Source organism: Triplophysa rosa, linkage group LG1 (genome assembly GCF_024868665.1).
Source record: "Triplophysa rosa linkage group LG1, Trosa_1v2, whole genome shotgun sequence".
NCBI classification, from domain to species: Eukaryota; Metazoa; Chordata; class Actinopteri; order Cypriniformes; family Nemacheilidae; genus Triplophysa; species Triplophysa rosa.
In genome coordinates, this window is record NC_079890.1 from 2,541,386 (window position 1) to 2,685,564 (window position 144,179).

At 38.4% G+C, this 144,179-nt stretch overlaps 5 protein-coding genes, 1 long non-coding RNA gene and 3 other non-coding genes across 13 annotated transcripts in view; 5 read left to right on the forward strand and 4 right to left on the reverse strand.

Annotated features, from left to right (window-relative positions):
* Positions 1-11,685, reverse strand: part of ntrk3b (neurotrophic tyrosine kinase, receptor, type 3b) — a 109,675-nt gene extending 97,990 nt beyond the window's left edge. Inside the window, exon 1 of the mRNA XM_057340332.1 lies at positions 11,132-11,685. Within this exon, the coding sequence (XP_057196315.1) occupies positions 11,132-11,373 (242 nt within the window). The 5' untranslated portion in view covers positions 11,374-11,685. The remainder of the gene's footprint in view (positions 1-11,131) is intronic.
* A 38,121-nt stretch (positions 11,686-49,806) lies between these two features.
* On the forward strand, positions 49,807-49,879 carry trnar-ucg (transfer RNA arginine (anticodon UCG)). The gene has a single exon. It is a non-coding gene; the product is annotated as a tRNA-Arg (tRNA).
* A 9,900-nt stretch (positions 49,880-59,779) lies between these two features.
* mrpl46 (mitochondrial ribosomal protein L46) lies at positions 59,780-63,013 on the reverse strand. Of its 2 annotated transcripts, none has more exons than XM_057339464.1 (4): positions 62,753-63,013; positions 61,779-61,980; positions 61,351-61,518; positions 59,780-61,023 (listed from the first exon to the last, which is right to left on the reverse strand). In XM_057339464.1, exons 1-4 carry the CDS (start codon positions 62,993-62,995, stop codon positions 60,779-60,781), a joined length of 858 nt encoding a protein of 285 aa, XP_057195447.1. In that variant the 5' UTR covers positions 62,996-63,013; the 3' UTR covers positions 59,780-60,778. The 2 variants fall into 2 exon arrangements, with proteins under 2 accessions (XP_057195447.1, XP_057195456.1); XM_057339473.1 differs by having other exon boundaries at positions 59,786-61,020.
* Positions 63,014-63,246: 233 nt separating this feature from the next.
* mrps11 (mitochondrial ribosomal protein S11) lies at positions 63,247-69,137 on the forward strand. Its single transcript, XM_057336411.1, has 6 exons — positions 63,247-63,439; positions 64,031-64,141; positions 64,758-64,856; positions 65,071-65,200; positions 66,811-66,876; positions 68,796-69,137. The coding sequence occupies exons 1-6, from the start codon at positions 63,360-63,362 to the stop codon at positions 68,901-68,903; spliced, it is 594 nt and encodes a 197-aa protein (XP_057192394.1). The 5' UTR covers positions 63,247-63,359; the 3' UTR covers positions 68,904-69,137.
* A 5,589-nt stretch (positions 69,138-74,726) lies between these two features.
* Positions 74,727-97,831, forward strand: kif7 (kinesin family member 7). Of its 3 annotated transcripts, none has more exons than XM_057336390.1 (20): positions 74,727-74,950; positions 76,504-76,644; positions 82,727-83,121; positions 83,462-83,662; positions 83,839-84,226; positions 84,322-84,862; positions 85,432-85,569; positions 86,312-86,509; positions 87,166-87,317; positions 87,393-87,523; positions 88,211-88,372; positions 88,609-88,811; positions 89,978-90,175; positions 91,656-91,781; positions 91,956-92,132; positions 92,212-92,427; positions 94,482-94,688; positions 94,831-95,029; positions 96,941-97,102; positions 97,211-97,831. In XM_057336390.1, the coding sequence occupies exons 3-20, from the start codon at positions 82,794-82,796 to the stop codon at positions 97,573-97,575; spliced, it is 4,092 nt and encodes a 1,363-aa protein (XP_057192373.1). In that variant the 5' UTR covers positions 74,727-74,950; positions 76,504-76,644; positions 82,727-82,793; the 3' UTR covers positions 97,576-97,831. The 3 variants fall into 3 exon arrangements, with proteins under 3 accessions (XP_057192373.1, XP_057192382.1, XP_057192364.1); XM_057336399.1 differs by having other exon boundaries at positions 76,516-76,644; XM_057336381.1 differs by lacking the exons at positions 74,727-74,950; positions 76,504-76,644 and adding an exon at positions 79,865-81,141.
* Positions 97,832-97,936: 105 nt separating this feature from the next.
* On the reverse strand, positions 97,937-98,009 carry trnar-acg (transfer RNA arginine (anticodon ACG)). Its single transcript has one exon. It is a non-coding gene; the product is annotated as a tRNA-Arg (tRNA).
* A 412-nt stretch (positions 98,010-98,421) lies between these two features.
* Positions 98,422-98,494, forward strand: trnar-ucg (transfer RNA arginine (anticodon UCG)). The gene has a single exon. It is a non-coding gene; the product is annotated as a tRNA-Arg (tRNA).
* A 4,237-nt stretch (positions 98,495-102,731) lies between these two features.
* On the forward strand, positions 102,732-115,832 carry LOC130555962 (uncharacterized). Its single transcript, XR_008963166.1, has 5 exons — positions 102,732-103,299; positions 104,668-104,854; positions 106,437-106,499; positions 107,523-107,887; positions 115,298-115,832. It is a non-coding gene; the product is annotated as an uncharacterized LOC130555962 (long non-coding RNA).
* Positions 115,833-137,075: 21,243 nt separating this feature from the next.
* On the reverse strand, positions 137,076-140,549 carry rhcga (Rh family, C glycoprotein a). 2 transcript variants are annotated; one of them, XM_057347240.1, is made up of 12 exons: positions 140,275-140,549; positions 139,962-140,154; positions 139,736-139,886; positions 139,517-139,664; positions 139,274-139,440; positions 139,048-139,185; positions 138,817-138,953; positions 138,520-138,644; positions 138,355-138,428; positions 138,146-138,219; positions 137,589-137,644; positions 137,076-137,455 (listed from the first exon to the last, which is right to left on the reverse strand). In XM_057347240.1, exons 1-11 carry the CDS (start codon positions 140,498-140,500, stop codon positions 137,611-137,613), a joined length of 1,467 nt encoding a protein of 488 aa, XP_057203223.1. In that variant the 5' UTR covers positions 140,501-140,549; the 3' UTR covers positions 137,076-137,455; positions 137,589-137,610. The 2 variants fall into 2 exon arrangements, with proteins under 2 accessions (XP_057203223.1, XP_057203214.1); XM_057347231.1 differs by having other exon boundaries at positions 137,076-137,644.
* Positions 140,550-144,179: the final 3,630 nt, after the last annotated feature.

Here is a 144,179-nt window from a genome sequence, read left to right on the forward strand (position 1 = left end):
ACCCATACGACATTTTTCATACAGAACACAAAAGATGATATTTTGAAGAACGCTTGCAACCAAAAAACAATGGCCTCCATTGACGTCCATTGTATGAACACAGAACCAGACGATGTATTCATTTTCATGTAAAATGCTGATTCCACCTCCCAGTTATACTCACAAAAACATCCCAGAGAGTTAAAGGATTTAAATGCTTCGCAAATCATTTCAACCAATTGACCTGGCTTAAAAGGACGTTCTGTTCACGAATTGCGGGTATCACTAAGGCACGCAAATAAATCTACAACTGAGTCAAAGTAAGGTTACTGCGTTCCAGATGCACCGGAGGAACCCTGTTTATGCAGATTCCCATCCAAAGCCGTGTGTGAATCATTCAAATATCTTTCAAAGGCCCGTTTCATCCCAGCTTGCGATGGAGAACCAAGTTCATGGCTGTTTTCCCCATAATCTCCCCTCTAGTCTCACCATTGTTTCTGAAATCCACGCCTGTGCATGATGAACGACTCTGTTGAAATGATCTCCAGCTCGAGCGCAAGGAGCTTAATAGAGGAACTTTTAATAAAACAGATCGGCTCAAGGGTGCTCTCCAGACACTGATAGACGCCATCCTTTTGTTTTCTACGTCAGGCGCTGGGCAAAACACGGCACGGAAATCATGATGCATGTCTTTCTTTTATCTTACGCCATATTTTATACCATTAAAAGAACAAAGAAGAATGGTGAAGATGATGATAATGGCTCAGAAATCGTTTCAATGCTCGCAACAATTACAGCATCATATCTATACAATCCGGCACTTTTTTGCAGCACGAGCGCCTGAGCCTGTAAACACATCAGTTTTACGCTTCGCCGAGTTTTCACCGGCCTTTCTTTTACACATACGTTATATCTGAATACAGTGTTTCCCCTACCATTACCGTAGGGGAGCGCCCCTCCAACGGCACCTCCCGCCCACCTTGAAGGTCCGCAGAGACCGCAGCCCCCCCCCAAAGCCGTAAACCTAGGGGAAACACTGGAATATATGTAATTACACAGAGACAGGTGTGCGACGTGTTCATAATGGATTAGTCTGTGAAATAACAGCTGGCAGAAATCTGTTCAGATTTCAGGTTTCAGCTCTGGATTTACATTTCCGATGTATAAATACAACAAGCATCACCTTTACTGCTAACAAGCTGCGAATCGCGCGTAGGTGCCTGGACGCAGATTTGCATTTTAAATGGTGAAAAATATAGAACATTGTGTGAGGCAGCACGTCTAAGGTTTGTCACTTAGTCTTCAGTAAACAGATGTAATTAAATAACCCATGCACTATACAGGCTTTACCCAGTAGTCATATATTTTTTAAAAGTTATTCTCTTTAGAATACTCGATTCTGATTGGCTAATCTCAGAATTCTGCCAAATGTTTTGTTTAATATGCAATAAACTGGATTTTTGGCTATTGTCCCAGGAGGCTGGTTTCTTACACATCAGTGCTACCCTTACAGAAAGATCGTATTCATTTTATATGCTTTTCCCATGTGGATAACATATTTCAAGGATTTCACACAGGTTCACATGAAAATGTTCCAAAACCACAAGTTTCGAATGTGAAATTCATGCGGCTTTCCTTTAAGAGTGGTTTCATGGTTGTTGTATATAGCATAATAGATAAAGTAACTCTATAATAATAATGAAATAATAAGTAATAATAAATCAAATATAATAATAATAATATTTATTTGTTATTTAAGTAATACATTTAATAAATTTAAATGGCTAATACATTAATACAAATAAATAAATAATATTTAAATAAAAGTTTAATTTGTGAAATTCGTGTGGCTTTTCTTTAAGAGTGGTCGCATGGCTGTTGTTCATAGCATAGTAGATAGAGTAACTCTATAATAATAATAAAATAATAAGTAATAATAAATAAAATATATTATTATTAATAATAATAATTATGACTATGATTATTATTTATTATGTGTTATTCAAAAAATACATTTAATACATTTAAATTGGTACATATACATTAATATAAATAAAGACAATTTATTTTACTTTGTAACAAAATGAACTATGGTTTTACTAAAAAAAACAGACAAAAACATGGTTATTAGAGTTAAGCCACAGTAATCACAAATTAGCCATGGTTTTGTAACAATAACCATAGTTCAACCATGGTATTTGTAGTAAAACTATGATTATGCTAATGATAATCAATACTTCAAAAACATGATTACTACAGTTTCCCTAAAATAAAACACTGGGTGATTTTCATAAGGAATAAAATCAGCTTTGAAATACTGTTTGTACAGTCACAAAGCGAATAAATATATCCATTATCTGCACAAATAAATATATAAACACACATATTTCCAGTGAGGTCTGTATCAGACACTACATCAATACCTGAGGGTTAAGAACAAGAAATGAGTAAAATCTGTATTGACTAGTTTGCCCGCCATTAAAGCACAGTTATTGAATCTTGGGATCAATTCTTCGACTTGTTCTTGAAAAGGCATTCAAAAGTGGCAAAAGGCCAGTAATGTGTCTCCCAGTAAACAACCCAATTAAACTGTCTCCGCTACTATATACAGCAGTCAACAGAAACACGAATGACAATGTAAAACCTTCGGCCGACCCTTCACCTCATAATAACCCTCCAAACATCAGCTTTTTCAAATACATCACTTATGACTAGAAACTGTGCGGCTAGCCAGAAAAGAGATTTTCACCACACGAACAATGCGTAGTCCAAAGTCCCGCTGGCATATCGCCGTAGTTCAAGCACGTACGGTTTTACATTCCTAGCCTAACCGCGTCCAAGTACGCATTTAACGCCGCGTATCAACAGGCTTCAGATTAACCGTGCGACGCATCAACCTCACGGTCCATGACCAAAACCGACAAGAATATACTGTATATAGGCACAGCTAAAGCGTTTGTGAAGTGTATCTACATTTTGCACATCTCCACCGTCCATTCACTCCTGAGCCGCAGCCAAAATGAAAATGAGCATAATTATGTCCCATGAGCCAGAGAGCATTAGATAGAGCAGCAGAAGAGGCGCAGACGCCAGTATCTTCCCGGTGCCCGGCCGCCAATGTCAAGCGTCATGCCAAAGGCTGCGGCTACGAAGCGTTTGCAGAATCGGCACTAGATGGCTTCCTTAGCAGTTATCATTATCTGCACATATTACAACACAATTTAGTATTCGATTTAAACAAAGGATAGATATTGTTAATAATAGCCAATGGGGAGCCAGTGGTGGGTCGCAACAAAGTCAAAGTACGTTGTATGCCAACATCTTTATGTTGGACAAATTGTGTATCTTTAACAATGCACATTTTCATATTAATAGGATTCAATCCAGTTCTAAATTAGCCACTTGATAAAAGGATAATGAACTGTTGTCACATTGAATTAATGTTGTATTAACTAGTTGTCATGTTTAATCATGTTTTAATCAAGTTTTTTCTAAATGAATTTATGTTTTTTAACATTACAAATCACAAATAAGATTTGACAATCATAGTATCACAATTTTCTATGGCAAAAATCAGACTAAAATCGTATTTTTCAGGTTCAAGAACACAGAAATTGTCTCATTCATTTTATTGTCTCATTCATCTCAAATATCTCATTCATTTCTCATCAAGTGGTATTCTTGCCTTATACCGTCTCTGGTGTGGTTTAACATTAGGCCAACAAATGAGGCGTATCATATTTGTGTTGTATCTAATGGTAAGATATCTTCCAAAATTGTATAAAATGTTTAATAGTTAAATAACAGGTTACTCTTTCACAGAGTAACATCTCACCTGATTTTCCTAAATAGACAGAAATGACACGGCTGTTGACAAACAGTAGGATTTTAGAGCTATACAAATTAAAGCCGATAGCATAGTCCAATGCAATAGTGGTGGATTATACGATCAGAAACAGGCAAACATTTTAGAAAACGATTTCACAAAAATTATAGAAAAAAATAAAGATGACATTTCGATGACTACAATAATGTAACCAAATTATCCTAATTCGAGAACATTTCATTTCTATGCAATTAATTTGATTACTTTGACAACATTTTAAATCGATTGACAGCCATTAATTCTGACATTTTAAAACTGCAATCTGTAACTTTTGCCTCTCTGCTGCCATCTCTGTTTGAAGCGTAAAGTTGCAAGTTACTTCACGTTTTCCTATTCATGTGGCACTTCCCACGACTGACATTTCCTGCCAAATCATACTCAACAAATGACATTATAAATCATTATTACAAACTTACTATTGCACATCAGGGAAAGGTAGGGAGACAGTTTTGAACACTAATGTTTTATCTATACCTCCTCAATAACCAAACCCAAAATTGCATGAATTTCAGCTTTAAGAAGGAAGGCTTGGAGGGAGGAGAGAGATAAAGGAGGGCTCAAGAGACAGAAAGAGTCAGAGAGACAGAAGCTGTAAATCCACAGGTATATGTCTGTTGCCATCACAAGATACCTGAATTACACATACAACCGTTACTCAGAGTTATTGAGTAAATGAGTTTTAAAGGTCTGCTTTGCATAATTTGTCCCTTAAAGCCCAACATTCTGAGTGTATAGTCTGGGTGTGTGGGGGGGGGTTGTAATGAGCATTGCTATATTGCACTGAATTACAACTGAATTACATTACTAATATTGCTTCATGTTTCACCATAGATCCCCATCAAGAAAACAGGGCCTTAAGCAAGCAGATCTAAAGGTTTTCCCAAGGACCCTACAGCCTGAGGTTGCACCCAAGCTCCATCCGAGTACAAATCTGTGCACTATAGGTTTCATTATAATAATATGTCAAGCATTTCCACATGAAGTGTTAAATGAAATGAGTGCACACGTAAAAGCCTTATGGAATCAAATCTATATGCAATAGTAGTTCTAAAAAAATGAGAAATGAGTTTGAGTTTATGTCAAGATCTTCAATCTTCTCTTCTCAAACTCGAATTGAGACTTTTCTCAGGAGAAATATTTGAGATGGAGGATTATACAGATTAAGCAATGATTCTTAGGCAGATCTCATAAAACACAATCTTACTATAACCTCTATTCAGCAATACTTCATATTCTGAAATGCAGTTTTCATTATGTAACACCCCAAACTTTCACTTGCCCCTCCTGACCACCGCATTAAAAATAAAACAAATTCCTAAAGGCATCACAGTCGATACCGCGATGTCGAATCCGTGGTGTAAACATCACGAAGCAGGTATAAAGCCTGACAACCATCTTTCTGCTGTTATCTTTTCTTGTGCTCTCGACACGTCTTGTCTTGTTGAGCAATGCGTGTCATCTCCCCTGATGAGTATTCTAGCAGCCTACTGTAGTACTCCCGTCTTTTGAATAAAACACTTTCTTACTGTTCTCTCCTTGCGCTGGCGAAAAGCCAGAGTGCCATACAGCACGCAAATCTGGGAAAGTTTCGGCTGTGAAAATCAAGTGCGTTTAAAACAAGTCCCATCTGGGCTTTCTCGTACGTACATGCTGTCGATCGCCGATTTGCAAACCGCGGACTGGAATGGTTACCGTACTGTGTGTGCGCGGGCACGAACATACACGGACTTCCTCCGTCTCTTCTCGCTTTCGCTAAGTGTTAACTAACTACATTTTGATTCCGATAAAGTAAGGGCGGATATTCACTGCGAGACATAATGCAGCCCAACTGTGAAAGTGCTTTGGAAGTGTTGCGTTTTCATAGTGGTCCCTCTGGGACACATAAAAGTGGCTTTCTGCGAGATTTGATCTATTCTTTTCATATTCTTCCTGCTTACACGGATCCTTTTGAGCTGGTTCGGGGGGAACATAAACAAAGTTACTGTAATAAACGGTGAAACAGCTGTGATTGTGAAAGGGTGTTTAAAGAAAAATGGCTGTCTTTGACATTGGCGGTAAAACAACAATCAAAAGACGGTGATGGGAACTTTTCTAATTGGTTGCACATAGTGGTTTTCACAAAGAGTCACAATCTAGTGAGATGCTTACTTAGACATTTTTTTCAATTTGTTTTGGCTATATTTCACAACTCCTTCCTGGTGGAACATTCTTCCTAACTCAGTCCGGTCAACCACATCTCTCACAACATTCAAAAAATGACTTAAAACACATCTCTTCTGTGAATACTTGACAGACAAATGAAAAAAAAAAACACTAACCCCCTCTCTTTCTCTCAACAGGTATTGGTCTAGCTTTTGCTGAAACTATAGCACCTCTTGTATTATTGCTCCTGTATGACATATCGCTTATTGCTCCCTGAACTCTCTGTAAGTCGCTTGGGATAAAAGCGTCTGCTAAATGACTAAATGTAAATGTAATATTCTATAGTGGCACTGCACGTGTCCTTTCTGGTGAATGCAATCCCATAATGTATTGTGACTACCTCCGTGAAAAATTTGATCCAAGACGCAAGACGACGCAAAAGCAATGTTGACACTGACACAAAAATTCAATAACCCTGCTTGAGGTATTTTACGTAAAGTCAAACATGAAAAAAGTATCAAAGATATCACGAATGTTACAATATAAAGCCCCGAGTGCATAGGTGAAGAACGACAGCAGTCTTTTATGTAATATATGTCAACTTAGTCAGTGACAGTTTAATATTGCTGTCTTCAACATATTGCGAAGCCTCCGAGAAACGTGCGCACGACAAGAACCAAACACGCTTTTAATAGGACACGTCGTTTTCCATTTAAAATGCTCCAATGCAATAGTGGTGGATTACACATCAGAAACAGGCAAACATTTTAGAAAACGATTTCACAAAAATTATAGAAAAAAATAAAGAAGATGACATTTCGATGACTACAATAATGTAACCAAATTATTCTAATTCGAGAACATTTCATTTCTATGCAATTAATTTGATTACTTTGACAACGTTTTAAATCGATTGACAGCAGTATTTTTATGTAATATATGTCAACTTAGTCAGTGACAGTTTAATATTCCTGTCTTCAACATATTGCGAAGCTCCGAGAAACGTGCGCACGACAAGAACCAAACACGCTTTTAATAGGACACGTCGTTTTCCATTTAAAACGCTCCTGCGACTTTCATTTCCAATCTCCGCACCTACTCGGCTCATATTCTGGGTGAAAAAAAGGAAAGCATATTGTCTGACAGATTCATTTGATGATATTATTTGAGGTGCTGTCTATTCAAACAGGTTACGCAGCAGGTAGTCAGCATCCCGTTCGTGACGCCAACTGTAAAATACAGTCCTGTAGACCACATCCACAATTTCACAACCTATTAAGTTAAGAAAAACGGCCATTACTAGCACACTGCCCACAAATTAGTCTTTTAATGAGAAAATATTAATTAAAGCAATCTTAAAATACTTGTTGGAAAGGAATTTGTGACATGCAGGGATTTAAGTGACCTAGAAAAACAGGATCAAAGGAATTTTGTTCATGGATTGAAAGTGTTCAATATTTCATGGGGGAATAAAGCTGGAAAGTAGAAGCTCACGGTGGTAGGCGAAACCTGTGCGCTGTCGAGAAGAGCAACGGCAGACTGTAGTCGAACTGTTGCTTCTGCGAATCAACGTAAAGCTTTGATTTGTTTCCATCATGTACACTTGAAAGACGCATGAGAGTAAAATCATATGTGATGTGTTTGCTTCCCCGCTTTCTCCGTCTGCTCCATGAGATGATTAATTCATGATGTGATCTTTTTAATGAGCTATTTTGCTCATTTAATTCGAACCGTCACATTGCTCTCTGCCTTGTCTTACGCTGTTTTTGAGACGTGCGACAAATCAGGCTACAAAAGTTAAAACAGAAGTTACTAACATCATAATGATCTAAAAATCATGTACAACTTGTTTACAATCATGACTGTGAGAGAAAATATAAGCACAATTATATATTCAGATTTATTTATGACAGACATCCTTGTTGAATATATAACAAGTTAAATACAGAGAGAGGACATTGAGTCAACAATATTGTAAGAAAGAGAGAAGACATGTACATCAAATGAAATGCCACATGTTGTTAAAAACATTATAGCGATCATCTTGTTGCACCAATTTTGCCATGCGTTGAGTGATCTCTAGATCATTTTTTTCTTTGGCATTCTCAATATCCATATCATATCTAGAACATAATCATGCGTTATCATGCATCATGGCTGAAACTTCTTGAGATAAAGTTCAGAATGCTGTGTAATGATGATAAAAACAGTGCTCATTTTGACCTGGAAACCTGACAGAGGCTGACATGGGCGCAATTCCAACAACAGAAGCAGCGGGGTAAATCAACTCCTCATTACATTATCTTGTAGGGTGCATCTGCTGATCATAATGGAAGACGACTTTAAAAAGAGCTGACAGTAGGGTCTGATACTTCTAAAACCAATCCTTACTGTCTCTTTCTAAAGAAAATAAATAAGGTTTACACCTTCTTCCAAAATTTGTCTCATCACATGTTGAGAAACCGTGTTGACAGACCACACCAAGAAGAAGGATCTGTGAAACCTAAAAAATGATAACAGTGGCAGTTCTTATTAATGTAATGTGTCTGCCGTTTCACTTTAGATTCTTTTTTATTTCCATTACTCTCTCATTAGATTCTCATCCTGTAATGATTTTTAGTTTAAATCAGCGGGAAATCATTTCAGTCAATAAATACAGTATGAATAACGTTTAAATAAAACTTAGCATTTGAATTAAGGTAACAGGAATTTAAGAGGACGTGCATAACATTGCACTCTTTAAAAAAGGTGCTACAAAAGGTTCTTCACAGTGTTGCCATAGAACCATTTTTGGTTCCCCAAAGGTCTTTTTAGAACCATTTCATACTTTTGTATAATCCAAACCACCTTTTCCACAACAAAGAACCTTTTGTGAAGGAGCAAAAGTTCTTCATTTTTTTTTATGCAAGTGGCAGACACTTTATCCAAAGCGACTTACATTGCATTGTATTATACATTTCTTTCTGCAAGCCCCTGGGATCGAACCCATGACCTTGGCATTGCTAGTGCCATACTCTAACCACTGAGCCACAGGTAAGCTTTTTAAATTTGCTTTCTTTTTAGAATGAATAACGGCATAGATGTAATAACTATTTTGACAAACACTATGATTTTCGTTGGAAAGCCCTAGTTAGTCATCAGGGATTTATGTTGTGAAAATTTTGCCAAATGTGCCCAGCAGCTTTTAACAATCTTTTCCAGTTTCCCTCTCCGTACTACAGCATGTCCAACAGCACTATCATTTACCATTTCTCCATGATTCATAATAAGCTTGTTAAAATACAATCACCTTAGAAACAAACTTCAAACGCTCAGACAGCCCAAACCGAGCCTTATTTCCAGATCTCAAGCACTTCCCGTCCGCACCGCCTTTGCTCCCACAGGTTATCAATGCGTCTTTTGATTGTTGCCTGAGAAGGTGCTTCATTTATATTCCTCGGTAAAAGTGGAGCCCCCGCAGATGGCTGAGAGTAGCCCGCTTGCACTGATCCACAATCAGTTTCCCCGCACAAAAATACTTATTTCAACCACTATATGGAAGCAAACAAATCTGAGCTCTGATTCCCTTGAAAGGACACCCTCTCCAGCAACAGCTCACAGATGTGAGAAACTGCATGGGAGAGACAGGGTGGGTCACTCGGGCAGGAATATTCTCATTGTGGTTCTTCACACTGAGAAGTTCAGACGTTCCTCCGAATTCTCAGATGGCAGCCCTGACCTACTTAACACAACGAGAGCCTCAGACAAACTCAATAATGAGCTTGCAAGACATAAATGATATTGTATTATTGACTATATATTCTATATTGTGTATTAAAATGGTTTTTTTAAATGTATTGCAATACATGTTATAAATATGAACAAACTTGATAGAAGAGAGAAATAATTGCTTTAATTGTGAAAATACAAGTTCGTTTTTATGCTGCTTACTGAAATTTCTTGCTTAAAGCATTCGGTGTGAAGTTTGACATATTTTATAATATTACTTAATATACTAGAATGTCAAATCTCAACTGAAACTTTGCAATTGGCTGAACAAATCCATTTCATCTCCAACTAAACTCGCTGTACCTCCACGTTAAAATCTTGAGTTAAGAAAAGTTACGAACTTTCTCATACAGAATCTCACACTTGAAGATCTGACACCATGACTGAAAAAAAGATAAACTTTAAAGGATATCCTCCATTTTCTGAGCCTGCAGCTACATAAATCATGTGTCCACTGAAAAATACTGTCATGAAGCAATGTACAGCCAGCCATGAAATGCCAAACAGACAGTAAGCTATTAAGACAGAACGATGCTTAAGATATGTACATGTAATTTAAAAATATAATTTAAAAATACAAGTTTTATAACAGATCAAGTCTGTGAATGGAATCAGCCAATACTACAGAGAATCCATGAGCTGTCCAGAGTGCTGAAGGGAATTCTTGAAACCTGTTGGTGCACAGCTCTTACAACTTCAACTAATTAATTACTAATGTAATATTATCCTATTGATTAATTCTATAATAAATGTGTTCACGCGAATATGAATGTATTAATGCAAGTAACCCGTTTCAAGCAACCAGTGGACAATACTAATTCCACTGTCTGGCATCAAGAGATGCGTTTGTATTCATGTTATAATCGCAGAGACATCAAAATGAACATCGGCTGAGAAGATTTTATCCAGAAGTCATAAAACAGACGAAAAACTGGAAATCATATAATGACGGTTTGAATACGGTTTTATCATTCACGAATGCAGAATTAGAGACATCACGACATACAATCGACACAGCAACAGCAGCAGAATTGACATAAAGCGCTGGAGGTTGAAAATTTAATCAAATCTTACAGCTTGTAAAACCTGTGACAACGACGTCCTATATTGCGGCAACGCTATTTGAGATCTTTACCGAGATAGTGAGCTCGATAAATCTTTGCATTAGTTTCAAAATAAAACGGAAAATAAATCCATATAAGTTATTCATGCTTAACTTGCGAGTGAAAATAACACTACACACTTTATTTATAGCCCAAGTATGACTTGACTCTACGGGGAACTCGTGGTGAAATATATATTTATATATATCTAGATTTTCCGCAGTAGAAGAGGGACGTGAAAAAACGCACTCACATGGACGTGATGTTCCTGAAGAGCTCTTCAATGTCATTATTGTTACTGCCATTGCCCGTCGGGTCTTGTAGAGCGAGTAAAGGGAAGAAATTTCCACTGTCGGACTTATTGCAATAGATTTCAGTGGGCGAGCAGCTGCATGTTGGCGGACAATCGAGCATGGAGCTCCAGTAGCCCTGGAAGATGCTTGAAAGAAAGATAAACCTCCAGGTGAAAACCGCAGAACAGAACCATACATCCATGACTTTGGGTCCGAAACGACTCGACGTCTTCCAGGGCTGATGATGATGAAGATCGTGAATGAAGATATGAGTGTTAAATGTCTAAACGGCTACATAAGGTGACGCTCGCCTGTGAACGTCGTATAAGAGCGGCTTCTACATGAACTCTCCTCGGAATTGTTGCTATGTATTCCTTTATCAAAAGAAAGAGCGGAAATGCCACAACTCGCCGCGACTTTCCCTTCCACAGTCCATGATAGGGTCGCTCTCAGTCTCCAAGCTGGAGGAAAGTACTGGTGAAGGCAATGATGCTCTGGGTGACGAGGATGAAGTCCCACCTACTGGACGGAATTAAGACTGACACCTGCGAGAGGAGGAGGAGGTGCAGACAGAAGATTTCCAAACTGAGCCAACAAAGGCGTTTTATTTCAGTGTAAAACACAGTCACGTAGAAAACGAGCGTTGTTTTCCTGTGTTACGAACACGAGTTGCTATTTTGCCGTTTTCCGATGTTTTAGCAGAGCATCTTAAATTGTTTTCTCAATTAACACAGAGTTACGGGCTAGTTGTCACATGGGTACGTTAGTTTCAAACACCTAGCCTAGTTGTAAACCGTCATAAATTATTTTGTATGGCTTTAATATATGTTGTTTGTGTCAACAAGTGAACACAATACAATCCTTTCACCCAAAAATGAAAGTTCTGTCATCATTTACTCACCTTCGAGTTGTTCCGAATCTGTATAAATGTCTTTGTTCTGATGAACACAGAGAAAGACATTTGGAAGAATGCTTCGCCCAAAATAAATGATCATTCTATATATTTTCCTTACAGAATCAAAACAGCAATGAAATAATTCATAAACGCTTGCTTGTTTTGTAGCATGTAAAACGTGTTTTTTCATGTATTCTATAATCTGAAAGTAATAATCAAGATTACAACATCAAGGGCAATAATCAGCATCAATGATTTGATGTCCTATGGAATGAGTAGCCTATGTGTTTTATCAGATATATGCTGCTCTGATCCATATCAGTTTAAAGACAGCTGTGGTGCTGCTTGTTTCTGTTTAAATTAAACAAGTTATCAGGGTTAAACTAGGTTTTCAACATTTTCATTATTTATATTTGATCATTTATTTCATACTTTTAGAATGACTTTAATCTCATTACGCTGTGCGATTGTTTTGTATACATTTGTCACATTAGTGACAAACTCTGGGAATTAAATTATCACTTGTACCCCTAATCAGAAATCATAGGTTTTATTTATATAAAATTCGACGCCAGGTCTGGGTTACACACACATTTTCTGTCATGGTCTATGGACCCCCTGAAGTAGCCTTGGCCACCCCCTGGTCACCCGATATATAAAACTCTAGCTCTGCCACTGGTAAGGCCTGGTCAAACACGCTTTATTAATGTTTATTTTGCATCTAGATGGGAGCTTATGTGGTTCAAAAACTGAGAAAATGAGAGAACCACTGACACATTATTAGAATGTTTTGTGTTCATACATCGGAAGTCATTGGGGGTCCATGTTGTTTGGTTACCAACATTATTCAAAATATCTTAGTTAGTGTTTTGCAGGAAAAAACGGAAAATCAAAAAGGTTTATAATGATGTCGGTCTGAGAAATTGGGTTTAATAGTTCTACTAATTAATCCTGCACCAAGCCATGCAATGCTGTATATGTATTAAGTAAACTCATAAACTCAAAAATTGAACTGGTAACCAGAACAGAAGTTAAAAACCTAGCTCCTGTCAACGATCTGTATGAAGCTACTGACTGTAGCTGTATATAATGAGTTGCCTTTGATATAAACAGTATGTTTCTATTTATAGAAAATGCTGAATAAAGTGTCATATCTACTCTAAATCCAGTGAACACGTTCAGCGTGTGATGTGACTGCACTAATATATGCAAATCCAGTTAATTGGAGTCAAGTTTGGTGTCAACCATGAGAAAATTAATTTAGGTTACACATGTACAGTATAAGAGAAACTGAGTGAACTTACAATCGCTGTGGAATTAGTTAACATAACTCGCTTTTTGTGACGCTGTAATTGTAACGGATGCCAGCTGGTGCGAGCTGTGTAAACCTCACACCCTGATCTCTAGAGGAAAAAAAACGGTTAGTAGCACTTGACGCTTAGAAAATATAAGGCTCTCTCAAATGACCACATCCACAAAGACCACTCGGTGAGGGTCTGTAAAGATGACATAATGCTGATTAGTTTCATAAAACAGCAAACCTGCATGGCTTCTTCAACCCCAATTTCCCATAACATCAATGGTTTCACTGTCACCACTATGTCTTGTTCACTAGTATTTAGGGTTCCTGCGGGGACTGTAATTTCAAAGAATCACAAGTAAAATGAATGACTGGCTTATAGCCTGCCCTCTGTGAACCTTTCATGTTAAAATACAGGCAGGCAAAAGCCTTTCCGACCCCTTCACCCCCGTCATTATATCTTTTAAGCACTAGCTTCCAAGAAGTAATTCAGTGCAATCAATACAAAAACAACTAAAGTCACAAAAATAGCTTTTCAATCAGAGCAGTTGCCCTCATTACCAACCGAGATACACTGATGGATTTGGATTTTAAGCCTTTGTACAAACTGACACATAGGCTATGTAAATTCTGCTAATGAACTATAATTTACATTATAGTCACTCACTTTGCATTTCTTTATGAATCATACAAAGCATGTCGAGAACAAAAAATCATAAAAAAGAAAACCCTTTAAAGGATTTACACCTCATGATAGTATTTCTTCAACTTAGAATTTATGCTAATTGATAAAAAAATCATTGTTTCATTAATGAGAATCAGCATTGAGTGCATCACATGTAGCCTATGCATCATAATCCTTAGACCTAAAGAAGCTTAATTTTCTCGATGCAGTATAAACATTTGTGTTGTTGTTGATTTTGATTGAAATGTGACTTGGACATGCTGCATGGTTCCATAAAGAACCTTTCTGTTGCATAAAAGTTTCTTTGTTGTGCGAAAAGGTTCATTAGACTATAAACATTTAGAACATATGATTAAAAGGTTTTTGAAGAACCAAACAAAGTTCTACTATGGCACTGCTGTAAAGAACCCTTTGCAGAATATTTATTTTTAAGAGTTAATGTATACGTTTTTTTTTTTTGTTCATTCACGGCATTGTGTATTTTATGTAAATCTCCAGGTGCAAAGATATAGCTGAATGTCTTTCATCGCATTGCAGTCAGCTCACATTTTGGCAACAATCCATGCAGACATTCATTTCATTCATAGAGTTTAAGGGATAGTTCACCCAAAAATAAAACATTCTCTCATCATTTACGCACTCTCTTGTCATTTCAAACCTGTTTGACTTTCTTTTTTCTACAGAATGTTGGTAACCGAACAACAACCGTTATTGACTTGCGCTGGTTTTGTGTCTAAACAATAGAAGTGAATGGGTACCGCTGTTACCAACATTCTTTAAAATGTTATCTTTTGTGTTCTGCTGAAGAAAGTAAGTCATCTAGGTTTGAAATGACAAGAGGGTGAGTAAATGACGACAGAATATTTATTTTAGGGTGTACTATCACTTTAATCAGTGTGAACACCCTTAAAAAGCATAAAATGGATTACTTTCAGAGTGGTAAATATTGCGAAGACTAGCTGACTGTCTCACACGCAACACTGTCATATAGAATATATCAAATGACCCATAATATATGGAAGACGGTGGCGGGTCTGTAGGTGCGACGGCTTTTTTGAGCCGTACCTGAGGCGACAGAGTGCCCGAGAGTAATTATGAGGAGATGTCAAAACTGCTGCTGAAACAAGGGCAGGACTCGCTTTCTGTTCAGACTTAAAGACCGTCAACATACCGTCCCATCGGTTACACATACTGTATATCTTTTGCAATGTTATACTTCAGTGTAAACATTCACATTAGAATTCATGCTTTTGTTAATGTAATTTGACAATGGTCATTATCACGTGCTTCAAAGTTGACATTCGTAGCTTTTGCCTGTGCATCGCCATCTCTGTTTTAAACGTAAAATCGCTTAATTTAACGTGAGTTTAAAGCAGATTTCATTTTAACCAAAAAAGTTACAATTTGAAGCTTTAACTTACAATAATTTATGAAATGCACTCGATTACAAAGCCATGAAAAACATCAAAAAAACAAGCAGAAAGCACTTCGAGGGTACATAACCAACATGCTTCCCCTCAGTATGGAACCATCGCTGGCCCACAATTATCTATCATTTCACACTTTAAATAGTTTGCTGTGACTAATGAACCATAGCACTGCATTAGCGGCAAATTCCTGCACTGAAATGAGTCCAATTTTGGATATTTAATTACAGTTTTATGTTGTTTCATAACAACACCACCACTCAACGTGGCCCTCCAGTGGTTGCCAAAAGTTGTGCGAGTTTATTTCTCAAAATGAGTTAGAAGCTTTTTGAGTCGTGCTCAAAGAAACCCCCCCAGACAACGTTAATATTTCAAGTCAAATGAAGTCAATGTAGGCTTTGCTGTCGCTCAATCAGGCATGTGCGTATAGGTACCTCCACATCATCAATCAATACATGCTGAAAGCATCTTATTTAACAAACAACTCACATTTTAGTGTGCCATATAAACAAATGGATTGAAGGTCATGAATAAATCACAGAATTCTAAAAGGTATGAAAACATTTTGTCCTGACTGAATATCTTAATTACTTGTAGCTTTTTCAAAGATCACATTAAAACACACAAATGGAGCTTGTGCTTTACATAATACTGTATATGATAGCCTCTGCATTTAATAGGGTTGTCAAGTTATCTTCCAAGTCATCATTAAAGCTAGGGTAGGCAATGTTTTTCATATTTTTTATACTGGTTAAAAAATCTCTTCACATCCTTATAGAAATCAATAAGTAAAATGATCAAAATAATCGGTTTGAAAATGCAATGACAGGATGTCCTACCTGTCAACCTATGTATCAGCATAACTGCGCGTTTTGATTGCGCGCAAACAGCAAGCTTATAAAACTGCTTAGTTCTAACAAAAACTATAAATAAGTTGTTTACGTTTATTATTTTATTGTGTGCTTTGTACTGTAATCTTGTTTCCCCGGTGAATGAGACACGAAGGAGGTGTGCTTTGGAGAGCTCTGAATTGATGGCGGGATCATTCAAGCTTTCAAAACTAGCGTCTGCGAAACCCTAAAGTCATCCCTTCTGCATTGAGAGTTTGATTCATCACCTAATCCATCTTTGGTATTATCACCCACTGTTACAGTGCCAGCGTTTAAAACGTAGTTAAGAAGGAAGCCATTAGGTGAACATAAACCTTACACAAAATGTGGAAACCTCATATAAAACAAAAAAGCATGTGTAATATCTCGTTTGACCTCCTGAGGTTGACGAACAAGGTTAGAAAAAAAGAAAAATTAGTTCTCATGTTGTAAACGTTTTAAGCCAGTGGTTCTCAAACTGGGGGCCGTGGCCCCCTGGGGGACCCCAAGATGGATCCAGGGGGGACACAGATTTTGTGGCATTTTAGGAAATATAGAAATGTATCATCAATTTTATGAAATCAAACATAAAAAATAAGCCCACCAACCAAAATAATTGATGTTCCAGCATTGTATAACTGAATATGTTTTTGGTTTAATTAAAATTCTAAAATTATAAGTCTTTATTTGGGGTGGGGGGCACTAAACGATGCACCCACAAAGGGGGCCTTACAACAAAAAAGTTTGAGAACCACTGCTTTATGCCCTATTTGTACCATTCTCATGGAAAATGCCTTGTATATTGTGACACAGAGTAAATATGGGACTTGATAATAGGAAGCTATTCTCTATAGATCTGATTTGTAGGTGTTATTGAAACATGGGCAGAATGTGGTGTTTGTTTGATTCAAATCATTTCACATGTGAGCTTTTTGCTTGCCCTAGGAACTTTGATCTGCAAATATTGTTTTTGTGCCACGAATATAGCGTTTGTGATTGAGTTGCCTATTTTAGGTGACACCAGCTCTCTGAAAAATACTTTCATCACAACTCTATTCAGTAACACTTGTATTACATCAAAAGCTTTTTTTTGGTGGAGGAGATGTTGTTCTATAGAATCAAAAATCCCCCCGAGTCAGGTAACCTTTGAGGCATTACAGATGCCATTATGAAGTACTGCATACTGCAAGGAACTTCGTCAAACGCTCTTTTTCTCCCAGCAGGTTGCTCCTCTGAGATCATACACTACTCATCACGCTGCAAAACACCTGATGATATAGAGCGCTGCTGAATCAATGTCTCTGAGCCTATAAGAATATATCGTATGGTCAAACGAGACAACACCGGAGGGGTTTGCAGAAGCGCTGCGGTTTAATAAAACACCATTGCAATTCTCAGCCGCAAACTTTAATGCTCGTACTGCACAAAAAAGCAAGCAGGACATGGAGTGAAGTATCGGGGGACCTTTATTCTGTCAGCCTTAATTAAAAACGGATTCATCAGAAGTAGGTATAGAGAGACGGAGCGATTTTGCGGTCACTGTACCAATCTGTCTGATATGAAATTATATAACAAGCCTTTTGCTCAGCCAGCTGGGACTCGGAATGACAATTGGCACTCGCTGAATTCGGACAAGTAATGAAACTGTTAGACAGAATGAGAATGTTGTGTTTACAAAAAATTATGAACAAAGATTTCATTGTTTTGGTCTGCCTCGAATGAATAAAGCTTTAATTTAGAAACTACACCACTAAAATGGTTTCAACTTATGATTGTCTCAAATATGGAAAAAACAATCTAAACTAAACTTGAAAATGGGTTAAAACAACCCAGCATTTTTTTCCAGAGTACGTGCACAAAAACCTGAGAAAATAAGTGGTTTTAACTTTTAACACATTGTAATGTTGTTCCTAGGGTATTCTGACTGGTTGCTAGGGAATTACCAGGTGGTTTGGTTTTGCCTAGCTCATTCACATTTTCTCAACAAGCAGGGTGATTTGAGTTGTTCATTATCATTCATCATGTGTCAAAGTTTAATACAGGGGTTTGTTAAAATGTATTAATAACTGTAATAGTCATGCTTGCCTTAGAAAGCACCACCGACAAACACGTACTGATGGATTCCAAGCTCTCTTTTCTTCTTGTCAGTTTTATGAAGAACACAATGCAAATGTGTGTCCTATTTTCTTAAACCCCAATTAAATTTTGAAAGTCCCTGAAGGACCAACAAAAGAATTGCAGCGGATCAGCACCTGGTAGCTTTCATGGCCGCAAAAGGTCACGCGGAAGCTCCGTCACAATGAAAATGTTGGACTTAATTTGTTGCCGGGATGATGTCAGGAGAGAAATACAACACGGAGAAGCCCACAGGAGGAAGCTAATGGTGTTTGAACACATCTGCCGTTAATGCTTTGAGACATGTGCCATTTTGAAGTGAAACACCAATAAAACTCATATTTATGTTTTTTTCCTTACCAAAATACAGTTTTTCAGGCAAGCTCCTTGTGGAACACGTCAACGTTTGTGTTCTGTTAAAGGTCCAGTGTGTGATTTTTTGGAGGATCTATTGAAAGAAATGCAATGTTATGTACATAACTATGTCTTCAGAGGTGTGTAAACACCTTACATAATGAAGTTTTATGTTTTTATTACCTTAGAATGAGCTATGTCTATCCACACACACTGCAGGTCCCCTTACAACCTCACCGCTAGATGCCGCTAAATTTCATACACTGGACCTTTAAATCACAAAATCACAAACTTCCTGTGACTTAACACATCACCCACGTTTTTGAAAAATTAGCTTCAGGTAAGGTTCCTTTTAATTCATTGCTCATTCAGAGGTGCGTTCCACTAGTTTTATTTATTTTCACATCAAAGTCACACAAGACCTTTATCCTGAATTCCTGTTCTTTGATCCTGTCTGTTCAATGACAAGTTGGTAGGAGAGAAGAATAGAAAACCTCTGTAAGCTTCAAAGACAGTCCGACAACAGTGCGTTACACACCACAGTTGAAAATTCAGACAATTTGTATCTCATTGGTAATTTAGACATTTCATTGCATCATATTCTGTTCAGCCAAAAAATCATTAATTCATCAGTAACCTCAGTGGTCATCAATGACCTAAATGTCAAAGTATAAACTCAACTACACCCATGACAGACAAAAGAGATTAACATAATAGTTCCAGTAATATACAATATTAGTACAGTATCATCAAAGATATTAATATTAACAAGATGCGCCACTGCCGTTACAATGGGTGCTTCTCAATATGCCTCCTCGCTCCTCCGTCCTCCATCCTATGACCCAGAAACCGATCGAGCTCAGCCATCTTTAAGGACGTCTCAATTCTTTAATTGCACTGGGAGGAGGCGAGGATCGAGGAGAGAGGAGGCTTTCTGAGGAGTCATCATGAGCGAGGATACACATGTTTCCTTTGAGGAAGTGTTTTATCCACTAAACCTGACACGCGTATTATTCTCCTCCCCCTGCACATCGTCACATCTTTAGATCATATTCAAACATGCATAAATGTGATAATTACGCTTTTTTTGTAAATGTATACCTATTTCAGACAGTATAGTTAATATTTATATAGTTAATATATTAATATAGTCAATATTTATGTATAACATACTGTATATTTGACATAGCCTACTTTAAATACATTTCTGACCTCTTTTAAGCTTGTTTTTAACTTATTTTATTGTAGTGGGGATTATGAAATCTGCCTAAAGTATGTATTTAACTTTATATTTTATATTTTCAATGTGCAATGTGTACAGTCATCATTATTTGACGATGCTTTGAAGTGACGCTAAAGGGGGCCAGGATATGCCATTTCACTTCTTTTAATTCCTCCGTCCTCGCTTCTTTTCCTTGTTCCCTTCCCTCGCATCCTGAAGGGGTGGAGCTACGACGCGAGGAAAGGAAGCGAGGAAAGGAAACGAGGATGCACAAATAAGAATTGAGAAGCACCCAATGAATGGCGAGGAATGCAACACTCAATATGGCCACTCTAGCGAAGAAAGTCCCGCCTTCCAGTAAAACGAGCCAATCGTCAATCAGCTCTCGTGAGGCGCTTGCCAGCCTGTGCGCAGGCGCAGTAGATGAGGCGACCTTGAAAAAGGTGATTTTTAGCGCAATTTATATTTTAGTCTCATTAATTATTCACACATAAAACACGATGTACACTTGCGTAGCCAATTTCACATGCATAAAACCTAATTCACGTCCACAAATTATATACAGTATGTACATTCACAAAAAACAATTCACATGCGTAAAATAAAATTATATTCTCATAAAATATGTTTCACAAACGCTTAATACAATTCACAGACGTACAACTGTGCACAAATATTTTGAATGTTTAAAATGTACAAGTTTATCATTGAATGTGAATGTGCAAATCGTCACTCACGTGTGAATCGCCCTGGATTTGTGTGTGTGTATTTTGAGACTCTCTTGGCAGCGCTGTCCCTCCCACTTGAGTTGTCATCCTGTTTAGCCAATCAGATTCAACCTTACCATCCAACCAATCATAATCGTGGAGAGTACGACAACCCACGTGGGAGGGGTTGCGTGCTGCCAGGAGAGTCTCAAAACACACACACACACACACACACACACACACACACACACACACACACACACACACACACACACACACACACCCACCATCCAAGGCGATTCACACGTGAGTGACGATTTGCACATTCACATAACACGAAAACGTGTACATTTTAAACTTTCGAAATATTTGTGCAAGTGTATGTTTGCGAAACGTACTTTATGAGAAAATAGTTTTGTTTTACGCACGTGAATTGCTTTTTGTAAATGTATATTTATACTTTGTGCACGTAAATTAGGTTTTATCATGTGAAACTGTTTACGCATGTGTGATCTTGTTTTACGCGTGAATAATTAATGAGACTTAGCAAACCAAAGTTATGAACGGTTCATGTCATGTTTAATTATTGATCGGAAATATGTTGTTTAATTGTGATTTTTGCCAGCGATTTTAGAAATATTGCCTTCCCCCATTCAAGTAGATAGGACTGTGGACTTGCTATGATGTAAATAGCTGCCCAGAGGCGTTGCAAACATGGCTGCTGAGTGGCACGACTTCCGTAAACGGACTTTGGTATTATGCTTTAAATTCTATTGTATGCAATTCCAAACCTGCCAATATTAATAAATAAATACAAAAAAATTCATGTAAAAATGTAAAAAAAAGGAGTATTTATACTTTTATTTTGTATTGTTGTTGTTGTTTGTTCCCACGATAGACTAGAAGTGTTTTAGCCAATCACAGATTGTTTGGGAGAGGGAATGATGCTAGCAAAATAAACAAAATATTTAACACACACAAGGTCAACGTGTTGTCGAAACAGATATATCAAATGAAATATTTCAGAATACCAAAAAGCAGAAACTACACTCGATGATGCTGACAGTACAGTCACCTAAAAGCTCAATTTTAATCTATTTACAGTAATTCTATTGACAGACCTATTTTAATTCAAAAAGGAAATCTGCTGACTCTTCATGTTCATGTCGCATGCAATCTGCAGAACGTGTATTCTTTACATTAATAATTACAGTTATCTAACCGCAACATGTCTGACAGGATACAGATGAGGTTAGTGAGATTTGCCCAACAACACACGTGCATTATATATCTTTGTTTATTTTCCTTTTTCTGTTCATTGGTTGTTTTGTTTATGAATGTATATTTTTTCATGACACTGTTGGCCAAGTTCTAAGGCCAAATATCCCCTTAGCAATCCAAAAGTCTCATTTTTAATGGTATTTGTCCCACAGGCGGGACAGTGGAATGCTATATACAGTATCCACAAAAGAAAACAGGCTGTATTAGTCATATAATATACAGTACATGTAATGTATTGAATAAAACATTGTTAAAACTATTTTTTTCACTGTGTTTAATTGATTATTGTTTGATAGTCTCTCTAGATGTAAATACAGATGTTTTTTTTCATTATGTTATGTAGTGCCAAATAATCCTGTTGTATTCACCCCTATTATTTGTACTTCCTCTTTTATTTTGTTTTCTTTTTGTTGTAATTACTGTATTCTATTTATTACAAAATTAACATACATGTTAATTAACATTCAAAGAGCAGAATCTCATTTACGTTGCTGTGTACGACTTCAGGGTGGGTATCCCTTTAAAGGTACAGTGCGGGATGTTTTGTATGATCTATTAACAGAAATGCAATATAACATACAAAACTGTCTTTAGATGTGTATAAAAACCTTACGTAATGAAAAGTTATGTTTTTATTACCTTAGAATAAACCAGTTGTATCTACATAGGGAGCGGGCCTATCTACACGGAATTTGTTATGTTGTGCAGCCATGTTTTGTACAGTAAGCTCTAACGGACAAACAGCTCTACAGAGCGCGTTTCGTATATGTTGGTCTTCGTGTGTGTTTCTAGACGCGCTTGCGTCATCGCTGAGTTGAAGACGCACAAAGTAGTAAGTTGTAGTACGGAGAGGAAAGTGAAAGTGACCTATTAGTCAGATATGGTGACCCATACCCGAAATGTGACCTCTGCTTTTAATCCATCCAGAGAGTAGTGAACACACGCACAGCAAGTGGTGAACACATGTACACCCGGAGCAGTGGGCAGCTATCACTGCAGCGCCCGGGGAGCAAGGTGCCTTGCTCAAGGCCCTGAGGATCGAACCGGCAACCTTCTGATCACGAGTCCGACTCTCTAACCATTAGGCCACCACGACTTTTTCAATGTTTACCAAACAACTGTTTTTATGAAAAACATTATTATTCGGAGGTTATATGGCCATTTGTATAAAATGGCCATATAACCTCCGAATAATAATGTTTTTCCGTCCCTGCGGTACGTACTCCGGTTGTTCCTGACTTTACAAAGGGGGAGACAAACGTCTACTAACTTACACCTAACTGCCTATGTCGCTGTCAGATCAAACGCTTTGAACAGCGTTGCTATTTACGATTAGCTAACTTTAGTTACTTCACTACTCTCAGCGTGTACTAGATAGCACGCAAGAAATATATCTAATTATAGAATTGTAACATAGAATACATGTTAAATGATTAATTACGTTAATATATTGCCTTACCTTTGCAAAGAAACATCGTTGCTTGTATCACTGCTATCCGCTGTCTCAGTAGACGACATCTTTTTTTACTGTTGCGGCCACCGTAGTAATTCGAAAGGGAGGGGTGGGCAAATGACTCAGAGATTCGTTGCAAAACTATAATACAACGCTAGTGGCCGCTGATTTTCAAGAACTGCGCCTTTAAATTGAACTTTGAGGCCTCGAGCTCTCCTCTTTATTTACAAACCCAAAAACCAGCCCGGGTGAGCCCGCTATGGGATGAGCGTTGGAGTCGGCTAATCACGTTTGTCCATCGACGCTGTAATTCAAGTAAACATTAAACATAGAGGCTAATACGCGCATTGGGGATTTACACAGTGGCTTTATATAAACGACGCGTTCCCATTGTTACGTCACAGCGAGGCTGAGCGCTCGCGCATTGCTCTTTCTGCAACGGATTCACTGAAAGCTGGCTCACTGCGCTCAACTTAACCGTGAAAAATGGGACAGAAAGCTGGTCGCTTCGTGAAGGCGGAAGATACGGACGGTCGTGAATGTGTGCACAAACCGGATACACCGACTGGATCGACCGCTAACACGCCAGATCTTCGTGGTTCTTCAGTGGCTGCTACTGACGCGAACGCGGTATCAACTGACAGACGTGCTGGTAAACAACATCCCCACATTATGATGGCAATATGTACACAGCTTTTGAAAGTTTAGAGTCAGATATTGGCGTTATGTAATGACAAATTGAGAAATAAATCAAAACGATGCTATATTTCCGCATCTTCGGTTTAGTCAATCTTTGATTAAATATCATTTAATCACGTAGCTTCATGGAAGTTTACCCTGAGGTGTTATTTAAATAATATGCAGGAGTTGCTGGATTATATTACATATAACGTTAATGGCATAAGGAATGTTTTGGAGCTGTAAACTGATATTTCCTACTGACACAATACAACAAATTACTGTACTGTATATGAATAACTGGCTAAATTCAATATTTGAACTTTTTTTTTGGTCTGCTAAGATTAAGGTTTTAGTCATGATTATGTTTCGTGAAGCTTGCAGGATGACAGGAAGATATGTGTTCTGATAAATTAACAAATGCAGTTTTGTTGAGAATCTTAAGTGAAATGTGAATATAAATTGTAGTTGCACTGTCCCTTTTCATTATTTTTAATATTCTTTGTTTCTCCAGCTCCAGTCAGTGACAGGGTTGAAGTCCAGCAGTCTTCAGTCAGTCTGATGAAGATGGAAAATAAGCCGTTTGTGAGAGTTGAAGGTGAGTTTACTTCTTTGATCCCAACATAACACAAACATGCTTTTAATTCAATATCAGCAAAACTATGAGACTATTTTAATATCTTCTGGACAAAAGGAAGAAGGACAGTTTTTGATAGAGTGAAGCTTGTGGCTCCAGCCTACACGATTTGTCCTGTCTTTAGCATTTAGCAATAGCTTTAAACAAGATTCGGGTTACATTTATTGATATGTTTAATGACAAAAAGTCTTAACCCGCCATGTATTTTCACTTGAGTTAAACTATATGAATAATTGTCTTGCAGTTATTTTAAGAACATATGTAATTAAATAGACCTATAATGTTAAAAAATGAGGTTTTGCATGTTCATGTCAACTACATTTATCTTTTATTAGAAATCCACACCTGCCAGTATGAAATTGGTGAACTGCTGGGTGCAGGAGGTTATGGATCCGTCTTTGAGGGGACGCGTGTGGGGGATGGCTTGAAGGTTTGCTTTTTTTACTTTTCTCATTCTATCCTGTAAGCTTTCTTAGTACATCTTATGTCCACTATTTAGAGCACTTGACATCTTAAAAATGACAGACTGACCAAACATGCTCTATATTGCTTTCAATTGATTACACATGTGCTTTGTATAACGCATAATGCTTTGAATGAAATTACCTCTGCATGACTCAACTGTAAATCATTCTATACAAATCTCTGGTTTTTGTTTTGTTCATCAGGTGGCAGTGAAATATGTCCCAAAGAAAGCGGGTGTGAGATATATAAACCTTGTAAGTAGGCTGTGCTGATTGTTTTTTTCTAAAATCGTTTTAATGTCTGTTGACATCAGATTGTCCAAGAATGAGACATGTTGGGAAAATCACCTCTTTTAAATCATGATAAAAATGGTCTTCCTTTTAGCCGGAGTTTTCTGAACCCATTCCATTGGAAGTCGCTCTGCAGGTCCTTGCCACCGGCGGAAGCAATGTTCCAGAGATCGTCAAGCTTCTGGACTGGCAGGACCGACCCGGCTATTACATCATGGTCCTGGAACGCCCTGCTCCCTGCACGAATTTGAGAGAATTTTGTAGAAGCAAAGGAGAAAAACTCAGCGAGGAGTTAGCACGAGTTATCATGCGGCAGGCAACCAGAGCTGCTTACATATGCTGCAGACAGGGTGTCTTCCATAGTGACATCAAACAGAATAACCTCCTGATTAACCCAGAAACACTACAGGTGAAACTGATCGACTTTGGGTGCGGCTTTTTACTAAAAGAAACGCCCTACACAACATATGAAGGTATGTTTTATCACATAAAGCTATAAGTGCCGGCTTTAGAGAAATTTGTTTCCTTTAATGTGAAATCTGTTTCCTTCAGGCACACGGAACTACTGCTGCCCCGACAACACTAAAACAGGACAGTACTATGGAAAGCTGGCGATGGTGTACTCACTGGGTGTGCTGTTGTTCACGATGGTTTGCGGACGATATCCCCACTTTAAGGACAAGTGCGAGATCAGAGACACAATCTGGTATAAAGACGAGTTGTCTATAGGTGAGATTCTGATTGTAATCAACGTCAATCCAAGTTTAAAGTGACATTCACATAATTTGATAGTTTCTAAAAAAGAAAAAGTACAATCTTCTATCTTTCTGCACAGAATGCTGCAGGTTGATTCAGGCCTGCCTGCAGGAGAATCCAGAAGAACGAATTCATCTGGAAGAGATGCTTGGGCACAAGTGGTTTCAGGTACTGAGCCTTAGATCAGCTAAAACTGAACTTTAACAACTTTGTATTAGTTTGTCGTGATTACGTGATCTTTAGCTTTGTTAGTATCTGCTTCAGCTGTTGTTATCGTCACTGCACCAATGACAATATGTGGTGCTGATGTTTATACTCCTGGCACCCAGGAATAAAAGAGCCTTTAGGATTAGTCACCAGATAGTTTGTGGATGCATGAGCCACATCGTCAAATTATTTAAAAAAAACATATCTGTATAGGTCACAGTTATTAAGAAATCTAAATGCTACATGCAAAAGTGTTTGCTTTATGTCACTGCAATTTCTTCCTCTGTTTTTTTAATGTTGTGAAATGTGTGAAAGTTGGCAAGTCAAACCTGTTGTCGTTGTCATATATTCAGAAATACACCAGATTTATGTCCATTTCAGGGTGTAATTCAGGGAACTGAGTGTGATGGGGAAGATGAACAGACTCCAGTCAACAGCAAGTTTGACTGGGACGATGAGAAGACTCCAGTTAACAGCGAGTCTGACTGGGACCATGAGAAGATTCCAGTCAACAGTGAGTCTGATGGGACGATGAGAAGTCTCCAGTCAACAGCGAGTCTGATTGGGATGATGAGAAGTCTCCAGTCAACAGCGAGTCTGACTTGGACGATGAAAAGTCTCCAGTCAACAGCGAGTCTGACTTGGACGATGAAAAGTCTCCAGTCAACAGCGAGTCTGACTGGGACGATGAAAAGTCTCCAGTCAACAGCGAGTCTGACTGGGACGATGAAAATTCTCCAGTCAACACCGAGTCTGATTTGGACGGTGAGAAGTCTCCAGTCAACGGCGAGTCTGACTGGGACGATGAGAAGTCTCCAGTCAACAGCGAGTCTGATTGGGACGATGAGAAGTCTCCAGCCAACAGCGAGTCTGACTGGGACGATGAGAAGTCTCCAGCCAACAGCGAGTCTGACTGGGACGATGAGAAGTCTCCAGTCAACAGCGAGTCTGACTGGGACGATGAGAAGTCTCCAGTCAACAGCGAGTCTGACTGGGACGATGAGAAGTCTCCAGTCAACAGCGAGTCTGACTGGGACGATGAGAAGTCTCCAGTCAACAGCGAGTCTGACTGGGACGATGAGAAGTCTCCAGTCAACAGCGAGTCTGACTGGGACGATGAGAAGTCTCCAGTCAACAGCGAGTCTGACTGGGACGATGAGAAGTCTCCAGTCAACAGCGAGTCTGACTGGGACGATGAGAAGTCTCCAGTCAACAGCGAGTCTGACTGGGACGATGAGAAGTCTCCAGTCAACAGCGAGTCTGACTGGGACGATGAGAAGTCTCCAGTCAACAGCGAGTCTGACTGGGACGATGAGAAGTCTCCAGTCAACAGCGAGTCTGACTGGGACGATGAGAAGTCTCCAGTCAACAGCGAGTCTGACTGGGACGATGAGAAGTCTCCAGTCAACAGCGAGTCTGACTGGGACGATGAGAAGTCTCCAGTCAACAGGGAGTCTGACTGGGACAATGAGAAGTCTCCAGTCAACAGGGAGTCTGACTGAGAGGATGAAAAGTCTCCAGTCAACAGGGAGTCTGACTGAGAGGATGAAAAGTCTCCAGTCAACAGGGAGTCTGACTGGGAGGATGGAAAGTCTCCAGCCAACAGCGAGTCTGACTGGGATGACGAAAAGACTCCACGCATTGATGGGAATCTGGAGAATAATAAGGAGTCGGATGTGAGAATTGAGGGTGAGTGTACACAAAAATGTGAAAACATCATTAATTCAGAAGGAGTTTAATCATTACTGTTCATGAAAAAGTATAGTGATAGAGAGCAAGGACATCAAACATTTTAGTTTTAAGAATACAATAAGAATATTAGGTTAAGAATATAGTTTTTGCTGAGTAAAATGCCTTCTTGTCATTAGACAAAATGTACAAATGAAGAGTTTGGTTTCAAATTGAGATAATTTGTCAAAAATCAAGTTTTTATTATGTTATCATGTTTTTATTGTGTAGTTAGCTGTTTTTTTTTAGTTATTATGGCTTAAATAAAAACAAACAGCAATTTGATTTATATTAACTGGAATGCACTAAAAAAAGACATTATTTTTGTTTTGTTTTTTAAATGGAGTTTTGGAACCAAACTCTTCAAATATATGAATCATAGTCTTCCAGTTATTTTTTTATTTTATTAGTTTTGGAAGAAGTTTTGCATGTTCATTTCATCTACGTTTATCTTTAAATAGAAATCTACTCATGCCAGTATGAAATTGGCAAGCAGCTGGGTGAAGGAGGTTTTGGATCCATCTATGAAGGGATGTGAGAGGGTTTGCTTGAAGGTTTGGTATTTTTACTTTTCTCATTTTATCTACTGTATTGATCTTCTGGAGTGGCAGGACTGGCCAGACCAATACATCACGGTCCTGGAACGTCCTTCTCCCTGCAAGAATTCGGGAGAATTTGTTAACAGCAAAGAGGGAGAAATCAGTGAGGATTTCCCCTCAAGTTATCATGTGGCAGGCAAACAAAGCTGCCTACATGTGCTGCAGACGGGGTGTTTTCCATAGAAACATCAAACTGGAAAACTCCTGATTAAGCCAGAAACACTACAGCTTAAACTAATTGACTTTGGGGTCGGCGATCTACACAACATATATGGGTATGTTTTATCACCTAATGCTTCAGACATGTCCTTTATGAACAGCACTTACATAACACTAAGATAAGATGCAATTTTAGTGGCTAAAAATACTTTGAAAGAGCAAAGTTATGAATGAGAAATCTTTTTTCAGGCACATTAAAGTGCTTCTGCCCAGAGTACTTCGAAACAGGTGAGTAGTACGGACAACCGGCGACGGTGTTCTCGTTGGGTGTATGGTTGTTCACAATGGCGTGCAGACAAGGACAAGTACACGATCAGAGACGAATCTGAGTTTAACCCTTTAACGGGCACACTAAGAAATTCATTTGCAAAAATAATTCCGGTGTTTCTGGCACCACGTTGAGCAACTTTTTCAGGTTTTTATGTCAGTTGACCCATTCACTAAGCGGATACACAAGCTGGTTGACTTGCCCAGTCAGGGTAATTCTTGGAATGAACTCATTTGTGTTTTTTTATATGTAAAAACATAACAGAGACTAGATGTCTGTTAACAACATCCATGAATTTATTAAAAACATTTTCAACAATTTTTAAACATTTTTATAAACGTTTTATTATAACGTCCTATAAATACATTGTAAAAAGTGCAACAGTCTAAGTAATATAATAGGAATTCAATAAAATTTAAAGTAAATAAATACAACAAAAAAACAATGATAGTAAAAACAATAAACATAATAAATAATTCTTAAGTTATATTACCTAAACGGTAAATCTAGTGACAATCTAAAATAAAATAGGTACAAATATGTCCGTCCATTCTCAATTACAGACTCATAAACATATTCTTTTTATCGGAGTATTGAACAGAAAGCTCAATGTTTATAGCAAACTACACATCTAGACAGCTGGAGCTATATCTACTTGATGTTATTCCAAAAAAAGCTTGGATACAATGGTTATTATGAACAGTTAGCTAAGGTAGCGTCCAATTCATTTTACCCATGGGCAACTCAACCGAGCGGTCACAAACATTTTCTGAGGTTACATAGATATTTATTTTATCACATTGTTTCAGCTATTCAACAAAATATATTGTTAGAAGGTCTAGAACATGAAATAAGATAAAACAATATTTCCTCAACTTTTAGCGTCACTTGCAGCCAGTGTTTGAAGAGACACCAAAATACTTACTTTTTTCAGCTTCTCAGCATCAAATATATCCTTGCCGCACTGCCACCCAGTGGATAGAATTGGCATTATATACTTTATTTAATGAGGGTTTTTATTGACAAACAGCTAAAAATTGAGTTTGGCGAGTTTTAATTACAGCAATTTGATCCCGAAAAAAGGTAAACCGCATGGTTACAATGCACGTTAAAGGGTTAATATGACATTGATATAAGTTGACAGTTTTAGGTTAGAAAATCTTCAGGTTTTATTTATGCCTTTAGAAATATCCAGAAGATCGAATTCATCTGGATAAGATACTTAAGCACTGGTGGTTTCAGGTACCGAGACTGAGATCAGCTGAAATTTATTTTTAAAGGCTGGTGCTAAAGGTCAGGGGCATAATTTCCACTGGGGACAGGGGGCACATGTCCCCCTCACTTTTCAAAATCCTGTTGGTGTCCCCCTCACTTTCAACATTTTTTGTATTGATTTTTTAACCACACGCCGTCATCGCCACGGAGAAGTAGACCGAGCAGGACACAGAGAGTCTGCCTGCCTGTGTCGATGCGTGCGTCACGTGCACACACTAAAAAAGATTACAGAAAGATTGTTTTCAATCACATGGTTTTGATTTGAATTTAATTGAAATTTGTTTTTACGTGGTCGTTGTTTCGGTAGGCTATGTTAAGCGGTTTCCTTATAATGGACTTCTATGGGGAAGAAACGCAATGTGTGATTTATTACTTTTTTCGTTTGATAAGGACTAGTTCTTTTAACAGCAGTTAGTGTTTATGACAAGGCTTGAAACCTCGTTAAGCATTTTAGAAAGTCGTCCGGCTCGTCCCCTTCCGACTGCAGATTCAGGTTTACAATCCAAGTTTTCCTCCGTTTCTCAGTCAATACTCGCATTTTCCCTTCATGAACATCAACTTTTGCTACACAATAAAAACACCTTTTGGTTTCATGGTTTAATCATTTTAAACAATCAAAAACAACGCAAAACATAGGTATTTTTAATTTGTGATAGGATTCAAATCAAAAACATTTTCCGCCATTTTGTGTCCCCCCCACTTCTCAAACCAAAGTTACACCCTTGCTGAATGTTAATACTCCCGGCCTCCAACAAAAAGTTTTAGGACACATAGAAAACATAGTAGTGTTGTCAAATATATCGATATTTCGATACGTTTCAATACTGACAAATCTGAAAGGGTTCCAATACGCATGTCCCACAGCATCGATACCATATCTATGATCGATACCAACTGCGCATTCTCGATCTCTCTCTTTTCTCCGACACTGACCACGTTTACATGGACGTCAGTAATCAAATTATTTAACTTATTCTGAGTAAGCTAATATTACGATTAAGGTGTTTACATGAGTTGCTTTAAGAATATACCTTTCATGTCCCCGTTTTACATGTTACACTACACAGTAGTGTTGTCACGATACTGGAATTTCTAACTTCGATTCAATACCCAAAATATCGATATTCGATAACATTTTCGATACCACGGGGAAAAAACTGCCATAACAATAAGGCCCTAAATTTTTTACTTTTATTTAAAATATTTACATTATTTAATAATTGTTAATCTAATGTAAATTTTACTAATACATTTACTATTTAAAATCAAAGTTGAATTTGTCAGTATTAATGGACCAGAACTTAGGCTACATAAATAACTGAGAGATTAATAAAGAGATTAAAGAGTTAAATAAATACTTGAACAAATGTATTGCTCATTAATGTTAAAAGTCTACATTTATATGATTAAAAAAATTATTTGGCTTTTATTCACATATAATCATTGATCAGCATACATATAGACAGAAACGCAAACTTTAAAAGCAAGAACTGTTGCCGAGACTCACACTAGCCATCTTTCTAACATTAACAACGTTTAACCAGGGCGAATGAAACGTAACGTAAACGAGCGTTCACCAAGCGCCAGATGTGTTACTGAGACTCTGCACTGGCCATCTTTTGTAACATTAACACTTTTTAACTGCCGCAAACGAGTCAAGTCTGCGAGAGGAGGCGGGGCTCTGTGGTCACTGCGTTCACGTGCAGTGTGTCAAATCGCTGTCGGAAAAAAGAGAGAGAGAGCAGGAACGCGCAGCTGGTATCGATGCTGTGGGACATGCGTATTGGAACCGTTTCAGATTTTTCAGTATCGATACGTATCGAAATATCGATATTTTTGACAACACTACTACATAGTTCGATTAATGGCGTACGTCATTACGTCCCTAAGCGACGCCGTTCGAAGTTCCCTCCATAATTTCATGTATCAACAAACAGTTCGTCTTCGACATGGTACCACATACAGTACAGTTTTTGGTGTTTCATTTATTTTCTTGAACTGTTGGCATCTTTCTTGTTTCCCGTTAGGACCAAAAATGTGCTTTCTTGCTTGATGCCATGTTGTTTGCCATAAAATGAAACGGCTGTCCACTGCCGTGCGTGTGTGTAACCTGTCGCAAAGTCTCGCCAAAGTTCCTACGCACCGGTAATAGTGCGATTAAGCTGTGTACATGTCTATACCGCACTTCCATAATGCGACTAAAATAGGAGTACTCCACCCGTCTTAATGATCAATGATTTCATCCACTCGTCTCATTCGCTCCGGTTAAGTTGATGTTTGAAATGATGCCGGTGCGGGTAAAGTCTCCGCAACAGTTCTCGCGTGTGATACACGTTTGCACTTCCGTGTTTACCATAACGCTCTATGTGTGTGCGCTGATGAATGATTTCATCCACTCGTCTCATTCGCTCCGGTTAAACGTTGTTAATTTAGAAAGATGGCCAGTGTGAGTCTCTGCAACAGTTCTTGCGTTTAAAGTTTGCGTTTCTGTCTATATGTGCGCTAATCAATGATTATATGTGAATAAAAGCCAATAAAAAATTGTTAGTCATATAAATGTATTAACTAACATGAACATACCAAGAATGAGGAACACATTTGTTCAAGTATTTATTCATCTTTTTTAATGTTAGCTAAAAAATACAACAATTTATAAGTTCTGGTCCATTAATATTGCCAAATACAACTTTGTTTTTAAGTAGTAAATGTATTAGTAAAATTAACATCAGATTAACAATTAATAAATAATGTAAAAATATAACTAGTCTTGTTCAAATTAACTTAAAAAAGGCCGTTTTTTCCCCTTGGTATCGAAAAGGGTATCGAATATTGATATTTTTTAGGTATTGAATCGAAGTTAGAAATTCCAGCAGCACTTATTTAATTCTGTACCTGACCCTACCCGCTTGACAAAAATGCTGCATCCCGAACTGCACTCGCATTACATCTACTGTACATGATGTAGACAAAACCCTTTTTTTTGCATGCAACAAGCAACAAAATGTTAGGATTTCCTGGTTAATGCATTTTTAAACATGTAGTAACTCCATATCGAAGAGAACCAAAGTGAATCCACTAGAATATTGAAAGCTGTTAGTAGCTATTCTATATTTAATAGGTGATTTATGAAATGTGTTTTGATTTATGCAACAAAAAAGCCCATTATTGTTCATGTGATATTAACAATAGTTTCCCTTATCATTCTTCTGTAAAATTATACCAAAGGCTAAGCTGCCATCAAAGCTAAATAAAGCTTAATGCAGAAAAGGTGCCAGGAGCATGCTGACGTTTATTTCAATTGTAATAAGAGTATCAAGTCCTCACTATAGCAGTCCATCAGTTGCATGCGATTGGCTACAATGCTTAAGTCGAAAAGTCTATGCTACTGGATCCGCGTTCCACCCACGCATATTATTTCCCAACCGCACCCGAATCAGAACCGCAAATGAAAGATGAATAATTTTTCCACCTGTTACATCAAATATTAGCGCTTCACCCGACAGGTACACGCGGACGGGCAGGACTCTGCACTCAAATCAATATCAAAAAGTGTCCCAATCAACCTGAATTCACCCTACATGTGTAATGGTGGCACACTGGCTCCTCTCAACGTTGAATCGAATTGGTTTTCGCTGTCTCAGAATCTTCGAGATTCTACGTTGCTTAAGATGTTTGGCTAAATAGTCTTGAAATATTAATTGTGTCAACTCACTAATGTATTATTTCGCTACAGAAGACATTAACACCCTGGAATCATGTGGATAACTTTTATGACGATATGCGCTTTTTAGGGGTTCAAACAAGGGCACAATTCAATGCCATTACAAAGCTATTTGGAGGAGACAGAATATTTTTTTTAATAAAAATCAGTGGCTTATGTGAATGTAAACAGATGCGTTCCAGTATATTGGATCAGTGCATTAAAGTGACAGTAGCCCAAAAATCTGCTGCTGCCTTTGTCATTAATGTTAATAAAACATCATAAGACAAAAAAGAAACTTACTCATTGCTTTACACTCATTATTTAACAAAGATAGATTTTATCAACAAAAATATTTTTTTTGAGTTTTACTGTATGTTTCAAATCTGCAAACACCAAATGGGTATGAAATATCTTCATATGAGCTTGGTCAAACATCATTTGTTTAGCTGCCACTGCATTAGGTTTCGTGTGGTACTTGAAAAACTTGCACAGACTAAACTTTTTCGCCAGCAAGTTATGCAAGTAGTATTATCTAAGTCTAAAAAATTGCTCGGTCGCTTGACATTTGCAACAAAATCAGACCAGACAGTTTTAATAATATAAAATTATAAGTCACAATTATAAACTTTCCATTTTAAGAATAAATTTACAGATAGCCAGTTAAAGGAAAAGTTCATCTCAAAATCAAAATTGTGTTATTTTTTACTCACCCACATGACGTTCAACATGTTTTAAGACCTCCCGGCGTCTTCGGAACACAAATAAAGATACAGTGAGGGAAATAATTATTTGATCCCCTGATTTCGTAAATTTGCCTGCTTGAAATGAAGAAATGAAGGGTCTATAATTTTTATGGTAGGTTTATTTTAACCGAATATCAACGAAAAGATCAGGGGAAAAAATGTATATAAGGTTGTAAATTTGCATTTCAGTAAAGATGATCATGAGAAAGGTTACAGATCAGCCCAGAACTACACGGAAGAAGCTTGTTAATCATTTCAAATGCATAAATGTAAATGTAAAGACAGTTGGGACCACAGTTAGCAAGCAAACCATTGGTAACAGGCTATGCCTAAATAGATTAAAATCCTGAAGCACCTGCAAGGTCCTCCTGCCCAAGAAGACCCGCCTGGCTCGTCTGAAGTTTGACAATGAACATCAAAATGATTCAGAAAAGGCTTTGGAGAAAATGCTGTGAGACCAAAATTGACTCCTGTGTTTGGAGGGAGAGAAATGTTGACTATGACCCCAACATATTCACCAGAGGAGAATATATCGATTAAAGTCGTTATTTTGGTTTGTTTTGCTCACATAAAGTATTGTCGTCGCTTCAAAAAAATTCAATTGAGCCACTATGAGCGGATGGACCAATTTAACGATGTCTTCAGTACTTTTCTGGACCTTGACAACAACTATAACCATGATGTCTATGAGGAGGCCTGGAAATCTCTCGGATGTCACCTAAAATATCTATTTGTGTTCCGAAGACGCCCGGAGGTCTTAAAACATGTTGAACGTCACGTGGGCGAGTAAAAAATAACACCATTTTGATTTTGAGACATACTTTTCCTTTAACACAGTTATGTTGTGAGAACGTATCTGGACCGGACCATATTCGTTCCAGCAACGTAACTTTGTGATTCTTATATTTGTCGTGACGACGTAACATTGGACGTTGTTGAAACGTGGTGATTACCTTCTAAGACGTACATGGACCAGACCATATTCGTCGCAACGATGTACCAAATAATGTTTTTGGGACGTGAAGAGTACTTCCCAACGACCAAACGGGCACGTTGTTAACATCGTTTATCTAATTTTATTTAAACATTGTCCCTCACAATTAGGGGTCGACCGATTATCGCCCAGGCCGATTATCAACGTTGATATTAAGCATTTTTATGATCATCGGTCATTTTCAAAGCCGATTTGCCGATAAATTAATTTATTTGTGAAACGCGCTATTTGGCTCTAATGCAGCCTCCTCTGTTGTAACATACCACTCTCTGGTCTAGAGCAATGCCCGCCCACCGCCCATCTGATTTGCTGAAAGTCACGAGTCCGGCCAATCAAGCGGAAGGCTGAAGACACTGAAAGGATTGCACTCTCGCACTGAAAGCATTTGCTAGCTCGAGCTGCTTCAGTGATCGCGCATCACTTGACGGAATAGGCATTTGCACATTATTTTAAGTCATGCCAATTCACAAATACAAACCATTTTAAAGCATCAAGTACCCGTGTGCTCTCAAAAGATGATCTTCAGTCAGTGCACTCAGGCAATGCACCCGCACAGATGTAACGGTGTGAACATTTCAGATCATGATTATAGTGAACAACATTATCACGGTTATCAATATTATCACGGTTTTATTAACATGCTCTGGAGATGTCAAAAAAGGACTGATGTAAACCAAATTGACCAGTTTACCTGTAAATGTACTTTTGTTTGATTTACATCAAATAAATAACATTAATATTAGTCATGGCACGTTGGGGGCACGAGGTAACAGTTTCCTAGTTCAGATTAAACAACATTAAGGGAGTAAATCAGATTTTCATATAAACACAACACAATTCAGCAAATCATCTTTGTGTGTTCTGTGTTGTGAGAAATAGGTTTACTATAGGACCCAGGAGAAAGCGGCATGACATCTGCGCTCATAGCAGAATAAACAAGCTGAACAGAGTTTCAAACTCATCATATCACATCTTTTAATGAAAAATTAAGAAATGTTGGGTCTGTATAAAGAGTTATGAAGTAAACGTGTGTCAGTATGTCTAAATTTCCACAAATGTGCACATTTTTGGATTAAAGTCCTAATTAGTGAAGCACTGTCATCACAAACTCACAGGAGCAGACGTGAATAAATAGGAATGTCTCGCGTTATTTTGTTCCGATTGTCAATACTACTGATTTACTCTCCTGACATAAATGAACAAAAGCCAGGTTTCATGTTGCGTCCGCTATACTCTTGATAACTTTGTTTGATGATGGACAGGGTGTTTCAAGCCATAACACTGGTACGGTTTAACAGTAATTAAAATATGACGCGGTAATACTAGCCGTTGGATGTTATTATCATGGTAAACCATTAAACTGGTAATCGTTACATCCCTACACGGGACACAGCCGCCACTCAAACTGCTCGCAACAAGTGTCAGATTGAGTTATTTTCGCAACTTATTACGCATAAATGTTCAGACACACACGTTATAATGCCCGTCTTGGCGAGTATACACGTAAGCACAGTCGGTTGTCTTCAGTGAGTTAATGTGAACAGCATCTGTAATAAGTGTTATTCCTTTATGTCTTAACGCGCCGCCACATCTTTTTTTTATTACTACAGAGAAAGTCTTAAAGGGGTGATGCAACGGTGTGTCATGCATTCTGACTTCTTTACAATGTTAAACGTGCTGTCTTCTCATGCTGAACATGGTCAACTTGTCAAAAAACGAGTTGGGCGTATTACGTAGTATTTCTGTGCTCGATACACTCCCCCAGCGATCGTACAGGTTTCGGAAAGTTTTTTTCGAACATATAATACTGTTTCGTAACAATTTTTCTTAGTCTCTTATTGGACAATTCTCCCGGAAAAGCACACGGCACGCCCACGTGGCAGCAAAGAGAGCAGGAGAAGGAGCATGCGCAGACGTCACTTTCACTTGTGTGCAGGAGAGAGAGAGAGAGAGAGAGAGAGCATACGTTTGCGAAGTTCAGGTGTTTGTTTGTTCACTGCATTTGGGTGATGAATGTTATATAAACGGTGGATATAACGCTGGATTTGGAGATGGTTTGAAACTGATTTATGGAGCCGTCCCAGCGCTAAAAGATGCCGGACATGAACCGCATGAGGTGAGTGAAACTGATGTCTGTGTTTTGTTGGCAATGGGTGCGCACGTGCTTTAGTTCAACCTACCCCTCCCCCCGCACGCACCGTATGCTTTCGGAAATAATCATACAGCTGTATCTATCTTTTATAAATGAGATCATACTAAATACTCTTTGAAGATACGAAGTATGCAACACTACTCTATAGTTACTCAAGATTAATATGAGATTGGCAGAAACCGCGTGTGTTAGGGCCGCTTTAAATACTCCAGTAATTTTGGTCATACAAATAAGACTAATACATGATTCTACTTTTATTTGTGTGTACTCATTATCTACAAAATGTTTTGCTTTTGTAAAAGAATGAAAATGCTTTCAGCCGTCTCTCTCCACGTGCATCTTTCTGAAAGGCATCATTAAAACTCTGCGAATACTCATCATAGAAACGTAAAGCATATGTCTAAAGAAAGCTTGAAGTGTCTACTTTTAAATGATTCAATTAATATTAATATTCTCTGATTTTGTACTATGTATGAAAGTAAAGACAGGTACAGTTTCTCCCGCATCAGATCATTATGTGATCACATCCCTGGGAAAAGTGCTCTATTTCACATGATCTGCGCAAGCCCCAAACAATGGCACAACAAAACGGCAAGATTCGTCAAATGTGTTGATTTTACTGTGCGTTTGGCCGATGTCACGCTGCACATGTGCGTCGGATTTTCAGACAGTCCTAAACAAAGAGGAAAGGTTTACATTCCGTTTAAAAAATCACCACTCCGAGAATAATCGCTTTCATTGTAAAGAGCGACTGCATCAAGTGATGCGCATTCTTTCTGACGAGTATTGTTTTACCATGGTGTTACTATAGTAAACATGTAGTAATCATAGTTTTTGGGCAAAGTTTTTGTCAGAGCTCTTGTTATTCTTAATTTTGAACATATTTTTACACCAGACATACTTGTATATCAGTTCAAAATATCGGTTATCGATGGACCCCTACTCACAATATGGAGGATTACATTAATTTGTGATTTATATATAAAACACAGTATATCGATTGATAAAATAGGAAATCACTAAAATATATGTTTACTCTCAGGTCATTAAGGTGTAATTAAAGACAGAACATAAATAAACTGTCAGACAGTGGCGTTTAACGTTTAAATGTTAAACGCTCTTTGCAGAACAGAGAACGTGCATGCTGGAGAAGAGCACGCACATATCATACGCGCACACTACATAAAATATATATATATACTGTATATCAATTGTTGTTTCATTTCAGCTGTGAAAAGTTGGATTTATATACGATTCCTCTTGACATTAGAACAGATTTTACTCTGATTTACTTGATTTTAGTGCTACTTTTAGTCCTTTAGTCAATGTCTTTAGTCCTTATCATATCAAACAACTATCCTGGCCTGAAATGAAATCTGAGCAGAAGCTGTGCTAAATATTCTCCATCTGCTTTTCTGTCTTCACCTCGGAATTCCCATCCTGAGGTAACTAGAGATTACGCCAACTCCAGTTCAGATCCAGCTTCGCATGAAGACTTCAGATGGTTTATGAAGAGATACCAATCCCTGTGAGGACCTCTGAGTCAATGAGTTCTGAATCATCATACAAAAAATTACAGTTTTTAGTAATCTTTATGATCACGTTATAGTTGCTTTAAAATGCACACTTACTTGATAATTGTAAATACTATAACTCAAATGCACTTTCTGATATCATCTCATCCCCGTCTGGGAACAGAGACATGTAGTTTGCTTCCTAATCCCAACATACAACAAATAGTTTGAAAATATTGGATGCATGGTAAGTTTTGCATGTTGATGTCAACTACATTTATCTTTTAATAGATCTCCACTCCTGTCAGTACAAAACTGCCAGCATGGTGGGTAAAGGAGGTTTTGGATCTGTCTTTGAAGGAAGCAATGAGAGAAATAGCTCGAAGGTTTGATTTTTAGCTAATAAAACTGACAGACTGACCAAACATACCCTGTATCGTTTTAAATGTCGTTCTTAGAATGATATGACTGTAATTCTCCATCTCTGTGGTTTCAGGTACCAAGGTAGACACTAAAGGTAAGTGCTTGTTTTTCTGTCGCTGCATTTTCTGCATGTGTGTTACGTTGTTTGTCTTCTGTGAAATGCAATGAAGTTAGCAGATCAAACTTGTCATGTAATTGATGTAATGAAAGCCATCAGACCTGCCAAATCTTATTATTTAAGACCATAATGCCAGAAGTTTTTTCCTGACGGTGCCAAAGTAGATCTGATAAAATTGTCTGAAATCAAATTTTTTCCTTTTTTTTAAGTCCATATAGGCTACAGTTTAACAGTCATGGTATCAAACAATGGTATTATTATAGTAAAATTGTTGTAACAAAAGTGTAATTTTTTTAGCATATTGATTACCATTTATATAACCACAGTTTTACTACAAATACCAGTTAAATTATAGTTTTTATTTTGTATTTGTTTTATTTGAATTTATTATTTGATTGTTCTTAATACCTATTTCACCCCAAACAACTCTTCTAAGCAGTACATTGTTACTGTAATACATTTTATTTGATATAGTCTATAATAATTACACGTAATAATTATTGTACAGTTGATGATTTGGAGGATTAATTTAACTGTTAGATACAATGCTATTAGTGAGCCCCAAACTATTTTATAAAAAACAAAATGGCATGTTTAAAAAACGTTTAACTTGGACAACGCTGTTTTTAATAAAAAAAAATATTTTTTTAAAGTGGAGTGGTTTTTTCATTTCCTGTGAAGTGGCAGTTTTGCAGATACAAGGTTTAATCCGACAGTGACATTATATTGCTTTAATATAAGATGGTATCAGTGCCGATCCTAGACGTCTGGGGGCCCTAAGCAAACTTGTGAGGGGCCTTGTACAAATAATTAAAATTAGAAATAAACATAACGTAAACTATAAAAAATAATAAATCAATTAACACAGTTAAACGAATAAAGACTGAAAGACAAAAAAAAAACATTACACTGACAGTAAGAACAATTAAGTGTAACATTTAATTCAAATTTGGATTGATGAAATGCGTGGCTCTGGAACATCCAGCTGTCAAAAAAATATATATATATAACACGCAAACGCTGTTTTTACTAACCAAATTACTGTTTTAGTAACAAAAATAAAGCATGGTAAATACAGTTTACTCAAGAAAGCTAAGCATACGAAAACACATTAATAATTCTCTAAATGTGATGGCACAAACTAAAAATGACATATTATCATGGGAAAACGAAATACAGAGGACAAATACTGAATTTGTAAATCTGTGCTGGAGGATTGTTAAATAAGTAATTTATTGCATAATTTGGCAAAACTAAATATAACTTTAAAATAGTACAAATAGTTCCGCTCCAGGCGTATGGCTCTGTTTTGAAGCCATGGGCATATGTAAAGATGCATATCAGCACATCATATGCAGTAGTTTAAATAAATTGAGTATTACAAAGGAAATTTCCAAATGATTCCTCTAAAGTTGAATTCGCAAGTTATAAAAATAGCGTCTTGTTTACATGGGGCCCTATTTTCACGATCTAAGCGCATGGTTTAAAGCACACGGCGCAGGTGCACTTAGGGCGTGTCCGAATCCACTTTTGCTAATTTAATGAAGGGAAAACGGTCTGCGCACCCGGGCGCATGGTCTAAACGGGTTGTCCCGATTCTCTTAATGAATAATGGGTGTTTTTTAGGCGTAACGTGCAGTAAACCAATCAGAGTCTCATCTCTCATTCCCTTTAAGAGCCAGTTGCGCTCGCGCCATGGCGGATTCGCTACTTATATGGCGGATTCGCTACTTATATGGCGGAATTTGCAAGTGCAAAGACTGGACGCTTCTCTAGAGAGGAAACGCATCTGCTCGTGCATTAGGGTTAAAGCGCGCGAGCAGATCATCTACATGACAAGCTGGATTTTTATCACAATAATAATCTTTTACATTGCAATCCATTTATTTTTTATATTTAGCATGTTTGTGTGCTGCTGCGCTTCCCTCTGTGTAATAAGTAAAGTGAAAGCGAGTTGTATGTGGACCCGCCCAGAGGCGCATTATCTACTAATGCGCTCTTTTAAAAAAATATATATATATTGCGCCATTGACTTTAGACCAGGTTTGAGTTGGTCTATGGCGCAGTCTATTTTAAGTTCCTCAAAATAGCAAAGCGCCAACAAATGCGCCTGAGCACACCTCTTTTTTAGACCAACACGCCCATGGGCGCACAAATGAGTGCAAATGCATTTGCTATTTAAACACCGCGGCGCAGAACGGGAAAATGAGAACTGCGTCGGGCGGAAACTAGCAAAAACACTTGCGCTGCGCTTTGCGCCAAGTGTACAATAGGGCCCATGGTGTTTTTGATTTGGGACTCAAGGGGGCCCCCTGGTGGTGCAGAGGCCCTACGCAACCTGCATAGTCTGCGTATCGGCTCTGGATGGTATACCACAATTCACTTTAATATACTATACAAATATGCTATAGTATTTTTTCATGTAGGCACATCCACACAAATACATAAATGTTGACCTAAATAAATGCTAAAATGTGAAAATGAATGACCGTGGAAATCAGTAAATGTTTATGTAAATAAATGTGTGAAAAATACTACAGAAATAAGAATATATAATATAAATATATAATTATGAATAATATAAATATATAACATATTTATTTAAAGAAATACTGTAAAAGTATAAATGCTCATTTATTTATTACATTTTAAATTGTTTTTTACATTTCTTTGTAGATTTTTTTGTTTTTATTTAGTTTTCATATTGTCTATAAGTCGGCACCATTTCGCGATTATTATGCTATCACTTATTTAGTATTATGAATGTGGTAGATCTCTCTGTTTCTCCAAGGAGAATTTGGCCTCAGAAATTGAGATGGCAATCTAGGCAGTTATCCAGGAGGGCAGACATCCAGCGTAATGACCGGTGTGCACTCTAATATCTGAGAGGGATGCACGCAGTTACATTAACACTAATCAGGTTCTGCAGTCATGCCATTTAGCATATTTTCCAAATCTGTGCTTTTATCATTTGACGTGCATGGCTCGCCACGGAGATTAGTTGTCTACTTTGGGGCTCAGAAGGCTTTAAAGGGAAGGTTCACCCAAATCATGCCATCATTAACTCACACTTATGTTGATTTTTTGGACAGAAAAGGGTAAAACGTTATATAAGAAGGGTCCGAGCCAGGGTCCGGGCTTGTGACCATAGTCTGTGTGACCTCACCCAGAACACTCAAGAAACTGAACAACAATGTGCTAGCAACCACTCAAAACACCTTAACAGTCTCATAGCAACACCCTGGCAAGCACCCTGAACACCATAGCAACATGGCAACACATTAAAATTCTGGTTCTTTCTTGCCTTTTATTATTAAAGGCATAGTTTACCCAAACATGAAAATGATTTCATCACTTACTCAGTTGTGTCATTCCAAACTTGTATGACTTTTTTCTGCAGAACACAAAAGACAATTTGAAGAACATTGGTAACCAAACAACACTGGACCCCGTTGACTTCCATTGTAGTCAGAGTTAGAATCAGAATTGTATTTTTGGGTGAACTTTACCTTTAAGCATCGGTTCAAGTATAACTATTGAAAAATATTTGCATTGCTACCCAGATGGAAAGACGTTAAAGAGAGTGACTAATTGACATTTTTCAAGTGCCATATTTCATGTTGTACGAGAAACGTATCCTGAAGAACATCAAGTGCCGGTGTGTTTTGTCAGCAAAGAGGAAATGATGTTGGATGAAAGTGTCGTCCCGGTTACTGTGTCACACAATGGCAGAAAGACTCTTGTGTGGGTGAGGATGGTGCTGATCAACAGCAGCTAGAGGATGAGGAGAGATCTGTAAGAGGGAGGCGATGAAGGTGAGAGCATCTGTGTTAGCTCGGAAACCATGTGTGAATGATATTTTCTGTCACCTTTCTCGGCTCTTGAACTTCAGCAAAGGTAGAGAGAGAGAGAGAGAGAGAGGTGATGCCACAAGAACTGTCAAATCTTAGGCTTTCATAGGACTATAAAGAGTAATATTATGTGCTGTAGGTTTTAAAGGGACAGTGTGTCATTTCTGCACTGCTTGAAAATCAATGACTTGCTAATAGCTCTACACATTAAAGGGGTCATATGGCACGAACACGTGTTTTTCTGTGTCTTTGGTGTGTTATAAGTTGCCCATGCATGTATTAGAGACGTAAAATTGCATAAATTAAAGTGTCGGAAACAAAAGATGCATTCTATCTAAGAGCGAATGCTCACCCAGACCTGCCTGAAACGCCTCGTGTAACCACACCCCCACAAATCTACGTCAGTTGGTGGTATGATTTGACTAAGACCGCACAAATGTATACGCATGGGTGGGAGCGTACCTGTCAGTACAATTGAAGAAGAACCTGATGTTCCAAATATGGTAAGAGGCGTTACATTTCCGCCACACGCTTGCAGTTTTCGACCAATCACTACGCACTGGTTAACTGGCCAATCATAGCACACCTGCTTTTCAGAGCCATGAGCTTTGTAAAAAATCTGTGCGGAGCGAAGAGGAGATACAAACATTCACCTTAAATCGTGTACACATTGCATTACATCTAAAACAAACCATAACATTCGTTTTAGCCGTGTCATATGACCCCTTTAATATATTTATGTTAACTGAACCTAATTGAGCAGTTTCAGAAGAATCACAAAAACATTTTTAAACCCCCACAAAAAAAGGTCCCAAGCAGAAGCAATGCAACGTTCTTCAGCGGATGTGTGAAGCATTTTAATTAAAGTAATAATTCACCCAAAAATACAAATTCTGTAGGTATTTACTCACCCTAGTGTCATTTCCACCCTGTATGACTTTCTTCCGCAGAACACAAAAGAAGATATTTTGAAGAATGTTGTTAACTGGCCCCTATTCACTTGCATAGATTTTGTGTCCATAGTGAATGGGGGCCAGTTAACAACATTCTTCAAAATATCTTCTTTTGTGTTCTGCAGAAGAAAGCAAGTCATAAAGGTTTAAAATGACAAGAGGGTGAGTAAATGATGACAGAATTTTCATTTTTTGGTGAACTATTACTTTAAATTAGATCAAGTTAAAGCAGTTTAAAAGCATTATCTCATTTTATTCTATATTACATAAACATGTCAGAGACTATACATAGACAATCAATACTGAAATGCCTAAAACATACATAAGCAAGTCAAATCAAAGTGATATAAACTGGCCACAAACTAGACATGATCTGTTATGTCAAATCAGGATTGTTAAATGTCCATTTCTTTTCAATTAGTCAAGTTATTATATTAACATGTTTCTGACAATGAGCTTATGAAACATTTTCAACATTACATCAATGTTGCCTCCATACTGTTGGCATATTTACCCCCACAAGAATGCAACTTTAGTCTGACTTTATTGAAAAGGTTACATTGGTTTTCAATTATGGGATATTGGATAATTTTTTCAAGGAAAAAAATGCGAAGAAACTATCTTGATTAAAATGAAACGTGATGCTATTTCTAAGCCAAGAAAACCTTGACAAGAAATAGAAAACCATGAATCATGATGTCGGTGCGTTAAAGGTTATTTTTTTAAATCCTCATCAAGGACTTCATCTTTGTGGAAGGAATTGAATGCCGAGATCATTCTGAGCCGTTCATTATGGTGTTGTCTCTGTGCATGAGTCAGAGGTCTGTCTTTCATCTCAGAGGCGTATTAAAACCCTTGACAGTCAACAGGTCAAATCACAAAGCGCTGCTGGCTTTTCCCCTGACACTCACAAACTGTCTTCGAGCCTCGACACTTACAAGGACACCATTCAGTTCTGATGCGAAAATGCGTCAGCAAGCTAAATCGTGTATTGAGAAGCTTCCTGTCGCTTTAGGCCACGATGATGACAGGGTAACCGCACCTGCCAAATGCTAAATGTCATTTACAGTATGGAAATCACATCCGAGGCGAGTCATCCTTGCCAAACCATGATTTTAAATATAAAACAATTTTGTAATATTTTTTTAACACAAATGATTACAATAAAGATAATTGCATTCTTTACCTTTTAAATTTAAAGTAGAAATTAAATGACATTACTTAATCTCATAACCGCAATGCGTCCAGCTGTGTCTGAGTGCATGCATGATAGGCTGTAATTTAAACAGATTTAAAGTAAAAAGATTCAGAAAAAAATTATCAGATGTTATACTAACCAGAGTTATTACAGTTTTGATTTTAGTTAGTTTTATTCATATTTTAAATTAGCTTTTATTTTTAGATTTTTAGTTTTTGTGTTCATTTTAGTTAAAGTTAGTCATGGCAATTTTGATATATGCTTTTTGTCCTTTTATAATTCATTGGTTTATTTTTAATGTTGCTATATAAGATTAATTAATTTTTATTTTCGCTTTTGTTTATAATTATAATTTTACTGCTTTAAATTTACTTCAGTTTATTTTTGAGGCAACATAAAAATTTTCCCTTGAGTTAAGTTTTCCAAAAAAATGTATTTGATTTCAATGAACAGGAACGTTTTCAAAGTTTTAATTTTAGTAAACTAAACTAACTTTAATACTAACTACATGTTCTCAAATGACAAAAAAACAACTGAAAGCGTAATCATGTATAATAAAAATTAAAAAACAGTGGGGAAAAAAGAAGCGTCTGCAACATTTCTAAAGGAATATTTACACACAAACACACAGATCTTTACTTTAAGCTTGATTTTGTTTAAAGTAACACACGTGTTATTACCTTTCAAATGGCTAAAATGTTAACAGATATCTTTATATTTCTCTAGTTAAAAGTGCAATATTGTCTTGTAATACTGAGGACACAACGATATTGATTATCATTATAGATACAGGTAGCTTTCCGCATTTGTAATTTTTCTATACAAATGTAATTTTGTATGTTGAACATAAACTTGCTATGGCGGATGGCTTATGGTGGCTTTTTGCAAAAATTGCAATTGCAAATAATGAGATTTTTAGGGTCTTGTTTTGGAAAATATATATACTTTTAAAACATGTTAAAATCACATTAAACCTTTTAAATTTAATGCTAGACCTTGTTTTTAATGGCTAAAAAATACTAATATGTTTTTTAAGTTGAAGCACTCAATATTTGTATCAAGAATACAGAGATCAAGCTCTATCACTAACATGTGTAAGAACGGCACATTTTATGTGTTTTGGAAAATACTGAACTTGTACTGGTATTGGTACATTAAGCCAACACGGAAGTGATTTAAACTCAAATTCATCGACTGGCCGCTAGAGACTGGCTCCAAAAGAGAGCAGAATCTCATTGAGCCCCATGTTAAAATGGGCAACTTCACAGCATAAAAGACATTTTTACAACCTGGTACAAAAATGATTTAGGTTGAAATAGATAATTTTACCCTTCACAACCTCCCCTTTGAGGAGGGTGATTTTTTTTATATAACTCACGCGTTTAAATTGTATAAAGAAAATTCAGCAAATTAGGTGCGTGGCCACTTGAGTGACAAGTGGTTTCAGTAAGCAGGCGCCTCAGCTCCAACCACATCCCGCCTCTTTACCCATTTTCGATTATCCTGGAGTGACGCGCTGCTAAAATGGTGATGGCCGGTTCCGCCCAATTTAAGCTTCAAAACAGTTCCTCAGAAACCTACAGGTGACGTCACGGACACTACGTCCATGTTTTATAGTCTAAAACATTAAAACATCACTGATTATGATGCAAACATATAAACTCATTGTGCTTCAAAGAAGAGCACACATCAGAGGAATAATATCCGTGTTTTGATATTACTGAATAGCTTTTACCTCTATATGGTGGGAATTCTGTCACCTGTCAGTAATACTGTGTTTATTGCAAAGTCAATAGAATAACAACAGTGTAAGCATCTGTTATTCATGTAAACATACAACCACTAATCAAAATACCTTTATTTTTAACATTGTAGGCTAGTAAAAATTGTAGTTGTTTGACTTTCTGTCGCAGAACACTAAACTTGCGATGTAGTTACCTACTGTGTAAAGTAAGTTATGGAAGATAAAGGTAACATAAAAGATAATTTGACATGAACTATAATATTTTTATGACCCAAGTACAAATGGATTTTTAGTTTTAGACGTTGGCCTGTTTAATTGATCTGTTTAAGTATATTGCTGTCTAATAAAGTCTAAAAAATGAAGAAAATACTACAGTACATAATTAGTGCTGATCGTTATTTTTATTACTTCTTTGCCCTGATACAGTTTTCCACCAGGGACCATAACAAAATCCTAACAGAGCAATAAATCTACCAAGCTCAGATGCAGAGACAAATCAGAAGCGCTTGCATAAGCGCTTTGTCATACATAAGAATGGCAACTGCTACATGTACTGGCCCTTCTTTTAATCAAGTTATAAGACGCATTTCACACTAATGTCTGTAGCTCTCAAAATGGCTCTCCTTAGACAAATGTTTTCCTGAAACCAAAACTAATGCCTTATCAGCATTTTCAGTCTGGTCTAAAGCATTAATGTAAGTGTTTTGCATGCTATTGACTACATCAGTAGTTTATTAGGTTACGGTAGGTGTTTTATTTTTTAGTGAGTTAATATCACTCGCTGTAATGTGTTTTGGTAAGTTAAATGTTCACGAAATTGCTGAGTTGTTCTTTCTTTACTTTAAAGAGAAACATTAAATGGATTATAAATATATTGTGTTACCATAACATCAATTAGTGGTCAATTAGGAGATGATAATGTCTATGGGAACTGTGTTGCTTTATGAAACAAAACAAATGAAATCTGATATGAGCTGTGTTTGTGCTGTCTGCCATCAAACTTAGTTGATGTTCCTTGATGTTGATCTCCGAATGTTCCCTACTGGCTTAGGCCCTTTTTGTAACAGGAGATGATGTAATCCCCAAATAAGGCTAAACCATCCCTCAACTAAAATTGTTTCCAGTTTCTGCGTTGCGAACACAGCACAAAGATGGGACGTCCTGCCGGAGTTATAGAAACTGAATACGGTCCTTTGGTGCGATAGCAGAGCAAAACTTAACCACATCTGTAGGTCTCGTGGCCTGATGGATAAGGCGTTTGACTTCGAATCAGAAGATTGCAAGTTCGAGTCCTGCCGGGGTCAAAGTTTTAAAATGTCCATAACGTTTATGCCCGCCAGTTGTCTGTGCAATTGGTTGTTGCAGCTTGTATCAAACTCATGAGAGGTTTCAGTAGTTGTGACCGGATGTCATTCTCAGGATATGCCTAATATGTTTCATAAGAATCCTCACAGCAAGTCATGTTAGCAGATCCAGGAATCAGAGCTATCCCCGAGAACAACACTAGGCTCATTTTCTTAGTTGCATATGCCACAATCTGAGCTGTGTTTTTCCTTTCTGCCATCAAACTCATCCGAATGCTTCAGTTGATGTTCCTTGATGTTGATCTAACAATGTTCCATACTGGCTTAGGACCTTTTCTGAACAGGAGAAGATGTAATCCTTAAATAAGTCAAAACCATCCCTCAACGAAAATTGTTTCCAGTTCCTGCTTTGCGAACACGCCACAAAGCTAGTACGTCTTGCCGGAGTTATAGAAACTGAATACGGTCCTTTGGTGCGATAGCAGAGCAAAATTTAGCCATATTTGTAGGCCTCGTGGCCTAATGGATAAGGCGTCTGACTTCGAATCAGAAGATTGCAGGTTCGAGTCCTGCCTGGGTCGCAGTTTTAAAATGTCCATTACAACCGTTTACGCCTGCCAGTTGGCTGTGCAAGTGGTTGTTTCAGCTTGTATCAAACTCATGAGAAGTTTCAGTAGTTGTGACTGGATGTCATTCTCAGGATATGCCTAATGTGTTTCATTTGAATCGTCACAGCAAGTCATGTTAGCAGATCCAGGAATCAGAGCTATACAGAGAACAACACTTCTCCTGGGCTCATTTTCCTGGTTGCATTTGCCACAATCTGAGCTGTGTTTTTCCTTTCTGCCATCAAACTCATCCGAATGCTTCAGTTGATGTTCCTTGATGTTGATCTAACAATGTTCCATACTGGCTTAGGACCTTTTCTGAACAGGAGAAGATGTAATCCTTAAATAAGTCAAAACCATCCCTCAACGAAAATTGTTTCCAGTTCCTGCTTTGCGAACACGCCACAAAGCTAGTACGTTTTGCCGGAGTTATAGAAACTGAATACGGTCCTTTGGTGCGATAGCAGAGCAAAATTTAGCCACATTTGTAGGCATCGTGGCCTAATGGATAAGGAGTCAGACTTTGAATCAGAAGATTGCAGGTTCGAGTCCTGCCTGGGTCGCAGTTTTAAAATGTCCATTACAACGCCTGCCAGTTGGCTGTGCATGTGGTTGTTTCAGCTTGTATCAAACTCATGAGAAGTTTCAGTAGTTGTGACCAGATCTCATTCTCAGGATGTGCCTAATATGTTTCATATGAATCCTCACAGCAAGTGATGCTAGCAGATCCAGGAATCAGAGCTATCCCCGAGAACAACACTGGGCTCATTTTCCTGGTTGCATTTGCCACAATCTGAGCTGTGTTTTTCCTTTCTGCCATCAAACTCATCCGAGTTTGGAGAAGACGTAATCCTCAAATAAGTCTAAACCATCCCTCAACTTAAACTGTTTCCAGTTCCTGCGTTGCGAACATGCCACAAAGCTAGTACGTCTTGCCAGTTATATGGTCCTCATTTATCAAACGATTTTGTGCCAGAAAACTGTGCGTACACTTGTTTCCATGTAAAACTTGGCATTTATCAATACGGACATGAGCGGTTGCTAAGATCAAATCTCACTACAGGTCTCCGCTCGTGTACGCAAGTTTTGAGATAACGTGAAGGTCCGTGTACGCTTTACCCTTTTGATAATTGAAAAGGAATAATGAAAAATAGAAATAGAAATACTACATTTTTTCGTTTACTATAACAAATGTAAAAATAGATTCCAAAGCGATTTCTTTATTTCATAACATGAATAATTTTTTTTTTATTTTCTAGCCTAATTATATGAACATTTAATTCTTTGAAATTACAGGTTAAGGGGTGGTTTGGTGTTGATTTTAGGCTACTTCTAAGATAATTTACAACAATTAAAATGCTCAATTAAAAGTAAAACGTTAAAAACTACAATAATCAATACAATTACAAGCAATTGGTAAGTTTATCTATTTGCAACGTGATAGCTTATTTGTTTGACAAATAGGAATTTTAATGAAAACATACAACACGCATGCTTTAATGTTTTTTTCTTGTGCAATGTTTAATTGTGCTTGGTTATGTGTGAAAAACGCGCACTGGATCACAGCTTGAGGTTGCCTAGTTTTGTGTGGCATACTCCAGACCGGTTGGTGGGGGCTGAAGACTGTTGGTTCTTGCCTCCGATAGATCTGAAAGAGAAAAAAAATAAATGACGCAAACAAAAAACTGTGTGTGCTTGACTTAAGCAGCCTGAAATGCTGTTTCCAGTTGGGTATAAAAAGACGACTACATTTACATTTAGTCATTTAGCAGATGCTTTTATCCAAAGTGACTTACAGAGAATTCAGGGAGCAATAAGCTATATGTCATACAGGAGCAATAATACAAATAGTGCTAATACAAAGTTAATAGTACCAACAAAAGTTAGACCAATAGCTTTTGAGAGAAAGAGAGAGGGTTAGTGTTTTTTTTTTTTTTTCATTTTTCTGTCAAGTATTCACAGAAGAGATGGGTTGTTTTTTGAATGTTGTGAGAGATGTGGTTGACCGGACTGAGTTAGGAAGAATATTCCACGAGGAAGAAGTTTTGAAGGGGAATGAGCGGGAAAGCGATTTACTGCCCTTATGAGAAGGCAATACAAGACGCCGCTGGTTTGCTGAACGCAGGGTTCTTGATGGGGTGTAGGAGGGTGTGAAAGTATGCCTGTAGGCAAGCTTTAGTGACTTGAATCTGATACGGGCTTCAACCGGTAGCCAGAGGAGAGAGATGAAAAGGGGAATCACATGAGCCCTTTTGGGCTGTTGGAAAACGAGGCGTGCTGCTGCGTTCTGAACCAGCTGGAGCGGTTTGATAGCCTTTGATGGAAGACCAGCAAGGAGAGCACTGCCGTAGTCCAACTTTGAGATTACCAGGGCCTGGACAAGGAGTTGTGCCACATGCTCAGTGAGATAGGGTCTGACCTTTCTAATGTTGAATAAGGCATATCGGCATGACCGCGTTGTCTTTGCAATGTGATCATTGAAGGACAGCTGTTCATTCAAATATGACTCCGAGGTTCCTGGCTGTTTTGGAAGGGGTGATTGTGGTATTGCCAAGTTGGATGATGAAAAGTCATAAGAAATCTGCACTTCTGGAAATTTGGCTACTAAAATTTTACTTTATGTAATTAGTATGTGAGATTCATAAACTGCCTCCATTCTGAGTATGTCAGTACGTAAGGTGTGCAAAGACGACTGCAGTTAAATGTCCATCTTTAATGCTTGTTCTGGATAACCATTGGTCCCGTAGCATGACTAGATGTGCCTATTGTAAATGCAATACATCTTTTATATGTAAATCAATATTTACAGTATTTGTTGGCTAGTATTCATTGTCGGACAAAAAAGATAAAAAAAAACTTTGTTGGCAAAATGTATCTCATTTGACTAGCTCTATAAAGCAGCGTTTCTATTTAAAATTCTGTTAAGGTTAACATTTGCATATTGAAAAATTAAAAAAGCATTTGGATGTTTTTCTTTTGCTCAGGTAGAGCAAAGGTTTGCTGCATTCCTCATTTGGATTCTGTTAGTTCATTGTCTTGTTAGCTGAAATAAAAACGAGTGCAAATAGTAAGTGCAACTTGTAAAGATATCGTTAAAGGATTTCGCATTGCTGAAATGAAGATAATCAGGAGAGAATGAATCTACATGACAAGTCTCGGTTATGGGAACATTTGCATAATGTCCCCCAGCATCTAGATGTAGTGTTATCTTGGTCTTGTTTAATGGACAGAGGGTGAAGCCAAGCTGCCACTTTTTCAGACCTTTGGGTCTTTTGAATCTGTCCATGTTGGTTCCATATGAAGTTAATGAGCTTTTGCTGGCCATGAATCCTCTAACGTCTTTATAAATGGTTCCCAAACCTCTCTGTGACCGTGCATGGCACATTCCATGAATATACTACATTGTCCCATTATTACATTTTTTGACAGCATTGAATACATGATCCTTTTTAGGATTGCATTCATTTAAATGTGTTTTATTTCATCCATTTTGTGATGAAAAGTCATAAGAAATCTGCACAATTTGATTTACGCTGAAGTATAACAATTCAGGTTAGGTGTTTAGAACAAAACTGGATGGTATTTAAAAGCCATGAGCAATAATAATCGAGTGATTGGCAGAACCTGAAGGTGTAGAAACATGTTGAATTCGAGACTGACAGATAATTGGATCATCAGCTTGTCAGCTCTGCATAGGCCCGAGGAAAACGCTGAGACAAAACGGGTGGAATGCCAGTCCAGAGATTCCATATTACAATCTGCCAGAGAGGCTATGACTATATTATGAATGTGTCTGCAGCGATCAGAACTGGCGAATATAATTCAAGTACCTGGCCCCAGGATAGTTTATATGCATGATTTATATCCATGATAACATGCTACACACATTTACAAAGTGCAAGCAATGTTGGCTGTTTTGCACAAAGACCAATTGAAACATGCACAGTGTATTTCCTTGAAAAATGCATTGCAAAACAAAGACCTCATTCAAACTTGTCATGCATATTCATTACCAGCAAACTGTAGAAACCAGAGCCAGCATTTTCAGGAAACATGATGGAGCGACAGGTAAGAGACCTACAAAGCAATCGTTCAAATCTACAGCAATCTATTGATCCACAGCAGCCACCCAATCGATAAAACCATACGGGGAAAGGCGGAATACAAGCCCACAAAAGAAAACTCGCCATTTAAAAAGGCAGCAATGAGAGCAATAAGTGATTATGTTCACATGGTTTTAACACCTTGTGCTACCCTTATCATGACTGCATTGGGGACAGATCCCATTACCATCTCCTTGTGAAATTGGATTTCTCAAGGACTCCTTGTGGATAATCCTGGTGAAGAAATGATACAATCACCTGAGGTGGTCATAAGTTTCATCAATGTTCATTTTTAACATTTATCATTTTCAACAAAGAATAAAATTATATAAAGTAGCAATTTTCATTTAAACTGAAAAAGAATATTTTTTGGCATGTTTCAATATCTACTATATTCACAGCTCCAAAGAGGCTGCACACTCTTCAATTCAGCCTTGCAGTGTTAGATTATTAAAACAAATGACTTCCCACTACTGGAAATATTGCATAGGTTAGGAGTCTCATGTACTTTGATGTCTAATGGTCTATATTGAGTACTTAAAATATCATCCTGCCCAGCAAAATGCATTACCATTTGACTGAGCATGCAGGAGCTTAAACAGAAATGCCAACAGCTTTTATTAATCAATGCTGACTTGCAAATTATGGCACAGACTTTTGAGGTGAGGCATAATGTTATGTATATTTTCAACCTGGTCTCATAGGCTATACGCCACAAAATACGTACCATCATCAGGAACATATTGCTACAGTTTTGGGGCACAAAAGTCCACTGGGGGTGCTAAAGAGAAGAACTGGATTGGTCCGCTAGAGCAGTGGTTCTCAAACTTTTTCATTGTAAGGCCCCCTTTGTGTAGAGTGCATCGCTTTGCGGCCCCCCAAATAAAGACTTATAATCTTAAATTTAAGATTTTTATTTAAACAAAAACATATTCGGTTATACAATGCTGAAACATCAATTCTTTTGTCTGGTGGTCTTATTTTTCTGATGTTTGATTGCATAAAATCTATGATCAATTTCTATATTTCATAAAATACCACAAAATCTGTGACCCCCTGGATCCATCTCTGGGCCCCCCCAGGGGCCACGGCCCCCAGTTTGAGAACTACTGTGCTAGAGAATGCGTGTCAGTGTCAACGATTTGCCTCTGAAACGATTTTATAAATACTTATTATTTGTACTTTAATAGATATTTTAGAGCACCTAACCTCACTCCTACCTAAACGTAAACCTAAATACCCACTTCCCAACCACGTAAACTCGCAAAAAGGCAGACACGGGTATTTATTGCAAAAACTGACCAAAAACAGTATAAAAGCATTACAACAGGTCGCGTTGCGTTTCTAGTCTTCTAAAGCCGTGGATATCATTGTGTGAGCACATCAGTTTTAATAGCTGATGATCGCGCTCCAGGAATGCACCCAGTCGTGTTTTATTCAAGTGTACGCTCAAGGTTAGGTGAAGCAATTAGAGCGGGACAGCCAATGTTGTTTCATAGCGCAAATTAGCATAATGACGCGACCAGTCACAAGACACACGAGGACCAACCTGATGTCACAGGTTTTTTAAATGTATATGAGACATGCCAAAGTGATTGATGTGGCTGATTGAACTTTACATCAAATCCACTGTTTCTGGATTTAGCTACATCAAAGGATGCCACAAAAAAAGCCAAAGAAACATATTACATCGAGTTAAAGTAAAGGTCTGTTGGGTCCAAGGGTGGGTCAAGGGGGATTTATACCCTCAAATTGTCCTTGTGCCCCATTTCCTTGGGTTTAATTAACAAAAATAAACATTAAATACTTATTATTTGTGTTTATTTTATCTGTATATAATATTATATTTACATATCTATTATTACATAAGTCAATTTAATCACTGAAAAACGCGCATGCAAGGAACAATGACTATATTACTAGAACAATTGTCGCCTGCTGGGTCAAACGCGAAAAACAATATTCGCATGCTAAATACGCTTAACAAGTCTCTAAGTGAAAAACATGCCTACTTATATATGTGAATTTGTTCTGTGACAACACATCGATGACCTGCAGTGCCTTCTACTGGCTTCTATGGCTTTATTTGAACATTACAAACTGTAATTACTTAGGCTGGCCGACCTCTGGCAACATGTTTTCAAAAAGCGTGCCTTCGCTGATTCACGCTGAGCATAAATATTTACCCTAAACATTGTTTTGAAAATCAAAAATGCCTTGCTCTGGAGCTGTTGGCACCAGGGATGGATTTTTTTCTTTCTTTCAGGGAGTGTGTCAGTATTTTGTCGGCCATAAAAACTCCCAGAACAATATAGGTGTAAGGTTTAGTAATGAGTGATTTAAAGCTACCAAGGTTCATTTCTGCAGTTCGGCGATGCTTTTGCAGCTATTTCAGATGCTGCCTTTGAAGAGTGAAAACATTCTAAATTTGAAAGAAACACTTTCTCAAAATAGCTTGAGCTTTTAACACATTATGCTTTGATAAGAGGCTCGATGGGAGGGGATAAAGCTGTGTGTCAGGGTGTCAAAACAACACTCTTTAAAATAAAGGATCCTTAAAAGTTCTTTGTCAGGCCGTTTGTTTCCTTAAAGTACCCTGTATAAGACTTTTTGTTGCAAAAAAATGTTCTTTGTTGAGGAAAAGGTTCAGGCCATAAAAGGTAAGAAAGGAAGGTTGTTTGGCAACCAAGCTTTGCTGTGAAGAACTACTTTAAGCGCCTTTATTTTTAAGAATGAAGAACATAGCAAGGATGGTTGCCATGAAGCTAGATTGTTAAAATCCAGATAACAGACACTGGGGTCTTTAATAGTTCTTATGCTGTAAAAGACATCTTCAAACCTTCTAATGCCTATATTTTTCCAAGTTTTCACTGCAGTTTTAGTCTTTGCATTATTTTGTATGAGGACAGAGAAGGGGTTCACTCCCCCGTCTGCCACAGATCTGTCCAACAGGTGTAATTATGATGGATGGAGCCATTTCCAGCAGCTTTTTTTTGTCAAGGGGTCATACCCATCCCGCTTTCTCACAAACGTAACGAGTTTTCAAAGGAGCATGTGTTTGAGAGCAGGCCTAATTCCAGGTACGCAAAACCGACAAATGATTGACTATAACTGGTAAATAGCATCTAATGACTCATTTTGTACTCAAAGCACCCATATTCAGCAGCACATTTGTGCAGTTTAGGTGGGGGATGTCCGGCATCATATTGTTCTCTGAGGTGCTGACATTTAGGTTACGTTAAAACACTGAATAGGTCTAAACATTTGTTTAATTAACAAAAACGATCAGAGAAAAACATGGTGCCAGGACATTACTACTGTATGTGTTTGGAATAATATCTTGCTACGGGGTGTTGGAATAGCTGCTCTGTGGTTGCATTCTGTGAGGTCCCCACTGTCATGGAAAACCAGAAAATATCAGGGAATTTCTACATCATGATACTGCAGCAAGAAAAAAGTTGCTTTAAAAGTTATGGAAAGGTCATGGTAATCTCTTTATTAGACATACTGTACATTTTTCAAGTTTTGCTTTGCACTATATCATATATTATTTTGTTTGCTTTATTACCTTTTACTGAGTGCTTGTGTAGTTTGCCCGCAGGCTAGTGTGAAATATCAGCCTGTTCAATGGACTTATGGTTTAGAGTCTATTTTGAGATATAAGTCAAATCATTAGTCTGCGGATTCAACAGTTTGTTTAATGATTTCTTACAAAATATCATCCAGCAACGAATGAAAAATCATTGGATTAATCTGTCAACATTTTAAGTGTATGGCAAGTACACACCAAAGCCACCGTATGCTTCGAAAGGGAGGGGTGGAGTGAGCTTTGTTTTTGTTCTGTTGAACACAAAATGCGATATTTTTTTTAAGAATTTAGGAAAGCAAACAGTTCTGGAGCACCTTTAACTACCATTTTATTTTTTCTTATGTGGTAGTGAATGATGTCCCAGAACTGAAAATTGCTAACATTCTTCCAGATAACTTCCTTTGTGTCCAACAGAACAAAGAAATGTATACAGATTTGGATCAACTTCAGGGTGAGTAAATGATGACCGAATTTTCATCTTTGGGTGAACTGTCACTTTAAGGACAACAGTCATCCAGATCACATATCAATGGTCATATTGTGCAAAATTCTTAGATGCTCGGAGTGGCCTCACTTTGGCATTTAAACAGTTCTACTTGACAGACCTGCTCTGTGCGTGTGGAGTTGTGTTTTATGCATGCGGGTTTGTATGAACCTGTGTGCATGTCTGTATTCTGTGTGTGTTCACTTCTTTTGTTTTAACTTGTGTAACTTTAATGTTTTGCTTAGTCAATATGTTTCATGTACAGCTGCTTTGTAAAAATGAAAATTGTAAAAAGCGTATATAAATAAAGTTGACTTGAAATAAAGTTGAGACCTGCAGTTTTTTAAGGTAGACAGAAGGTTGTTCCAAGCATCTTAGAAGACTTGCCAAAGTTTGTTCGGTTTTATGTAATCCCAGATCAGGGCTCTGTGGGGGCCAAACCATCTGCTGCAAGACTCTTTGTTTTTGCAGAGAATAATTCTCTGTGGCTTAAACATCTAAACTTGATATTTTCTAACAATAAGCTACAGCAGAAGATGTCAAATCTGTGCTTTATTGTATAATGCCAGTTATACAGTTTATTCCTAGTAATGCATTTGGTCCCCCATCAAAGTTTCTTCTAAGCCCTCGAGCCCGTTTCCTTCAGTCACTTTAGATAAAAAGCATCTACTTTGCACAACAAGCAAATGTTGTGTTTCTTTCCGATCAATAAACCACAGCTTATCAGATATTTATTTGACTATGAAGCTCGCTCAGTATACATGTAAAACACTTCCTTTGAAGAGAAGAAACATAAAAGTCTGTTGATCCTCTAAACCGTGCCCCAAGCAAGCACTAAACATACTATAATTTGTTTGCTCCCATATGCCAATAGCTATTTTGATGTGTTAATTAAACCGGATTTTGTGGATTTAAAAAGAAAGCTAGTAAAAAGTGTATATTTGAATATTTAGCATTGTGAACGCCGCGTTTCAGCCAGTGGATTGATTCTGGGCTTTGTTTTAGAGGGGCGGTTGCTCATTTGTTTAAAACGTAATTTGGAATGGGACGTTTGGGTCTGTCTGTCGACAAGAAAGTGTTTCCCGAAGATCGGTGGAAATATCAATGGTAATATTGTCAGCGGCTGTGTAATCCTCTTAGACATGACAAAGCACCATGAAGAAGGTCTGAAAGGAAAGAAGATGCTGATCAGCTAATTGTGCTTCATCCTCTCAATAACCTCACCTGTTCTTAAACCGCTGAGCTCAGCGCTTGTGCTCTTTAAAGGGAGGGAAGGTTCATATTTACACTCCATTTATTGCTTTCCGGGCTCCATTTGATTGGCTCTTAAGACCTCTGAGCGCCCGTTTTAACCCCCAATTGTAAATTAAGCTGTTGAGGTATAGCGTGTTTATGAGCTAAATGTGGACAATTTAATTTGAAATGGGATTTGGGTCGAAACGTCTCTGCAGCGAACATGCGTAATGTTCTTTTTAGTGATGTTATTATGCTTAAGTGCACAGTATGTATACGTGGAACAAATTAAAATAGAACACAGATATTTTTCAGTATGATATATCTATTTTAACATTATGATTTTGATGGATAAGTACAATTAATAAGTCAACAAATGGCACTTAAATAAGCTTAATTTTCTAGTTTTTAACTTTATTGTGCTTTCTGAAGTCTATTTATTGTACATTATGCATAGGCTATATGCTTAAAAAACTGACATATTTAGGTTTATACGTGCTTGAAATAAGTCATCCATCATATTACTGCAGCTCCTACAGCTGTACTATTTATGAACCACAAAGTAATTTCTCCAAATCTCCAAAATACTGACAAAAGTGACTCTGACTACAGTCAATTTTACAGACCTACATAATAAAGGTGCCTAAATAATTCATAGTTTTACTAATCCCCATTTCCACTAACACAGCACAAAAGTCAATGACTGTTTGACAGCTGAGCGAGAGAGGGAGAAATAAGTACACAAGAGAAACCAAAGTACAAGGCATTTACATTAGACAACACAGAAATATCCTGTCCAATCATACAAGATGTTTTTAAGGGGGGGTGAAGTCTACTCTATTCTTTGTCCAACTACTGCCCTCAAGTGGCAATGTTCTGAAATTGCACTGCTCTTTTTTGTTATTAGGACAGTGGAGATTATTTGGCGTAATATTTTGAAGAAGCCATAGCGTTTATTAATGCAGAAATAAGATTTAAAGGGGTAGTTTATCCAAAAACATCCCACACTTGGGTAATTTCAAACATGTATGCCTTTCCTTATTCTGCAGAATACAAATGAAGATACTTTAAAGAATGTTGGTGACCAAACGACATTGGACCCAAATGACTTCTGCTGTATGGAGACAAAACCTTCTCAAAATATTTTCTTTTGTGTTCCACAGAGGAAACGTTATAAACAGGTTTTGAATGAAATGAGGGTGAATATATGACCTAATATACATTTTGTGGAAAAATACGAAAATTAACATAAAATCACACTTCACTTTCACATTCAAGTGAAAAACTGGAACTTTTAATGTTACTTTAATTTTTTTTCATTTATGACATCAAGATTAATGAAAACATACACGTACATAGGCATGACATGATCAAAGCAAGCACTGATGATGAAAAAACATACCATGTGTTCTCTGATGGAACGTGTGGTCCAAAAAACATTTATTCAAGACCAATTTCTTATATTACAGACTCATAATGAAGCGATTAACTTGTTTCAGGTACTCTGGTGTCAGAAAGTCCTTAAGTTCATCCTTTTTAACCCAGGCAAATGAATTCTTCTCCAGGGGTAAATGGTTGGGACTACACATCACAGCTTTGAAGAAAAACACTTTGGCTCCAACGCTGCCTTCTTTCTGAATGTCTTTTGGGTATTTGTATTTGTAAAATCCACAAGGTGCATTGCCAAGGAAAGTAGCCTTCACATCTGCTAACACAGCACAAAGAACAACTGCTAACCAAAAATGCAATAAAGGCACAATATATCACCACCATATCGGTGGCTGAAAATATGAATGATAGATTAGTAATTAAATTATTAGTGTTAGAGCCATCCCTTTAGTTATAGTGAGCTGTCTTTTAAACCAGGTGAAAGTTGGCCATAGGAGTATAAAATTAATTTTAAAAGAATTTTTAGTTTGTCATTTCCTTGTTTTCTGCAATCAGTGTTTTAGTTTTTTACTTATTAGCCTATATATATCAGTTATTGGCATCCAATTGTAAGGATTACAAATGACAGTTGCGAAAAGAGTATCACCTGGTAGATGTGCGAGGGCCCGTTCGGCTGTCTGTCGAAGAGTCTCCCCAGCCTTCCATTGTACCTGAGGCAGGAGCCATACCTTTTGACTGCCAACATCTTGTTTGATCAGTAAAACCAGACTGTCTGCTAAACAACGCTCTGATGAACTCACGTCCAGCTTGTCCCCTGTGTACAGATTTGTGGAATTCAGATGGTGTCTGACAATCTACTATTCTAAGGCCCAATTCTACCCCTTACCCCCACCCCTCCGTTTGGCGCGTTCACATGAAGGGGTAGGGGTGTCTCAATTCTCTTTTGGTTGGAGGAGTAGGGGTAAGGGCCAGATAGCCCTTCAAACGAAGACTTTTCGGGACCTCACTTCAAACGAAGGGCACTGCACAATTGACCATATGAAGAAAGTATAAGCACTTTTATTGACATCTCACCATTAGACCTCTGAGCAGGATGAAACTGTTTGAGTTTCTGTTCCCATGCATCCTCCAGATCTTGTGCTGTAACAATTTCTTTGTCTCCATAATCCTCCTCTTCATCTGAATCATAGTCTTCCTCCTGTTTCCGACTCATACGTGCAGCGTCCTCCAGGAGCCTCAACTCATGGTCTGAAAGCAGACTTCTCTCTAACTCCATCTGAAATAACAAAGATGAGACAACAGCTTAAGTTGACAAGTGTCCCATGACTGCATATGTGTGAGCAGGACTAAGGCTTAGTTTAAGCCAGGACTATGCCTTAGTTAAATTAGGATATTTACGTCGCTTTTAATAAAATGCCTTAAATAAAAACATCACTGCTGTGCATCTTTAGACAAAACAATGGCAATGACATATTTTAAGATGTCAGGGCAATTTTTTTGTTCAGTTAAGACAGCTCAAACTTGAATTTTAGTCTGGGACTAGCCCCGAGCCTTATCTGTGAAACCGGCCATATATCTATATTCTATGTAACTGGTTTTGCTATTTTTTCTCTGTAGGTGGTTTTGCATGTTTGCTTTAAACATCTGTTTCAAACTGTCTTAAATTGTTTGTGAATTCTGTCCTTCCGAATAAAATTCTCTCAAATAAAGTTTATTATTATGATTATGTATATTGTTATTAAATATTACAGCAATAAATATTTATATTTCTTACTTTCATTTATTGCTGTTTTGTCGTTTGCTTTCCCTCTGAACCTACAATCTACTCAATGACAGGCTCCATACTGACAACCTAAACTGCAATTGGGGCATGTTGTCATAATAAAAGGTCATATGTTGAATGAGCTGCATTATGTCATTATGAGTAATAACTGTTCAGACAAAACCGTCAAGAGCCTACAAAGAAACTTCTTCTCGGAGAAATCGTTCATATAAATATTCACTGAAGCAAAGTAAAACAGTCAGGCTGTTAACGTCAGTATATTTACCTGCTGCATCAGCCCACTGAACTCCTCTTCTATGGGGTTTCTGTCTTGAGAGATCACCGGCAGCCTCTGCAGGCAAACTGCACCATGTAGCGTCCACGGAGACCCAACACTCGCCGTTTTGTGATTTGTCGCGCTAAAGTGATTCTCCGTAAAAGAAATATTTCTCATTCCCACAGTTAACCTTCCTGATCCTGTTATTACTCTCCATAGTGGCCGATAAATGCACCTAAAGGGCGCCGCCATGTTGACCCCACGTGCGCTCCCACAATGCTTTGCTCGTTTGGCGAAATGGGCGATTCTATTTGGACGTAGGAAATGGAGGGCATTGTTTTCACTATGTTAACGGACATAATAAATACACATTATCCACAATAATATCAAATTAAACGATAAACATATAACTAGTCATTGTAACATGTATTTTCTGTCAGAGTTTCTGCGTTGACGAAATGTGACTTAAGCGATGCTCCCCTCTGAAAACGGGACATGTAATATTCCGTGTACACATGACCCTCAATGTCCGCAGAGCAGCGTAAAGTCATGCTAGTGTGTATATTTTGATAAAGTGCGTGAAATAAACACACACACACACACACACACACACGCAATGTACCGTGGGTTATACAGTCTCTTTAAAGGGTCGTGTCAGACGCTTTTTGAGCCCCTGAATTCAACGGGAGGACTGATGTAAGTTGTTTACGTGGTTGAAATAGCAGCTCCAGTGAACTTAACATGGTCATTTTTGCATTACTGTGATATGAGTGTTGTTTTTCCACGCTATTTTATCGCGATTATTGTACGTAGTACCATGGTAAAACCACATTGGGGTTCATGAACGTGGACGTTGGTGTTTATCCGGTTGTACAAATGACAGTTTCACATGCACGTGAATGATTAAAAACACATTTTCAATATCAAGCTGTGATATATTTCACTCGATATATATGTATTTTTCCACTTCTCACAATGGGGTTTAAATTCCAGTGTATCACAACAAGGTATGTCATATTGTAAATACCATGGTATTAATTACCATCTGATTCCATAATGTCCTTTGCATGATTTTAATTGGCTGTTAGATTGAATGCTCAAAGTGTTTTAGTGGTGCCAGCATTAAAGCACATATGTCTTATGATATTTTTACATTCTAGAAATACGACCGTCAGTTTAAGTCTATGGAATTGTGTCTTGGTAGTTTAATTCTCCACCAAACCGATGATACCATAAGATCACATTGTATAGAGGGGTCTCACTCTCATTTCTTCTCGTTTCTTGCAGTGGAGGAAATGTGGTCCGTCTGCTGACATGCAGTGCCGTCCGATTACAAGAATCTGATGTCAAACCCGTGGAAACCAAGAGCCCGTCAGCACCCGTCAAAAGATCAAAGGAGTATGTCTTGTATACAAACACAGACAGTCATCTGTGCACGTGCACATTTGCTTACAGACACTTTTTAACACACTGGTTTCCAAACTTTCTCCAGTTAAACCACTAAATTATTTACTTTCAGTGAAAATTTGAATAGTTTTTGATGTAGGGGTAGATATTGATATTGGGACGCAAACAAATACGATATGTATTGTAGATCTATGCCGATATTTTTATGATATGATGTCTGTTTAGTGCAATTGGTTAAGCTACCAACACGTGACCTAATTTTAACCTTACGTTTAAGTTAACTTTTATATTCAGCAATAGACCTTTTCAGTTTTTTTAATGTACACACACAAAAAAGTTCTATGAAACCTTGAATGTTGTTGATTCTTCAACATGTTGTGTGCACAACAAAAAATGTTATTGAAAGTCGCTAATGTTAGTCACATTAATTTGTTACTCGTATTTTAGTTTCTTTTTTATTTTCACAATACGATGATACTATCATATTGTGAACCTAAAATAGATGTATGAGAATATAATTTTAGCAGTTTTATTATAGATACATATATATATTATTTATGTTGTGTGTTTTATATTTCTTTTGTGTGTATTGTATTTTTTTGTTTAGTCTCTTTCCTCCATTCCCTGGTCAGGAGAGCTCGCTGACATGGGACAGCAAAAACTATGAAGGTTTACCGATCGCACACATAAAAGCCACGTACAACAAGTAAGTTGCCTGACGCAGTTCAAATTAAACAGGCATCCAATTGTTACCTTTCCTTTTGGTCAGAGGCACGTTTCGGCTGGTTATAAAGGCATAAGGGGAATCCAGAGACTTTGAAATGAATAAAGATTCAAACCGAATGTGACCGTCCACTGGTGTGATTGAGATTGTGTTTGCAAACTTTGCTCACCGTCTTCTGAATTTCATTTTACACCAGCACACACATTCAGGTGACAGACAGCGCAGGCCAGTACATGGTCCGAACCTCGTGCGGCTCAGAAGGCTTCAAGAATGTGAAGAAATCCACCCCTGTTGCGGCACAGACTGCTGGGATTTCTGCTGCCGCGGTAAGACACACAGAAATAAAGATTTATCACACAGCACTGAGCTGAATGTGAAATTAAAGATTGAGAAAGATCTTATTTCTTATTAGAAATAGAGTTTGTGTATTAAAACCGATTGCAATACACTACACATTTGTTTCAGAGCAATTCATTCAAGTCTGTGCTGTCATGTATTCGGTTGTCACAAGATCAAGTCTGTCATTTGGATGTCGTCCACTGGATGGCAGCGCATTTCTTTCTAGTAATTTATCGGACCCTGGTGGATTGTGAAAGTACAAAGAGGTCTGCTTGTGGACTTCTTTTTCTGCTTTATTTGAACATTTTAAGACATGATGCCAGTACGAACAGAGGCATTTGTAATATTAGCAATATGGCCAGTCAAGAACATAATCAGAGCAAAGAGAGATGCGTTTTAAATGGCTTCACAGGTATGAATTTAACTGGTATACATAATGAAGTATCAAACCAAGTGGCATCAGCGAACAAATAATCTTAGGCATCCTCAGAGCTAAATGCCATTTTTATTGCCTATAGACGGTTTCAAAGCAACAACTAAAACAAACGTCACTGCGCATACTCGCGTTTGTGGACAAACTTAACTTCCGGTACACATCTGCAAACAATAGAGAGCCTGTGGGTTATTTCCGATAACAAGCAAAAGAACCGTTACTTGGCTAAACTTGCCTCTCCATTATTTTGAATTTAGACTGCGATACCAATCTCAACCACTAGATGTCAATGTCCCATACGGTTTCTTTAAATGCGACCAAACTACAGGACCCATTCAACAAATCGTGAAATTAACATACAAGACAATTCAACAAATCGTTTATTTAATACAGTTATTATACAATAAAATAGTAATATCTTATTATTAATATATATGAAATTAAATGGTATTAGACACTAGCCAGGCCGATAAACAAACACAGACCGGAAGTTATCTTCCGTCCAGGCGCGTGCATCCGATGAAACCGTCTATAAGAAGTTGGACGCCCACAACGACACGCAGGTGTCTTTCAACAGATTAACTATAGAAATGTTTCATTTAACAGACAGAAAGTGTCAAAACACTTTTCATCTTCATTTTAAATTATTTCTATTTTATCGCGTCAAACCCAAAAGCTTAGATAAAGAAAAGAAAGTTAGCAAATACATATTAATGGACGCACCTTTTTAGTGCTATTGTGTATGTGCTAAGGTTTTCTTTCGTTCTGTGTTGAACATGATCTGAGTCGGCAGTATGCGATCAACTGTTTCAATGATGCTTATACTGACAATTAGACCAGCCATGGATTGAAATAACATCCAGAATTTCCGTTTCATGTTTATGCATCCCCCTTGGCTATTTTCATGCAGTTTTTTTGTAATTTCATAAGTTTCCACCCTGAAGAGTCTAATGAGAAGCCTGACTCACAGCAGTCTATATAATCAGTATATGACTTCTCGCTGATAACCATTCATTTGCTGTATGGACACAAGCGTTATGATATAAATGAGTGGTTTCAGACAGACCTCAGACTCGACGCCCTGGCAATTTTGTTTTCCTCAGCGATTTATTAGTTTCTCATTATGCTAAATTTCCTGAATTTATGCGTGTTTGTCTTGGGCAGAAGGCGAAGGCGAAGGGGGTCACGTACATCCGCGTGCTGGTGAAAGGACTCGGTCCGGGGCGCTTGGTGAGTAGCTTTTGGTCTCATCAACAGCTGAGTTATGTGAAAGAAGGGGGCAGTATCGCTTCTTCGTGAATTAAGGTGCATTTTATTTGTTGCCATTTAGAGATGTTTGATTTGATTGTAATATGACTTTCATTCGTATGTGTTTGGAATGCAAATGGGATGTCTTGAAATAGTGCCGTTATCACCATAATAATTTACTTTACAATATAACATAGTGTAATGAAAGAATATAAAATACTTTCATTATGCTATTTCACAAACTCTGTAGGGTAAAAGTGGAAAGAAGAAAGAAAAATGAAGTAATAAAATGAATGTGGAACATTCAAGATTCAATATTTTATTTGTCACATACACATTTAAATTGAGGTTGCCATGGTCTTGCTATCAAATCGCTAAGGTGTTACTAAATGGATTTTAGTTTATTGTTATGCAGTTGCTAGGGTATTATGGGTTGTTGCTAGGTGATTGATTACTATCTCAAAAGACCCCATCATGTCATGATATCTAAGGGATAATCCACAACTAGCCGTGCGTTAGCTGTGGATTATCCTGCTTATACCATGGTCATTTGCCAATTTAAAGCTTTTAGTGATGTTTGTCATTTTAGATCAAACAGGTGTAAATTATAGTTATTTTGTCAGTTAATTTCAGATGTAATCAAACTGACTGGAGCTACCCGTTCGTTAAAGGGTTTTAATGCACACCTTCCAGCCAATCAGAATCGAGTATTCAAACAGACCATGCACCATCATGGTATAAGGTGGTTATATCCCAGAGGTTGATTTTTATTAAAACTAGCAGACGATTTGCAGTAACAAAGTTGAAAACTATAGAATAATTATTATTTTCACACAACAAATATTGATATTTATATATATTTGTACACATTATAACTATATAACGCAGATAAAGTTTTATCAAACGTTACACCTCTGATGAAAGAATTATTGTTAATTTACTCATTTGTTTATTTTCCATTATCGTGTCATTAGCTTAACACAGTATTTATCAATCTGTGTATATCACCCAAATGGGAAAGCACAGATTTGGGAGTTTTTATTCAATACTCAAAACTGACAGATGTGTTCTCTAAGATCAGCTGTGGTCCACATGCTCTTACTCTAAACCAGTGGAGGACAATAAGACTGGATGAGGGTCTAATGAACCCCTCCAGAGCTGAGGGCAACAGGGGGGCTTTAAGATTTCAATGACTCCTTTACCTACCCGGGTTTATTGAGCCATTTATGTATCAATGCAAGCCCAACAACTGTGGTGCCAACTGCTGTAAATGGGCATGTTTACCTGACTACTGCATATATAACACTGCGCAACACCCATAGAGGCCAACAATTCAATTGTTATTTTCCAGGCAGATATTAATTTGCATCCCTTGTCTTTTATAATGTCTGACTGATTTACGAGTAATAAGGCACCTGTAGGGTTATATTGTAAATATAGGCATATCATTCGCTTATATTCGCAACATAGCGTGGCATCTGTTACCTTACTAGTTAACGGGGAATATTCTCTGTTCTTTAGAAGTTCTATAAAATTATCAAAAAGCATTTTTGCAGTCACGTTAAAAGAGCGTTTTATCGACCCCACTTGTCATTGCTAAACATTCTAAAAATGTTATAAAAACGTTTAAATATTATTTGACATCGTTAGTGGAAGATTTAAAAACATTCGGAAACCATGTTTCTTAATGGGAATGTTAGGAAATGTTCTTATAACGTATTTTTGTTAGCAGGGTTGCCCAGTAAAGTCCCATTTTATTTTTAAAAGAACTATACAAATTTTTAACTAATCCCTCATGCAGAAACAGGTTTAGCAGTATGCGGATGTATATGCTCATTTTGTCATTGGATTTATCTTGTTGCTGACTTGGCCGACATTGATTTTGCTCCCTCTGTGTATAGTCGGCCATAAAAGGGTTAACCATGGGAGGACTGGAGGTTGTTTCCATCACCGACAACACCCCGGTGCCACACAATGGCTGTCGCCCTCGCAAAGCGCGAAGGATGTGAGGAGGAACAAGCCCTGTGTACCCAGATATCTTGACTGTCGTTTTCTGCACATCTTCATCGGTGATCCAGTCTGAATAGAGAGACTGAATTATGCAGGTCATCCCAGTTCAGCTTTCAATGCTTTGTATTTTCTTTTCTTTTTTGCAATAACATCTTTAATGACATATATGTGTTATCTACATTTTTCTTAACTATTAAAGAGTATTAAAGGCTCACGTGTCTTGTTTGCTATCTTATTGAGCTACATTTCAGCTGCTTACATTTGAAGTACTTTCTAATGAATCGAGTGTTGGGGAAAAAATGTGACAAGCTGTGCTATTGTTTCGGGAAATTGCAGCAGAATTATTCCTCAACGTGTGCTTTGAAAGGTATGTTATTTTATATACATATACGCATTTTTTTTTTTTTTTAATAAACATTATTGTTTTATGTACAAGCACTTAATCCAAGTCCGTTTCCAGGGTGGAATAGCGCCCTATAAATAAATGGACCCTTGTAAAATTATTGCCCTTTCCTACCATTACATCAGGTGCTTCGTTGCCATGACAACGGCAATTAGCAGGAACTCAGGCAGGCGGTTGAATATAAGTCTGTCCCTAGTACCCATAGCAACCAAGGTCAGGCCTGCAACGCACATCTGCTTACATAGTAGCCCAGCTTTAGTGCACGCTATAGCTTGAGGACTGGAAATGAAAAAGACGTTATCTCAGAAATTGCTTGCATTTCAGTTTGTAACCCAAAGGTTAAATAATTAAGCTTCCTGCACTATTGTATCTTATTCCAACAGTTGCAGTTTCATTAACATAAACGTGGATTTCTCGCAAAACCTCCCCGCATATGATCCTTCATCATCAGTCCTTTTCCTGCTCTCCTTTCACACCACAAAACACGTCTCATCAGCGGCAAAGCGTGACTCCTACCAGCGTTTTAACCCAGATGGCCAAGCATTTCAGATAGCCTGTGTATGCGACAGAGGCTCTGACATGAAACCAGAGTTGCCCTGCTGGGCTTTTGTGGGCAGTGATTAGAAACTAGAGCCAACACAGTTGATTGAATGAAGAGTTAAAAGGTTTGCTCGCTATATGCGTGCTTGCGAGTCGTGCATCAGAAAGTATACCTGGCCTTGAAGAACACATGGTGTATTATACCCTTTTTCAGCTGGGCTATCAATTGAAATCCTGTGCGTGTTTATTTGTTGTGTGATAGCATAGAGGTGAAAGTTCTTAATAAGTAATCATTACACAACTAGTCTTCAAGATACAATTTGCAATGATTGCATGGAAATCTTAAATTCAGCTGTGCTTATGTTGTAATTTCTTTACATTTAGATCTTACATCATTATATTTTGCCTCCGCCTGACGATTTCTTCAGAGCTGAGGGTTAAACCGGCTGTAAATGTTAAAGATCCATTTGGAAGCTTGCATGACCCATGTAACCCTAGGAACCATATAATGAGAGCTACTCAGGCATCCATTTCCACATATTAGTAGCACACACTTTCCTACACTGCTGGGAGAGACCCTGCAGGATATCTGCATTGAATTTGCAATCATAATGTGCGTTTTTCATTTAATAGCATATTTATTTAAAGAAGGTAATCATATGAGAGACACATACATATTTTACCTGCCATGATTTGTCCAGATCCTTTGAGCTATGGACTACTTGCACAACTACTTCCGCTTTGTAATTATTGCGGCTTGTGCGTTTCCGGTAATGTTTAGCGCACCTACATGAAGATATGCATTAAAGGAATAGTTCCCCTTTAAAATCACCTTCTGTCATCATTTACTCACCCTGTTGTCAGTTTAAACCTGTGTGATATTCTTTCTTCTGCAAAACACAAAAGAAGATATTTTGAAAAATGTCGGTAACCGAAAACCGTTGGTCCCCATTGACTTCTATTGTAAGGACACAAAACCAGTCAATGGGGACCAATGATTTTTGTTACCAACATTTTTCTAAATATCTTCTTTTGTGTTCTGCAGAAGAAGGAAAGTCAGACGAAATGGTGAATAAATGATGACAGAATTTTCATTCTGAAGGTGAACTATTCCTTCTGGCATCTCGATTAGGTAAATTTCAGAAATGCAGCAGTGCTGAGCATCATTAACGTTTTCTTATTTTGTCAAAGATACTTCATACATGTTTAGGCTTCAATGACAATTAAATTAGTCCATACAATGATTGCAAATGCTTTTATTTGGTTAAATGTTCTTTTTTGGACTTGGTTTCAAATAAACTAGCTGTTTTTTCATGCTGGCCGGCCTTTAAAAAATACACAGAATATGCAGATTTAAAGACCAACTGAAGTGCAGCATTGTTTGCAGCATTGACGATATCTACTGAAACAGGAGGTTAGGGTGGGATAATATTGAGAAGCTCCTCCCCCTTTTAAAAGAATCAGCTTTCAGCCACATTTTAAACACATAAAACCAGAAACCTAAGGAGACATACTATTATAAAACAGAAGTATGTCGTGAAATTCAGTACAAGTAGTCCATTACGTCTTTTCCTCCTCATTTAACTGCCAGACTTCTCGCAAGCTGTCAGAGCGCTCAACAGCTCCGTGTGACAACCTACCCAACTAACCTTTCAAGCGGACCTCCTCCTATGCACCCTACCCAAACCCCTAATTCTGTTCCTCAAATACCAATCTTTACTCCTCGACAGTCCTTTTAAAAGCATGATGCACTTTACACACCACAATGGACCTACAGCCATTCAGCATTTGTCCCTATTATAAAATTGTATAGCGCACTGTACTGTATGTTGTACCGTTGCTTTTATTGTTTGTAGCAAATTGGCTCAGCGGCCCCTGCGACTTCTGCTATGCGTTTATAGAATGCGGTCAAGCCGCATTCCATAGGTATGCCAAATGGAAATTCTATTTTGATCACAGAATCAAGGCCGCTAACATCGTTGGCATTGTGACATTATTTTCCCGACGTTAAACTGAACAGTAAAACATTCAGATGCATTACTGGAACGAGAGTCCGGGGGCTTTTTCAAGAAAGTGAAAATGGGAGTAATGCAATAAGTTCCACAGAAATCACTAAATGAAAAGGGTCGAATGACCCACAAGCTCTCGCTGATGGAGACGTAATTGACATCTTTTTCTTTTTTACAGTACTCCTAATTCTTAAAGGCGAAAATTCAAGTAGGTACGTGTGAGGGTATTAAAAGCAGAAAATCCAGCTCCGTGTATAACTTGAGTGCTTGATAATGGGCTTCCATCCAATTATCCGCTTCTAAGAATGTAGACATATAAGTTGTAATTTTCTGTAATGGCAGGATGTGGACATTGGGGAAAAAAGGATAAAAGTAAAAAAAAAGATATTAGAGGAACTGTGATGTGTGCGCCGCTAAATACTTGTCGATTTTGTGGCATTTTTGGACCACAGGAGTCGGTCCTAATGTGCTGGCCTTTAGAAAATGTTGAAGCCGGCTCGGCAGAAGCATCTTCAAGATGACCGCTGTCCGCCTTTTTGTTTTCATCCAAAAATGTCCCGTATTACCCCTCCCTCTCCCCGCTCAGGCTTTTAGCAGCTCCTGGCGATGGTACATTATCAAAATGGAATAGGAGGCAGAGAATGGAAGATTAGAATGCTCATTGGCTATTTAGTCAAGAAGCCTAGTGCCCACTTGAGCTCCATTTGGGCGCTCTTACCTGTCCTGCTGCACTGAATAGCATCTTTGTTCTACAGACCAAGAGCCCGGCAAGATGGTAAAGCCGCTGGGGTTTAGAGAACGGATAGCAACACAAAGCATTATGAGATAAAAGACATTTCCTAGAAGATATTATGAATAATATGCAAGCCGGGGACAGGCACTAATTGTTGAAACATTATATTAATGGCTAGTCTTTTGTCGACCTATTACTGACCTTTTACAGAACAGCGTCTTTGGCTTAATGTAGTCTAATTTACTAGTTTAATGACTTTCTGGAGAAGTTTGGGGCATAGGAGCGGAAAAAAACAAACGCTTGTTGAATCTGAACACACTGAAAACTTTGTATGAAATATATAAATCACTTTACTGTGACAAAAAAACATTCATTCAAAGATTTAAAGCATCATTTCAAGGTGAACAGGTGTTTTCGATTTATGCTCAAATGAAATTTTTGCCGAGTGCGAAGTTCCCCCGTGTGACCGAAAACACCAGCGCAATCGGTGTGATTTGGCAGCAGCAAAACAAACTCTCTGCTTGTAGCATTTGGTTTGTCTAAAAGGTCCAACGAGGGATTGCTTGGATGATTAGCCATCAAGATGACAGATCTCTGTTGCTTAGGAACATGACGAGACTGCATGAATTGTTGCATCGCTTGATCTCCTCCAAGCAGACTCGTGGTGACAGCACTTGTTAGTTCCCTCTTCCGACGTGTATGTTTACGTATGTTTATTGCACGCCATCGGTTTGCTGCTCACCGCCGTGCTTTTCAACGCAAGCACAGCACTGAGGCTTCTAGCGCATATCATTCGAATAACCTATAATGTCATTTTTCAGATTCATTTGTTAATATTTATAAGTCCCATCCACGCCTGTATACGTGGACTGTCCTGATACTCGCAAACGTTTCTGTCTCGAGTACTGGCGGCTTTGTGATGCTGGTTGCCATGGTTACCTCCTGGCACCAAACAAAAGGGGGAATAAGGAGGAGGAGGGGGGAAACCCAATGAAAGTGGGTGACTGGCCCTGCTCCCTGTGTTTTGTTAAATTTTGTTAACAGGACAAAGGGCATAGTGAGTTTGAGATATATGTATTCAGTAAAGAATGTAAGCTACAGAATTTTTTACTTCGCATTCAGAACGAGCATTCTTGTTCTGGTCTTCTTTCTGCTTCATTTGCTTAAATATAACGTTTTCTTAGAATTGCATTTAATGATAACAGTGCGTCATTTTATTTCTGTTTACAGATTGTTAAATTGTAAGAAGGGGTAAAAAATACTCCACACTCTGATTAAAATAATGAGGATATAAGTGAAAACCCATTGGGGGCATGAAGGTTATTAGTGGATTATAGTGGTAGTAGATTAAAGTGGCCCTGCTAAAAGAGCATTTGAGAATGCTTGAGCTAGCTTACTGAACACATCTTAAAATGCCTCTTAGAATTAATAGTATTAAAATGATCAGGAAATAATGAACGCTTGATTGTATAATTAGTGCTCAAGGAAAGAGTTTGTAGGTAAGGGCTTTTGTACACAAGTTGAATACAACTAAATAACCAATTTTAGGGAAATAACCTTATAGGTGGACTTTATGATTTATATCCAGGAAACTCAGGGAGTCCATGGAGTGAATTTAAAGGGGCGATGGAGTTCCAGTTCAAAATGTGGTGGGTGTTCATCTTTTATCCACAGAAATGCTATGCAAATTTCATAATTTCGTAAACAAATAGAGTGCGATTTTCGGCAAATATTAAAAATATAAAATACGTCCCCAAGTAGAGTCCCTGCAGGGAATCTCATGATATAATACTTATTCTGATCTTCACTTAAAACAATCAAGGCAAAAATCCTCCAGTTCTTGCTATAGAATTGTATGATTCATTTATCATTTATGATTATTAGCATTGATTTTAAAATAGCTTGTTATGGAGAGGTCGTAAATTGCTTACGAAATTAGGAGTGTAACTGTAAATGAATTACAGATGTATATACTTATTAAGCTCATTCTTAATTAATATTACTTTTTCGGTGACGTCATCAACACACCCCTGCCCTGTCGTGGTGACGTCATCGGCGCGCTCGCGAAACAGCCGGGCCACCTGTCGGTTGAGTGAGCGTTGCCTTTAAGAAGCTCGTGCAGGATGAGAAGCGGAGCTGTCCGCGGCACATGGTGCTGAAACACGCCGAGACGTTCAGAAAACGCGAAAGAAGCGCTGCTTACGACGGAGAAAACGGGTTGAAATGAAACCGGTGGAGAAATACATCGCTTTTAGCGTGTAGCTTTCACATTTTCTCCGTTTTTTAAGCATGTTGACGCGATGTCATCTGTGTGTTTGGCGTGGGAGTGAGTGCCAAAGACATCACTGGACGAAGCAACAGGTAGTTTTTATTTAATTTACATCATTTATTTTGATTTTATTGCTTTGTTGAATTCTTTCGGACGTTTTAAAGGACAACTGTGTGTTGTGTTTTATAGCAGAAAGGAACAAATCGAGAGCTTTAATTCAATGTTGTTTTTCCTCCGTTTCTTTTCTTTTAGGACTTTGTAGTGTTTGTATTCCTCGCGACGATTTGAGTCATTTAGACCTGTTGAAATGCAAACAAGTGTTTGGGATCTTGTAGGATTTGAATGGTTGTCGTTGTCTTTGGCTCAACGCCTGTCATTCCCAGTGCACAGATTGAGTGATTATGTCCATTTGGTGAATTTACATTTTGGCTGTTCTGTAGTGTTGAAAACCTCTGCTGTAATGATGCTATCTTCTTGTTTTATTTCTGGTTATGTGCATATGCAGAAGTTAAAAAGTATTTTTTTCTGTTTTTGAGGGAACATCCTCTTTATAAACAGAATTTGCTTTTTTCTAGGTCACTGACAATACACTATAGTTTGTCTGGTGAAGGCCCCGGGTTGGCTTTCAATTTCTATTTTTTCAGTTGTGGTCACGTTCTGTTCATAGTCAAAGCAAGTTTTATTAGTGTTTTACAGTCCCGTCCGAAAATACACTTAATAACAACAAATGCCTAAATATGCAAATGCGCCATTTCAACCTATTAGTGTTATCATGCATTGTAAAAATGTCAAAATGATTCAAAATATTTTTCATTCCAGATTGCTGTTTCTCTTAAAGATAGTATGGCTGTGAGAATACCTGGCAACGATTGATCTGGTTGCAGAAAGAGCATTCTTTTTTATTTTCATAACCTTTCTGCATCTTCCATAATCGCTTAATTGTTATACATGCACGTTTTCAATAACGCATTCTTGCTGTTTAGTCGGCATGACACCAACAGAAATAGGTGGGTTCACATATGGCATGGCCATGAATGTACACCCAACTTTGAAGGGACGTGCTTTTGAAGAAGCAGGCCTTTTGAAGCCCAACATGGCTTTATAAAAAAAGAAGATCAAAATTTGATAGAATGTGCACGAAGAGGGGACACATTTGATGTGGTATTACAATCAGGCTTGGAGGAGGACCCGATCTTGCCCTATGGTCTCTAAGGGCACAGGGGTGCAGGGACAGGATTTGATCCGCTTTTCATAGACCCATGTGCTTTTAATAGAATGCAATAGCTGGATTCAGAAATAACCTCTTCTTATAAAGAACACGTTTAAAAGGAGATATAATTAAGTATCTGGTTGCTTTGTGCTACAATCTGTAATTTTTTTGCAACTAGGAAAGGTATAAAAGCTTTAAAGCATGATATAAATCATTATGTGATTTTAACCGGTCTAGATAAATCATCATTCAAATAAATTTACAGATAATGTGCCAATAAATTTACTGTCACGTCTGTTACTGGGTTTTCTGGGTTTCATTGTTTAAGGGAAATGAAAAACTAAGCGATGGATAGTTGGCTACATATGGTTAGGACACTAAATAACATTAACTTACAAAATGATCTTATAATGTGATCATGCCGGTGTCATGCAGGGTTTATTTCAGGGTCATGTCTGGCGGATGGAGGCCCTAATAAGGAGATGTGTCACAGGAGAAGTCTTCGCTTCAAGCATTTCAGCAGAGGTAACACCCAGATGAGAAGAGCCATTCTCACCTGTCCTTACTCAGAAGAAGGTAAACACTGCTCACGCAACAGACTTAAAGTGATAGTTCAACCAAAAATAAAAACACCATTTTGTTTAAAACTTTTATATGACTCGTTCTTCTGTGGAACACAAAAGGAGATATTTTGAGAAATGTCTAAGTGGTTTTCTGTCTATACAATGAAAGTCAATGGGGTCCAATGTTGTTTGGTTCTTCAGACATTATTCAAAATATCGTCTTTTGTGTTCTGCAGAAGAAAGAAAGTCATACAAGTTTGAAAAGAAAGAAAGGGTGAGTAAATGATGAAAGACTTTTTCTGCTTTAGTCTAAAAAAGGCGGAATCATATAGTTAAACAGAAAATGTCGTATCACTGCTGTGTAATTCAAGCCAGTTACTGTACTTCATTGCTATTAAACGGAAGACCCGCAAAAACAAAAAGGTTTTCTTTTTAACAGACAGCCTTATATGATGTCATCTAAATGAAAGCAGATCTGTATGTCTGACATTTTTGGAACCTAAAGACACCATAAATCAAATATTAAAGATTGGAATGTTATAGGTTTCAAAACGCAAGTTTCAAAAAACATTTTACAAAAAAAATAAAGGCAATGCCCTATATTTAAAAAATGTATCATATATTTTAAAATATAATATTAAAAAGATAGCAACCTGTGATGGCTAGGACTTTATATCTGATGGTTTTGAGAAAAATAACGGCATTCCAAATGTTAGATAAAAGACAATATTTGTGGGCTTTTAACAATAATATTTCCCCTTTTTGAGCATTCGCTGGAGTTATTCAGGTATTGGTAATTAGCAACTGCATTTTTAAGGAAAACAACCAGCTGTGATTTAGCCAAATCACTGACTCGTATAAGCTTCAAAGAAATGCAACTGACATCTGATGTACTAGCGAATTAGTACTGCCACATTAAATTTGTTTGCGCCTAATTGTGAACGTGCAATCTTTAAATAATTCTGCTAAGTAATTATTTCAGGGGAAGAGGGTTTCATTAATATGTCGGTTTAATTCGACCTCAGTAGAACAGAATATACAATTTTGCTGTGTATGTTATACAACGTGAACATGCAGTTCTTCTGTTCTTTCTGTATTGTTTGCATAAATAACAATAGGACTAAAAGATTGCCAACATTTATATTATTAAACTTGTTTATGATAACACGTCACCCTCTAAGCCAAGAAGGGTATGTACTTGTTTGTTCCTATTATTCATGCACGCTAATTAAAAAAAAAAAGATGCTTTTATTATCTGATCAACCTCTGACAGGCTTCTATTAAACAAACAGACTGTCTCACGAATAGGTCGACGGTAAAAATTTAAAATGTTTTATTTTGCCAGGCATTTCAATTCAGTGGGGAGGAAGGAATTAATGAAATGAATATAATAAAGACCATGTTAGACCTTGCTTTCTCACATCTCTGTGAGTAACAAGCTTGGCTGATGAAGCGTTGTAATCAAATTACAGTAGACGCAGAGAATATTGCATGACTTTTAAGTAAACACCATTACAGTCAACCTGCAACAGTATAAGCACAAAGTTGATTTTGTTCTTATTTCTTCACAGAATTGTTTCATTTTTAACTTCATTTATTCAAGGTCTGCTCTGAGGATGAAGATTTATGTTAAGAATTCAATCCACCGCTTAAAAACAAACTTTTTAATAAATAAAAATTGAATGAGAAGTGTGGATGTTTGATGACCATGTCATTCTACAGAAATCACAAAAATATACTTGATACCATAATATCTGTTGTTTCCCTATTCCTGAACATTTTGAAATAAGAGTCAAATAAGGAATCGTGGTTTCTAGAGCATGGATAATTCCTTGTAAAAATATTCTGGGAAAATCCTCTCTATTCTTACATTTTCTCTCTTCTGTCATTCAGTCCAACACGAGTGCCTATAGAGAGTTTCTATCTATTCTCCTCACAAAACGGACTAATTAAGTTATTCTTCTGAAATAGGCAGTCCGGTTGTTTATTTTAACGGCGGACACAATTTTCACAACAATATTTCTGTTGTTTGTATTGTTCGCCTTCTCATTTCAGAATGTTTGTGAAAATGGTTCATGAGTGCCAAGTCAACCATCTTGCACAAGTGCTTATTATGACCATTAGTGTCTATTCAAACCACACGAGGATCAAACTATAACCACTTTTACCCACAATGCTTTAGTGAAAATTGTGCGAAATTTAGTTCGTTGCAACCGAAGGACATCATCTCTTGAGGTTTTAATAATGCATTACAACTATTATTATCTGCTAAGAGGTTGATTGGAAAGCCCCAAGTAAAGGAACCTTTTTTATGAGATACAATTCTTACTGCATATAACCCTAATAGTCCTTACTATTAGGACTAAATAACCTCAATGAGATTTCGTTTCTTGAAAATAAGTGTGTGTGTGTTTGTATGTACAGATAGATCGATGGATGAATGGAACGGTTCTAAAAAGTCAGTGTAACCGTTTTTAACCTCTAGCTAAAGTCGCTGTATAACCGTTTTGAGAAAGCAAGTAAAATATTTTATGAGGGCAGCCCCTTTGCATCTATATTTACCAAACGGGTAGAATAAATTGAAATGTAATATAGAATGCGTCCGAAAGGCTCAGCTGACATCCTGTGGATATAAAAACAGATACGGACAGCACAGACTGCCTCTGGAAAAGGCATGGAGATTCAATAGCTTGACATTATTAACTCCACACCATTTTTTCTGATCCCGTCTTCAAGTCACCGTATATTAAACAAGTCTTTTATTGGCTCCCTGGTATTTTTTCTTCAGATCTGAAATGTTTCAAACCCTTGTGGTCCATGTGCACTTCAAAGATTCCGTTTTTTTTGGGCACCGTGGAAGACTAGTGATTTTGTTGTTGTGAAGTCACCAGTGCCGACAACAAGTCACAGTCTTCCTCAGTGACCACAATCCACTCACCGTGACCTTCACTCGCCCTCGACTGACGATCATCATGAGACATTGATTATGATAGATCAACGGGATAATAAGATCCTAAGATGTTGGCATTGGTTAACCAAAATTATAATTTAATCAATTTTACTTTTCCCAAAGTGCATTGTTTCAAAGTTGCTTTCCTTTTATATGTTGTTTTGGTCTCCAAATAAATAATTAATTTAAAGCAAACGCCTCTATTTTTGACAGTTTGGGATTGGAAGCTCCTTCAAGTGAAAGTTCGCACAAAATTTAATTTGTTTCATCCATTATCGTTCAAAACCTGTAAATGACTCTTTCTTTTGCGGAAAACAAAAGAAGATATTTCGAGAAATGTCTCTCGGTGGTTATTCTTATAAAAGTCAATGAGGACCAGCGTTGTTTGTTTACTAACGTTCTTCAAAGTATCTTAATTTGTGGTCTGCAGAGTAAAGATAGTTATACAGGTTTTGGAAAGACATGGGGGTGAGTAAACGATATAAGAATTTTCATTTTTGTAAACTACCCCTTTAAAGAAAACAGTTATGCAAATGCAAGATGAATTGTAATATCAGTACCTTTTATTCAAGAGAAGGCAATGGCATGAATTATTTTTATACAGCTATGAAAGCCAAGCTTTTGTAATAGACATACTGTATAACAGAAATGGCTGGGAAATGATAAGCAGTTGCAAGCCGAACACACTACAAGAGAAGGAATATTCACTCAATGTACAACAGCATCTAATATAGCTTTGATTAAATGGCTTATGGTTTATAATTAAGCTCTTGAAATAAAAATCCTAACTTTGCCTATAGATTTTTAACAACATTTTGATGACATTTTCATGCTTATTTATCACACAGCTGTAACCCAATTCCTAAGAACGACAGCAGTATTTGGCAATATTACTAAATTACACATTCAATCCTTTAAGTGTGTAGGCTATTATTTTACATATGCAGTTTATGCCGACATTAATTCATATTTGCCCTTTCTAACATAAATTGTAAGCTTAAATCTTGAATAACTAACATATGGTAATATCCACATTATTTGTTAATACCCTAAAATTGTTTATAAAGGATCACAAATGTTCCACCACTGATATGACACAATCAATTTGAAACGATGTAAAAAAACTACGACATTTAAGAAAAATAAATCACTTGTAAACCATCCATACATTAAAACAGCAGAGAAGTCGTTAAATCAATAATATAAAACACAGAAGTTGGCTTTAAGATCGTACAGAAGGTTTATGTTCATCGTTAACAGATCTGAAGGAGGAATATTTTATTCAGGCATCTGGGGAGCCGACTGAATAGGAGCTGCGCAGACTGATCGCAAGAACATCAAAGCACCGCGAGAGCGCACTAAAACTTAGCTTTTAAATAAGTCTCGCGGTACCTGATGTCATACATTGATCAAACTGCGCAGCGACACATTGAGATGCACAAACCCATCGACATCAACGCATCCTGAGCTCGTGGGCTGGTCTGAATCTGAATCCAGACCAGCCATCCAGGGATTGGGATCCAAGGCAAAGGGATCAGAGTGATCGACTATGAAAAAACAGTAAGTTAAGAGTTATGAAAAATACTACAAAATAAAAGCAATTTTTTTGCGTTCCAGGCGCTCGTGTTTTTCTGGGATGTGTGCCCGTTATGTGGATGTTAAAGAGACTCGCTGAAACTTCTGAGGAGTCTGCTAGCGGCTAACTTTGTAACATTAGCAGTTGAGCTAACCTGACTTTAACGAAAAAACATAAACAAAACCCCACATTTGTAGAGATCTTCACCACTGTGTTTAATTTTGCCTGGTGTTTTTTCTTTTAGAAACGCTGAAAAATGTAATGTTTACCAGAGAGTTTACCAAAGTTGTTAGACTGTGAGCTCAGAAAGTTTTGCGGTGTATTATTATTGTCTCGTCGTTTCTGTCATGCGATTTGTCTGTTAATTAAATAGCTTCGACAAAATGTCACACAAATCTTACAAAAATAACGTCTGTTCTTCCGAATCTGTTGCAGCATTAGTCAATATTAAGGATAAACTTACAAAACACTATACAGCACAATTAACGTTACAGGACAATAAACAGTTAATATTGTAATTTGTGTGGCAACTCATGACAACATTTATATGTATCAGAAGATTTTTTTTTAAAGTCAAATTCATTATTCTAGGCAAATGCCTTTTTTTTGCAAGAAAGCACATTTAAATTACACTTACATCTAAAAATTGCCAGCATTGTTGTAATGGAAATAATACAGCTCACTTTGACATTTAGGCTATGTCACACTTTATGGGCTTTAAACAGTAAAACTAATATGTGCAAAACATTTATTAAAACAGCAAACATGTATTAGGCAACATAATACATTCCAACAACATTCCAACAAAAATGAGATTGAATTCAGGCAAAAAAAATCCAGACAGTTTTAAAGTAGATGTTTAATACGATTATACAAAACCACAGCTTGTAAAAACACATTTTTGCATATCTGGGCGTTAAACCTTATAATTACAACAAGGCCAAGTTTCACATTGTTTGATCTTAATATATTTATGATTCAAAAAAGGGCTGCGTGATATTGAAGAAAAATGTGATATGATAATGCTGAAAGTTTGTCAAATCTATTTCAAATGTATACAAATATTTCTGATAACTAAAAATTAAATAACCATTATACATGCTTTACACAATTCCTGGGAAAACAAAGCACCACTACTTCTTATGAACGTGAACGGCCATGTTTTACTGTTGCTGTACATAAAAATGTCAAATTCTAATGTCGTTTTAACTAGTTTTTATATTAGTTTGGTATAAGAACATCTTGGCTTGCTCACACATCCTAAGTATTAAAATCGCTCTGTTGTTGCAAACCTTTGTGATATGCGTGTTTTTTGTAAATTGCGATAATATTGTGCAACCCTGTAAAATATTGAAATGGTTGTTTGTTGTGTTTACCTGGAACTGTTAAGTACGTGCTTTAGACCACCCGTTTTTTTTTATCAACATTAATAACTATGTTGTATGATCATTTATCATTGTAGTATAGTACATTAGATTTCATACCTGAAAATATTACCAGTGTGTTTTGTAGCATGTTGTTAAAGGTGTTAAAGTCTGAACAGCACCATTGATCTTTAAATGTTTTTAGTGGCCGTCAGATGACCAAAGTTGTCTCAGACCTCTGAAGTCATGAGGGACTGCTAATCAAATCAGCGATGTCTCCAAAAGGAGTCGGCCAGAGCAAGGTGGAGGAAACCGCCGTGCAGGTGGCCGTCCGGGTGCGACCACTTTTGCCCAAAGAGATTCTGCACAACCATGAGAGCTGCATCACGGCAGACCCCGAGGAGAAGAGGGTCACCTTGGGCAATGACCGCCACTTCCACTGTGACTTCGTCTTTGAGGAGCGCTTGACCCAGGAGGATGTGTACACCGACTGCGTTCAGCCCCTCATTGAATCCTTCTTTCATGGTTTCAACGCCACTGTTTTTGCCTATGGGCAGACAGGCTCGGGCAAAACCTACACCATCGGAGAAGCCGACATTTGTGAGTGTGTTTTAAAGAAGTGCTTTCATCTTCGAGGTATATCGACTCGAGTATTGTGACAGCCGACGTGTTTTGTAAACAGATCACAATCGTGCCGTTCTTCGCTTCCTTATAGCATATTATTAATTGGGCTCCATCGAGACCAGACGTGATTCACAAGGCTGTGAAAAAGCTTGTCTGTGTCTTGTTAAATTGCTTCCATGAGTTGGCACGCTCTCGCCGCCAGCAACACCTCCCCCGGCTCAGTTGCCACCCTTCCCCTTGCCATCTGAGATCTTGCTTTTCAGCATTCTGCCGCTCCGAGTTATTCATTAACCTGCTGTTGGTTTTTTGGCTGCAGCCGCTTTGAGGGAAGATGAACAGGGCATCATTCCCAGGGCCGTGGCCGAGATCTTTAAACTGCTGGACGAGAATGACCTCATCGACTTCTCCGTTCGAGTTTCCTACATCGAGGTTTACAAAGAGGTCTTCAGGGACCTGCTGGAAGTGGAGACAGCCAGTAAAGACATACATATTCGAGAGGATGAAAAGGGGAATGTGGGTAAGTTGTGGACTGGACTTCTTACGTATATCGAACACATGAATACAATATATACATAGAGTATACCTTTATCCCCAAAATTCTTAAAGCAAGCCTGTTCCAATATACAACAAGCACATATTCTAGAGAAAGAGGGTTAAGAGTCTATTCAGGAAGTCTTTTGTGTTTCCCTGCAGTGCTGTGCGGTGTGAAGGAATGTGAAGTGGAGGGGCTTGATGAGGTTCTCAGTCTCTTAGAGTCCGGAAAGACCGCCCGCCACACAGGGGCCACCCAGATGAACCCCCACTCCAGCCGCTCCCACACCATCTTCACGGTGTTGATGGACCAGAGGCGTGGATCTTCACGAGGAGCGAGCGGAACCTTGCAGATCCTGTCTTCCAAGTTCCATTTTGTGGACCTGGCTGGATCAGAGCGCATCCTTAAAACCGGCAACACCGGCGAGCGGCTAAAGGAGAGCATTCAGATCAACAGTGGGCTTCTCGCTCTCGGAAACGTCATTGGAGCTCTCGGGGACCCTAAGAGAAAAGGCACCCATATCCCATATAGAGATTCTAAAATCACCAGGTACAGATTTTTTATTACGTTTTCAAAACATTTACAGTGAATTAGTGGTGTTTGTTGCGGCAAACTGTTACTGATTTGCATCCTATTGTTGTTAGGATCTTAAAGGACTCTCTCGGAGGCAACGCCAAGACACTCATGATCGCCTGCATAAGCCCCTCATCCTCAGACTTCGACGAAAGCCTCAATACCCTCAACTACGCCAAGCGGGCCCGTAACATCCAAAACCGAGCGACCGTCAACTGCCGAGGAGAGCCGGACCGCGTCGAAGGCCTCGAGCTCCAAATTAAAGCGCTCCGACGTGCGCTTGAAACCCGCCAGCGATCTGAAACCCGCATCATCGCTCGCTCCGACCCCGGTAAAAGACTGAGGCCCTTCGAAGTGGACGTGGGGAAGCTGCAAGCAGAGAGCGCCCACTACAGGACGTGCACGGACTCGGCCTACAGACTCTTTACAGAGCTGCAGGGAGAGGGAACGCTGAACGCTAGTCAGCTGTTGAGGGTGAAGGAGTGGCTTTGCGCCGTGGAGGAGGAACGGAGCGGACTGACCTCAGCGTCGGGTCTGGACAGTGGCATTGAGAGCAGCTCTACTGAGGACAGCTCAGCGCTGAAGAAGGGACGGGCAGCGTTTAATAACCAGGTATGCTGACGGAAGTTGATCTTTGAATATTGAAGGGGAGCGTGTCATTTATACAGCACCGGTAGTGTCACTAGTTTCCTCACCTGCCAGTGGGTTGACAGACGGATAGTACCGCCCTAAATTCGCATCATAGGTTGATCCAATGTAATGCCTAAGCAAAAATCTGTGTTTTTTCTGGGCAATTTGCTTACAAATTGCTATTTTATTTAATAGTTTCAATCTGCATATCACGCTAGGATAAGAGAAAATGTTGTAACTTAAAAATGGTTGCACTACTAGTTTATCATAAAGGTAATGATAATGTATCTTGCCTGATCATTTTTTCTGATCATTTTGGGCTGTTTGATTATATGTGATAATGCTATTTGAAGTGATACTTTGATGTATGTTTGACGTACTTTGAGGGTGCGAAACATTCACTGATGCCCAAGAAGCACGAGTAATGGGTATGCAAACATTTGAACTAGGTGTTTTTTTCTTTAATACTTACATTTTTCAGATTCTGCAAGGGACATGTATTAGCAGAACTGTACGTAATTGTCGTGTCAATGGGTTTTTTTATGGTAAAGGAGCAAGTAAAAGCAGATTGGAGCTGTGACCGAGAAAACAGCATTACACAGCTGCAGGCTCAGATACAGCAAGTAGAACAAGAAAACACAGACTTCTTAGCCGCGTTGGAAGATGCCATGGAACAATACAAACAGCAGGTGAGTGTGAAGCCTCTAGCAAAAAACATCCGAAAATTTCTTGCAAAAGCGTCTAAATAAAGAGAGACCTACTGCGTGCTGTGCTAATTATATGTGCGCCGGTCTGTGTTTGTGAAAGACGGGACGCATTCATTGAATTCGGTTTTATTCCTATAACGCCTTTCACAATTTGCATTGTCGCAAAGCAGCTCCACTGAAAAGACATTTTTAAGAAAAGCAGAAAAATGATGCGGAGATAGATAGATAAATGTGGTCCTGTGACGTGATGTGTCTCGGGTGTGTCTTAAGAAATTATAGGCACGAAAACTGTAGAACTGTTATGGAAAAATGGACTTGGTATGAAACATACCTAAACACATTTTGACAATGGATTGAATTGATTTGTATTTATTTCTTCCACTGTTTGTAAGCAACCTCGTACTGCATAATTCCTACATTACAAAAAAGTCATTCTTAAACATTATGCATCTATTACAGCAATTTGGATGGTAACTACTAACCCGCATGTGGTCCAAACTAGGCGACACCTACTGAGAGACAGCTTCATTTAGACAACACTTGCAATCCTATTACCCATTTTGGTGTGGTTTTTATGGAAAACCAGATTAAAAATGTTGTTTTTTTTAATACCCATAAGCCCCTAAGTATTTAACTTTGTCACATAATTTGTCTCTCTATAACAGCTTTGAAAATGGCATGTTCTGGATGTTCTTACTAGACATCATTGTTTTTGGTTTTCTAGAGTGATAAGCTACAGGAGCAGCAGGATCTAATAGCTGAGCTTCACAGTCTGTTAGCCCAGCCTGGTGGAGGGGGGCTCCTGCACTTAGGACACAGACCTCACACCGCCCCCATCAACTCTCTACTGCAAACATCTGACGGCACGGGCCGTCTGACTCCTCCCTACGACGCCGATGGAGGCAGAAGCATCAACAGACAGGTAAATAATACGCTTTGATTTGTCTCGCAGCATCCTCGACCTCAAACAGGCGTCAGCTTTAATTAAAGGTGTAAACCACAGCTGCCGCCACTGGGGCTGAGCTGTTAGGAGTAAACAAACGTCTTGAAACGCTTATCGCATTGCCATGTAATTTTGTGTCGGCTCAAAATCAGAACGAGGTCACATTTCCACATTTGATGCTTATTTTTGTCACTTGCTTTATAGCAATAAAATGTAAAGGTGCTGTGTATAATGTTTTGGATGATCTATTGAAATGCAATATAATATACATGACTATGTCTTCAGAGGTGTATAAAGACCATACATAATGAAGTGTTATGTTTGAATTACCTTAGGATGTACATACAACGCGTATCCTCTTGCATGGAATTCGTCATGTTGTTTTTACAGTAGCCCTAAATGGACAAACTGCTCTACAGAGCATGTTTCGTAAATACGTGATCTCCTTCGGCAAAGAAGCGAAAATGTGACGACATGTTTGTCTTCTGTCAGCCACCGTAGTGCTTCGAAAGGGAGAGGTGGAGTGAGCCGTTGGTTGCAATTCACAACCTCACCACTAGATGCCGCTAAATTTCGTATACTGGACATTTTCATGGCATATCTACTCAATGAAATGTTAATAATGCTGTTTTTAGGCTGGAATGGGCGCGTCAGTAGACGGCAGCTCATTTTTAGACCATGCGCAGTGGGAGAGCGGGTTTGAAAACACTCACTGCGAGACCTCTGGGAAAGGAGCGAGTCGTGATGGTGAAGATGGTCCCATTAAAGCCTGCAGAGAGAAACTGAAGTATGGGTGATCATATTCATATTTACCAGAATTGTTACGATTGCTTGTATCCAAACTGTTTACTGTTATCAACAGATCCACCAATGTTACCTGGACAAAGAAAGATGCCCCGTTACATCAAGGATTCTCTGCTGCGAGCAGGGCACCTCTGTCTCAAGTGCTTGGGCACAACCAATTTCCAGCTGTGCAGTACGCTAGACGTACATGTAAGTTAAACATCCCTTGGGAGTTACAGTTTGTGCACACTACGGTCCAGCTAATTAAAAATACAGAAGCCATGCAAGTATATTCATTTCTTTACTTCGACTCCTAAATATAGACCATGTTAATATGTTATATAATATGAGCTCTTTACTGCGCGTGAAGGGATACTTCACCCAAAAATGAAAATTCTGTCATCATTTACTCGCCTTTGAGTTGTTCCAAATCTGTATGAATTTCTGTGTTCTGATGAACACAGAGAAAGATATTAGGAAGAATGCTTATAACCAGACAGATCTTGCCCCCCATTGACTCCCATAGTACGAAAAATACTTTGGTAGTCAAAAGTGATATCTACCGATTCTGAAGATTAAATTCATTTTTCTCAACTTTCTGAATGTTATTATTATTCATTCATATAATGACTATTAATGCTGAACATCAATCTGTGGTGATGTTTCTTAACATTTCTATATATAGTAACAGAGCACATTTTCTATATACTGTAACAGAGCACAAAGTCATTGCGTTTTCCTGTCCTCATTTGATGGACAGGATATATCGGCCCTGATATCGGCTGATAGTGATACCAATACAGATTTTTGGCCGATATATCGGTGCATCTCTAGTACCTATTTGTGAAGCACTGCTTGAGATTGATGTTGTAAACAGAGTTTTGATTTGTTTTCCAGCTAACAGCAGCATTGGCGAAAGCTCGGCGTGGGAGAGCGTGAGAGGCTTTGGAGGTGAGCTTTGCACAGAGAGAGGGCTTCTTCAAGCCCAACAGAAGATCAGAGAACTCTCCATAACCATCCGCATGAAGGAGGAGCTCATTAAAGAGCTGATCAAAACCGGTGAGTCGGCTAGAAAAATCCGCTGGCGTTTTAGTTATGCATGTAATTTTCATTGGATCGCTTATATTGACAATGACTCCATAGAGAAAGAGAAAAGGACTTGGAAAATCAGCTCAGACGTGATATATTTTGGTAGCACGAGTGTTACATATTCATATTGATTCCCAATCAAAATTCTTCCTCTGCTGTTTCAACTATTGTTTCCTGTTTGTATCCCCCTCTCGTTCTCTCTCCAGGTAAAGATGCCCAGGCCATGAACAAGCAGTACAGTTGTAAGATCTCGGAGCTGGAGTCCGAAGCAGAACAGGCTCGCATTGAGCTCACAGAGGCTCAGAAGCAGCTGCAGGACCTGGAGCTTCAGGGCGGCCGTGACGCAGCTGACCGCTCCAAAGCCCAGGAGTGCAGGAGAAAGATCGCAGCTGCACAGAGCAAAGTTCAGGTCTGTGTCTGTGCCTCGCCTTCCTGAAAGGCAATGTAGGAGCTTTTCTGTAAGGTTGTCACGTCTTCGTCTGTACAAGTGTTCTGTTGCTGAGAACAAGAAGACATTTTTTTGGTTATTAATGCAGCACGTCACAAATTTGCTGCGTTCTGTCTATGAAACACTCATTACACAACAAGATGGTCAACAGCATGGACACCGTTTTTATCAATCATCTGTTCATCTTTAAGCTTTAAAAATGACAGAATTATCCGGTTTCTGTAAACATTTTAAAGATGGGGTAACACACGCAGTTTCTGCCAATCTCATATTAATCTTGGGTACCTATACAGAAGTATTGCATACGTCATATCTTCCAAGAGTATTTAGTTTGATCAAATTTATAAAAGAGAGATACAGCTGTACGATTATTTCCGGAAAAACACGAGCTGCTGGAGGCAGGCAGTGGAACGGAACTACAGCACGAGCACACAACACATCATCGCTTTAATCTCTCCGTGTTTGGTACATTATGCACGTATCTCCAAATCCAGCGTTATATCCAGCGTTTATATAACATCCATCACTGAAATGCTGTGAACAAACAAACATTCCTCGACTCCTCTCACTATCGCAAGAGTAACGAGCTGCAGGCCCACAGTGCAGCCAATCTTGACGCAGTGCAGCCAATCTTGATAAGCGGGTCTTCCTATGCTCGTCAGTTGGCGCGTGGGAGGGCTTTTTCTTTCGCCTTGCCGTGGGTGTTCCTTTTCTGGGAGAATTGCCCAATAAAGGAATAGGATCCCTTTTACGAAATAGGGATCCAGACTTATAAAAAACTTTACGAAACAAGTTGGAGTGCCGGGGGGGGGGGTGTATCAAGCACAGAAATACTCCGTCATACGTCCAACTCGTTTTTTTAACAAGTTGACCATGTTAAGCATGAGAAGCCAGCACGTTCAACAGTGTAGAGAAGTCAGAACGCATGACATAGCATGCTACCCGATCTTTAAAACCTACGAAATGTGCAGTACTGTTTACGTATGGCAATGCGAATTAAGTGCAGATGTAAAATCTGATGTGCAGAAAGTAACCGAACCATCGTGGGACCTCATCTCGCTAGGTTTTAGAACAGAGGAATCGGTTCTTGTATTGAAAATGTAACCGCATGTGTTTTATTTGTGCAGGTGTTAAAGCAGAAGCAGCGAGACACCGCTCAGCTCGCCTGCCTGTCTGCGCAGAGCGAGCGGCGCGTGCAGGAACTCGAGAGGAACGTGCAGAGCATGAGACAGCAGCAGGACCTGCTGCAGCGGCGTCTGCGAGAGGAGAGCCAGCAGAAGAGACGACTGGAAAGTGAGATGCAGAAGGGAAAACACAGAGTCAAGGTGAGCTGACTCACTGTTGTGTTTTTAGCAGCGCAGGTGAGGAATGAATCCTGGGGGAAATCGTGTAAATGGAATATAAGATGAAGTGTATGACATTGAGGTTTATTCAGGTTTTATTTCAGAAAAGCAACTGTTACATTGGGTAAGTGACACAATGTCTTCTTAAGAGAAATAAATATAAATGTTATAATGTTTTTAACTGAAATGAGCCTGTATCAAACCTCTTGTCGCCCGCGCACCTCCACAAATGGACGAGGCGTTTGTAGTTGACGCGCCGTTGTGCTATTATTCAGACTTCAGGCTCATGCGGTGTACATGGGACAATAATCCAGAAGCAAAAAAAGTAAATCACCAAGAGGGCTGAGCAAGCGACTGAGCGTATATTGAGCGAGCGGAGCGGAATTTTCAGAAAGGCGCTCTCCGCTCCGCGAGAAATATTAACGCTCCGCTCCCCGCTACGCTCTCGCTCCGCTTCGCTCACATGCTCTGGTTTGCGCACGCGATAGATTGCGTTCCAAAACGCGTCTTGTGCCCTTGAAAGTCACTGCAGGAAGGGTACACCAAGCGAACGGTTGTCGTAGATAAGGGAAATCTGAGGTTTTTTTTACTGCATTCATTATGTATGAAAATACGGTTATATTTACGAAAAGCAGCTGTTCATCTCCCTCCACAACTCGCACTACAAAGAATCTGTGGGGCACATGATGAATGCTATTGGAATTCACCCGATGATACGATAATATCATTCAGTATTATCGCAGTATAGTATAGTATTCAGTATAGTATCGTTCACATAAATTGATTCGCTTTATAAGACGCTAATTTAACGTCATAAGGAGCAGGGATTACTTGTATGTTGAATGTATTAGCGTTTTTGACTTTCATTGATTTGACTTTAATTAATTCAACTAAATATCTTCTTGAAAAAACAATGCCACCCACATCTTGGATTGACTGGGGGTGAGTAAATTAACAGCAATTTCATTTTGGATGCATTTAGGAATATAAAACACAACTACACCTAGACAATATCTAGAAAAAGACAATATCCCTTTTAATTAAATATCATGAAAAGGAAAAAATACTGGATGCAATATTTGTGTGCATGTTTTAATATATGACCTATTAGTAATGGCAACAAAAAAACAGCAAAAAAGTAACACAATGCAGTAATTTACAGAAATACAAAATAATTGAAGAAATAAGGATATGGTAAAAAATTGGCCCGCATCCTATTTATAGTTTTGGAATCTGGCCCTCAAAAAAAAGTAGTTGAAGACCCCTGGTCTACAGTGTAATGTTTTGAAAAGTTCCCCACTCGCTTCTTTAGCAAAAAATATTTGCTTTGTAAAATTAATTTGTGATCTTTACGTTGTCATTTTTTGTTTCTTGTATCCAGACAATTTGCTCAGTGACCTCTCAGTTACTTTAGTGTCTTTTATGACTTGATCTGTGTCGAACCTTCTCTATGTTTGAGCAGGAGCTGGAGATTAAGAACGAACAGCAGCAGAAGATCCTGAGGATAAAGACCGAGGAAATCGCTGCGTTTCAGAGGCAGAGAAGGAGCGGAAGCAATGGCTCGGTTGTTTCATTAGAGGAGCAGCAGGTAGAGGAAATTTACCCGCAGCTATTTATTAGCTATGTTTACTCTATAATGGTGTTTATTACATTCACATACGTTTGAAAGAATATTATTATTGTTATTGGATCATGTTTCAGGAGAGGTTTGAGATATTTGATGTTTGGCTAAAATGAAAAGCTTTTAAATGTCATTGAGCAGAAGATAGAAGAGCAGAAACGCTGGCTCGATGAGGAAATGGAGAAGGTTCTGGAACAACGGCGGGGTTTAGACGGCCTGGAAGGAGAGCTGACCAAACGAGAAGAGATCTTAGCCAAAAAGGAGGCCTTGCTGATGGAGCGCAGCGGACTGGAATCCAAAAAGCTTCGATCTAGTCAGGTCTTAAAGAACCTTTTCACTTCGCTGTGTCCCATCAACCCTTTTCGTTCAATAACCTTTTGGTCTCATCACTTCGCAGGCCCTCAGTAAAGACCTGGCGACCCTGTCGAACCGAATCGAATCTCTGGAGCGGGAACTGATCGAGAGGAACGGTCTTCTGCGGAGTAGCAGCGCGCAAGACTCCCAGCAGATCAGACAGGAGATCTCCAACCTCAGACAGGAGAAAGAACAGCTTCTTAAACAGAGGGTGGAGTTGGACGACAAACTGAGACAGGGCAACCTGCTTTCTCCTGAGGTAGAAATCAGTGTTTTTCTTGAATGGAAAAGTATTAAAGGGATCTCTGCTCAGTCTCAGCTCCATTACGCAAACTTTAGGGGTGGATTATACGGCATGATGCAATGAATAGATCTAATAGATCCGTCACAGCAGTTGAAACACTTAGAGCTTTACAGCGAAGTTGAAGCGGCCATGTTGGAATTACCATAAGATCTTGTAGATATAAATGGGAAAACTTTGAATCTTATGAAAGCTCCAAGACATCCCTGCTGTACGAGGCAAAATGACATCGGGCTTAATGGTTAAAGGGATAGTTCATCCTAAAAAATACAATTTGCGGTTTATTCACTCACCCCCAGGCCAACCGGGATGTAGGTGACATTTTTTCTTGAGGAGAACAATAATGAAAATGTCTAGGTAAAAGCCCTTTGTTCTTCATATAATGGATGTGAATGGCTGCCATGCCTTCAAGAGTGCTGAAAGCACTTTTATCCAACACAAGCGCGATCCCCGCGGCTCCTGGTGACATATTAACGTCCTGTGAAGCAAATCGATTGTTATTTGCAATAAACGGAACGTCATTTATAAAATTACGAGCGGTTTTCTACAGCTTACGCCAAACGTGTCCTGATTGCACTTCCTGTCGCGTAAATAACGTCTTACAAGATCTGCACATGCATCACCCCTCTACGTTGTAAACAGACTGGTGTCCGTTCACTTTGAGATCGTGCATGCGTCATTTACGTGACAGGAAGTGCGATCGGGACACGTTAAAAAAAGTATCAAAAACTGCCCAGTATATGATTTTATGTCAGTGCCCATAATTCACTTGAATCCCCTGGTAATAAATGTTGACCATTTTGTGCAAAGACGATCTACTTCATCATATCTACTTTTCTATATTCTATTGATCTTTTTTACCACCACAACAAAACCTTCAAATATATTCGAAGAGGTCATGTGCCAAAAGATAACTCTGTAAAGATTTTCAAAAATCGAGTTCTTTTTATATCAATCAAACTGCAGTTGGGTTGTTTTGATTAAGTAATAATAACTCAAAAAATACAGCTGACGCAATAAGAGCATCTTATCTTATCAAAACTCTTTATTTAAAAATGTACAATACCATACAATATTTTAATATAATATAAGGGTATTCAGTGTGGTATTCTGAGCATTGCTGTAGAAACGAATACTTTCTGGGTATGAGGAGGACTGGAACAGATGACTGTCATCTTGTAATTACATGAATTCTGACACAATGTGAATGTAGGAGTAGAACACTTCAGCCAATCTTGTTTACATGCTGTAAATTGTGACATTCTTAAGCTTTTGTAGTAAAGCTGCATTCACTGCACGTCGCAATTAACGTAAATACAAGTTCTTGACTTGAGACCATTCACATCTTTATCAAAAAGCTGTTACGTTACATAAAAGATTCTGCAGCCTAAATCTATAGTTGGTTACAGATACACACGTCTTTTACCAGATATGTTTTTTCCTAAACATTATAAAAGTGGTTCTCAAACTGGGGGCCGTGGCCTCCTGGGGGGCCCCAAGATGGTTCCAGGGGGGCCACAGATTTTGTGGCATTTTAGAAAAATAGATATTTATCATAAATTTTGTGCAATCCAACATCAGAAAAACAACGCCACCAACCAAAAGAATTGATGTTTTAGCATTGTTTAACTGAATATTTTCTTGGTTTAATTAAAATTTTAAGTTTAAGATTATAAGTCTTTATTTGGGGGGGGCGCAAAGCAATGCACTCTACACAAAGGGGGCCTTACAACGAAAAAGTTTGAGAACCACTGCATTATAAGCATATACTGTAGATGTGAATTAATTTCGGGTAACTTCATCCTCCTCAAAGCTGCAAATAGATACAATTTGGCTCTCAGTAAAGATAACTTGTTTTTATGAAAAAATTGTTCTAAACATTCTATTTTTATTAGTATGTGCATTCTCTCGGAATCGAACCCATGACTTACTGTTACGAAGCTGTTACTAGCGCCATGCTCTACGAGTTACAGGAACTCTGCAGGCCGTAACTATTTCAACTTTGTCAACAGGAAGAACGCACTCTCTTCCAACTGGACGAGGCCATCGAGGCTCTAGATGCCGCTATAGAGTACAAGAACGAAGCGATCACCCAAAGACAGAGACAGCTGAGGGCATCAGGAAGCATGCTCACCCAATGGGAGATGAACCTGATGGCCAAGCTCACCTACCTGTCAGCCTCGGAAACTCGAGCCTTGCTGTGTAAATACTTTGATAAGGTCAGTCCTGAGTTGTATCTTTTAAGAAATTGTACACCACGTCAAACATTAGTCTCTAGCCTCTGTGGCAACATTGAGCCTGTTTTGGCAAGGGTAGACCCAGCTTTTAAAAACTGTCTAACACTGCATGTGCCGGATGAAGGTCGTGTCCCTCCGCGAGGAGGAGCGGAGGCTGCAGTTGGCCCTGGCCGAGCTGGAGCTCAGAGTCGAGGAGCAGCAGAATCTGGTTGGTTGGCTGGAAGCAGCTCTGGAGAGACAGCAGATAGAGGCGGATCGCAGACTCACCCAGCAGCAGAAGGAACACGAGAGAAACATCCAGCTACTGCTGCAACAGTGCCGAGGTCTGAATGTTATTCACAAATATCATTGCGTAGGCGAATAGTGGGAGGTCCATTTACACCCGGTTGTTAAACCACATCGTTGACTAATGGGGAATGCCTGTTTTCGTGTAAATGGTTGGAGGATAAGGAGTTGGAACTATCGTCTCTGGGAATAACCGTGAGGCGTACTCCTCTTAGCGTAGCCTCGTTTCTCTTTCTAAAAAACCTTGCATTGGGTTAGTCACTCAATTAATTCTCTTGTGCTTCGTTCCCACCCTTCTGAATTATGTTGCATTAATAAGGAGTTATCACAAACCCTCTGGGACTCTTCGGTCATTTTTGATCGAAAAATGTTACATTTTGAAATGTAAAAAACCGTAGCTTCATCGGAATGAGGTGACATTTGAATACTTTTATCATTTTGGCTCTGTGAACACACAAAAACATTATGCTTATGATTCGTATATGTCAAAGGGTCACAAACAAATTGTCACACTTGGCTCCTTCGCGGTCAAAAATGACCGACATAGGAAATGAATGAGAAATATGAACAATTATGAAAACTCAGAGAAACTTTTGGTGGTACAAACTACAAATCAGCACACACACACGCACACACACACAGTCTGGTTTATTATCTCCGTGGGGACAGTCCATAGGCGTAATGTTTTTTATACTGTACAAACTGTATATTTTATCCCCTAACCCAACCCCTAAACCTAAAGATCATAGAAAACTTTTTGCATTTTTAGATTTTAAAAAAATATTGTTTTGTACAATTTATAAGCTATTTTGCCCATGAGGACCTCAATTTTGGCCCCCACGGTGACACGAGTCCCCATGAGTTGGTGTGCATTCAGGTTTAGGTCCCCACCGGGATATACAAACATGAACACACACACACATGACAAAATTGTAAAAAATAAATGTAATTTTTTTTATTGTTTTCAATGGGTAGAAAAAATTGATAATAGTTATAGCATAAATATTAATTCCTACCATAAAATTCTCTCAAAATACAAAATAAGAAATATTTTGAACAAAAATATATTACATACATTTTCCTGAAAAAAGTTACAGGAGCCAAGTGTCACCGCCAAGGAGCCAAGTGTGACCCCTAAATGAAGAGGCCCAGTAAACTGAATGAAATAACAATTAATAGCAAAATATTTGTATAAAGTGTTTGATTTAACACTATCCATTCCTTATTTTGTTAGATATCTTAGTTATCAAATACTAAGTAACAAAAAGGCTCATAATGATAAAAAATCATAATGCAAAACTTGGTACTATTCAAATAAAAAATATCTAAAAGTTGACAAAAAAGGGACAAAAAGTTGAAAAAAACATCTTTGAGATTGTCTAAATGTACATTAAAATCCACAAATCCTAAATTATATCTGAACAGCTAGGGAATTCACAAATTACTCTATAGAGGGCTATACTGGAACCTAGTGGTTACTCCATTACACATGCCACTGCACGTTTTTGCTTTGTTTACAACCAGAAGGCTCTAATCAAAAATTTCCAAAATATGGATTTTAATAGACTGGTCTCTGTTTTAACCTAAAATAGTGCATTAATTGAAAAATTCTTTAAAAAATATCTTTAAAACATTGTTTATTGTTTTCGGTGGGTAAAAATGGGTAATAATTATTGGATAAATATTAATTAGTACCATCAAATTCTCTAAAAATGCGAAAGAAAAAAGAAAAAAAACATTATTAAACAAAAATGTATTACAATGATTTTCTTGAAAAAAAAGAAGGCTTCGACCACATTTGACCGCGAAGGAGCAAAGTGTGACCCCTAAACGAAGATTCCCAGAGGGTTAAGACTGTTTAGTTGTGCTGTCCGTATATACATTATATCATGTAAGTTAAAGTGTCACCAATGTACCATTAATACTTTGAATCTTATTACTGTCTGCAGAGCAAATGGATGAAGGTCTGGCAGGTAGACAGCGACAGTATGAAGGCTTGATACACAACCTCCGCAAAGAGCTGAACCTCTGCAGAGCAGCCAATCAGGAGCTGAACAGCAAACTGAGGGAAATGCACAGCCCCGTGAATCAGGCTGGGGAACAGAGCAAAGGTGACAACTGACGCTGTTATAGTTAATGTAATCTATTTCATATATAAACTAGTATTCTCCACAGTCAAAAGCACCAACTGGTTATATAAAACTTGACTTGACCCGCAGGTGTTATTGAAAGGGTCCCGGGCAGAGTCGCTGACGACACGGTCAGGTCTTCCCTCGAGGCTGAGAGAGTTCAGAGATCGAGGGAGGAGATGCGGGACCTCGTGAACGCGCCTCTACCGCCGACGTGGAGGCGCTCATCTCTCCCTACTGAAGATCAGTGTAACGTGGAGGAACTGAGACAGACAGCAGCCTGTGAACTGCCAAATAATCGAATACTTCAACCCAGCGGGACTTCTGCACACTGGAACGGGACTGCCTCCCTACCTCTCTCGCGACCCCGGAGGGAATTCAGGAGATCGAGCCTCAACACGGGACCACTATGTACCAATTCAGCAATAATTGATGTTCGTAAAAATCCAGTGTAGCGAAAAACCTTTGTACATTGAAAACTTGTTTATGAGTCCAATTATCCACTGTTTTCTATAATATTGCATTGTTTAAATATATGTTGTAATGTATGTATGCTTTTTTATTGATCCTCCTTGAAGTGTACGTTTGATCTCTCGCTGTTACATTTCAAGTTTTTATAATGGAACTGTTTCAAGTTTCAGACCCTCTTAGACATTTTTTGTGAATATGTAAGGCTATTTTCTTCCATAGATGAAATAAAAAGTAGCCTTGACAGAGAAAAAAAATGCTATATTTGTCTTTAAGTTCCGGCTTTACGAAACTAGGATTAGGCGTTTTCTGCTGTTTTCAAAGGAATTATGTAAGGGGGAAAAGAGTCGAGCCAGCCAGGAGTCGAACCTAGAATCTTCTGATCCGTAGTCAGACGCGTTATCCATTGCGCCACTGGCCCATGTGAAAACCGTACTGTGGATACGGTATTTACTGATACACGGTTAAGCGATACCGAGTTACGTTTGTTATATTTTTTATATATATAATTGTTTCAAATATATATATCGGCATAAACACGTTGTCGTTGGCAAACACGTGACGCGCCAATTTTCTTAATATTTTAAGCAGTGGGCGGTATTTTGCACGGTTTGAGCAGTACTACGCTAGACTGACAAAAAACAGGTAAGTTATTTGCGTTCGCTAAAGCGTTATATTCTCAGTTGAATTGAAATTTCTGTTGTAAACGACTGTATTGGACCTTTTCCTAATGTATAAAAACGGTTGTCTGCTTGCGCCCTCTACTGGTATAACTGTCAGAGACACGCATTTATAAAGAAACTTGTATCTCGTGACTGATCACATGACTTGTCGGCCTCGTGGCCTAATGGATAAGGCGTCTGACTTCGAATCAGAAGATTGCAGGTTCGAGTCCTGCCGGGGTCGTAGTTTTACAATGCACATTGTGTCTGCACGTAGCTGGCTTGATAAAAATGTATCGTTATGCAGCCCCTTGAAGAAAGAAATCACATTTGCCAAATGTGACAACATCATGTCACTGTTTTACAAATAGTTAGCTACTTTAGTTTGACGTTGTAGTCACAAAATTGTAAGAGTGCGAGTGTAAATGAAAGCAAATGCAACTAAAATCAAAACATTATTTTATGGATTCTACTTTTTATTTATAGATCTAGTGGTGAATCTCAAGATGACGGCGCATGAACAACCACCAGGTGGCGCCCTAACACCACATTTCACAGTATTCCAATCTAAACAGCCAGTCACAATCTGTGCATTGATTCCGCGTGAAACTTTGTAAATAAACGATGGTTAAAAGTAGAACACAATGATATCGATTTAACAGTCAGACAATATATGCAAATATTTCTCAATAATAATATATGCATAGAATTTAATAAGCAAAGATTTCTCTTGAGGAAGGTTGGGCTATAACAAAAGAGTCATTGTGGAAAATGAAATGTGTTAGAAAATGCCTTATATGAGCATTTACATCTTATTTCAAATAGATTCATCTAAACTGTTTGAGGAACAGTCAACATCATATGGTCAGAGTGCCCGAGCTGAATTTTCAGCATCTTGTCATGTGTGCTTAAAAAACTGTAACGGTGGTATTGTTCAAGAAAATGATTCATAAAAAAAGGAAACGCAATTTACAGTAAAACTTATTTATTTATTTGCAACAGGCAATAACAAGCATTTGATCTTAAACTATTAAGAAACCCCCTCATGTCATTGCAAACCCGTATGACTATCTTTCTTCTGCAGAACACAAAAGATGATATTCTGAAGAACGGTAACCAAAACACACTGCACCCATTGTATGGACACAAAACCACGGAGCCATTTCACAAAATATCTTCTTGTTCATATGCAGATATTGAACAACTTGAAGGTGAATAAATTATAACAGAATTTGTATTTTGGGGGGAACTATTCCTTTAATGAAGGTTTGCTAGTTAATGGACACAACAAGTAGGCTAACCAAACACGTACATTAATGAATTCCCTAAAACTGTTTACACTTTACTGTTGATCACATTTCAAATATATTTGAAATATCATGTCATATTACAATTAAATTATTAATAAAGTGTGTAAATAATGGCAAGTGGTGATGAAATACAAAATATGCCCAGCTCCACCTCACCTCAACTTCATTTTTTCTAATTAATGAAAACCGTGAACAGAAGAAATAATTTAATACGTTAAGTCAAATAAAAATGAGAAACAAATAACACAGTCTACAAACTATATAAAAATGAATCAAAGTTAAACCAGATGTTACATATCGAAGTAAAAAAGATAACCCGATTCGGGTGATAGCAGATCTCATATTTAGCTATCATTCATTTACAGGATCGCAAATCAAATTGGTGATTGTAGGCTACACACTCTTTCAACACTATATTGGTCCCCGCAAAAGATGATTTTATTTACGATTACACTGTATTAAACTAATACAAAAAACGCATTTTACACAATATTGATTGAATCGAGGAAAAATAAAAAATCTCCACGTCGATTTCCTCAAAGGCATCAAATAACACTGTCTAAAAATGTCTCTTTAATATGTCTGTCATACAGTGTGAAAGATTATCACTATAAAGATGTATTTTAAAACACAGACAACATCGTATAGTGGCAACATTGAATTCAAACACCTTAATTCACATTTAAACCCAAATTGTTCAATATATGTTGTGAAAATAACACTTATTTTAATCTACGAAAAATAAGAAGCGTCACACATAACTCCACATGGCTACAGATTTTATAAATGCATGCACGAATTATTTGGGCAATGTCAAGTGTTCAATATCCCATCGCTCAATGGAATGTAAATGATTATGACACAATTTACCGCTAGACGTCACTGTTGTCCAACTCAGATTTCAGCTTGCACCGTAACATGTCAATCATTCTCCTTAAATGCCTGCAAAGAAATGAGCAAATACTGCAAAACTGTACCTCACCCAGGTAAAACTTTACATTAGTGTCAACTTAGTATCTGCTTGTGTAAATTAATGTCAAGAATAAAAATGCGTAAATACCCTTCGCACCACAAAACGATTCCATAGCCTATTACTAAGAACACGTTCATATAAATTCAGTAATTAATTACAATATAAACTAAAGAATGCGTTGTGACCAAAGCCATCATGCCCAGTTATGTGACGTGAATATCAGAGATGACAAATACTGTATGGCAAACAAAAATAACTACGACGCCAAGTAAGACATGGAAAAATCTTGAGATGGAAATGTTTAATGTACAGTGCTGTGAAAAAGTATTTGTATGATGTGTTGCTATTTGAGCTCTTTTAGACTACTTCAGTTTGTCAGACAGGTTCTACTTAAGCGATTTCTTGATTCAACAGGTCTGGCAGTAATTAGGCTTGAGTGTGGCTAGTGAAATTTAACTCAGTTGTTCAATTCATCACAGTTAATTCATGATTTACCAAGGGGGGCAATTGCTTTTTCACATAGGGTCAGAAATGTTTGGATTGTTTTTTCCCTTAATAAATAAAACCATCATTTAAAAACTGCATTTTGTATTTACTCTGGTTTCCTTTGAGTAATGTTAAAATTTGTTTGACGATCTGAATCCTTTAAGCATGACAAATATGCAAAAACAAAAAATCCGGAAGGGTGCAAATACTTTTTCACAGCATACTCAGTACTAATTTACTGTATAAACCCATTTATAGACTCGACAAGTTAAACGTAAAACGGTATTACAGTTCAGGAACCTTATGAAAATCCCACACTGATGTATTACATCTTGTTAACCAGATGGAGCGACTTTGGTCAAAAGAGTCACTGACCATTCATTTAACCCCGTGACCTCTGAATGAAGTGAGTAAACTTTTTACTTAAACACACACTTCATAATGCGAAAGGACCAGGGCAAGAAAACATCTCCATTCACAATTGGTAGCCTACATCAGTCCCATCTGCAGATTCATGCTGGTGTTAACGCATATAAAGCAATTAAAATGCGTTTGAAATCCTCCCTGCAAAAATACATAACGACGCTGTGAAAATAACTGCTACAACTACAGATTCTTTGCTACTTAGCTCTAATAAAAATAACAATAATAAAATAAAAATTATTCTACAGTAGACATGCGTTCTCTTTCCCGAGTGCTATAGGCTATAGCAAAGAAATTAATTACGTCAGATAAGGTAGAATGTCTGATAAACATGCATGTAAATACAAAATAACCTTCGTGCTTAAAAATAGGGAATTGATCAGGGAAAATATTGTTACATTTTACTTTGATCCAACAAGATCTTTCGCACAAGCACTAAATGGGTTTTATCCGTCGTTTTTGCCTATTCTCGTACAGATATTTTTTTACAATCAAAAGTGTGAATCAAAATGATTTGAACGTTGAAATAAATTACATTGAAACATATTTGTTATTTTAAGGTTTGTGTTGCATTAAACTTACGGTGTAATGTAACTTTAGAAATGTAACATGTCATCAAAAGCATGTAACTAAAAGCTCACGAGACAGTGGTGAAAACTGCTCTTTTACTCGCTCTTATTAGGGCTAGTTGTTACCTATATCAGGTTTTAAACAGCTCATTTAAAATCGTCCTCTTTTATTTGTTAATTCTGAACTAACAAAAAAATCAAGCAATATCAGCGTATAGCTAAACAACTGGCATGCAATAAGGCAAGGTTTTTTTAGGCTATACAATGACGATTTTACAGCAGAACGTGTTCTCAGCACAAAGGTATTTTTCAGAAATTCGGGACGAGCTGTTATACAATTCTTATTTTCTAAAATATACCAAAATGTTGTTTGGATCTTGAACGTAGGCTACCATGAATTTTGCTGCTGCATTTGTCTAAATCGGAGGCCATTTAATCGCAGATTTCCATTGAGAAAGTCCCAACTGATTTTTAAAAACATTCGCCCGAAATAATACATGTGCTAGCCTTATAAAATGACGACTGATAATCATATATCTATATATAGCATCACTGCAAGTTGGACTTTGTCTTATTTATTGGAATTTTAAATAAACCTTCAATTATGCTACAAACGTCGATGAAAACTACAAGTGGGCCTAATTCACGTGAGGGAACTGTGCACCCATATAGGCGACATAGCATCGCTCTCTGTCACTCTTGAAAAAAACGTGCAGCCGATAGAGAGAGAGAGCGAGGAAGCGCGCGGCAGGTTCTGCGCGCGCGCGGCATTGTGATTGGCCGCTCGGCTGCCTGCTGCTGGAGTGACGTCACTGCAGGAGAGAAGTGACAGAGGAGGATGCATTTAGTGAGAAACTAGACACTTCCAGGCTGGAGAGAGAGAGCATCACATCCACAGAGCTCAGGCGGAACGAGAGCATCGCATGCGGGTTACATTCGCGCACGCTTTAATAAAACAACCGCGCATGTCCTCCCGTATCCGTGCGTTAACACTGTCATCAAGCTTTTCAAGAGAGGACTTCCCCATCTTGGAAATAAACCTGCCTGTTCCGTTCTGTGGATCGTCTGGGTGACGTTCGAGGGTTGAATACTTGAGGACTGCGACTTTTTCAACGGGAAAACGCATCGTCGGAGAGATGGCACAGACGAGTGTGGTTTTAACAAAAGAGAGATTTTTTGCGTCGTGCTCTTTAACGCAAGACGCACGGGAACCTCTATTTGTCCCCAACACACTGGCACTCGTACCTTACTTTCAGACAGAGAGGAATATGCGCGTCGTTTTGAAAACGTAAGATTTTTACATTGTCAGAATGATTTCTCTTTTTTGTTTTACATTGCGCATGTGTTTTTTATTTTGACTTTACTCGCAATGACTTTAGCAGACTACATTCAAGTTCACTTGGCATTAATGGTCAAATTGAGCTGATGCACGCAGATGCTGGGTTCGAACAAGTGCTTAAAACTGACAGACATGAAGGCCACGTTCAATGGCATCTGTGGCCCCCCGCGTCCGACCACTCTCTGTTCGATCAGCAGATGAAGCGGACATGGAATGCAATAAAACTTTCTTGATACCACGATTTTAATTAAACATTTAGCGTGCACATAGTGATACAATATTACACAATACCTAAATAACCTTGAAACAATTTCACAGTAGTTTTTTGTATTACACACACGTATACATGTGCTTCATTTTTTTTTACCAATTTAATACAAATAATCATATTCCAAGGTACAGCATGTGCATTTGTACATATTAATTAATATATCTCTACATTGTTTTAATATCTAATAATGATGAAAGTTTTCTTATTATTCATGTATATTTTAAAAACAGCGACTTAGGCCTGTAAGTTGTTGCGATCCAAAACAATACTACTCGTAATCGAAAAGACCTAAAGAATACGCATTATGGTTTACTTTATTTAGAAATTACAATATGCTTGTTCGAAAAATATTATAAACGTAATTAGCTGCATGACGTCACAGTCTACGTGGGAAAACGTCAAAAGACACATGTCTGAGTCATACATAATATCCTATATTTAAAATCAAAACAGAAATACATGGTTAATAATATGAATATTAGCTACTACACAAACTTAATATTACATAACGACTAAACGATGTACACCTTTTATTTATTCTATTATTTATTGACTGCACAATCTTAAAGAAAACATTTATCAGATAAAACCAGACAGTGGATAAAATGTGCTACCTTATGCGGATCGAGGAACTATAATGCAAGGCATGAATATGAAAAAATGAAGTATGATAATGTGCTTGTGGCAGAGATGACTGTCTAATGAATAGGCCTTACAAGTTAAATATAGCCTACATAATTCCTCTTATTCGTAATGTAAAACCAACATGTTTAGCAACGTTGAACAAAATTCTGCTTGTAACCCCCTGAATAAAAACGCATTCAGATAAAAAGTGCAGATCCAGGCCTACACCATTGTGGATTCTGAGCGAAGGTAAGAGCGTGTCTTCACCACGTGGTGATGGTCTGGCGAATCCCATAAGCCTATTCAACGTCTCACCTGTTAACAGTATTTACAGGTCAATGAAAGAGAGACTTGAGTCGATTAAACTGAATGTTGGTGTATTTGTCTGGTCCATGCGCATTAACCCTGTTTTCATTGATCAGGTCAACTTTACAAGATGTTCCGAGTCTACAAAGTGTTACAGGAGGTGGTTGCTATCTTTGGTTATCTAGCTGTATGAGTGTCTATCTTCCTTCATAAAGCTAGATAACCGAAAGTAGAAACGTCCTCTTTCACTGCACAGCACACAAGTTCATTGGGAAAACTGCACGTGAGAGTTCAAAGCATGAGGTAAGTGCAACCTGTACGATGATGCGAGTCATATTAAATCCATCTTGTCGCAATAGATTTCACATTATGGCTACACACTAATATGTATTTGAATTTCACACCTGAGCAGTTTACACCTGAACGTGATCACACACACAAAAATGTCCACAGGTTTATTTTATGCAATGTCAAAATTTAAACACTAGTGTGCTTTTCTTTGCTCACTTTTTATTTTCTGTATAATTAAACATCCTTTTGTAATTGTTTATCACAGAAATATTTTTCTAAGAAATTTGCGATGTTTCCAATAGAAATGCGCAGTGAATGTTTATTTACTTGATATTAACAAACGGACATTTGCTCCCGTTTTAATGTGTCTTTTATATTTTTATACGTCACTGAAAACCCTTCAGAGGCGAATAAAAACCATTGGGTTTTTACGAATCAGATAATAATATTAATAACTCAAGCATCTCTACCTAAAATGACATTTGGTGCACGTTCGTTTTTTTTCGTTCGACTGTTGAATACAAGGCCTGCACTTGGTGGTGGATCTTTTCGTTGCTCTGATCTAACCGAACTCTACCATGCGTATATGTTTTGCATGTGGATTTCACCACTTCTTGATAATCCAGGACGAATGAGCATTCAAATACATTCAAATCTCTCTTCGCGTCACGCACACACGTCACACCTCTAAAGCAATTACATCATGCTGAAGCAGCTTCATTATGCACGGCTTTACTTTTGATGTGTACAGCCAGATTAATAATGACAGAAACTGGAACTAAAGTGGAATGAACGAATTTGATTTGAAATATACCAGAAGATTTCTTTCCGTGTTATCGTTTGCGAAATCACATCATATAGCCTCTGGGTCCGTAAAAATTTAACCTTGTAAATATTAGCGAACATTTTTAGCGTGCAAAAGTTTTATATTATATAATCGCTTTGGTCCAACTCACAGCACACACACATAGGCTACACACACTATGCGATGTTCAATTAAGCACAGCCTAAATTCATTCAATATGGTTCATTTGAAAATTAAACATGTTAGTTAAATTCATTATGATTTAAATTTATACCGATTTATCATTTTTAGTGATAATGAAAAAAATTGTCCTAAAAGAGAAATGACCTATATGCTTTATAACACGTAGGCCTGTTTAGCTCGAATTTGACAGAATGGTTTGGCTGGTTAATGAATCTTTGTTTCACTGTTGTATACACACTAAAAACTTAAATCCAGGAGGTTGCATGGCTTACTTGTAAAAGAAAGAGTGTATCAGAGTATATGTGGGAACTCAGTGCACACACACTGCAAAATGGCAAGTGGTCTCAATGAATTAAACAAGTTTTTCAAAATTAAAAATACCACATTTTTAAGCCAATGTATTGTACCTGCCAAGTGTAGGTCCATATATAAGATGTCAATTAGGCCTTAGTAAAACCTTTAAATGTTATTATCTGTCTGTCATTCATTGCAAATCATGTGAAATATTTACATCCTTAATACAGCTACTTGTTGTATGAAAAAATATTCTCGATATTCTCTCATTTTGGTGTCTTTTCTTTTTTTACTTTATTCGACTCACCACAGGCACTCAAAGCAATGTGTTTTCGTGAAAGACCAGAGGACTAAAGCTTAAAACTACACCATCCGGTAAGTGCTATCGAAGCTTACTGCAATGCAACATTATAATGAAAACAATTAGTTGCGGAGTTAATTTGACGAACACACAGTAAATCATGAAGTATATGCTATGAACATATTAAGTTGAAAGGAGCTAAATGCGAATATGAATCTCCAATCAAGTTCCCAGAGTGTGTGTGTGACATTAATCTTTCATTGCTACGGTCTATAGTAAAAAAAGATATATATCAGATACATATATGTAATTCAATGTCCCTCTTTATATAAAACACACGTTTACACTTATCCACCAATAACCACCTGCCAAATTATTTATGAAATATAGATATTTGTTCTTTTTAGGCCATACTGTATTATCAGTGCTGGCCACCACAAAGCAAAATAATGAGAAAATAGCTCACTAAACGCATTTATCTTTAAAAATACACTAAACGCATTAAGTGTGACCTGTGTAAAAAATAAATCTAAATCAGACGGTATTTCAACACGGTTAAGAATACGTTGTGTGACTGCAGGACATTAGGCCAGAGGCTTCAATGGGATAAATGATCAGCGAGAGGAAATTATATGTCCGTCTCCAGCTTAATAATGATAAGACCGTATGGGCCACTATCACATTGCATATTACTTTATGTAAAATTAATGCGAGCAAAGAAATTCTGTCATCATTCATTACCGATGATCTTTTCCAGCTAAACTGGTTAGCATGTACAATTGAATAAGGGTTACGCAATGAAATTATGGGTGGACAGCAATTGATGTTGGCTTCACGATGACCAGCACTGGCAATCCTACAGACGGCTGTCATAAAACAAAAGTCACGGGTGCATGCCTTTGCACAATTCACATTAGCCCAGTCAAAGCGCAAACAATTATGTTAATAATGGTGAAATCGTGTTTTCACACAAACTAAGAAATTAAAGTAACCTGTTTATATTATCTAAAGAAATGTTATATAGCAGTTGCCATGACATCTGCTTTGGCAGTGATAAAAAGGGCTGTTTTGTGCTTTATTTTCTTGTTTCCCCTTAGCAACTGCCAGCCATTTACACACTGCCTTTTTGGAGTAAGAGGGTGAGAGGAAAAAATGGTGCAATTGTCCAAATGAAAGAAAAGGGGAAAAAAGAAAAATAATAGTCAACCCTCATCCTTCTACCAGCTCCCCTCCCTTCCCGTCGTCAACGGAAGCATTTAGTGCCATCTGTGCCCCGGAGAAAAGCAAAAAGAAAGGAGTGAGACTCTACATCCCAAGTGCCAACGGGGACAAAGAGGCTGCCAGTTGCCATGGACCACCAGATGCTGGGAGACTGCAACACTGAATGAGGGGTGTGCTTGCAGGAAGCCATCTTGATGGAGAAACTGGCTGCTGCTCCCTAAAATGGCTGTGTTGGCATGAGGTAAGCTGCATCGTTGCCTATATCAGACCTAGCCGCCTCTATAATCTGACCTCGGCGCGCACGTTTTAGCTCGGCGGTTATTCTGGCACGTCGTTTTAAATGAAAAGCAAGCAAACGAGACGATCCCTCAGCAAAATTTTACTCTCAAAGGTCTGGACGTGTTTTGTTTTCAGCGTTGACCGCGTTGGCAGAGCACGATTAGGCCTTGCTGCCAGGGCTCGAAGCCAAAATCTTTTTCCTTTAAGAGAAATATCCCACTCGGATCTCTCCTCACTCATTAGAGAATATTAGGACGGTTATCTATATGCCCACACTGACATATAAACAAAGAACGCCAATAGGATGGGAGTGAAAGCAGCTATTCATTTATGCGGCACATGCATATAAAGATAAACCAAATCATTATACAATCCAATACAACTCCCCTTCAAACAAAAAAACGAACAGGAGTTTGATATCAGATATTTGAATGACTCCAAAAAGCTGCTTGAACTCAAGAGATACTACTCAATTAATTACTGAAGTTAATTGATGTACAGCATCCTCTTGACCAATGGAACAGTCGACCTAGATTGAAGAGCACTCCATCCTTTCTGCCATTTAATGGTACACTACATTACCGACACCGAGGTGCCAAGTGCCCTCACCAGTCACCAGCCTACAAACCACACACCTTGCCCTGCCCAACTTTAATGACTCTGTGGCATGTTTACAGATTAAAATGTACACAGTTTGTATCATTAGCTGGTCAGGCCTTTAGTCACGGTTTAAAGACTGCTTTTTGGGAAAGGGCCCCTGAGTGCAGTTATGTCATTGAAATGAATGGAAGAAAACGCAGAAAGGTGACTGGTTGCGTCATAAGGAATTGTAGATGTGCTGCTCCATTTAGGCTATTGCTAAAACAATTAGTCAAAACACACGTGAAACATGTTACATTATGGATGAAAAATGTAACATTTTCGGGGGTTTAACACACATTCTGAAAAAAATACAGAGCGTAAATGGTTACAATGAAATGCGTAGACGAGAAAAATGAAAGCGTCATCTCTTGAATATTCCTCCTCATAAGTGCAGAAAAGCGGTTTTGCATACTTACTGAATGTGGAAACCGTGTCTGCCTAAAAAACACACCTCGTTGTCCTTAAATTCATCGCAAGCACCGATTAGCACCCGGCTAACCTAAACAAAGGATTTTAAATTTGTCCTGAAAAATAAAAACTCTGACGTTTCATCCTAAACCAGGAGGTTTGGCAAATTCGACGCGTGAAAAAGATCAGTGATGTACGGACGGCGCCCGCAGAGCTTACAAATAAAGCAAACAAAGATGCACGCTCTCGTGTTAATGAAAAAGAGCAGACGAGCTGCGCATATTAACATAATTGCATAGGAACAAGCGGCGAGGACTGAGCCCGCAATTAAAGGCGCAGCAGCACATTATCAGCAGCGCGAGGACACGTTCTCCCAGTCGCATTTTCAAACATTTAAAAGCGAATCGGGATTTTATGTCGAATCGTAAAGCTATTTCGTGTTGCAAATGCGTGTGGTGTTTACTGAAACGCTTTTGGAGATATGAGAGAATTGTTAAAACATGCATTCTGGAAAGTTCCAGTGGAAAACACATCTCAGTGTCTATATGTGTGAATGAAGAAAAACGAAGTAAATGGAAACGCAAGATGTATACACGTACTGCAAACATCGCAATGCTTTTATTCCCTTCTCTGGTGTGCACGTGACAGACAAAAACAGGTGCTATCATCTTCATTTTTAAAATAAATGACTGCAGGTTATGTTATTATTATTAGCTCCTATTAAGCATGAAAAAGAAGATTTGACTGATTTGAGACGTCATCCTTAAGAGAGCACCTGCATCAGTTACAATTGTTAGGCTATATCACATACATAATATGGTCTGTGTGCATCATGCACAACAGGAATGATGTCTTTATTTATGACCAAATACACAAGCTGTGTTTTAAATGTGCTGCACAAAAGAGTGCCCTAGAAATGAGAGCCTGTACCTTTAATAGGGAATTTCTAATTAGGCAGTGTATCATGCAGTGAGGGGGAGGGTTTCCTCCCTCTGCATCTCTCAGGGTTTTATGTAAAAGACCTTCTCTGCTTAAATATCTCAGGCAGGGCCACAAAACACATTTTACACACTGGAACAGAGAGCCTAATCCAGCGAGGTTATAAAACAAAATGACATTTTCTCAAATGGTACATTACTGTATCATATCATAATAGCTGTGGATGAATTACCAACGATGCAAAAAATGCACAAATGTACAGGAGCAAAGAAAAATGCTCACGTCTGTAGATGATGTGCATGTATTGTGTGTGAGTGAATATAAGCAGTCGGGCAGGGGGAGTGGATGCTTGTCAAAGCATAATGTGACTGCAGCACAGTGGCTTAAAAGTGTTAATTATGCCGCTTGGCACGGTGCCAAACCCATACCAGATTTTTCCAGTTTTCGATATGTAAATCACGCGCTGAACTGTGTATTGTTTTCGTGGTTTACCAATACACTCCTCTGTGTTTTCAGACTGTGGATATGAAATATGTGAATCCTATACATACGATTAAGGCTTTTTTCGTTTTTAATCCATTCTGCATAAAAAAACACAGTTGCACCATATTACAATGATTGAGTTATTTTGAATGCATACTGCCCAGTACAAATCATATTATCATATTGGATTACTTTCTGTAGTAGCAGTCAAACTTAATGTGCTTTTATGAAGATGGCATATGTCGATTTTTAGACATGATTACATTTTTTCATATCTTGAAAAGGGCAGTTCTTTAAAATGTCTGACATTAAGCCTGGACATATTTCATTTTAATAGGCGAATTGCATCTGTGGGTCAATGTGCGTGCCTATGGGAAAGTTAAATGGTTCCAAAGATTGGGCTAAATACCTTACACCCAACCCGAAATTGTCATCACACACAAAACCCAGCAAAATGTTGATCTGCGAGCCTTACAGAGAAAATCTGCAGATGTGTTGGTAAATAGTTTGATAGTGCCCACGTTATTATTCCAGACCCCTCTGCTCTTCTACAATGGCAGCATTGTACTTGGAGCGCTTGACGTGGTTCCACGGTCCCCCCTGTTTCTCACCATTGTCTGTACGGATGGAGTGCAGAGACAGCGGAGGGTGATAAGCTGAGAAAGATGCTTGGGTCCAGACAGAGCCAGATGCCTAAATTACCAGCAAAACCCTGTACGAGACGATCCTCGGGGAATGACGTGAGGACACGACTTTATTTTTTCCCTGCATGTGCACGTGGCTACATCGGTGTGTTTGTGCACGAGCATTTTTGCACATGTGTGCTTGCACACTACACGTACCGCCGGGTTCATGGATGGCATGGACAGGATGGCCCATGTAACGACAATTACGCAGTTAAATGAAACCTTTTTTATGTGATGACCACACTCATGCAATATTGAGAGTAAAGAATGTGCATTGGAGCATTTTTAATCCTAAAGTTCTGGGTATGTAGTAGAACGATGGTACAACCGATCGTAATACTGTGCAAACAGTTCACATCAAATCGGAAGGACGGTTTGTTCCTTTTCCCCCTCTTCTGGAGCACAGCAGTTGTGCAGCAATTCATTAAAACTCCATTACAATATATTACCCAGTATAATGGAGCCAGTGATACAGAAAAGCAGAGCGAAAGTTTTCACTGGGACAGAGACAGTATTTTACAGTGAAACAAAAGAAAACAGCAAAGAAAGGAGGAATTCTTATGCAAAATAAAACGCAACGGACAAGATAGTTGGAAGACTTGAATGAAACATACAAAAGCATAAACGACGCCTGAGCCCGTCACCCAACAAACTTTTCCAAAACCCATACGAGCTAAACAAATGATGGTGATTAAAAATACTAATGAGACGAGGATACGAATACGAAGAGGATGCATGTTTGGAGGAAAATAGATGTGGTGTGAAAACGGGGGGAGGGCTTTTACTGTCTGGCTCAATCTGTGGCCCCACGAGGCTGTTACTGCAGCTGGCATTTTAATATCAAAGGCGTACGGGAGGCGGCTATCTGGGAATATTTGTCTGGCATACTAACAGTTTTCTCCCCGTCATGTGTCATCTTTATGTCCAGCATTATGACATTTTTTTCCAAATCGTGGCTCTTTGAGTCTCACCCAGAGCTAATCTCAGTCTTTGCTTTTGTGATGAAAACTTTGTGCCAGGTTGGAAACGCATGTGAAGTGTAACTAAATGGGTTCCTTTTGAACTCACGTTTATTGTTTTCCACTGCTTTAGAGGACACGTTGATAGCAATAGACATTTAACAAGAGTGGGAGAGAATTAGGAATCCCTCTGGTTCCTAACTGTGAAACCAACAGTGGGAAAACATGGGATCATGGGACGCACACCCAGACTATCGCAGAAGCATCTCTTGGGTCTGGGTTTAAGGCGATTGTGTGTTTTACCGCAAAATTCCCTTTTTCTCTCTTGTGGATACCTCAGCTGTCGATCCCGTCTTAATCTCGGGATAAACACGATTATCCCGAGAAGGGTTGTTCTCAGCTTTGTATCAGCTACGGGAGAGCTTAGAAATAGTCTCCCCCACCTTTTCTCCCCCTCCTCGGACGAGTGGTCTCGAAAAGCCTGGGATTGGGATTCCCGAGCAGGACTCCAGTCGGAATAACAGGCTGCTAAAAGAACCACAGTCAGCAACGAGAGTCTGTTAGGAGCTACTAGATTACTTGGGCTCCTTGGGCATCATGAGCTCCAATGAAACTTGGGCAAATGCAGTTGAGCATTGTGACCTCAGAAGGCTTTTTGGACATCTTAACATGGGCTTGCAACTATACTTTTATGTATAGCATTTCCACTACTTGCTCTTGATTTTCAGGTCAATGTCATTAATATCAAGCTATTGGTATTGTAATAAGGGCATAGCCTAAAAAACAAGGTCACCTTTTTGGGAAATGAGTTCTTTTAAAGATGTTTTAACCAGGGAGAGTGATAATGAAGATGACTTGTATGACCATACTTGAGTCAGATTGGGAAGTTTTACCAATGTACTTTTTTATTACAAAGGCTTTTCTGCCAAAAGTAGTTTTTTCAGACAACATCTATAACTGTATCCTGTGCATTTAAAAGTGATATTTAAACAAGAATGACAAAAAAATGAAGACACCAGGCAACACTTAAATCTCCAACATGACCTTGAGAATGATCATCATTTTATGGCTCCACTTTTTACTCTCTAACCAGAGAATTGCCATCACGTTTTGCATTAAAATAAATAGGAAACGTGTTTTTAAGACCATCACGTCGACATTTTGAAAGATATTGAAACATCATTGTCAATCTGCGAACCTCACTGTAAGCGAATGCTCACAAATGAGGCCTGATGCTGGCGATACATATGCAAATATACCGCACAGGGACGTGCAGAGCGCATTATTGGTATCAGAATCAAGTTCAAGTTCATTGCCTGTGGGAGTCCCGCCAGACTGGGAACTTCTTCATCCACCCCTGTGAACCAGCTCACCCCCTGTAACCCACACCCTATCTGCCCCTCACCACCCCCCGTCGTTTCGGTGGCCGGCTGGAGGAGGCTCTTCACTCTGTGCCGTTGCTAAGGGAGAGAGGGCTGGCCGGCCCGGCAATGCGCTGGTGAAAAGGCCCGCCTGTCAAAGTGTCTGAGGGAAGTCAGGCTGGTTGGCTCCCCCATCTTACACACACAGTTTTATATACAGGCTAAGTGTGTGTGTGTGTGTTCCAGACCCTGGGAATGGTGGCAAGCAGCAAGCACTTTATATTCATCAGGGCCCCCCCTTGTCTGAGTGACTTTGGTAAACAGCCCCCCCCCCTTAAATGTCTAGTCATCTTCCATCCCATAATCCCCTCTCACTGCAAGTTCACTCTCCCGCAGCAGCAGAATGACTTTGGCTCTTGGTGAAAAAATCACTGCGGATAATTTCCCAGATAACATCAGCATCTGTCCTGTGAACAAACTTTATTGGCCTCTGTTGGACATTTCAGGATGTTGTTAAGATACTAACAACTTTTCAAAATTTGATTTTGTGTAATTGTTACACTGGAGTGATGCAATCGTGTTTTATTAACATGGATGACTTTGTCCCTATTACAGTAGAAATCGGTGAGAACCGAGTGTGTGTGTGTGTTTTCTTGAGGTCTCATTCAAGGCTGAGGACGCGAATTGAGAATAAAAGCCAGTGATTTGCATAAGCTGCATGCTGTCTGAGGAGTTTGCGGAGGGGGGGCTCAAGGAAAAAAAGATATGAGGGAATATAAAAAAGAGAATGAAACCCCACATTCTAGAGGCACATAAAGAGAGAGGGGTTTGAATGAGGCAGAGGGTGAAAATTGACAGAGAAAGGGTCTTGCCAAGTCTCCTGCGGGGATTAAATTGTCCAGAAACCTCTCTACATATAATTTGGGAAAACTGGTAATGGTGTTGGTACACCGCATACGCAGAGTCTGCATGATTTTTTTACAACTTTTAAATAGCAAATGAAAAATAAAACCAACAAATACAGTTGATGAGTGTTGCAAAAGTGCTGTTGACATTACCCTCCGCTAGACAAACAAATTCTTTTTACTGACTGCATTAATTTGGCCGATATAAAAGCCATACTCCAAATGGCATTCTCTTTAAGCCTGTAATGACCACTAAGCTGACTGAACGTGGTGATGTAGTAAAAGTGTGAAATAACGCACACAAAATCCACCCGTTATTATCCCACACTGCGATTTCGACGCCTGGTTGTTCTCATTAAAATGAACAATGCGAAACGCCAGCGAAATAAACTCCAACCTTTCCAAAATCTCCAGCCTTTGGAATTTCAAGAGCAGTACCCATGAATCCGCCTCCACTTATTTGCAAGGAAATAACCATTATAAAGTGACTCAAACGTGTGTTTTACGTTGGCATTTCAGTCCACTATTTCCATTGTAACAAGATCATTCGGAATCGTAATGTATTTACTGTATATATTAATCTGAAATGGAGCTTGGCTTTTGCAATCAACAAACAAGAATGTATTTTCTTACACGTTAAGGTGGTCAGATAAAGTGCAGAAATATTCAAGCAAGCAACAAGTCCTTGCACAAGAGTCTTTGTATGTTTTCCTTAATGTCTTAAAAAAGCATCAGTACAAAAATTTTACTTCAGAACAAAAAAAAACCAGACATCCCCTGTGACCTACCATCTACAGATCTTTGCGTCTACTTTTAATGTTCATTTTGTTTTATCCCAAATAGCATTACAGACCAAATCTGATTACCTTTAATGTTGTCCTTACTTGTTGTTCATGTTAATATGATGTCCTACATTTACATCTGTCATAAAGGCAAGCCATGTGGTATTGTTACTTAAAAGGGATATTTTTTCTTCTCTCTCTAACCAGGCTCCTGGCAATGATCAAAAAGGCGGAAAAAATCACTGTCAACAGCTGCTGAAAAAACTGAGGCCGTGCAGCTATTTTTAACAGGGACGGTCAATCACAGCACCTCAGGAATCCAGCATCCTGCATTTAATTAACGGAAACCTTTCATCCTTCAGATTTCTGACTGATATGTGTGAATGTAAAGAGGACATGCTGTTTACCCAGTTAAATTGTAGATATTAAAACAAAGTGTTGTCAAGTGAAGAGAATAATGTGCATTAATGTGTGAAATGTTTACAAAGTTGACATTGTTAAATGTCTCTGCTGTCAATGTCTGTGTTGGCTATATCAAGAAACTGTATTCTCCTTCATGTTGGAGATCGATTCAAATGTGTCTGTTTTCTTTAGACGGATATTTAAGCAGCGCACTCAATCAGGTAAATTTAAAAGTTTATTTTTATGTTTAATATTGGAATTATGAACTTCTGTGCTCTGTCATAACGATTCATTTTCTTGAAATAAAGCCTTAAATTAAAAACAAAACTTTGGTTATTGAACTTGGAAAATACTGATGTCCTCACTATGGACATGAACTTTGATGAGGCAGCTTCACATGCAGTGACAGCAAGCTGTTTTTGCAGTTTAGACCTTATAGACCTGACACTCTGTCAGCACCTTGGACAGCACACAACAACATGACATGGGATACATAACTGTAACAATGAATCACTTCTCTTTTTCATCTGGACAAAAGAAAAAGAATATGTGCTCTAATGAGTCAAGCCATGGTGATTTGAGTAACCTTACAATGTTTTGAGATGTTTTTTATATAAATTAATTCATCATAAATGTGCTAATAGTTCGCCCCAGTGAGATTTTCTTCTCTGCCAGGCACACTTTAAATAGACAATGATCAATAAAACTAGAAAATGTTTTTATTTGGTGACGTTTTTAGTATCCAAAATGCACATAAAAGAGACATATTTTGAATCACACCTCACAGTTTTATATAAATGATAATATACACAACGAAGAAATATATTTTAACACAGTATTAATAAGTAGACCTACATAATTGTATCTTATTTTTTTCATACATAATTAGCGTGTAAAAGAAGATAAGCCATATATAGCTCTACAAACCGAACAATTAACCTTAAAAAATGTGATGTTGATCACTTTACCTGAAATACACAAATTCGCATTTTACTGAGGTTTAGGTCTGTCTGAGATTGGGCAAGGTTTGAAAAATAGAGAATGATTCAATTATAAATCTATAAAACCTAAAGTGGGCCAGAAATAGCCCTGTTTGCTAATCGTTTGCTAAATTACTTAAACAATCTAACAGTCGAACCTTTGTATACGTTTCACAAATTAGCGCTAATTATCCATGTTGCGCGGTCTGGAGGCTACAATTTAAAGCGCTTTAACATTTACGTGTTAGTGGTTTGTAGCTTCCGAGTTCAAATATTTCAATATTTCCGAAACCTACAATTCGCAAAAGATGAACACATCCCAGTGTTGAGATGAGCTATTATATCATTTCCAAGATTGCATAGATAGTCATTCAATTAACACACATTAAGAGACACAAAATAATCGGCGATTTACTTGCACTTTTCTTGAACGTATTCACCGCGTTTTAATACACCTAATTTTTGTGATTATATCTAACTGGAATGCAAAATGTTCACCCTTTTGTTTTATTAAATAATGAAAAAGTCAGTAATAGGCTATTGTTTTAGAAAATAAACGTAACCAGGAGAGATCAATCTTTACTACGCCACTGATAACGCATCTTCAACCGTGCAGCACAGGCTATTCAATAAACGTGTAAGCGATAAACAAGCTCTATATTAGATTTGCAGAAAATCTATGAAATTTGAACCAGCACGCAGTGTTGAATGTTGATGGCTAAGTGGCCTGTGGTGATAGAAGTGACTTATTAGTCGGATATCTGTTTAGTGCAATATTGTGCTAATCTTTGCCACAGCTTGCCCGGCTGACCTTTGCGGTTTAAACAAAAGAAAGGGCTTGTGGTGTGCAAACTGACTCAGAGCTGACCAGACACTTGCCTTTTAGGAAGCCTCTTGTGAATGCCTCCAATGGCAACCTTATAGGGAAGGATTTTTTTATAACAAGTGTTTTCTTGCTTATTCAATATATATAAATTAGGCGGAAACACATACAAATCTCTCTTACGCTTTTGAAAATTTTGAGAAAAAATCAGCTATGCTAATAGGCCTCCGTAAAATTAATGTTAGAAATAATCATATACAGAAGACTTTTTGTTGATGTTATAAATATAATTTATTTTTCTTTACTTATTTATAAATAACACTCTCTGCAATCCAACAGGCAACAGTTAATAACTGTCAAGTTTTAAGTTGATGTCAACATTAGTCTCCTGAGGGCCAGGCACAGCTGACACAATTGGTCAAAGGTGACTGTCTGGGTTCAAGTGGTTTGTCCAGTAATTCCCAGAGGGCCAATCGAATGATCTAAGATAAAAAGGCTGACACGATTTTGCTCTGTTTATTTAGTAAATTGTTAAAAGGGCAAGATCATCAGCTATCTCCAGGCGTTAAAAACTGACATGTCATGGCAGGATTTAGGTTTCGAAATCCCAGTTTGGCTCGACTTATGTTTATATACATTGTCTGTATATTTATTCTGTATTGTGATCTACATTCTTTCGTCATATTTTATGTTGTGGTGTAGGCCTACATCCTAACGTCATACTCCATTCTAGTAACCTATTCGTTACACGCTTATTGCGTATGGTGTACATATTTACGTCATGTACTACGTGCAATTAAAGATGTGAGGACGCGAAAAAACGAGGAATTTTCCCGCCAACGCCGGTCTGTGCGCTGAGTGACCGCAGGTGTTCCGTCACGTGGCGCTGAAAGATCATTTGTATTCATTCATTTAGTTGCTCGGATTTTCTGCTTGTCATAAGAAGATAAATAGCGACCATTGTACAAAGAAGCATCGAGGGCCCACCTACTAAATAAACACTGAGAAATTCATATTTAAACCCGATGTAGGAGGCACAAAACCACGTAGCCTACGTCTCTTGCGAAATAAGGCAAATAAACAAACTGGTCGCGACCAAGAAATGTTGCTTAAGAAGACAAAGGCCGTCAATAAAAAGTCAACAAAATAGTCCATCCAGTGAAAAACTTAAACAACTATTATGTGCACCACAGCAATTATTATTCGTGAGGTCTCAATGCATAGACGACGCAGGAAGGAGAAAGGGCTCAATACCTTAAGTCTTTCATTAAAGGCCAGACGAACAGCTATTAGCAACAGAGAAGCTCGGGATTATTGTCCGATCATTTATATCTTCCAAATCAGTAAGCATTAGAGTCTGGATTGTACGTTAGCATAAGAATAGGAACAGGTCCTGTGAACTTCCTCGACCTTCTGACCCTCTTTTCCCAAGATGAATAGCACCACTTTCAGACAAGCCCGGCCTCTTCAACAGGCTTGGACCATGCCTAAATTCCCAATCATGGTAATTTAATATATTTTAAGCCCCCCGGCTGCTTGAGTCCAATTTCTATAGTTTGATTTCGGCAAGTATGTCGCATCGCCCTGTCATTTGTGCTTCCAACGAGTCGTTTTCTCTTGTTAACTTAAAAAGCCGTGCATCTTTTTCTTTCTTATGAGTATCTTATGGACAGTTTTGACCCCGTGGATGACAAATCCGTATAATACACTTTATGAGTGTTACAGTAGTTATAACACACATATCACAAAATATTTCTGTAATTTTTATATTTATATGCATTTAAAAAAAATGATGGAAAGTCGCATATTTGTGTTTGTTCCCAAGACAATTTCAAAGCTACCATTTTATTTTTATATAGAATGTACGTAAATAAAGTTCGATTGGAAATTGACCATAATAAAGAGATTCTGCATATTTTGCAATATTTAAATTTTCATTACACTTTACGTCTCATATTTCATCAAAAAAAGTTCCTTGCTGTTGTCTCCTTTGTAATGAACATATATTTGGGGGACAAATCTGTACCCAAAAGTGAGCAAAACCTGCCTTTGGAAACATACTAATTTGTAAAAAATCTTATGCAAAATATATTGTTGTTTTAAAATGTATATTGTATAAATGCAGAAAGTTTTCTTTTAGGGTTAGGTTATAGGCTATTTATAGGCTAAGTCATATTTATAACTAACTGTGTATAAAATTATAAAATAATGTTTTTAGCTGATTGGTAAACGTGTGTGCGTGATTTTATATAAGTACAATATATAATTGTATATATCAGATTCGTTGACACTTACTATGCCTTAACGTTCCCTTTATACAATAAAAATAAGCGTTGAAATCATTAACTAATAAAAGCCAACTTCAGTGACAAAAAGTGCCCATAGCTGAAGAAACACCCTTATATAAAGGAAAGAGTGAAATGACTTTACAATTACCTGCACAACGGCCAGCAATAACTGTACAGTGTTAATGCAACAGACAATTGAGCACCCAAGACGGTACAAACCACAGGCTCGAATAAAACACACCAATAAAACTGATGCTCACTTTGCAATAGTAAACTCTTTAAACGCGTTTAATGGATCACTGAGGATTGCAATTTCTTGAAATAACTAAACAGTCCTCGCAGCTGGATTGAAGCTCATGGTTGGCTGTATCATTGCTCAGTAACGGGCATTGGGCGCGCGTGCGCCAGGCTAACAAATCGCCCCTGCCTCTTTGATAAATGGCGAATATCTAATGAGGCAGATGGGCAACCTACTGTACTTTTCATTGTTTCCTGATAATGCGTCGAGAAAAGAGCCCGGGCACATCTGATTTAAATGTTACATAAATGTTTATTAATAGCTTTCCAAAATAATGAGACATAGATGATAGGAGACCGTGCTTGCGCGTCAAGCGCACCCTGCGAACTGCCTATTCCTGCCACACCAGAAGAAGAGGAGAAAGGCGACATCTTTTGGTGGGAACACCGACAACAGAGAACACAAACTCGCCCAATCATTTGATTTTCAGACAAAAGACGACTCATGGCGCATGGCGGTATGCGTAACTCGAAAGCATTGCTCACGTGAAAATAAACGTGCGGAATAAATAATCAATACCAAAGTATACAGTGCCTACCCCATAATGATCTATATGCCTCCTTCTAGGAGATGAGCGTTGGTGTATTCTGCAGAGTGGGTATTAAACTGTGTGAACATCAAGGCATCAACAACATTAATTATGGCGCGTTAATTTATGCATGGACTAATTGTGTGTGATGTCACGTTGTGCACGTTGTATCGCGAGAATAAACATATTCTTGGTGCGTTAGTGTTCCAGTCGTTTCTCGTTTCTCTCTGAAAAGGCCCCTTTTACTTATATTTATGTGCACACGTGTTTATTCTAAGATATTGTATTTTGTAAAATAGGCAAGAGACACGATCTTAAAAGCGCTACATTATCTAATTTGAAATAACTAACATGCTTATAAAATAAACTATATCTTATAATGAAATGTTTGGTTTCGCATACAAAGATATGATTTTAAAAATATCTAAATGATCTCATATTGGTTATAAGCAAGGTGTTAATGGGATATTAATCATGTCTTATTGGAAAGAAAATGTTCAAAGGACAGCAAACTCACTCAAGGCCAGTAAATGTCCACCTTTGTTTTATGAGGTCTGCTGTTGTAATACCAGTTTGACTTGCCTTTTAGTACTTGTGGTGCCGCGTTCAGCACATGGAACAGACCCTTTAAACATAATTACAGCTAATGTAACACTTGGCAAGAGGAAGGTGCCATATTTGGCCAGCATCCAAGACTAGATCCAGTGTAATAGCCTGTCGTGATAGATGCATGCTGTTAACGAAAAATCAAACATGTATGCGACTTTTCCTTAAATGCGACATTTTGGTAACAGTTTAGGTCAAGATGCTTCAAATATGAAATATATTATATATAAGTATTTAAACATGCACTAATTATTGGTAACATCATCATTATTGGTCATCATAAACCTTATAATAAACATGGACATAATGTTCACCTGTTTAAGTAAAACATAATTTAGGACATCTGATTTCTAAGAAAAGCAGGCATGGCCTTGCTTTAACTAACACAAGGCACTCTGAACGTTGTTTTACTTGTTATTTATCAACACACAATTACATCAAATAAACTATAGCCACATGGAGGAGCATTGTGTTTGGGCACATAAGTATGTGCGTCATTGGATTGGCACTGATCAAAGGACGTCAAACTAAAATATGGTTAAACGATTTTTTTCAGCACTGAAACTTGTTTTTTTATCATTAACAAAATATTACGCACATTTTAAAAACACAATATTTCTGCGTTAACAAATACGATTTAAAAACTGTTTTTATCCGATCACACAAGCTTTTTTGTCGTTGTTTTAAGTACTGTACTTGCCCTTTTAACTGTACTTTATCAGCAAAACTACAGAGAATTGGGGATTAAAAAAACACTACTCCATTCAAAAATTACATTGAAAATGTCTACAGCTCCTGACGCAAATATTCCTCTAAATTGGCGCAGTGCCACATGGGCCTTCAGTTAATCGCACGTCTGCATTAGTCTTTTGCTTTTGTTTCCCACACGAAATCAGGAATTTAGCTCTAGCATAAACATTTTTCGTTCAAGCTCTTTTCATTTGAACGCAAATAACTTACAATTATAACGAAATTAATCAATTAAATCATTCGCGTTTTAGATTTAGTCTTTTATACTTAACACCGTTTAAAATAAACGAAATAATTGCTAATGACTGTATCTTATTTAGGCCTATCAAGATAAGGGTGAAAAGTACCACAATTGAATCTAAACACGTCATTTCGTTTAAATGAGGCTGATAACCTATATAAAGTCTTTGCATTGGAAAATACTGTTAAATGACGTTATATTGTACTGCCAAAGCGTCAACACAAGAGGTAGTGCTTCTTTTTGTCATCAGCTCTTTCATCTGCTCATTATCGCCTGAGCAAATTCATCTGTAATTACATGCGACATAATCGTTACTATAGAGACAAAGAAACGCAAGCATTTCTAAACACCAGGCAAATTCCACAGGAAATACATAACCTATTAATATAATAATAATAATAATAATAATAGCAAACTTGAAATCCTTTAAAAAAACAGTTAAAATATAGTTTCAACCATGAAAATATTGTGATCTTTGGAACATCATTTACAGATTAAATGTAAACGGCTTAAATGTATATTGTATGCATTGATTCGAGGAGGAACAATTAGTTGCTCATTCTGTATGCTGTGTGATTGCTCGTTAGTGCGGCATCTAGCGCCAGAACTAAGATCACCAACACACCAGAATGCCAAAACTGGACCATGGACGCAGAGAAAATGCACAAATACACGTGAGGACTCCATCAGGTATGGTGAGACATGGTCCTTCTGCTATAGTGTAAACAAATTTTGCATAGTATACATAAGGGACATCCCTAAAGACCTTAAAAGGAGCTGCTGGTTTTGGAAAGCTTATCTAACACACAATTGTGGAAGTTTTACAAAAATTTTATATAAAAAAGGGGGTTGAGAAAAGCATTTCTCTTTCCACTCAGTTTGGCTCCACTATATGCACAGAGAGATTCAAAACGTGGGATTGTGATAACCAAGAAAAACCTAAAACAAAGTTGACCCATTTAGTTTGGATTAATTGTGTGTGCAGTAAATGAGGAAGTTTAAGAGGAGGAAGTCACACAGTGGAGTCATTGTGTATCAGACTGCCACACTCACAGAGCGATTCTGCATCGCCTTTCAGGGCCCAGAAGCCTGCACAGGACTAACGCAGAATGTTAATGCGCTCTGCCCGTTGTGAGAGCAAACACACTGCTGAGGGCCTTTTCACATGCAAGGGGTCTGCGTGATTTGTTGACTGTTTTTCGTCCTCGTCTTCCTGTGTTGCATTGAGTAAAGTGTAAAGTGCATTGAAAGAGGAAAGGCAATGAAAGAATTGATGGGTTGAAGACTCTGGCAACCCTCCTATGATGTCCATTGGTGCCACCCAGGTACACGCGGTGTTTCCAAGCAAACTTTGGATTGTCTTAGATAAATACAGCAACTCTTTTGCTTTTTATTTGTTTTTATAGACTCTATAAACTGCAAAGTGAGTGTTGATAATATAGCACGTGAAAAAGTCATGGCCATGGCCATGGTATGACAATGTCAAAATTCACTTTTGCATTAAAACACATTTCTGCAACTGTTTAAACTTCTCATGCAGAGTTTTCTCTTTGAATTTTCAGACCATTTCATCTGAACTTTTTAGACTGTGTGCACATCTTTAATAGACTTTAATCAACTCTGAATATATCAATAAAACAAACATATCAATCCTACTTGTAAAGTGGAGTTTTTAGATCATTACTAACTGATCGAAACAGATTATGAAGGAAAATAAATGTATAGGTTTGTAAACATTTTTTTTTATTTAAACTATCTTGCCAATTAAAAACATTACAAATAAAAAACAACTAATGATTCATTTTTAACCACAATTCATTGCTTGTGTCTTATTGTTTCATATTCCTGTATTATAAATATTGCAAGACTTATATAACAAGATTAATAATAACACAATTTTTTATAATGAATAATATCTATGTCTATTTCAACTTTGCAATAAAAACCACAAAAAAAAGATAACAAAAAAAGACTAAATACTGTAGTATCTGTTTTAAGAACAGTATGAGAATAGTGCAGATGCAGATGCAGATGTGCTGCCAGAAAGCTCTCAGAAAAAACACAAACAATGGTGTAATATATTCATTGCCAATGTCTCTGATCTTTATTCTGATCCATAATTATCAAAATGGATGTGGATATTATTAAAAATCCATACATCATGATCAGATGTTAGAAAGAAACATCACAGTTCTTAAAATGCATGTCACACATATATTCAGCTACTATATGACTGTCATATAGAAATATATGTAAATGCAAAACACACACTGTCTCAGTGCCAGACAAAGCAACAGTGCCTGCTTCAAGCCGTCAGTATGCCACTGTGGCACCATCTTGTGGCAGCAGGGGCAGTAATGGAAAGGCAATCCAAATGGCTGCCTCCTTTCATTTTTTTCACATCCTATCAAATCATATAAACAACAGCCCATAATTCCTGTATGCACAGTCCTGAATGATCCAGAAATACATATTCTTTCTCGTACAAAACAAGATTTCACGCTTGGATTGCAACAATGACTCGAATACACAAAGCTTGTGCAGATTCCCGGCATCCAACAACTAGTAATCAGAGGAAAAATAATTTCCCACCGATCATGCATTGTTTCAAATTATCGAGCCTTTGAACAAACAAGGTAGACGAGCATTTTCACAAGGCCCGGCCTTGAAAAGAAAACAAGGCAGCCAGTCAGGAACCGAGCCGCACCTCACGGCCCGGGCGAAATTTACTCCTCACTTTGTACGACACAAACAACGCGCAAACGTTCTCCTCGCTGTGCCCGCTTTGCCCATTTGAAGCTCCCAATTAACACAGAATGTCCTTGGAGAGTTCAGATGCCTACAATTATCTGCTTGTGCTTTGATGGCGCAGGCTTGCATTCACTTCCAGTGGGTGCACATTAAAAACCATCGCTGTGGGCCTGCACGCAGCACAATGAGGTAGGACGGTGTTTCGTGTGGATTCTTCGGTCGGGCAGCCCAAACGTAATGAAGGTTTGGGTCATTTCACTCACATTCCAGCGCACATTGCTACCACTGCACTGCTAATGCCCATCAGGGGTTTGTTGTGTTCAGAAAGGCAGTGCTGGGTATGTTTTGGTGGTCTCTAACACATGAAGACCGGTCAGGAACAATGAATGAGACACATGTACACATGCATGCAAATTGGCATACACGTCTATACAAACACACACAAGCGTTTGCTTAGCTGAAAAAGACATGCCATGTCTTCTGATTTTTTTTATATAAAGCAAATTATAATCACTATGGACAAACACGTAACCTTTATAGACAATGTTTGGCATAAAAGAAATCCTGAATATAATGAAAGCATTATATTTACTTCATTTGTGTTTTAAATGAAATAAAATAAAAACTAGGTAAACCACCTATAAAATGCACATCTTTACCTGGCCATTTAGGATTTGGGACTGTCAGCTTTTTAAACTTCTGGTGGCAATTTTGCCATAAGCTTTAAGCAAGGTTTCATTTACTGGAAACCAGGGTTAGTTTTGTCAAAAATAAATAAATTAATAAATAATCATAAAATAAATAGAAATTGTAATGAATAAATAGAAAACAGTCCAGTTAAGTAAGACAAATATTTGTTTTGTTTATGTTTTTTGTTTGTTTGTTTTTCTTTATCTTGGTTTTAAACATTCTCGAATTATTTTTGTGACCTACGTTGTCTAAATTAACATTTTAATATCATATTTTTGTTCATGCTGTTAGATTGTTGGATAGCATTGCATAGAGTAGTACATCAATTATCAACTACATAATAAAGTAAAAAAAACGAAATTATATTGTTGCATGCTATTTAATATTTTCATATTGTGTGCGTGTGTGTGTGTGTGCATGTGCGTGCGTGTGTGTGTGTGTGTGTGTGTGCTGTGCGTGTGTGTGTGTGTGCTGTGCGTGCGTGTGTGTGTGTGTGTGTGTGTGTGTGTGTTTGTGTTTGTGTTCAGAATTCCATTATTGCTTACATTTTTGACAAAAACAAGTCTATAACAGGTTCCAATTTACCACTTATACATTGACAACATACAATGTGTGTTTTTTTGGGGGCAAAAGCTCGAAATTTTTAACCAATATTTTCTAGTCAAATATTTGCAGTTATTGAAAGGACTTTTTTTTTTAATGGCCCTTGCATGTTGGCAAACATGTTTGTTTCACTACATTGACAATATCATTACATAGACGTCCATGGATTTTATATCAGGCTAATGATATTTTCCATCCTCTAACCCTACCTCCACCTCACAGAAACACACGCACAGCATTAGATTTCAAGAAAAACACGATGGGCTTGATTTATTAAACTTTTGTCTAATGAGAACCAGTAAAATGTCCTCACAAGTTGGTTGTGGTGATATTTCACAAATGCCCTCCACACGCCCTCATAGAAATATAACAAAACCTGTATACACACACAGAATATTTCCAGTGGTGGGAGAGCTCATTCGCTCCCTCTTTTTGATGTTAAAAAACAAGGCAAATTTACAGAAGTGAGAATATAGTAAATCACAGGGCAACACTGTCTCGCTGAGGGCAAAGCTGTTTGCATTTGGACGTCACTATTTGTGGTCCCTTGACAAGATGTGACAGCTCGACTATAACTCAGCGAACCCTTCATTTTGGTGCATTTTCCAGCCTTACCCATTTACAATGCTTCAGTGGAGATTTCTTTATTTCAACACAGACAATGGTCCCTTTCTTTATGGCCATTCTCTCACACGGATACACGCTCGCTCACAGAGGCGCACACTCGCACTCGCTGCAGCGCACATTTTGATGGTAATTAATGACATCACTGCAAAGCGAGTGGAAGAAAGGCTGAGGTGCGTTTGTTTGCCACGCAGACCGTGGGAACCCCGAACCTCTTGAAAGTGGCGAGTCAGGGGCTGGGACAATGCTCTCACCCAAACACCCCCTCGCATGCACCCAGACCCCAAATTCTCCCTCCTTCCTCCTTCTCGATGATCTCTTCTCAAGCTCAAAAATCTCCTCCTCTCTCCTCCTGCTAAGAGTCTCTTACTCTCTACTCCTGCTCAATGATCTGCTTTTCACTCTACCTGCTCAATGATTTTCTTCTTTTACTCCATGTGCTCCTCTCCTCCTGCTCAATGACCTCCTTCTCTCTCCTCCTGCTCAGTGATCTCCTCCTCTCTCCTCTTGCTCAAATGTCTCCTCCACTCTCCTCCTGCTCAATCAACTTCCCTCTGCTCCTGCTCAAAGATCTCCTCCTTTGACCTCCTGCTCAATTCAATTCTCTCTCCTCCTGCTCAATGATCTCCTCTCTCCTTCTGCTCAAAGATGTCCTCTACTCTCCTCCTGCTCATTTACCTTCTGTCTCCTCCTGCTCAAAGATCTCCTCCTTTGACCTCCTGCTCAATTACCTTCTCTCTCCTCCTGCCCAATGATTTCTTCCTTTCTTCTTCTGCTCCGTGATGTCCTTCCCCGTCCTCCTACTCAGTGATCTTCTTTCTCCCCATCGTCCTCAATGATTTTTTTTATCTCCTCTTCCTTAAAGATCTCCTTTCTCTTCCTGCTCAAAGATCTCATCCTCTCTCCTCCTACTCAATGATTTCTTCCTATTGTCTTCTATTCTGTGATCTCCTCTCCCCTCCTGCTCAACGATTTCTTTCTTTTTCCCTCTACTCCATGATCTCCTCTCACCTCCTGCTAAATGATCTCCTACTTTGTCCTCCTACTCAGTTACCTTCCCTCTCCCCCTGCTCAATGATTTCTTCCTTTCTTCTTCTGCTCCATGATGTCCTCCTATCTCATCCTACTCAATGGTTTCTTTTTTGCTCTCCTCTTCCTCAAAGATCTCCTTCTCTCTCCTACTGCTCAATAATCTCCTCCTCTCTCCTCCTACTCAATGGTTTCTTCATATTTTCTTCTATTCTGTGATCTTCTCCCCCCCATCTCCTTCTCTCGCCTCCTGCTCAATTACTTCTTCCCGTTTTTCTACTCCATGATCTCCTCTCTCCTCTTGCTCTCCTCATGTTAAATGCTCTCCTTCTCTCTCCTTAATAAACTCCTCCTTTTTCCTTCCACGCCATCATCTCCTTCTCTCTCCTCCTCCTCAAAGATCTACTTATGTTCTGTGCTCTCCTTCTCTTTTCTTTACGATCTCCCCCTCTTTCCTTTTAGTCCATGATCTCATTATCTCACCTCCTGTATCACAATGCACTCGCTATCTTTTAGCAACCCTATAGCAGCATGCTCCGAAAACCTTAGTTACCGCATAGTAATGTGAGATAGCTTTGCATTTGAAACTGCAAAGCAACACACTAACAACCTTACAGAATACTGTTTCATTTGTATTTCAACACCCTAATTGCTCGCACCCTGTACTAACAACCACCATGGACACCTTGGCAACCAAGGCATCACTGGTTTACAAGTTTGAGGTTAGTTATGTAGTGGAGAAGTGTCATGGTCCTTACATTTCCTCCTGAATTGTCACCTAATCTCCTCTCACCCACCTCTATTGCCAAGGAGCAGCTGTCAAGTCAAACCACTGTCCCATTTTGTGGGGAGCAGTAGGTGGGCCAGGGCTGCCTGTCAATCACCCGCCGACCTGGGGCTAGTGGTTAGTAATCAGTCCTCACTTCACCATGAGGTGTTCCGAGATGAGTGGACAGTCACCATAGGTCATGTTCTTTAATAGTAGAGTCTCCGCTCTGCAACACGGCAGCCATGTAATCACCAACCACTACTCCCTAATGGGACATCCTAGCGTTACGTCTATAACCATAATTACACCCTTTCAAACGCTTTTCCACTGAGCTGAGAAGAATTGTGCTGTAGTGTAGTATCAGCAGTGAGAGGAACAGAACTGCTTTTGACAGGGTTTTGAAAAAGATCCTTCAATAGAGGGTTCTTAGACGTTTCGTTTTTTCTAACAGCACATGACTGGGTGTATACTGTAAATGATGTGAGATGTGTGATGTAGCAGAGGCACAATGACGATTCCACACGGTGTCGGGCGTGGATACAGAAGTTATCTTTTGCCTATAGCATCTCTATTGGATCTTTAATATAAACACACTCAGAATGAAAATGGGTTTTGACCAATCTGAAAAACTCAGTTGTGACCAGGACATGAAATGAATTAAGATGGATATGTGATGATACTCAAACAAGACAGCAGATAATCACTTACCCTGACATAGTAAATAACACCAGACAAACGACAGTGCAAACACACATTCTTCATACTCTCGTTCATAAACTAACTGCTGTGAAAAAACTAGTGAAGTAGGAACTAAACTCAAGTAGGGTTACATTTACATGACAGTGATGCCCTGTACTTATTGAGACTTAAAATACTACACATTCATATTCAATTTTAAACAATACAACAGTAATATTTACAAATACAAATGTAAATGTGCAAGTACATGTATAAGGAAAAGTTCAGACACATATTATTTAATGTGATTACCTCGATTTTATCACAGTTCTCATGTCAATCTTTCACATTGCTGTTGGATGACTTTATGTCACTCACTCGGTTTGATTTTGTTGAAATTCAACCGACACTGGACTGGAATGACCACAATACATCTAGAAATGCTGATTAAATGAAAATTTGGAATGGTCTGTTAATTTTTTCTGCGGCTGTATACACTGGATAGTTGAGCAAGGAAATAATTTGACTCAATCACACTTCCGAAAAAGATGACTTTATACCGTTTTCATCCATTGGTCAGTGGTCAAGGTTTATTGCATCTTAATTTCTGCAACTTCTCTCCAATGGCTGATCAATTGTTTCTGCATGGCAGCGTTGCCCAAAACTCCTGCTTGACACTCAGCACATGCGGCAGTAAGTGTATGTGCTCCCGGGCTTGGCTTTATGTGTCTGTCACACGCTTATGATGTATAATGTCTGGAGGAGAGATTAAACGTTCTGTCATGGAAAATTCTGTTCAAATATAATCATGCACATGAATTATGGCAATCGCAGGAGTGTCAGGAATCATAAGATACATACATAACGCTTTAGGGATTAGAGCGACGGAACAGCTTCATTTTGATCGCCTCATTTCAGCTGCCTTGTGAGAATTCTCATGGATTTCACACAATGGAAGTCATGTCAGAGAGGCAGTCTAGTCTACGAAGGGGTAGATTAGTTGCTTCAGACTGACTTTTTGACCCCGGTGTCTGGAACTGCGTCCTCCTATGGTCGTGGGAGGCAAATGCACGCAGCCATCTAATCAGACAACCTCTTTAAGTCAATGGTGTATGTGACTCCACCCCTCCGTCCACTCCCACTTTTGTCCGACATTCCTTGGACTTGAACGTGGCGCGGTCCGGTTCCAGACAAGGCTCTTTCTGGATTGATGTCTATTAAGAGGCTCTCGAGGGCGGATCTCGCCTCACGCTTCCTATATGGTGCTGTCATGCTGAAGCAAGACTCTGGGAACCCCGAGACTGTTCCCAGGGGCCCAGGCGCCTCACGTGCTCTTCGGTTCTCAGAGCTGCATGCGGAGATATGAATATGCATGTGTTGATAAATGGAGCCAGACGAGGTTGCGATTGTGTTACAGTTGTTACGCTTTATGTCCCGGAAAGTTAGAGGCCCCGTCTTCCAGTCTCAAGACGCAGGTGACTGTCTGGGCCCCTTTTTTGCAGATACTATGTTTAAGCATTTACCCGAAAGGTTTTTGATGCTTACACGTTTATCCAAAGTGACTTACGGTGCATTCAATGAATTGAACCCTTAACCTTGGTGTTGACAGCAGGCTCTAACAGTTGAGCTATAGGAATACGGTCGCAAATTTGGAGGCCACTGCAATTGTAATGGAAATAAAATGCATCTCTTTCAGCCAAAGAGCAATCCGGGAAATCAGCCCTGCACATACTCAAAAGCAACTTTTTCCGTGATACCACCCAGAAGGTCTGGGGTCCCCTTCACTGGGAATCGGGTCCCACGTGAGGTACACAACCCAGCTGTCATTCAGCGCCCCTCGGAAGAAAAAGATGTTTCGGCCAAGACGACAATGCTGCCAGACGACATGGCGTGCACTCCTCAGCTTTTTGCCCTGACTAGCAACCGCTGCCAGTGATAAAAAGGCTTTCATCCCTAGCAACAGGAGCGATGAGATGGAGAGGCCTTACACCTTAGCAACAAGACCCGAGAGGGCGCTTCTCCGAGCACGCCTGAAAAGACGGCCCTCTCCCCGTCTCCCCCCGCATCTTTTCTCTAGTGTGAAGTTCATCTGATGGCTCTGAAAAGTGGCCCCTTCCCCCTCTCAACCCTTGTCAGCAGGAGAAAAGAAAGGGGCAGATACTTGGTGGATAAGATCATGACTAATCTGTTGTTTTTTGCTTCCAAGATCCGACAGGGCCTCTGTAAAAGCTCACGAGGGCTGCCGGCAGCAGCGCATACAGATGTCGCCGGGTCTCCTCTCTGTATCAGAGGGTGGGAATCAGGACACAAAGGGTTACTGAGACTTCATTTGGGCGGGAAACACATTTCTGGTGGGATAGGATCAATTTTTGTCCACTACATTTTTTGAGCTCCACTTTAGTAAATGGAGAATTAAAACATCCGAAACCTTGTAAACTTAGTTTTTATTGCCTTTAAGGTTGTCAACCTGGCAAAAAGTTGCAAAACCAGCAAAAATGTAATCAAATTAAATGAAATTTCTTGCACATTAGCAAATGTTCACCGTGTAGAAAATTTGAAAAAGAAAGAAAGAAAATGCATCTTTCTTTCTTTCTTTCTTTCTTTCTTTCTTTCTTTTTGCAATACTTCAAAGAAATGTAAACTATTTTTTTGTTTACTTTGTATTTATTTTGTTTATTACTATTATTATTGTTATTATTATTTACACATAAAATGCAAACCTTGTAGTATTTGTGTTTATGGTTTAAGCAATTTGTTGTGGATAATGAAAGACACCTTTGTCTAAAGCCTACTTGCCATTACAACATATTGTTCTAATTGTTGTCATTTTAATCACAGCATTTAACATTAGCAATTCTGTTCTGTTTTTAACCACAAAAGTAGAAGTTGAGACTGTTTCTTCAAATATTTTCTCCGAGCGAATCCTGTGAAATCCATGAACTTTCATCCTCACAAGAACTACAAATAAATAAAACGAGGCCTAAAATAATAAACCCATGCTGAGCCGTCCTACTCAATTCCGAACCAAAATGTCCTTTCAAATTGAACAGGAACATATCGTGTTCTCCACAATCCCAAAACACTCGAGGCAACAAGAAACTTTCCATAAGCAACATGCAATATTGCAGCTAATGATCGTGCGGCTCATCAGCACATCACCTTAACCACATCTCAAGCAGATGGTGAACCAGAAGGAAGGAGGTGTTTCCTTTAGTCTCAAGTTTTTGTTTGACAGCTTGCTCTGTAAGTCCATCCTCAAAGCTTTTTTCCCATTCTCGATCAGGTAGCGATCCTTTTTCCATGCCCACTGAGGGAAAATAATTTGTCCCTGCTTGTGTCACTCAACAGAGGAATCGATCAAAGGAGCCAATCAGTTTATTCCAACCAATTAGTCGCCTTTTTCCCCGAGCGCCGGCTTAAAGGAACTGGCCGTAATCATCGGTTCCACCTCGTAATTAGTTGTAATTCTAGTTCTGACACGGCTTAAGATCCTCATTTAGATGACCTGCCACTCGACGGGTGGGAATGTAGCGCAGAGAACGGGAAAGGCAACCCGCTCCCTAAACGCAGCAGATGTGTTCGTCTATTGATTCCTTCCCACTAACACGCTGAGCATTGAACGGCTGATTGAAGGGCTGGGAAAGGAGGATTGATCCAGAGAAAAAGGTGTGATATACGCCACTCGATGTGTTAATGAGGAGCTACGTGTCTGACAATGCAAAACACATGCAAAGTTGGACATTTGCTAATTTATCTCCAACATAATGTCGTCTCAAACGATGGTTTTGCAACATATAGATTATATACTGTAGATTACTATTAAAAAGCTCTGAGGTTGAGTGAAAACATAAGGCATCTATTATATGGCCTCTCGTTCAAACTGCTGCAGGTGAATCCTCTAATGAGAGCGTTTTAAGTGCTCGATGTTTTTTTGTCCCACCAGCCATTGCATTCCCAACTCCTCGTGTCCGAATCAAAGAGCTTGGAATCTTGCGTAAATGGGCCGCTATATTTATTGTCCATGGGGTCATGTTCGCTCAGACCTGACCCTTTGACCTATCCAAATGGATTCATGTCATACTGAACGGGTCTGATTGTGTTTTAACGAGGCGTAATGCTCCTGCCGCTGGAAACCAATGAATGCATATAAAGGACTGGCCGACATGAGAACCGGTTTGGGAAAACCAACACACGAGAGGAGGAAGGTCCCCTAACAAGGGACCGATAATGAGGATTAGCATGACAAGCAGGGCAGGACTGTTCTCTGAGGCAAAGGCCTTATTCACTGTCACAATTTATTGTAAAAGAAATACAGAAGGTAATCCTGAATTACACATGAAAAAAACATACAGATGACAGATGTTTTTGTTTGGCTCACCCAATGCTTTTAACATTCAGTTAAACAATAAGAAAGAAAGAGAGAATGAAAGAAAGATAGTGTCTACTAACAATGTCCAGCAGTGTATAAGCATTAAAGCAATTGTTCACCCTTAAAATGACAATTCTGTCATCATTTACTCACCGTGTTGTCATTTTAAACCTGTGTGATTTTCTTTTTTTCTGCAAAACACAAAAGAAGATATTTTAAGAAAACGCTGTTAACCAAAAACAGTAGGTCCCCATTGACTTTTATTGTATTGACATACAACCAATGCAAATCAATAGGGACCAGCGGTTTTCTGTTACCAACATTCTTCAAAATATCTTATTTTGTGTTCTGCAGGAGAAAGACTCATAATACAGAGTCATAATACTCTGTCATACAGGTTTAAAATGACAAAAAAGGTGAGTAAATGATTACAGAATTTTCATTTTGAAGGTGAACTATCCCTTTAAGGAAATTAAAACATTTAAAGGCTCGTAAAACCATTATAATATTTGAACGCTTAGACTTGCTAAAGCAAATTTGATCATATTGTCTCATTTGTAAGTCGCTTTGATAAAAAGTGAATAGATATAAAGGTATATTGGAGCAAAAGTGGACATTGTGGGAGAAGGGATTTTATGCCGGAAGTTTTTTTTTATAATTTCACCCAATAAATATATAATAAATGTTTAGCTTCATGTAGGTTTTTGATCATTGGTTTTGATCGTGCAAAATTATTTCTCGTTCTCGTTGAGTTGACTAAACTTGTTTAGTTGACAAAATATTTTTTCATTAACTCAAAAAAATAAGTTACCTTGTTGCCTTAAAAGTTTAAGTTGAACCAACAATTTTTTGGGTAAAGTTTAAGATCAATTTTTTTTAAAGCAAAACAAGGGTAAAGTTGTAATTCAATAAAATAAAATCCGTATCTAGAAGGCATTTGTAATAACATGGTAAAAAGTTTAAAGACAACATAATGACAAAAGTTTAAATCTAATTGTTTCAATTAAAATTCCTGGCAATTTAAGAAGAAATGGCCAGATGCGCAGTCAAGACTGAGAGCTACAGGTTATCTGTCTTTACCCCAAAAAAATCAGACCTGCTGGTAATTTTACAGTATTTCTTCAGAAGCTCTTTAACACGATCATAGATGAAATGAAGTATTCCAACCCAAAGTAACTGTGGGCTGAGTAACAGATCAGCACAGATGCACGGATTGCCCGGTGTCGATCGGCCCTCAAGAGTGATATAATCATCAGGTCAGGAGGTGAAAGGCTGTTGAAAGAAAGGCACCACCTTTCCTCCACCCCCCCACTCACTGCCCACCATTATACCCCACCGACAACAGGCCAATTTGTCCATGAGGCCCTTGTACTCACACTCCCCGCCGAGTTATTTAGCTCCTCTCCTGCGCTTCAATGGCAGGTACTGATTAGAGGGGTTGCAATCCCCCTCCTTGTTCTCTTTTTTCTAAATGGGAAGAAAAACTAGCCCCCTTCATCCCGGCAATCTTTAATCTGATTACAGGCTTTCCACAGCTTTTCAGACCGCCGAGGACAATGGCAGGCCAAGTGGTTCCACACACAGCCTCTGAGCTATGTGATCCAAGCGTGGATCTCCGGGCGCTCCAACTCCGCTGGCAGCTCTTTTCTAAGTACACTATGATGGGCTCGGCCCACCTGCCCGCTCCCCTTCGCACGGGGGATTAACGAGAACATCTCTGTTACAGGAGCGACGCCCGACCCCCACGGCCCCTGCGGACTTGTTTGATTAGGGGGAAGAAGCGAATTCACCGCAGCTCTCTTGATTTCGGCCGTGCCTGATGTTGCGGCAGAGCCTTAACGCGAGGCCCCGCCCCCTCCCACTCATCCCCATGGGAGAGCTGCTGGGAATCGATGGTCGGGCCAGGCTGGTCCACTTATACCTTTTCATTTAAGTATCTTAATCTTAGTCTGAACGTTTCTCCTAAAGATTGGAGAAATAAAAATAGAGACATAAGAGACAATTGTTGAAATACACGAGGAGTATGGAGGTGTAATAATCTGGATTTGGGTCAATTTGATGAGAATTGTTTGAGTTCATACTGAGATCTTCAATAATATTGACTTTTGATGACAAATCTGAGCTCAGTTTGTGACATTGTTAAGATCTCTTCTGAAACTTTAATGACGACAAATGAGGTTTTGGGTGTTTTTCAGGGGAAACATCTGAGAAGGAGAAGTTTTACATCGCTCTCCATTGAATCAGGAGAAACAATAGAGGTGTTCAACATCTTTCTCATCTTTGATTTTGCTTATGAGTGCATACAAAACTGCTAGTTACTTACATACTAATGTATTTTTATCCATGTATCTATTTACATTTAGTCATTTAGCAGACGCTTTTATCCAAAGCGACTTACAGAGAGTTCAGGGAGCAATAAGCGATATGTCATACAGGAGCAATAATACAATAGGTGCTAATGCAAAGTTACTAGTTTCAACAAAAGCCAGAACAAAACCTGCTGAGAGAGAGAGAGAGGGTTAGTGGTTTTTCTCATTTGTCTGTCAAGTATTCACAATTTATATATTTTTTGTCCCTGCAATATTGAACAGAAGTAGACAATTAACATAAATAAAAAAAATCAAATGTTCATAAAACCCATAAGCCATGAAACCAAGCACAAACTGAAGTGATTATCATCACAGTCATTCACACAAGCAGAGTGTATTTGAAGTTCATTAAATGTCACGGTTATTGATCAGGAAATGACCCAATTGACCCTGTTTGACCCTTAACAAAGAGGCCATTTCCATGAGAATGGAGGCGTCTGGCCTCAGGGTGACCAGACCGCATGCTAAGAGATGACCAGCAGGTCAATTAAAGAGTGTTTCTTCAGACTATAACCACCCTGCGATGGCTCGCCAGTAAATCATCTTCGGACTGTATTCACCTAATAAAATAAATAAATTATAAATATTTTAAAATACACTCATCAATATTGCATTTAGTAAAATGAAGTATTAAGTGTGATGCTGTTTCGCTGGTGCACAGCCTTTAAATGGCATGTTTATTGGCATTTACATACATTTGTGAAGTCTATGATCCATAGCAAATTCAAGAATGCTATGAATAACAATAATGCTTGTGAGAAACAGTTTAAAAGGACTAACCAGTTTGCAAGGTGTTGATGGTGCATTGCAGTTCCTTTTTATCTCCATAAGGGTTGCATGAGACAAAGAGATCAATGTTAAACAAATAGAGCTGTTCAAAATGGGCACCATGATACCACTTTAAGTTTTATGATATGCCATTACTAAATATTATATAATGCTCAGCAAATTAGCTATACATCTGCATTCAAATATAAGGTTTTATTTTATTGAAACAAAATCCATTTTTTATAATTGTATTTGTATATATAAAATATTTGCATCATACATCCATGTTTATATGATTATGATTTGGCAAGATTAAAAAAGTACAAATGATGTTGAGCACAATCAGACCACATCAGCAACAAATTATTAAAGAGAAAAAATAAAACCATCTCAAAGTTAATAAAATATTTATTAGACAACAATATATAGATGTAATATACAGCTTTTGATAGAAAGTTTTAAAAAAGGAACTAAATTAACATTTAGAAAGCAAGCATAGATTCAAGCAGTGTAAAGGTTGTTTTATACATTATATGTAAAAATGCTTGAGGTTATAAGGAAAAACACATTTAACAACACATTTACTGTAGAAAAAATAACAAACAAACTTCGACAATATCTTTACATATTAATGTACATAATCAACTGAAATAGCTATAGATAAACAGGCTTAACTATTAACACTATTATCAAAACAAATCAATTCATCAACTTAGAGCAGCAAAAATAAACTACAATATATTATTCCATTCTTTCGGAGTGATTTAATTTTAGGACTCTAATATGCACAGGAATTGAACGAAGAGCTGAACCTTGTAGCCTTCACGGCCTCCTTAACTTACAAAAGCAGAAATATAACATTGAACTGAATCTTTGCAGTACAGAACAGATCAGAGCATTCACTTCATCCTTAAAAAGAGTCAGTCGGGGGATCTCTGAGCATCATTGTTGAATCAGCTCTGCTCCACCGTGTAGCTCATCTCCGACCTATATTAAATATGAAAAATACAACATATATGTATTAAATTGAAGAAATGAAGTGAACACTGAGTAACAGCACATATGACAACACTTACAGATGATTGAATCTGATCGAATTCATTTACGTAAATTCGTTAGCTGAGTTTAATCATGCAATTAAAGCATCCATGTGACATGCAAATGTTTTGTGTGCTGCTCTGGTGACATCATGTGGTGATATAATGCAACAAGCTCACATGCATTTTTCTAACAGCTCGTATTTTTACTTTGTATTTTAATTCCTAAGGGATATTTTATAACGTTTTATTCTTTATATGTAACAATTGGATTGTCTTTTTATTATATTTCTGTTTTAATTTTGCATTGTTGCAAAGCAGATTTACAGAAAATACCTTTAAGTAGACAGAGAAATAAAGAATAAAAAGATATAAGATGTTGATTGGTCAAATTATAAATCTCGCACAGCATGCTAACCTCAAATCGATTTAAGGAAGACAAGATACTTACATCTCTGGGATTTTGCCGATCGTGTGATTTTTGTACTCGAGAATAGGGGGGAGGCTCTCTTCCTCGTCAGGTAACTGAAAGTACGTTTTTTTAAAAATAAATCACGCAGCCCAAACAAATCATACATAATTTATACACGATGTCAAAGTTTTTTCATACACACATTTGTGCTCTAAGGTGCCACCTGGCGGCGACATCACGAAACTCACCTCCCAATACGCCTCATCATCAAAGCAGTTATCATCTGATGGGTCTCCCCAAATTGGCAACCTCAGGATACAACCTTCAAAAAACACATAAAATTGATTCACACAGCTTTGACCTTTTAAAAATCGTTCACATTTGCACATGCAACATTGCTGCTTTCTGCTCACCTACGATAATGCCGCCTACGATTCCAAAAGCAAGAGCTACGCATATACCAGCGGCCTGGTAACCTCCCTGCGTGGCAGGTGTCCTGTCTGCATACTTCCCCTCGAAATCAAAGGTGTTTATCAACCTGTCGATGTAGGACAATAGAAATACAGTACTTTACCGTATGTACCAAACCGTTCTAGACACTTTTTCATTTTTAGCAAAGCATTTCCATAGCTCTACACAACTTGATTTTCTAATATCAGACTAATATTTCTCTAATATTAATGTTTACAAACAATTGACATAGCACCCACCCCTCACGTCCGTATACACTCTCACTGGCTAATGCCGCTGTGAGGGCCCCCACAACTCCTCCGAGGAGACCTGGCATGGCATGCAAGTTGTGGATGCCACAGGTATCTTGAATCTTCAAATACTTTTCCATAAATGGCTACATTGAAAAACGAAACCAAACATATTTAGATCTCTACGTAAAAATTTTATGCCTTACCGCTCAAATGCACCTGTTCAGCCTTGATACGCACCGTGAGCACCAGGTAGCCGAAAGTCGACAGGATGCCGCAGCAGAATCCAACTATCAGCGAGCCATAAGTTGTGATCATAAACTCGGCTGCCGTTCCCATGGCGACACCTCCAGCCAGGGTGGCATTCTGGATATGCACCTACAAGCAGATATGTCGCACTTAAGAAAACATATAAGAAAACATTGCAGATTTGCAGGGTTTGACATAATGAGACGCAGTGATTTACCATGTCCAGCTTTCCCTTCTTGGCTGAAAGACTAGAGATGGCAAACGTGGTGAGAACAGAAGCAGCCAAGGCCAGATAAGTGTTTATGGCCGCCCTGTGTTGACCGTCTCCATGATCTGAGATAGCCGAGTTGAAACTGGGCCAGAACATCCAGAGGAAGAGGGTTCCTGTTAGAAAAAACACTTTTAGATAATGAAGAGCACCCTGACCCCCGTTCACGTAAGATGTGCTCATCAAACATACCAATCATGGCAAAGACGTCGGAGTGGTAGACAGAGCCGTTAAGGCTGCTGCTGAGCTTCAGTTTCGGTCGATAAAGGATCCACGATATGGTTAGACCGTAATATGCTCCAAATGTGTGGATGACCATCGAACCGCCAGCATCCCTGACCTGTGAACAAAGTAGGTTTAACATCCAGAACTGAAGACGTTAAACAAGAACACGAGACGGTGGCCACTCACATGGAGAAGATGCAAAATGATGTACTCTTCCACCGCAAACAAAGTGATTCCGAACAGCGTCAAGACCATCAGCTGGACCGGACTGACTTTTCCCAGGAGAGCTCCGTATGCAATGAGACATCCGGCGACACAGAAATCGGCATTGATGAGGCTATTGAAAACAAACGAGTGCAAAGTTTACAAAAAAAGGACAAATCTGAAATAAGATGACCGTGGTGGAACTTACTTTTCAATTCCGATCTTGATCGCCCCATCAGCAGGGTCCAGCGAGTGGAACCAGCCCTGCATGAGCAGAGCCCACTGGAGGCCGAACGCCGCGATGAGGAAGTTAAACCCGACCCCGCCGAAGCTGTAGCGCTTCATGAAGGTCATGAGAAAACCAAAACCCACGAAGATCATCACATGCACGTCCTGAAAACCTGCCGAGCAAGGAAAAGCGAAGGGCGGGGAAGGTTTAGAATTGCAATAAAACTACTTTAATCTCCTCAGCTTCACCTCAGTTATCCACGGACATCAAGCGTTACACAACAAGTACTCACTTGGGTATCGGAAGTAAAAGTCATTCTCGATATGGCTTGTAATGTTCTTCTCGTGCATGTGCTTCGACCAGTGCGCATCCGCTTCTTCATTGTAACGCACAAAGAGTCCAAACAAGATGATCATAGCGATCTGCCAGATGAAGCACACCGCGGGCAGGCTGATCCGCACGTTTGGGTTCTTCATGGGGCACCAGAAATTCCGGCAGCAGTCCGCCAAGTTTCCCATGTTGAGATGAGATGTTCGGGTGGGGACTCTGTTGGGAGTAATGGCTGGAGCTGTATTTATGGACGGTAATCCAGAGGTGTGCCCACGCTCACCCGCTGCAGGTGCACCTCCCGCAGACGAAGGCTGTGACACTCACCTGTCAAGAAGATTGATTCATATCTGCTCTGATGTCTGACTTCTTTTGGTGTTTTTGGTTGTGTCCACGATTACTATAAAATCACACTTAGGCTAAAGACTATAATGCAACTTGCATTTAAACTTTAACCTGGAGTTTTAGCACACCTGTCGCAGGTATTCTATTGTGAGGCTTTAATTTAACCGAATGAGAATGAACTTCTGTGCAATATCTTTAAAATCAGGAAAAGCAGGGCAAACACGTTCTGTTGAATCTGGGTAATGGTCAGCGCAGGTTGTTAATCGACTAATTTCCTTTATTCTGCAGGACACGACAGTGTCACCTTTATTTTTTGAAGATGTGAGTAAATCAACATGAAGCTCAACCTCCTCTTTTCAATTTGAGTATTGCAGCTTTATTTCTATATAAAAGTTGCATCTTATTTCTTTTAGCAGTTTGTGCATTTTTTTCTAAATCTAAGAGATAAACAGAGAGCTTGACTGTTAATGGTTATCGAGCTTCTTCGGCTCATGAGTCATGCGACACAGGTAAACAGCTGATTGACATTGTTCAAAGGTACATACCAGATATTATCAGTATTTTCTGATGTAACTGCATTACATAACTTGACATAACTCCGCTCACGATGCTTAGTTCTTTAATTCAACTCACGGCACAGTTTAATAAAACATTCAGAGGAGTCGAGTTTGTCGATGTTGTTAACATAAATGCAATTTGCTCAACTGTTATTTTATGTCTATCTATTTTTATTTTTTATGACGCAAGCCATGTTTGAAAGATTTAAGCATTAATATTTAGGGGCTAAACCTCGAAGGGGCTATGGCCACTACTGCTTCTGTTGGTATTATTATTAATCTTCCCCAATGGGAGTCTTCGGCAGCCCTATACATAGGAAAATGATGAAACTTGGCATACTCATAGTGGTGGCCCTCAATGGTCCTGTGAGAAGGGGCCATCTTGAACAGTACAGTATTGCGTTTTTTTCGCTACTAGTTCTAGAAATTGTGATCGATTGTTATGAAAATGGGCTCAGATGATCTATGGACTGAGCCACACGGACATGACCGGACGGAATTGTAATGTTTTCTGATGTTCAAAAGTTATGACGTTGCAAACTTTTCAAAGTTGACCCAAAAATGGATCTGAGGCTGTATCTCGGCCATTCTTTAATCTATCGGTTAAAAACTTGGTACGCTTCATCGTCACCTCGGACTGGGGGTTTATCTCAAAATTGGGAACACTGCCACCTATCGATCATGAAATTTGATAAATGTCTGAAATGTTTGTCAGAAAATTGTGATCTCGTTGGGGATTCCTCGGGTCATGCCGGTACGCATGATTACGATTCCGTCACGATTGGATGACCGGCCTGTCTGCCATTTTGAAATTGATCATAAATCATCATATATCAACTCAACTCAGCTCACTTTTATTGTCACATTACCACGTGTGGTGAGTGAAAGTCATGGGTTCATACTCCATACAAAGTAGAATGCAGTTGGACAGACAACTGTATGACAAACAACTGTATGACTTTACAGACTTAAGTGACAGTATGTAGTGGAGACGAACAGTGCAAAGTATTAATAGACAGACTGTACAAAAAAGACAATATACATTACACACATATGAACAGTATATACACAATATACACAAGATATACACAGACATTGAACATACACATTAAATATGCAGGTGTACACATGAACGTGTATGTATAGTGGATCAACCATACAGTGCACATAGTACAGATATAGGTACTGTATGTAAATTTGGTAATGGGTAGTTATTGAATTAGGTGCATTACTGTCCAGGACGTATCCGTCAAGTTTCAAGACGGCGCCACCGAGCGTTCATGACATATAACGCTTTTTATATAATTGCTTATAACTCTTGAACACTGTCTGAAATTACTTTTCTGACGGTAATTATTTTTCCTGGTCCGTGCCGATTCCATTGATCATTTGTCATTTTCTAACATTTTGTTCAGAACTTATTGGCCCCGTATCACTGCTTTCAGCTATATTTTGTATTTTACTCCGAAAACAATGGCGGGCGTACTATGATGATGTCAAAGGAATTAAAGAGGATTTATTAAAGGGAACTGTTGCATCTTTTAGTATAAAAAATGAAATCAAACCGTGCATGACACTTATTTTCTTGACCTTTTAAAAACTTTTTATAATGAACTAATTTATTAAGAATAAACTTTAAGTTGACTTGTGTTTATTAACTAACACCTTTCTATTTCACTTTTCAGATAGGAGAAGAATCATCTTTTACTTTTATGCTGGTAGCATCATCTACCAGACTTGGTTTCACTTACACGTTGCATTCTTTGATTTTTAAAAAATAAAATAACAACATTATAATGATACAAGATCTCTGGGAGTTACGTAGTGACTAAAAGTTAAACAAATCAATGTTATTATATATTGTCCTTCTATAGAATGATCATGTAGTCAAGTCAAACAGTTACTTCCTGGTTTTCGATGAGCCAGCTCACACATTTCATGTTTCATTCTACATTAAATTGAGTTTTCTGAGGAGACACAGCAGTTCTTGCTGTCTCATGCCACTAATAAGTAAACGTCTTTTCAACTTGTTTTATGTTTAAATAACTAAATTAGTGTTAAAGGAGCAATGTGTAGATTTAGTGGCGATTTTGCGAATTGCAACCAACGGCTCACTCCATCCACTCCCTTTCGAAGCACTATGGTGGCTGACACATGACTTAGATATCGTCATGTTTTTGCTTTTTTGGCCGACGGAGATAACGTATTTATGAAACGTGCTCTGTAAAGCAGTTTGTCCACATGATGAATTCCATGCAAGTGGACCCGCGGTGTACAGTATGTAGACAGAAATAGCTCATTCTAAGGTAATAAAAACATAATGCTTCATTATGTAAGGTCTTTATACACCTCTGAAGACATAGTTGTGTATATTATATTGCATTTCTGTCAACAGATCCTCCAAAAAATTGCACATTGCACCTTTAAGGCATGACTATTTAAGGGACTAGATTCGGATAATGAACTAAATATGACACCATATTGATGCTGTTAAAGCTACCTAAGAAAATTAAAGATCTGTGTATATGGTCAATTGGGTTTTATGACTGATGTTCCAAGCCACTGTTTTCACCTCATGAAGACAAAAAATAATAAAAAAACATGGTTTTACTACAAAAAGGCAAAAACAAAATCATAGCAAACCATTGCTTTGCCACAGTACTTTACACCTTCACTATAATAAAACCATGGTTCATTTTCAAGGGTCAAATGCTTTTCCAAAGTTAACATCATGTCTAGTCAATAAAAATGATCTTTGCATAAGTTCGTAGATGGTTAAAAACCATGTGACGGAGCTTCTGGAGGTGTGTTCCACTAAAAAAAAGCATGTGACTGTGAGGGTGGCTCTTAGAACTTTGTCAGGACGGCATTCCAGGGATAGCAGGAATCACATGACATGCCTGGCCTTCACAAGAACATTCCATCAATGGCGACAAAAAGATATTGCATCTTTCGCTGTCAGTCAAAC

Excerpts from the sequence above, each read along its gene's own strand:
- kif7 (XM_057336390.1), top strand. The coding sequence starts at position 82,794 with ATGTCTCCAAAAGGAGTCGGCCAGAGCAAGGTGGAGGAAACCGCCGTG. Across the intron at positions 86,510-87,165 it reads GCAGAAGCATCAACAGACAG|GCTGGAATGGGCGCGTCAGT; the intron begins GTAAATAATACG and ends TGCTGTTTTTAG. Across the intron at positions 88,812-89,977 it reads CTGCACAGAGCAAAGTTCAG|GTGTTAAAGCAGAAGCAGCG; the intron begins GTCTGTGTCTGT and ends TTATTTGTGCAG.
- mrps11 (XM_057336411.1), top strand. The coding sequence starts at position 63,360 with ATGTACCGTGGGTTATACAGTCTCTTTAAAGGGTCGTGTCAGACGCTT. Across the intron at positions 64,142-64,757 it reads CCCGTCAAAAGATCAAAGGA|TCTCTTTCCTCCATTCCCTG; the intron begins GTATGTCTTGTA and ends TTTTTTGTTTAG. Across the intron at positions 65,201-66,810 it reads CTGGGATTTCTGCTGCCGCG|AAGGCGAAGGCGAAGGGGGT; the intron begins GTAAGACACACA and ends TGTCTTGGGCAG.
- mrpl46 (XM_057339464.1), bottom strand. The coding sequence starts at position 62,995 with ATGGCGGCGCCCTTTAGGTGCATTTATCGGCCACTATGGAGAGTAATA. Across the intron at positions 61,981-62,752 it reads TCAGTGGGCTGATGCAGCAG|ATGGAGTTAGAGAGAAGTCT; the intron begins GTAAATATACTG and ends TTGTTATTTCAG. Across the intron at positions 61,519-61,778 it reads TCCTGCTCAGAGGTCTAATG|GGGACAAGCTGGACGTGAGT; the intron begins GTGAGATGTCAA and ends ATCTGTACACAG.
- rhcga (XM_057347240.1), bottom strand. The coding sequence starts at position 140,500 with ATGGGAAACTTGGCGGACTGCTGCCGGAATTTCTGGTGCCCCATGAAG. Across the intron at positions 138,645-138,816 it reads AGTGTATACGGACGTGAGGG|GTTGATAAACACCTTTGATT; the intron begins GTGGGTGCTATG and ends CTACATCGACAG. Across the intron at positions 138,220-138,354 it reads ATGATGAGGCGTATTGGGAG|TTACCTGACGAGGAAGAGAG; the intron begins GTGAGTTTCGTG and ends ACGTACTTTCAG.